Raw genomic sequence first — 144,179 nt, forward strand, 5'->3', positions numbered from 1 at the left:
TTAGTGTTATTGGAGGTGAAAGTAAAAAGAAAATGCACATGGACTTGGACTTTGGTACATTAAGAAGAAAAAAAATTGCTAGGTGCTCACTCTTCTACGAAACAATCTTTAGTTGTAAGTGAAGTAAGTTTAATAAAAAGACTATAGTTAAAGAAAAGATAAAGCAATTAATGAAAAATCATGAACAACAGGTACATAAACAATATAAACAAATATAACTTATTTTATAACACATTAAGACGAAAAATATTATATCAGAGACCGTGATACTAGTTGCACTGTTAAAATTATTCATATTTCGTGAACATTTCTCTTTTTTATTTTAGATTTCTTACAAAAATTTTCAAGAAAAATGTTTCTTACGAATTTTCTTACAAATTTTGATTGATTAGTAATTCCTTCGTGGTACTTAATTACCATGAAATTTAAAAATTTCTAAAAAAATTCTTACCAAATTTATTACGAAATAATATCCACAACAAATGTTCATACAAAAAATATTCATAATAAATTTTCTTGTGAAAAAATCAATTTAAAAAATAACAAGTATACTTTCCTTCAAATTTAAAATTCATAAGTAATTTTTTTACAAATTTTAAATTTACGAGTAATTTCTTGCCAGAAAAACTCCTCTACTTTTTCCTACAAAATTAATTTTGTAAATATATTTTTTCTACTAATATTTTTTCAAAAAAAAAGGTACGAAAGTTAATTACATGTGAGAAAAGTATTAATATCTCATAACATCTCACAACTTTCATCTGAGGACAGTTTCCTTTAATGAAGTATGCAAAATTAATATAAGTTTTAAGTTATTTGATTTTTTTAAAAAAAATTAAACAAAACATGCAAAAATATGAAATAATAAAGAAAATATATTTTATGTTTTATTTGGGTTCAACAATGATGGATTTTGTTCATGTGTATTCTCACTCAAAGTGAGAAATCATAGTTACTTATCTTTGAAAAGACCTTTTGGAAAACTATTTAAGAAATGATTTGATTTTTTGGAAAGGAATCCTACAATGACTGGCATCACTCCTACGTATCCCCATTAACAATAGAAAATTATAGATCATGTAGTTATTATATAAACTATTTTGGTTGGTTGATATATTTTTTAGGGTTAAGTATGTTTTTAGTCCCTGAACTTTGACAAAAAAATCGTCCTTGACCGAAACTTTAATATATTTTGGTTCCTAAACCTTAAAAATGGATGAATGTAGTCCTTTTAACCTTGTTAACGTTTTTTGACGTGTCGAATGCTTTCATGTTAGTATTAAAGTTGTTTATACCATTTAACACATTCTCAATTCAACATCTTCTGGGAAATACGGTCGTCACGTTGAAAAAGGTTAACATAATTGGATTAAAAGGACTATATTCATTTATTTTTAAAGTTTAGAGACCAAAATGTATCGAAGTTTTGGACAGGGATGAATTTCAATTTTAAGTCAAAGTTGAAAAACTAAAAACATACTTAATTCTTTTTTTTTTTGAAATGTAATATTTTTTTTTAATTGTTGGATGAAAGCAAAAATTATAAACTAAGTGTTATGAGAAAATAAAAGGTCTAATCCACACCTAGAGAGAAAAGGAGTACAATAACAAAGTAATGCGGTGCAAATAGCAATACAACCCGATCAATCTGAAAAGCAAGAGGTTGTAGGCAATTACTTCGTGTCGCATCATTTTCTTCCAGCACTCCATCAATTCTGGAATTTATTTTTTGGAACACAGAAAAGAATTCGGAAATTTTTTTTCCGGAAACAAATGTCCTCCCTTTTACGGAAAACACTTTTCGGAAAGTTTTTTAATGGGTGGGAAAATAAATTATGGGATGCAGGAAGTGGTTCGGAAGGTTGTATACAGCAAACAACTGGGTGAAAGAAGGAAACTGGAATGGTCCAGGCCGTTGTCAGTTTTTATTTCTTTTTATAATTTTTAAACAATATTCTTATTCTTATTTTTATTATTTTTTTATTTTAGTTATTTCTGCACGATGCTTCTCAAAGCCACCATGAGCTTAGACCATATCCTCTCCATGCTCACGTTCAAGCTAACCACCAACCACCAGACTCACCGGCGGCAATCCCGTCGGTAGCAACACACTGTGTCCCCTTTTCGAATCGCGAAGAATAGTACTCGGATAATCTACTTTAACTCCTCCAATCACATTCGTATGCATCAGTGTCAAGCCTAAAGTATAAATTTGAAGTCTTTCCTTTAAACTCAATTCAATATATATATATATATATATATATATATATATATATATATATATATATATATATATATATATATATATATATATATATAAACTAATTACTCGATTTGAATCTAATTGATAAAAATTCTGTCCAATAAAATAGACGAATTATAAATCTCCAAAATAATAGATAAAAATATTGTAAATAGAGTCATTGGAACACCCATCAAAAGAGTAATTTTCCATCCCAAGACTACTTTACCATATTCTGAATTTAAAAGTTTCAATAAATTTTTTACAACAGTTTGCATCAGATATAGAATTATCCTTAACGGTTTGCGTAGCCATAAATACTCTTTTTTATTCATTTAAATCTGTTAAACTAATTTTTGTCTTTTTATATATCCTTGTTTAATTATGATAATTTAATAAATGATATTTTTAGGAATAACATTTTAATTTTTTAGTTATTTTTTTATTCTTCCTGGTCTATTAATAACAAAAATAGATTCTTCCGATGTAAAAAAAATTTCCAACAGTTTTTGCTACTATAACTACCCCAACCACGATTTTTTATATTAAACATTTAATCTCAAAATTAAAAATTGTATAAATACTAGATATCAAATAAAATAAAAATAGTAAATGAAATAGAATGAATATTTTTACAACTGATTGTTGGTTCTACGTTTCTTTTCTATGATTTTTTTAGAAATACATTGAAATTCAATAAATAGGAAAAGGGAAAGGAACATATAACGTTACAATAGAATAAAAAAGGCGAACACCTTGTCAGACGAGTAGATAAATTATTATAGGAGCTAGCTTGCTTCTATGGTCTCCAAGGAATGCGTCCCTACATCTAATCTTATGCTTTCTTTCATCTAATCTTATTGTCACTTATAGCACCTTTAATTCAGCTTGTATCTTATTGAGTTGTGTCAATGATATACGACATATGCAAAAGAAAATGTATCCAATGAAGGTAGGTCCAGTTGACAATGATAGAACTCATTATGAAGTAGAGTTAGAATAATATTCTTTAATACTTTATTAAATACTCTTTCAACTGTGAGGTGTATAACTCAATTTTAATGAATTCAAGATATTTTTAAATCATCTAAACTTGTAATTTTAATGAAAATGGAAAGGACCGTGAACATTGAACTAGCATAAAACAATGGCGAAGACTAAAAGAAGACTTGATAAAATTATAAATCTGGCCGGAAAGGGGATGGGTCCATACGTAGTCTAAATCAATCACATGTTTTTCTTTCAACTTCACCATTTTCACTTTATAGCACCTATTATTCAGTTATCATCTTCCATCAGCTACAAGGATGGAAAATAATGTTTTGTAAGGAACCAGTGCCTGGTTATTAGCCACACATGTCTCTATTTGATAAATAAATAATCGTGTGACTTTATTATCATATATATTTAAAAAAATTGAAAATAGAGAAGTCTCTCGTGTCAATTTGATATATATTTTAAACTTAAAAATAATTTCAATGTCATTTAATAAAAAAATTGAGGAAAATAAATGCAATCTTGTTTTTAACAATATATATCTCCCTTTGTTATTTAAATTAAGTGTGATTAATTTTCAACCTCGTAAATATATTATTTTTAACTTCCGACACAAAATATTTTAGGATTAAATATGTTTTTGTTCCATTAATTTTTAAGTGAAAATTAGAATTAGTTATTCGGTGAAACTTTAGTTCAATCTAGTCCTCAACTTTAAAAATGCTCGAATTTAGTCATTTTAACCAAATTTTGTTAAGTTTATTTGACGTTTCAAACTTGTTTCATGATTACATTTGAGATGTTTACATCGTTTGATACATTTTCGCTTTAATGTTATATGAGAAACACATTTAAAGCATTAAATAAACATAATTAAATTACGTTAAACAAACTAAATTCATACATTTTTATTAAAAATATAAGACTAAATTTATCCAAAGTTTAAGATTGACTAATTTCAATTTTCATGGTTAAGAGACCAAAAACATATTTAACCTTATATTTTATTTTATTTTTGTTTTGGTAAAAGTGTAGAACCTTACTCTGAAGACAAAAGTAAATAAATATCTCAACCTTAGCAAATAACACTTAGGCCAAAATAGTTTTGTCCCTTGATCAGGGAGAAACATTCTTATTTATAGGTAAATCTGATACAATTTTCATATCTTCTTAAATAATCTAGCTAAAAATTAATGAATAGTAAATAATGATAATATGATTTGGTTTAAATTTACCAATTATGGAAGAGATAACATTTTATTAAGATTCCCTGTATTTCTTCGAATATTCATCATCATATTTCGCTATTCTTGAAACATTATTTGGCCTTTATGACCAGGATCCATTGGAGACATCATTCTATAACCTGAACTCTCACTTGGCTTTTTACAGTGAACTCGGTCCATTAGAGGCATCTTTCTAAATCCTTACGTGACTTCTTACCGTTCAGCTTCGTAGAGATATTCTTCTATTACTTGAACTAGCGCTCGGCTTCTCACTATGCTCTCAGTATCATACAGACATCCTTCCATTGCTTGAACTAGCACTTGACTTCTTATTATGCCTCAATTTCATGGAGACATCCCTTATTCGGAGGATACATTTTTATTTAATTGAGATTAATTTTTAGCACGAAATAACAAAAAAATACACGCAAAATTGGGGTATTTTTTTTAATGTTTGATTGAATTTTTTATTTTCATTTTTTGTTAATTTGAGTGCCAAAATTAAATTTATCTTGAACTTTAGAATTTAAATTATAATTAAACTGTTTACAGAATTTTAAATATACTTTTTTTATTTTTGAATATTTGTGAATTGTTTTTTATCTACCTTTTTGTGCGTTTCGTGTATATGTTTATATTGGTTAAGTTAAATATAGGATGAAAAACGTAAAGATAGTTACGATAAAAAAGAAAAAAAACTGAAAGACTATACAATAGAGTTACTTTTTATAAGGGAAGAAGTTCAAATAAAAAACTACAGAAAAATTATATTTTGACTCTTATGATTAGATTTACACCTTGTGTATATAAATTTAATGTCGAACATTGATTAATATATTATTACTTTTTTTTAAAGAATTAATATCTAATACTAAGTCATGTAAGAGACTATAAAATGAAAGTCAAATGTTAAAATATTATTGTCCAAAATTAAATGTGGAGAAAGATGAAGGGTGATAAGTTATTATATATTAAGAATATATTTTATAGTGTTGAACTTATATAATTAATTTTTTTAATAATACTAGTAGAAACACATAATATATATGTGTTTCCACTCTTACCTTATGATAAAAAAAGTAAAATTTTAATTATTATTAAAATAAAAGATGTTATTAAATTTATAAGAGAAATATTTTTAAAAATAATTATAGAAAAAATTGTATAATTTACACCGTAAAATAATTTATGGAGTAATTTGTATTAATAAGGGGATAATGAATTGTGTATAAAAAAGGAAAATTATTTTTTAACATTATTGAGTCCTTATAAATCTATTTGATATTTGGTATAGATTATTGTTTAAAAGTTGGAATATATATTCGGAATCCAGGAAAGAAAGACAAATGGTAAAAGGAAAGAAAGGAAAATGAAAAGGAAAGGTTAGACTTAGGCTGCTAAGACTTGAAGTCTCCCCGCTTAATTCCAAAGGGTAAGAGGTAGTGCTTGCGCTAGTTTTTCCTGACATAAATGTTAAATTTTGATGGATTGATTTATGGAAAATAAACATTGACAAAGTATTTTTTTTAATAAAATTTGAGAAACTATTAAATGAGGTAAAAAAAAATTATTTTTATTACTTCATTTTGATTAAAAAATAAAAAATTAATCAATTTTAATTTTATTTGTAGAAAATTTGTCAAAGTTTCTTAAAAGATTTTTTTTTCAAAAACTTATTTTTCTTTATTTATAGTGTTTGAGGTATCTGTAATTGTGTTGCGTGCTGCATCGATAAACATGAAATCCATGGAAACAACCACCAAACCAATTGAATGGGGAACCATCCTCTTCCTACTGTTATTGAGTTTCCCTCGTCTTTCCAAAGCAGATGATATTTTTCAACCCCCTGACCTACTTAGCATCAACTGTGGCTCTTCTTCCAACCTCTCCACGCTCTATGGTCGGAACTGGATCGGAGACACAAACACAGAGCTTCTCTCTGTAAGCCGGGGCTCACTTATTGCTACTGCACTCACAAAGACAACCATACAGGGTCCTTACGACTCTGCTCGCCTCTCCTTCTCCAATTTCACTTACTCAATATTCAATCTCACTGCTGGCCCAAAGTTCCTTCGCCTCTTCTTCTTCTCAACTTCATACTACAACAACTTTAATCGCTCCAAAGCCGTTTTCTCGGTCAAAGCAGGTCCATACACTCTCCTTCAACGTTTCAATGCTTCTCTCGATGCGGATTCTGGTAATGACCCTGCTCGCTCCAACATCCTATTCAGAGAGTATTGCATCAATCTCCAAGAAGGACAAAACCTCAACATAACCTTCATTCCAAGCTCCACGGGTTCCTACGCTTTCATCAACGGAATCGAGATTGTTTCAATGCCCTCTTATCTCTACTATACCGATCCTAACGTCGACATCGATGGATTGCCGAAACTTGTTGGAGGACAAACATATACAATTGAAAATAATTTGGCTCTGGAAATGAAGTACAGGTTAAGATTTGGGGACCGAAGTATCCCCGGCTCGGAGGACACGGGTATGCTCAGGACGTGGGATGTCCATAATCAATATATAACTACTCAAAGTGCAAAATCTCTTGATATTGACAAGAAAACCAAGCTGAACTTTAGAAATACTCCTTATACAGCACCAGACCAGGTATACCTATCACTAGTGAATATGGGACCTAATGCCTCCATCAACATGGGGTTCAACCTCACATGGCAGCTTCCTGTTGATCCTGGTTTCACCTACATGCTACGGTTACACTTTTGCCAGCTTAACCCGAAGGTTATTGAGTCTGGTGACCAGATCTTCCTCATCTACATTCAGGATCATTTGGTTGAAGACTATGTAGACATTTTCTCTTCGGGCGGTAACCAGAGGGGTGTACCATTGGTTAGAGACTACGCAGTCATCATCAAAGACGATAATCAGAAAAAGGTAAATCTTTCTGTGAAATTGCATCCTCACGATAAAAGCATGATCAAGGACGCACAACTAAACGCAATTGAACTTTTCAAAATCAGCGACACAACAGGTAATCTCGCTGTCCCAGACCCTCGTATACAAGACACGGAGATTTCCCATGAAAACCCAATCAAGCAAAGAAGAGGCACCACAAGAACCCTAGTCGCCGTTGTAGTTGCAGTTTCTGGTGTCGTTTTACTCTCCTTTATCATGGCTTTCTTTATCATCAAACGCAAGAAAAATGTTGCTTTCAACAACGGTTCCAATAAAAAAGACGGAACTTCTCGCGGGGGAGGCTCGTCATTTCTACCAACCAACCTCTGCCGTCACTTCTCAATTTCAGAAATCGTGGAAGCTACCAACAACTTCGACGAACTCTTCGTTGTTGGAGTGGGAGGCTTTGGCAACGTGTTCAAAGGCTACATCGACGATTCTACACCTGTGGCAATCAAAAGGCTCAAACCGGGTTCTCAGCAAGGTCTCGACGAGTTCATGAACGAGATCGAAATGCTCTCTCAACTTCGTCATCTCCATCTTGTTTCCCTCATCGGTTACTGCTATGAGATCAACGAGATGATACTCGTTTACGATTTCATGGATCGTGGAACACTCCGTGATCATCTCTACGAAACCGATAACCCTCCGCTCTCATGGAAGCAAAGGCTTCAAATATGCATTGGTGCCGCACGAGGACTGCATTATCTGCATACAGGTACGAAACAGATGATCATTCACCGTGACGTTAAGAGCACAAACATCTTGTTGGATGAAAAATGGGTGGCGAAGGTTTCAGACTTTGGGTTATCTCGAATTGGACCCACGGGTTCTTCAATGACACATGTGAGCACTCAGGTGAAGGGCAGTGTTGGGTATTTAGATCCGGAGTATTACAAACGACAACGTTTGACGGAGAAGTCGGACGTGTACTCGTATGGGGTGGTGCTCTTGGAGGTATTGTGTGGGAGGCAGCCTTTGCTCCGAATGGTAGAGAAGCAACAGGTGTCACTTGTGGATTGGGCGAAGCATCGGTATGAGAAGGGGTTTCTGGGCGAGATTGTGGATCCAGCACTGAAGGACCAGATAGCACCTCACTGTTTGCGCAAATTTGGTGAGCTTGCATTGAGCTGTTTGCTTGAGGATGGGACTCAGCGACCATCCATGAATGACGTCGTTGGGGTGTTGGAGTTTGTTCTGCAACTTCAGCTTCAGGATGATGCTAATGTCAATGCCGGTTCGGAAAGTGGTGGGGATTATGAAGACAGCACTACTGAGGACATGTTTAGCAGTAGCCATAGTAGTGTGCATGTTTCTGACTACAGTAACAGCAGTGGATTCAACCCTACAAGCTATGCCTGTATGAAATCTAACAGGCTCTCAGAGCATGTTTTCTCCGAGATTAAGGATCCAAAGGGACGATAAGGTTGGAGCAGTCACTATAACTGCAGGTTGAGTTTGGTCTTTTTGACAAGTAATTAATTAATAATGTTGGATTGCCACACAAAATTTGCAATTCCATGAATGTAGAATTACGGGTATTTTGTCTATAAAAAATAATTAAAGATTTCTAGATTTTGAAAGGTTAATGATATGTTGACATCTATTTTGTTTATACTCCTAAAAAATATTATTTAATTCTAAAATATTATTTTATTTGTTTTTATTAGTTAAGTATAATATTTTATTATTAGAAAGAAATGTACCAATGAAAATAAGAGAAGTGAGGAGTGTCAAATAATCATTTCCTTATTATTCAACATTCTAGGATAAATTAGAAATGGAGAAAACTTGTTCAGAATAAAAATTTAAAGGTTACTTATATTTTTATTCTTTAAATTATAATGTGATTTGAAATTTATCTTTATCTAAAAATTTGATTTTTTTAGTCCTTATATTTTAAAAATTTCTCTTCACCTATCGCGTTATTTTTTTTTTTGAAAATGATATTTAGACACAAAAAGTGGACTCATTTTTTACACAGGATCCACGTAGTATTTAATTTTTAATTTAAAGTTTAAAAAATATGGAAAACTGAATCAACACATGTGTGGGTCAAAATTTAAATAGGGAAAATTGCTCTCCCAAATCCAAAAGTTACACCCGATTCTTCCATCACCACAACACACTCCTTCTTCGTTTTCTACCCATGGGTTCCTTCCATTGGAGAAAAATGCAAGCTCGATAAAATAACTTCACCGTTCTAGAGAGAGAACGACCACCATTGCCACCAAAACAATGTTCGTCGAGTGGATTGCCTTTGTCATGGAGTAGAACGAGAAGATATGAAAAAACGAAAATTAGTGACTAAGAGAAGGTTTTGTGTTGGTAGCCTTAAATATCATGTTCCATTGCAGTAATAACACTTTCTTTGGATGGTGATCATGAAAAAAAGTCTCCTAAGTTACTTATTATGATGTTTGTGGGGAGTTGTAATGGTAAAAGTGGGGAGTTATGTTGGTTATTATGGTCATCAATTGTAGTACTTAAAAAAAACAAAAAAATTAAATGTCACTACTAAATGTTCAGTGTGGACAAAATATAAGACAAAACGATTTCCATTGCCATTAAATTCAATAACACCTTCTTTAGATGGTGTCCATGAAAAAAAAGTCTCGTAAGTTAATTATGACCTATGTGGGGAGTTGTGATGGTAAAAGTGGGGAGTTATGTTAGATATTTTGGTCATCAATTGCGGTACTTAAAGAAAAAAAATATAATGTCAACACCAAATGTTCAGTGTGGGCATAATATAAGACAAAAGGATTCCCATTATCACTAAATTCAATAACACCTACTTTGAATGGTGGTCATGTAAAAAATTCTCCTATGTTAATTATGACGACCCATGTGGGGAGTTGTGATGGTAAAAGTGAGGAGTTATGTTGGTTATTTTGGTCATCAGTTGCAGTACTTAAAGAAAAATAAATTAAATGTCACCACCAAAATATTCAGTATGGACATAATATAAGACAAAACGATTTCTATAACCACTAAATTCAATAGCTCATTCTTTAGATGGTGCCCATGAAAAAAATGTCTCCTTAACCTCAAATGTGCACAAACTTTACTTAACCATTAATATATCAATTTTATGCTTGCATATGTGAAAGGGTATAAAAGTAGTAATAACCAAGGATCTTTTGCCAACTTTTTGAGCAACTCTTTGCATTGTATACATTTTTTAACCATATATTAAGAAGTTGTTTTTTTAAGTATTGCAACTGATGACCATAATAACCAACATAACTTTCCACCTTTACCATCACAACTTCCCGAATAGGTCATAATAGTAACTTAGGAGACTTTTTTCATGGACACCATCTAAAGAATGTTCTATTGAATTTAGTGACTATAGAAATTGTTTTGTCTTATATTATGTTCACATTGAACATTTGATGGTGACATTTAATTTTTTTTTAAGTACTGCAACTGGTGACCAAAATAACCAACATAACTCCCTACTTTTATCATCACAACTCCCCACATGGGTCATAAGTAACTTAGGAGAATGTTTTTCATGGCCACCATCTAAAGTAGGTGCTACTGAATTTATAGGTAATGGAAATCATTTTGTCTTATATTATGTCCACACTGAACATTTGGTGTTCACATTATATTTTTGTTTTCTTTAAGTACCGCAATTGATGACAAAATATCCAACATAACTCCCTACTTTTACCATCACAATTCCCCACATAGGTCATAGTTAACTTAGGAGACTTTTTTTCATGGACAACATGCAAAGATTGCGCTATTTAATTTAGTGGCAATGAAAATCGTTTTGTCTTATATTATGTCCACACTGAACATTTGGCGGTGACATTTAATTTGTTTTTCTTTAAGTACTACAACTGATGACCAAAATAATCACATAACTCCTCACTTTTACCATCACAACTCCCCACATGGGTCATAAGTATCGTAGGAGAATTTTTTACATGACCACCATCCAAAGTAGGTGCTACTGAATGTAGTGATAATGGAAATCCTTTTGTTTTATATTATGTCCACACTGAACATTTGGTGTTGACATTCTTTTTTTTTTCTTTAAGTACCACAATTGATGACCAAAATATCCAACATAGGTCATAATTAACTTACCAAACTTTTTTTTCATGGAAAGAAGGTGTTATTGAATTTAATGACAATGAAAATCGTTTTGTCTTATATTTTGTCTACACTGAACATTTAGTGGTGACATTTAATTTTTTTGTTTTTTTAAGTACCATAATAACCAACATAACTCCTCACTTTTACCATCACAACTCCCCACATACATCATAAGTAACTTTAGGAGACTTTTTTTCATGGTCACCATCCAAAGAATGTGTTATTATTGCAATCGAAAATGATATTTAAGGCTACCAACACGAAACCTTCTCTTAGTCACTAATTTCCGCTTTTCGTATCTTCTTGTTCTACTTCAAGGCAAAGGCAACCCACTTGACGAACACTGTTTTGGTGGCGATGGTGGTCGTTCTCCCTCTGGAACGGTGAAGTTATTTTATCAAGCTTGCATTTTTCTTCAATGGAAGGAACCCATGGGTAGAAAACGAAGGAGTGTGTTGTGGTGATGGAAGAATCGGGTGTAGCTTTTGGATTTGGGTGAGCAATTTTCCCTCTTTAAATTCAGTTTTTCATATTTTTTAAACTTTAAATTAAAAATTAAATACTACGTGGTCCTGTGTCAAAAATGAGTCTACTTTTTGTGTCTAAATATCATTTTCGTTTTTTTTTTTTAACTTCTTTCTCTTCCATTTCCCATTCTCATCGGTTGTTCCTCTCCTTTCCCCTTCCCCACCCACACCCACAACATACACCTTTATCATGCTACCCATCTTCACATTCCATCTCGATCCTTTTCTCTCTTGTGCACAACACACAAATCGACGACGTCAAAGCCCTAGGCCACTGCTACCATTCTCAGTGCTCGCACATCATAAGTAAACAATAACTCTGGCAACGTTGCCCATTCTTTATCTTTGCATTTTGACCCGTTTTCTAGCTCATTTGACTCTGGATTCGAATTTCATTCTTGGTGTCGGGTCTTATGTTTCACTCTCTGTTATCACTTTATTTTCTTCGTCCTTTATTGACCTTTCTAAAGTTTTGGAATCTCTCCAAATTGTACAATCCAAAATTAAAACACAAATGAAAAATTGACAAAATATGCAATGCAAAGACACAACCCACCACAATCACCACCTATGGACCACTACAACATACCTCAAAACACTCATTTTCTAAACTTATATTCTTATCTATGAAAAGGTAATATTCACCAGTGCAAAAATTACTTTTTATAATAATTTTTTATACTGTTTATAATCTACCCATTATAACAAGTTACACATGTAAATAAGATAACATTTTTTATATTAATTATAGTTATATACGATATAAAAAATAGATGTGATGACACTTTTATAATAAAAAATAAAATTTTTTATCCTAATTTTAGTTATAACCGATATTAAAAATAGTTTCTAATTTTTTTTATTTGTAAATACAAACAAATACACAGGGCTCTCAAATCTCAAATTCCTAATCCTCATTCTCCTCTTTTTTCTTGCTCTTAAACATCCCAAAACCATCGAATCCCTTGAGCAAGTGTAGGCAAGAGGAAAGACATAATGATTTAGTGACCGATTTGTTGTGAATAAAAATTAAAAGTTACTATTTCAATCGATAAATCATAAAAGTAAATTTTGGTCACTGATTCGATTACACGTAATGACTAATTTTTTGGTGACCGATTTCAGTCACTGTTGCAAAAAATTATAGTAGTGAAAGTTAGTCCAAAAGCACTTTCCTCCGCTCGCAGTTACAATTCTTCCATCTACAAATCGAAATGGGAGAAAACTTCGCCGTGTCCTTTTGGTACTGTTAATTAAATGTGAATTTCAATTGGAGTTTGGATTTGGAGTGGGATTTGAATTTGGTTGATTGAGTGTGTTTGGGTTTTTAGTTTAGGTGAATATGAAAAATTAAGAGAAAACTTATTAAATTTAATTAATTTTGAACTAGAACTAGACCAGATAGAAAAGAAAAAAAAAAAACTTGTAGTGAAAGTCTAAATGCCGAAGATGAAGATGATTACTGCTTAGGCCTAATTTGCGTGATGGTGCAAATTGTAGAAATATAAATGTTAACAAAATTAATATTAATAACTCTATTATATTGTTTTTGAATTAAGATTAATAATCAACACCTTAGTAAAAGAAATATGGTCAGAATTTATAAAACCACCTATATCCACGTAGTTGAATCTCTTAAAAGAATCATCAATGACAAAAGTAGATACGAATGAAAAACAAACAAATATGTTAAAGAAAAAGAAATAAAGTTTAAAATAATATTATAATAATAATATATGTCCACATTTTGTATTGGATGTCTTTTATCATTTATTTTTTAAGGCGGCAGACGGTAATGTGATGCAGCTGTAGTAGGGTCTGGTGTCTATATATAGCAACGGTGGATGGTGGTGGATATTGATATTGTAGAGTGTGAATTTTGTGAGAAAATATCTGTTAGCAGAGAGATGGTGAAGCGAGCATGGTCTCCTTTCCTGATGTGGGTTATGGTAATTTGGCTGTACGGAATTCTGAGCATTGCAGCTTCGTCCAAATCCAACGGCACCACTTCTCTGTGCGATGGCTCCATAGAGGACTGCCTCTTGGACTCATGGCTTCCCACCATCTCCAGCTCCAACTTCCGCAGAGTTCTTGATAATAATCACCTTGATTTTAATACTCCAAAGACACAGAATGCCGATAAAACTCCCTTCGACTCGACCCCAGGTGGTTATAAAGATGGTGGGGCGGCTCATGAGAAGGGTCAACCCCGGTGTGGAGATATTAACAAGAGGAATTGTCATTATGTAGACTCGTCATCGTGATCGCTTTTGTGGGTCAAGCTATTTATTTCTTCTAATGCTTTTTCTTCCTCCCCTCTATCTTCTAATTCTGTTATCTGTGTCTATCTTCTAATATCTTCTAATGCTATTGCACCAATAATTCCGTCTTCTCGGGGATTGGAAGAGATAGTGATCGTCTGTATGTGATATGTACGCTTCCTGCTTTCAATTTATTGGATTGCATGTCCAGTTCTACATTCTCTGTTCCTCTATCTCATCACTCCAAGAACCAACAGTAATCAATCAAGTGAAGAACCTTGGTACCTTTAGTTCAAAATGGTTATACAATATTAAAAATTTTAAATAATATAATTACCTGCTAAACTAATTCTCTAATAAATACTTCACACATTACTGTAAACTTTGACGCCTAACTTTATACACCTCAATAACAATCACTCATAATACATTTTTTTATGCATAAAACAATTATTACGCACATTCAATCAAATTAAAAATCTAATAAATATAATATTTTATTAACACAATACGTTAATATTTGATTATGTAGTAAATTATATATAATTATTTTAAGATAGGGCACGCCCCTAGTTACTGACTGGATTTTTATATGTTTAATAATCTGACCTATTTTTTTCCTGACATGGAAGAGAAAAATGGTTTAAATAAGTTTTTTCATAGTTATTTGAATTGTTTTTTTATTCAAATAAATCCTTTTTTTCTCATGGTGCTTTGACAATATGGTGTCACCACAAGTAATGATAAAAAAACTAATAATGTAAATTATTCATAAACACTTTATTTAATGTTACACATATTTAATTTAATGGACATGTGGTCAGTAAAACTAATGCTAGATATTTAAATAAAAAGTTTTAATTTGTCAAATACTTCCATTTTTATTGAATTAGAAATTAAAAACCATAAAAATAAAATAGAATAAAAAAATAAAATTCGTAGATTAATTTCCAACATTCAATTGATACCGTAAAACAATAAAGTATGATAATTTAATAATTTAAGTAATTATTCAAGTGTTATTATATTAAAAGTAAATATGTAAATACTTAATGCAGACTCACCTGACTTTTTTTTATATTTTTTGTTTTCATTTTTTGAGGGTATAATAAACTACAATCTTTCATTTCTTGTACCCAGAGCAAAGGATAAGCCTAACACAATCCATGTAGCGGTTAAAAAATTGGTGGATAAAATCGCACTCGAGTAAAGTATAAGAAAAATAATACAATTGTTTAGTAGATTTTACATGTTAATCCTGAACACTTTTCAATTATTTTTTCTGTCTAATACTGTTATCTCAAAAATATTTATATTTAAATTTAAATATCATTTCCAATAAATATGATAGGAGATATAAACAGATTCTTTATTATCGGATTGAAGATAGTTAAAAAATGCGTCACTATTTTACGATGTTAATTAACTACGGTTAAGCTCATAATATAATAATAATAATAATAATAATAATAATTACGTCTTAAGGTTTAAACGATTTTTATGTTTTTAAAATCAGTTTTTTAACACCTGAGATATTATGTTTTCAAATTAGGTGTATAATAAATTATAATATTTCATATCACAAGTATGAAAAAAATATATTTTTAATTATTTAAAAAAAATTATCTAATCTATCTACTCAATATTTTTTTCTCTTAATAAACAATTTTTTTATCACATAGTTGAACCTTTAGTTGGTGCAAAGTAATAATATATATATATATATATATATATATATATATATATATATATATATAAATTTTTTAAATATTTTAGTGACATATTTTAATTTAATGGATATATATATATATATATATATATATATATATATATATAACAAAATCAACACAATTGACACGTAAACTTTAATTAAAATATCAAATTAATATTCAATAATGTATAGAGGTTTAATTAAATTTTAAGTATTTAATAAATGTAATTTTTTTCATTTAGTATGTATTAATTTTTTTGTTAATTGGATATTCAAATTTTTTTCATTTTTTAATTGAGTTGTTGTAGTTTAATTTTTTCATACATGTTATTTATCACGTCATCTTTTTTATTTATCTTCATATATAAAAAAATATTATCTTTTGTAGTTAATATAAAAATTATTAAAAAAGTATTAATTGTGAAACTAGTTATTATTCTTCATTGCAAACATATATTCGCTATAAATTATCCATTTGAGTATGTTAAAGTTAACAGTATTTTTAATAAAGTTTTAATTTAAATTAATGGCCCAAAAATTAGCTAAATGGTTTATTATTGGACAAAAGGCATACTTCTTACGGAGCATACTTTTCAAAAAGGCACTAGAAGGTGCGAAGTCAATATCATAAACATGGAATTGTATGCACATGTTATCTCAATAATGAGTTTTGTCTTGACATCTACAAAAAGTTTAAATACAAGAAGACTTTTGGTGTGAGTTTACATTTTTTATTGATGTTTTTATGATATTTCTTTTTACTGTATATTTTGTATCGTGTGAATTTTAATATATTTTAAAATATTAAAATTATTATATTTTGAAAGTATATATGACATGTTTATATTACATAAGAACACGTTATGCCATAGATATTTTTATGAAAAATGTACTGTTTTTATTCATAAAAATCAATTGTTAAATCAGATTTAATTACAGTAATTATACAATATATATATATATATATATATATATATAATGATTAAATAGTTAATCAATTTTCTAAATATTAAAATAATATTGATGTTATCATTTTATTCAAATTTTATAGAATGTTTTCTAGTATTTTCTGTGACCTTGTTTGTTCATTATTATTTGTTCGTTTCTTTATTTTTATCTATGTGATAAGTTCTACTATTATATCTTTTCTTTAATATTTTCAAATTTGAATTATTTTTGGGTTGTATTTTCCTTTTAAAGAACAATAACTACTGCTGTACACCGGATGGTTGATTGGACCAATAAGAAAATTAATTTATATAAAAATATTAAAAATAGAAATATATAACATATCAATATTTAATTTTAATTTTGTTTATTTAGCATTAGTTTTTATTAATAATAATAATAATAATTAAATTTATAACAATTTTTGAAAATATTAAATATATATTTTGCTCTTTTTTGAAAATAATAAAATTTAAAAGTCTGTGATAAAAAATTTAAACTTATTTTTTATTAAGAAAAAAGCTTTTATAAGTTCATCTTAACTTGTTAATTAGCTGTTGGATTGAGAGAACTAAACTTGTATTGTATTAAAAACTAGTGGGTGGAAATGTATTGCAAATAACTATTGTTGTATGTATTTATAGTCTATAAAAATATTTAAATATAAATTAATTTTAAAAATAAAAAATAATTGATTATTAATTTATAAATTAAAAGTAATTTATAAATTAAAAGTTATTAGTATTTAAAATAGTCATCATTATAAATAAAATAAAATAAAATTTGATATTTTCTCTTTATTCTCGCAATATATATTATAAATGTGACTTGAGTCGTTGATTGATTCTCACCTCTTAGTATTAGTAAAATAAAATTTAAAAAAATTATTCATAATTCTTTTTCTTATTACAGTTCCAACTAGTCTTTATCTATAAGAAAAAACAAAACATATTTTTTTAGCTTTATAAAAAGTACGAAGAGATTAGAATTTTTCTCACTTTGTTCAAGATATAAAGAAAATAATTATTTCTAAGTGATACATATTGTGGTAGTTTACCTCAACATACATCAACACTCCTTCTGGTACATAGAGACTTCAATGACCCAACTTCAATTACCCACCTTATTAAGAAAGTTGCAATTTTTATTTAGTTCATTTTATTTTTGCATATACACCTTTCTTGAGAGTATTTGATAGTGATACAACCTTTTTTCTTTCTACTTTTCCATGTGATCCAAGTCCCTCCAATGAAACTGAAGTAATCTATGGTTACCTTTTTGTTAGTATTCTTTCCGGCCCAATCAACATCCATATAACCTTCAACACGTAGGTGATACTTTTTGTGAGAGCATAAAGCCCTTGCCAGATGTGGACACTTCTAGACCTTTGTTATGTTGATAAATACACTTTTATTATAAATAAACCATATGTTTATGTAAAAAATAGATGTATTTTTTCATTATAAAAAGGTATTAATATGTTACAAACTTCATGTGATATACACTTAGCATATATATAAACTAGTTTTATTACATATAGTGACATATCTTTAGCCAATATTTTGATGATCTTAAAATTTTGGTTAAATAATTCTTTTAAATTTTTTTAAAAATTGTTAAGTTAGTTTTTCTTGTAATTTTTAATTTTAATTTAGTTCTGATTTTTAAAAAATTAATACAATTTGATCTTCTTTGTTAAATTTATTGGAGAAAACGTTGTTTTCAAATTTTAAAAAATCCTTTTAAAACTAAATTAATATAAATAAAAAAATAATATATAAATATATTTTTAAAATATATATATAAAAAAAAAACTTTGTCGAAACCATGACTCCCCGTGTCCTTTAGAAGAACTGTCATTGACGACATTGTAAGGACCACACACTAGTGCATATTTTGCTTTTTACCTCACCTTATATGTCTCGGTTGGCCAGGAACCGAAGTATATAATGGCGCGGTGACATTTTTGCAATTTCAGACAACTTTTATGCCTCGGTTCAGCTAAAACCCGAAGCAAAAAAGGGTTATATGCTTCGGTTAAAAAAAACGGTGCCAAAAGTGGCTCATATGCTTCGGTTGCACAGACATGAAGCCAAAAACGTGGCTGGTTATTTCAAAAATGCAGTAGCTGTAACATCTTTGGCCTCGGGTGGCATTGACAAATAGGGCTATATGCCTCGGTTATTAATTGAACCGAGACCATATAGTTTAATCAGGGCACAAAACTCACGAGCCCCTCTTCTCCTTCTCTGCGCTGCGCATTTGTCCTCTCTCTCTCTCTGCAAGCTGCTGCGCTTCTCCTCTCTCTCTCTGCAAGCTGTTGCACGAAAACAAAGACGAGGACGCCTCCATCGTGCGAAAACGAGAACCACCACTGGCGAGTTGTAGCAAACTCTTGAGAAACGACCGCAACCAGCACATTACCCTCGCCGGAGACGCAAATGAAATCGCAAAATGCGAACTCTGCTGAGCCACCGCTGCAGGAAGAGAGACCACCATTGCTACTATTGTGACGCCTTTGCTAAGGAAGAAGAAAGGAGCAGCACGCCTCCCATTACTGGTGGCAAGCAGCAGCACCACCGGTCACCACCGTTACAGCGAACGCACCGGAAACCCCACCACTACGATGCCGGCAACCACGCAACCGTCGGAGTTGCAGCTCGACGCAAATGGAGACACTTCCATGGAGGCGAAAGAACAACACCTCCTCGTGCTATAGGCACCATGACAGATCTGCAAAGAAAACTAGACCAGAACCTAGCACTGTCGTGACGCATTGTTGTTCCAGGCACAAAAAGAAAACGACTCTATGGCCTCGGGTCCCACTGCAATCGAGGTAGAAAATGACTCTATGGCCTCGGGTGATAACCGGGGCCAAAAGGTCTCTCCTTTTGGCCTCACCCCAATATGCCTCGGTTCTAAAATCGAGGCAGAATTACGAAAATAATCAGGGCCAAAAGTCCTTATTGCACTGGTGGCAATTTTGTTTCCTTATTATTAAACCCTAATTCAAGGGGGTTGTCCCAATTCAGTTGGGCCTAGGGCTGGCCCATAAGGAGCCAAAGACCTAACTGCCATAACGCTTTGTTTTTCACTCACTTTACAGAAAACAAATCTCCTACCCCGTTAGAGTAGCCGCAACCCTCTGCTAGGGTTTGATCTCCAGCCTCTTTCATGTCCGCTCAAGTGTATTCTTGTCCCGCGTAAGTTACTCTCCGACTCATGCCACTCCCCCCCTTAGTGTATTTTCGTGTTTTCCCCAACTAAGGTTCTGTAACGAGCTTTTCTTGTGTTCTGTTCCGTTGTTTTTCCGGCTTCTAAGCATACTTCTAAATCTGTTGCGTTCGTGTTTGCTGTCAAGGTCCCACTCTAACTTAGTCCAGGTAAAAGAAGCTAGACCTTACTGTGTTTTCCGTAGAATCTGCTTATTTTACGAGTTTTTGATGATTTAATGGTCTGTGTGAGAATAGAAGTGATTGAAAATGCATGTTTGAACTGTTTGGATGTGTGTGAATGGCTGTTGCACGAGAGAACAGTGGCGATCACTGATTTTCTATATGAGTTAATTTTTTTAAATATTTTTTCATTAAAAGGATATTTATTTATAAGGAGAATGAAGTTTTTTCTTTCTTTCTAATAAAGAAGAAATATTGGATATTATTCCATATCAGACTAAGTCTACCTTAGGATGATTAAGGTAGTCCCCTCTCCATATTGTACCGTGTCAAACAATAGACCATTAGTGATTTATGACTCCAAACCTTAAAAACACTTTCCATTTTGAGAGTTATCATTGACTTGGACCATTATTTGATCGATTTGTGTCCGCAGTTTACTGCACAAATATTTTTAATAAGAGATAGCTTATTTATTTTTAACTTAAATTATTATTGTGAGTTATAATATTAAAATTTAAATTAATTTATATTTTTATCTGAACTATTATAATAATAATAATTTAAATAAATTAATCTAATATTAGGGTTATGTTATTATACATCCTAACTTCATCATGCTCTAACAAATTTATTATTTTTTAAAAAATATCATTGATATCATCATTATATTCTTTTTAAAAGAAAAATGAAATTTTAATAATTTTTCTTCTATAATTTGAGATTATATTTTTCAAGTAACTTGTCATTTTTTTAATTTTTTTTATTTCAAAATTATTAAAATATTTTATCAAAAAAATTTATAAGAGAAAGTTGTTAAAATATTATTATTATTTTTAAATTATATTAAATTATATATATATATATATATATATATTTTACATTTTAAATTGATCTATTTACACTTCTCTTTACAGATTATTTTTTTTCTTATTATGTGTTTCATTTTATGGTACATGTAATAGATTTGTTGATAACAATTTTAAGAATAATATGTATTGTAATTTCTAACATAACAAATTTACATCAATAATAAATATAAATATTAGATACTAACTTAACATGAAATGTTGTTAACAATTATATGTTCATTTGGTAACCAGATCGTATTTAGTCTTATAACAATAATTTAAATACAAAAAATATGTTCCCTTGATTACATTATGCGGTGTACAGAAAAAAAAATTTGTTTGAGTACTGAATTTTAACAATTTTCTGTTGCAATCTTAACTTGTATTATTTTTTAATTTTTTATTTTCTCTTTCTCATATTTCAAAATCATTTTTTAATATTTTAAAATTATTTAAAAAATGACATATTATATTACAAAAGAAAAGTTGTTAAAATTTAATATTCAAAATATAATTTTTTTTTTTCAATATCGAAGCTGGGAATGAATTTGAATGTTGTCGAAGCTCATCGTCCCTTTGGATCCTTAATCTCTGAGAAAACATCATCAGGGATTAACACAGAAGATTCGTTTCTCGTCCAGCTGCTATCTCCGTCGCTTGCTGTGGTGTTGTTACTATAATCTGCATCGTGTTGGCTAAACACACCACTGCCCGACACCTCCTCAGCAACACCACTAAAGTGAAGTTGCAGAACAAACTGGAGCATCCCAACCACGTCCTTCATGGAGGGCCTCTCAGTCCCATCCTCCTGCAAGCAGCTCAGAGCAATCTCACCAAATTTTTGCAAACACTGAGCTGTTGTCTGACCCTTCACTGTGGGACCCACAACCTCACCCAGACATCCCTTCTCATAGCAATGCTTCGCCCATTTAACAACTGATATCCGTTGCTTCTCCTCCCAGTGGATCAAAGGTTGTCTCCCACACAATACCTCCAAGAGCACTACTCCAAACGAGTACACGTCAGACTTCTCCGTCAAACGCTGTCGTTTGTAGTACTCCGGGTCTAAGTATCCTATGCTACCTTTCACCTGAGTGTTCACATGGGACATCGAATTACCTGTGGGCCCAATTCTGGATAAACCGAAGTCTGAAACCTTGGCCACCCATTTTTCATCCAACAAGATATTGGTGGTCTTCACGTCACGGTGAATGATCACCTGCTTCACACCTGTATGCAGATAATGCAATCCTCTTGCTACACCTATGCATATTTCGACCCTTTGCTCCCACGGCAGGGAAGGGTTATCGGAGTCGTAGAGATGGTCACGGAGGGTTCCACGACCCATGAAATCGTAAACGAGGATCATCTCGTTGCTCTCATAGCAGTAACTGATGAGGGAAACAAGATTGAGATGACGTAGTTGAGAAAGCATTTCGATCTCGTTCACGAACTCGTTAATACCTTGCAGAGAACCTCGTTTGAGCCTTTTCACTGCCACACATGTTGAACCGTCGTCGATGTAGCCTCTGTACACTTTGCCGAAGCCTCCCACGCCAACCCCCATTTGTTCGTCGAAGCTATTGGTTGCTGCTCTGATTTCTGCGATTGAGAAGTGACGGCAGAGGTTGGTTGGTAGAGATGATGAGCCACCCCCGCGAGAAGTTCCGTCTTTCTTGTTGGAACCCTTGTCGATGGCAACGCTACGCCTGCGTTTGATGACGAAGAAAGCAACTATAAAGGAGAGTAAAACGACAGCAGAAACTGCACCGGCGACAGCGGGAACTAGGGGTCTCTTGGTGCCTCTGCTTTTTTTATTTTAAATTTGAATAGGAACCCCGGAGATTTTTGGAGAAGGGGATGGATTTGGTCCAGCGAGATTAGCGGATGAGTCGTTGAATTTGAAGAGCTCAATTGCATTTATTTGTGCGTCCCAGGTCTTGCTTTGAGGGTTAGGATGCATTTTAAGTGAAAGATTTGCCTTGTCCTGATTGAGAGGCACGAAAACTGTGTAGTCTTTAACCACTGGTACACCCTTCTGTTCACCGCTCCATCTAAGGACGTCTGCCCACTCTTCAACGCACCGATCCTGAATGTAGATGTAGAAGATGAGGTCACCAGGACTATTAATCTCTGGGTCAAGCTGGCAAAAGTGTAACCTTAGCAAGTAGGTGAAACCCAAATCAACCGGAAGCTGCCATGTGAGGTTGAACCGCATGTTGGCAGAGCCATCGGACCCCATATTTCTTAAAGATCGGTACACTTCGTTTGGTGCCGTGTAGTTAGGAGTCTTCTCAGTGAAGTTCAGCTTAGTTTTAGTGTCAATATGAAGAGATTCTACACTTGGACTAGTTACATAATCTTTATCAACATCCCAGCGCCTGAGCATACCCGTGTCTTCTGCGGGTGGAATATCTTTGTCCCCAACTCTCAACTGTGCATTGTCTCCAGCGCAAAGCTGTTTTCAATGGGAAATGGGTGACTGATGTCAGCAGGTATGGGCAATCCATCGATTTCCACGTGGATTGGTGTAATAGAGATAAGAGGGCATTGAAACAATCTCGATTCCATTGATGAAAGCGTAGGAATCTGGATGCTGGGCTGTGGTGCTTGGAATGAAGGTTATGTTGAGGTTCTCACCATCTTGGGGGTTGATGCAATACTCTCTGAACAATATGTCAGGCTGACTAGGATCATTATCAGCATCGGCGTTGAGGGAAGCATTGAAATCTTGAAGGAGGGTGTATGGGCCTGTTTTGACTGTGAAACAGGCTTTGGAGCGATGGAAGTTTTGGTAAGAAGTTGAGTAGAAGAAGAGACGAATGAACTTGGGGCCTGGTGTGAGAGGGAATGAGTAAGAGAATGGAGAGTGAGAGAGACGAGCATGGGTGTAGGGACCCTGGATGGTAGATGGTGTGAGTGAAGGAACAGCTAGTGAGTGATGGGTTTGAGAGAGGAAATTGATGTCTGCAGTCCAATTCCGAGTATCAAGCGTGGAGAAGTTGGTAGAAGAGCCACAGCTGATTGAGAAGAGATCAAGAGGATGATAGATAACATCTGCTATGGAAAGGCAGGGGAGGCACCACAACAGGAAGAGGAGGAGTATGGTTCCTAAAGCACTTTGTTTGCAGGTTGTGTCCATCGATAAGCTGTAGAGAAAAGCACCACACAGTGGCTAAACAAAGAGTTTGAACAAGATAAATAAACAAATTCTTGTAAGGATTATGATATTTTTGATAAGGAAAATTATCTTTTTGATAAATTTTGTTTTTAAATACATATCAAATTTTTTATTATTTTTTTTAAGTCATATCAAATTTTTTATTTATTTATTAAAGTGCTATCACAGGTGTACTATTAAAAATTTGTTAATAAAATTTTGTTAAAAAAATAATAATTCTTCTTTTAAAGAGTGTTTCTCACTATTTTTTAAGAAATTAGTGGCGACTTCAAGTCTACCCATCCAAGAGAGTCTAAATTTGATTTTTATTTCTTCTTCGCACTTCTCTTCTTTTCTTTGGACCGGCTATGCGAAAAATATCTGGAGCAATAGAGGTATGATGTGCCACACGGTTGGTCATATTATAAAAATTCGAGGGTTCGAATCTATGGATTTTAAAAGGAAATCAAATTTTGAAATAAGAATTAAAATCAAAATTTTTTAAATAGGAATTAAAATTAAAATATTGTTATAGTTTATGACAAAAACATAGTTAATCCATTAATTTATAAATATTATGTTAGATTTAACGAAAAAGTTGATGCACATTTTATTGGTAAATTTATCAATAGATTTATTGACAAATTTTAAAAAATTATTTATGAATAGATTTGTCAATTAATTTTCAAAAAATTCAATTATTTACAGATATATTAGCAAATATAAAAAGAAATTCATCATGACATATTTACGGTTGAATTTGAAAAAAAAAATCAATTACTAAATAATTTTATCAATTGATATATTACTGATTGAAATATTCATCAGTATCACATTGTAATTCACCTATTAATTCATTAATTTATTGTTGACAAAAATATCTGTCAATGTAATTAAAATACTAGAATATTTATTGATAAAATTTGTAGATAAATTATGTTTTATAGGAAAATTTTATTCCGTTATTGATATTCCATAAGTAATACATTATTTCTTATAGTGTACATACAAATTAGGAAATGAAAAAAAAAAATCGTTAAGAGACTTAAATCTAAACAATAATTAATACACGCACTAGACAATAACACATTCGTCAAACTATAACATATTCGTCAGATGACAACACCTTTCTTTTGTGTTCATAACGTAGACACTATGGTTACAACTATTCCTTTAGAACCCATCTTTATAAAAAAAAAATACATCAAATCTCTTACCATAGTCTTCGACTCTATTTTACGATTGGAATTCTATTCAATGTTTAAATTTTTAGGAATGTGGTGTAAGCATATAATGAAGCAGGTATAAATGTTCTCATGGATAGGAATGAGGTTGTCTAGTTTTTAATGGCTATGTTTTCTTGCCAAAACTATTATTTTGAAGAACTCTTGTTTAGCTTTAAGTTTATTATTCTAGTTCTTAAAACTTTAATTTGGCCTTTATCTAGGTGTTTTGAGTTGTTATGAAAAATATAATATTGTTATAAATATGTAGTAATAACTGCATCCTGTGATATTTTTTTTTAATTTGAAAATTTTCAATTAATGGAATGTTATGGTAACAATCTTTAAAAGAAGAAAAAGAAATAAAATACTAAGGGTGTGTTCCTTTGGAGGTATGAATTTAGGGAAGAGTGTTAAGATGAATTTGTGTGAAATAAAATACTACACCCAGGCGGACGTCGAACCGATCGGTAGGACACCGGTAGTGGAAGACAACCTGGTCGATGACGTTTTGGAAGCCTGTTTCGTATTGAGCGTAAACCTGCTCATCGGCAATGCGCAGCTCGGCTTCATACTCTTCAGCCTTCTTCCGCCAGTCCTCAACCGATCGAACGGAAGCCAGATGCTCCAAGGTCAAATCGTCAAAACGGCGCTGGAACTTGCACAGTTCGTCGGCCGCCTCCTTGGCCTTTTGTTGCTCCTCTTTCGCCCGATCGTCCGCTGCCTTCAGCAGACCCGCGCACTTGGCGTGCTCCGTCTTCACGACATTCAACCGGTCGAATTTGAACTTTAGGTCTGAAGCGGAGGCCTTCACTTCTTGAAGTTCAACCTGGGCCGCCGCTAGCTCCTTTTCCAGATTCTCAACCCTGCTTCGGTCGACCTTCGGGAACTTGGTGCAAATTGCAGAAAGCCTCAGGCTTAGCTCGCCGGTCGTCCGGCAACGCCTCTTCCTCGAACATGTCTTTCAACATGTCCTTGACGCGAGGACCCAAATGATAGGAGACATCCTCGTCCAGCCGAACGTCGCTACCAAGGAACGCAAAGGCCAATGACCTCGAAGCTTCTCCACGCTTGCTCCGTTTCGGCGAGCGGCCGGCAGAGGAGCCACCCTTCTTCTTCCCTTTCCCCCTGTAGTGGCAGGGACGGTGTTGATTGGGGGAATAACAAGCACGAGGGAAGGTAGCCTATCCCTAACCCCCGACGCTCCAGTCGGCGCATCCTTTTCCGAGGTGGGAGTCGTAGAAAGGCCAATCTGGCCACTCGATCGGGCGGTGGCGTTATCCGCCGAATCCTCTAGCCTACGTCGAGTCTTAGCCCAAGCCATGAACTCAGCGTTCGAGATTGTTGTGCGCGCCATAATATTTGCAAACAAACAAAAAATTTAGACAAGTCAATATTAGTCCCAAAGATGATCGGGCATATTAGAACAACTAACCATAAACCGCTCCGGATAAATCTGGACAACGAAGACACTGGATCAGCGGCCTCAGTGGGATCTTGTCGGGAAGAGTCTTGAGCACGACGAGATCGGCCCGCTCGATAGGGGTCAAGCGGTCCTCTGCCCAAGGATCGACGGGTGGTGGCATCTGCGTCCAGTAAAGGGGAAACTTCGGCCGGTCCTCCTCGTCAAAGATAAACTTCCTACCCCGAGCGGGGATCAAGACCTTGAAAAACCCGGTCTTGAAGCCCTTGTAGGAAGCAAGATAGAGGTCGAACAAGCTCTTGTTCGCCCCTAGAAATGACACCCAACCCTTGGTAAGAGTGGGTTGGGTCTTGTAGAAGTGCAGAAACAAGGGCATGGTGGCAGTCAGACCGACCGCCCGGCAAAGGACGTCGAAGGCCTACATCGACCTCAAGCGTTCAGATGTATCTGGGTGGGAGCACATCTAATCTCTCGCAGTACGACCATCTGCTAGTCGGCGAACGACACGGTCAAGCCCAGATCCTGGAAGAAACAAGCATAGACATAGAAAAAATCTAGCTTTGCTTCCCCCTTGCCGTGGCACACTCTTTCGTTGCCTGCGCAAACCTTCACCCGAAGGAACCCATCCTCCACCACATCTCCAAAAATCTTGGTCCTCTCCACCAAGTCCCCAAGGTCATTCCCCCATCAGTACCTCGTCTCGTGGGTCCGTGGCTCATAATGTGCCCAATCGTATCCCGACACAAGAGGCAAGTTAGCCTGCTCCCCTTCATCGGTGACGTCGATGCTAATCACGTCCCCATTCTCGGTGGGAGCATGCCCCTGTCCTTCTGGCCGACCGACCGGCTCCTCGATCTGACCGTCGTTATTGTTATGTACAGGAGAGCTTGCACTAGACGACCCCCCACCGAGCGATGTCTCTGTCTCGAACAAGCTGAAAGAAGAAGAGATCGATCTGCCGCCCCGAGAAACTTTGACCACCCCACCGGAGGACCCGTCTGAGCTCGACCAGCTAGAAGAAGCCATTATTACCTGTAGAAAGAGAAAGGCGATCAGTGATTCGGATAGAAAGAGAGAAGAAAATGTGAAAATAATAACAGCCACACACCGTTATTTATAGAAAAGTCGGGGGGACACGTAGCAGCATAAGGACCACGTGATCGTATGACGATCAACGACTTAAGCGCTGTGACTCTTCACCTCTCACCTGACAGACACAACCCATGAAGCATAATAACTGTCAGCAAGTCCCGTCGGCCCCTCGGCACGGTAGTCTCTGTCAAACCTTTTCGCTCCGCCTTCGTCATCGCTCAAGGCTGGGGGGACTTGTGTACTGTATGGCCCATCGGCCCCTCGGCACAGCAGTCTTTCCCGAAAACCTTCGCGCTTCACCTTCGTCATCGCTCAAGGTTGGGAAGGCTTGTGTACTATATGACCTATCGGTGGATCGACCTAACGGACCAAACTCAAGCGGCCACAAGCTGCCCGTTACGGACGTACCTTGTAGCAGACCCTGAGGTGACCGGCCCATCGGTCAGACGAGCTAAACACCTACTTTAATCTCCGTTTAAAACTATTTCTCACCTTTAAAAGATAACCCGCTAGGCCGCGCGACCGTCGCCCGGCCAAATGGAAAATTGGACCAATGAGCCAGATTAATTAAAATAAAACAAGTTAGTAATCATAATTAAAAAGCCATTAGGCTGCGATTAAGGAGCCCTAATCACAGGCCCACACCGGAAACTATAAATAGGGTCTCAAGGTAGGTTGGTGAGGATCTTTAATTCGCATTTATTGCAACAGTTATAATTATCAATCGATCGGCCTTAAAATTGACTTAAGCATCGGAGCCTTTTAGACAGGTACACTGATCACCCGCCTGACCGATCGAGGAAGAAGAAAGATTGTGTGGAACGGAGGATACGGCAGATTACTAGAGAAGAACGCATAGAGGAGAAAAATAGATAATTTGAGTGTTAACTGTAGGTGCTTGGCCACTACACCCGAAACAATTTGAAAAAGATGAAAACCATTTAAAGAAGTACACACATGTGAACTTAAAATTTCATTATTATTTGGGTTTATGATGTTAAGATGTCAAATTCTTTTATTATTAGGAGTTTTTATTGTATATGAGTTATCTTTATTAGGAGTTTTTTTATAAGAGTTTTCATTGTATAATATTAATTGTTTGTGTATATTATACTAGTAGGTTTTGGTTGTGTTTTGTTTGGTGCAGATAATAAAGAATTATGCACTTGCTGATTATAATACAATTACCCGAATTTTTTTTATTGGTAATTATAGATGGATTTCTTTAGTTTGTCAGTAAATTTTACAAATGAGCAAAATTTTGACGAATTTTAAGTCGTCAGTATTCCGATGAAAAATACTTGTTACCAATAGATATCGTTATTGATGTATACTGATTGTCAATAATATCTTATTTTTTTAGTGTATATTTTAGTACTTATTAAATACAGTGTTGTTCATGCTTGAATGCAAACATCAACAACACTATATTAAGTATATTGGATAATATCGGGTAGTTTGTAACACAACAAGTGTCGTATTTACATGGATAAGGTAAAATACACAAAGTTTAAACAAGTTTGACTTGAGTAAAACAATTTTTGCTTTATATGGAATGTAAGAAAAAAATTTGATGTATTGAAAATGTTGGTTTAATGCAATAAAGATAGTAGAACAATTTAAAAGGTTAACTTCAAGATAATAAATACATGTTGAAGCTAAATTTTACCACTTTTTCCCTCTCTGTATTAGTTCAATCATTATTTACAAAGATGCAACCATTTATGGTAGGGAAGTTCTCTTTAAATGTAACTTTGGGTCCATTCTTGTAACCTAGATCCTATGAACATCAAACTTCAGTATGATTCCTATATGAATGCTTGAATGAATCACATGTATTAAGATCAAGACTCTATAACCAACTAAAGCCTTAGATTTATTCCTAGCTTTTAAAAGCAAGAGGAGAATAAGTTGGACCACAAATTGGAACTAATTCCCACTCAATCCCAAGCTAGTGAAATAAGATGAGTTATCAGTTCATCTGACAACAAGCATAAATCAATTCACAAACATGTAAGAAAAACATATTTTGATAAACATAATAGTATCAGTACAAGAGAGTTCTAAATGGTTACATCTTGACTTCAACACTAAGGAGGTTTAGCTCCTTATGGTAAATGAAAGCAATATAATATATTGAAGAACCATACTCTCTTATGCCCTTTAATATTGTTCACTAATTACAGAGAAAAATGTTTACAAAAGTTCTCTCAAAATTCTTTCAAAAGAACTCTCTACAAAGTCTATCTAAACATGGGTGCAATTCTTTATATAAATTATCGAGGGTAATGCTTAGCAATGTATTTGTGACTCCAACTACAAAGGTTTCCTTCCTGTTTGGGTTTGCTTTTATGGCCTAAGCCTCATGCTTTAGTGCTTTGGCTCCTGTGATAACTTTTGTGGGGATGAGTCTTCATGACTTAGCCTCAGGTTTAATGTTTAAGATTTCCCTTTGCAATGTGTTTGCTTTGTGGATCAAACCTCAATCCTGTCGTTCAACCGTACCAATATCAGTTTTGTCCAAAATTGCTTGAAATTCATCAATTTTTTTTTCCACTTTGATTCTCTACTAGTATTGAAAACTACAAAACAAGTTAAATTGGAATGATTTATTTAGAATTTAACAAAATAAAAGCAAGATAATTGTCAAATTCATCTAAAATTAACTCATATTAGACACTTATCAAGACATTATATTTACATATTCATATAAGTTAGTCATGACTTATGTTAGAATGATGTTAGACCTTAGATTTTCCATATTTTCATGGTTTAAAGTTTTTATTTTGTGTCTATATGCCTCATTATTTTATTTTTTATCTAATTTTATGTGTAATCCTAAGCATAAAGCATAAATCTTTCTAACTTTAAACATAATCTATATCATTAATAAGGAACTTCTTCGTACATAATTTTTTCCAATTGTATACTTCAAATAGTCATCGTTTAAAATTGAAATAATTATCATTTTATCATTCTTACTATTTAAATCACCATTCATTTAAACAACATAACTTTTTCTAATTTTATTCTTTATATAATTTTTTAAATTAAAATTATTATTTTATTATTTTACCTTTTAAGTAATTGTTTATTTAAATTTATTTATTTTTTAAATTATAATAATTATTTTATTATTTTATAATTTTAAGTGATTAATTATTTAAATTTAATCATTTTTTAAAACCAAATTAATTAACTACAATAAAAAAAATAATGAGACACACGTGAACGCATGATTCCACATAGTAGTATAAGAAATATTTTTTATCATTAGAATTGCAGCCATACATTTTTAAAAAAATATATCGTCTCCTGTTATAACGTTGTAACCTAGTATTTTTGGTTAATTTAATTCTAAACTGATAATATGTGGTCAATTGCTAGAGTTTTTTTTATTAACTTAATATATTGATTTAAGGATTTGTTCTTTCTAGTTTTTGACAAGAAAGCATATGACCCCTCTCCTATTACTTACGATATTAATGGATTCTTCTCTAAACTATATAACGGACATTTGAATTTACCACCCAGTGCTTTTATTAATAATGGATGTTCTCGATGCTGCCTTTGATATGCTATCTTTGCCAATGAGTTCATCACAAGCAATATTTAATGACTGAAAAGTTGACAACAATATTTTGCCTGAATTGTTTGCAGATGGTTCCTACGGATTTCCTATGATGATGAGCAAGCTTGTGATGTTGATCCAGGCTGAAAGATAAAAAACATAAGTGTTAATACTATAGAGAACTGTGTACTAAAATGTTTATTTATGCTTTCCAGAAAAAAAAGAGGTAAGTTAATTGCTTTACCACACAGGTATGAACATCATCACATCCACACAAAAGCTTTCCATTGAGAGTGTCTACAGCCTGAAACGATCCTCCTCCCTCACTTCTCTGCATAATGAGCCCTCCATATTATAAGGATTATATGGGTTGAAAAAATTTGATGCCTTAGCAACATAATTTGGAAGAAGAGAACAAAATTAACCTAAAACCAACCTTGTAATAATCAACAGCAACAAAATTAGCCCACCGGTTACCAGCAGCACCATAACAAGTGTGTATCATGTTAATTAGTTCTCCTGAGTTATCTTCACATGTGATTGGTTTAATTGGAGCGGATCGAAAGTAGTTTACCAACACCAACGATTTGCTTTTATCGTTAAGAGGAGATGATTCTGCCCTGTTTGGACAGCTTCCAGCTTTCCTACCACCATCTCCATCTGCACAATTCAAGATAAGAACATGACCAAAAAGAAAGTTGGCAACAAGAGAAAAAAGCAAAAGCCTAAGAAAGAAATGTTCCTTACACTGATTTTCAACCATGAAATTCCACTGATAAGCAATGCCTTCACTTTGTTCCTTAGACTTGATAGAAGTGAAGACTAGTAATCTTTGGTTTTTGGCAACCATATCACTCACAAGAGGCCAATCTTGACCATTTCTTGGCATGCTTGCCAGTGGAAACCAATACTTCATCAGACCAGCTTCAGTGAAGACCTTTGTCAAACCATTTGGGGCATGAACATAATCTTCCAAAATAACTGTCACAATTTCACTTGGATTTGCTGATAGAAAAGCTTCAATTTCCTTCAGTGTGTCTATGGCGGGTTCCTACAAGTTCATCACAAGTGAGGATCTTTAGTAATAACCAATGATTTTTCAAACTTGTTTCCTCCAGAAATAAGCTGGGAAAACATAGAACAAAAACAAACAAAACTGGGTGGATGATTTTACGTACAAAAGCTGTGATGTCATGACATTGGCCTTCAAATGAATGGCATAACCACACATCTCCGTCAAAATCATACGTATCTAGCATTAGTGCCCGCACTCCATTCTACAAATTAACCATTGTTGAAGTCAATCATTTCTTATGAGAATCCTAGCATTAGAAAAGTACTGATATTTTAAGCTATAATTAATTAACTGTAGAGAATAGAATACATTTAGCTGTTGGGTGACTGTGTCTTCCTGGTTGGTGATAGTTATTCGAGGCACGCCTGTGTGAGATGGCTCCCCATCAATCGCATAAGCGTTGTGCGTTGTCAAAAATGCATATTTGTTGAATGGCAGAGAATTATTCTATCAGAAAAAAAAAAAAGCAATTAACGAGAGAGAATGATCAAACATCTCTTTTTTTCCTTTGACCGGGATGAAAAAAATAAATGAAACATATTTTTAATCTATCTTTCAAACTTATACGGATCTCATTTTATTTTTCAATTGCTGAATAAGTAGAAAACTTTTAACAAATGGTCTGTCTCCATGATTTCATTACAGTGGCGATATAAATATAGTGGTTATGAGACCAATTTCATACAAACAGGAACCAAGAAATCCAAGTGATCCAACCACGTGGTTGTTGAATAATTGGTTTGTGCACTCATTCAATGTATGATTTTATTCACATGTCCTTATAATTTTTTTGTCATGCCTATAATTATCTCTCTTAATCAAATTATTGGTTTTCTCCTACACCCCTCTTTCCATCTTGCTGTGAAAGATATTTTGAAAATTAGGTTTAAGTCTGTCAGTTATGCGTTTGCATAATCGAAGTCAACGCGTTTGTGAAAGTTAGGGAAAAGATATAGATAGATATATATCTTACTATGAGCTTGAATTGATTTGTGGCAGTTGATCTAACACACCTAGAGCCTGAAAACCCCAATGGACAAGAAAAACAGTAGAGACCAGCGCCACAATCTCCATCTGAGGAACACTCATCAAGAAGCTACAATGTTGAAAGATTAGTTCGAAACCGACAAAAGATGAAAACAAGAAAACATGTACAACGTAATAAATTGTCCAAGAAGTAGAATGGGAATACAAACCTTGCACGTTCCATTAGAACAAGCAGCAGCAATATTGTAAAGAAGAGGAAGAATAGCCACAAGCAAGCACAGAAGAGAACTCATTGGGACACTGATCCAAGAAAAGAACAACCACACAGAATACAATCACGATATGAATAATGGCTTTTATTCTGTCTCGGCTGAGAAAACAATGGAAATCCTACGAGTGAACCATTTTGATCCCAGAATTTTAAATTAATATTTTCGGTAACGCTTATACATTGAATGATTAATTACAAGGAAAGTTAAAGTTTTAATTAATATATATCATGGGGGAAGGTTGACCATATGTATAAAGCATTTAGGATAGTATTAAATGTTTATTTGATGTTATATATAATTCTTTTTTATACAGATGAAACCACACATAACTTATGGAGGTGAATTTCTTATCTAAATGGAACACCAAAAGTAACTATGGAAGTTCACTGCATCTGAATTGTCCTTGAAGAACGTTATTTTTCCGTAAATTAGATGTAAGTAACTTACTTAACCATTAATTGACAACCGTCAAACTTTTTTAATTACTGCCTTTTTTCAACCCATTTTATTAGTTTTATAATCAATCATTTAATTTATATTTTAACTAAATAACTTAATTGAATATATATTTTATTATTATTTAGAATTATTAATAAGTTGTAAATGACAAAAACGAAATGTCAAAATAATTATTTTCTTATACTAAAGACTAAAAAATGACTTGTGAAAAAATATAGGAGAAATATAATAGAAGATGTGTATGGTTGTTTTGATGGGAGAAGAAATAGTTAAAAAAAAAGAAAAGTGAAAATTTTGTGAATAATTTAATTGATTATATATATATATATATATATATATATATATATATAATTTTTTATTACAAAAAAATATTAAATAATAATTAATTTTAAAACAAAAACAATTACTCACGATTAACTTAGATATCATTTAATGGTAAAAAAATTATTAGTATTCAAAATAGTTATTATATATATATATATTTTTTTTTGCAATAATTTTATAGAATTTACTAATATATATCATACTTAAAATCAATACATAACATAGATGTTTGAATATCTTGTATGACAAACATCAAGCTTAGCATATTATAACATTTTTAATACGCACTTGTAATGCTAAGACTAGGCAATTCTATAATATAAAAGAACTTCTTTTTTTATGTATTTAACCTTGGACTTGACACATTAACCTTTTCGAAGTACAACTTGGCATGAAGCGCAAATACCAAGTAAAAGAGAATTTTTACGTTGAAAATTGATGCATGTCGTTGGTTCAACGATTGGAGTGTGTAAAGCGAAATATGTTATTATTGGACAAAACGTTAATTAATTAAGCATGGTGCCAAGGGCTGAAACTGAAGGAACCATAATGACCAAGTCCAATGTGGCTTTCTCTGGCTTAGTCTTGTACTCTTACTGGGACAAACCAAGACTCGGCAACACAATCAAGAATATGTTTTTCCTAATAACTTGTGACGAACTCCAAAACCAAGTCTTAATTAATTTAGCTATTTGTGGACAACCTTATACATCAGTAACAGTCATTGATATAGATGGTTTATTTATGCCCCAGACTTCTTCAACACTATGGGTCTTCTTTCACTTTTGTCATGTTTCTCTAAACCTGAGGCAGGGGTAAACAGATTACTCGTGACAACAACCTTCAACATCATGGGAGAACATTGCCACCACTTTTCACTTGCAGAGATACAGTCATCACTAACGAATGTTAAGGAATCTTTGGTGATTGGAGAAGATTCATTCGGAGTAGTGTACAAGGGTTTTCTGAACAAAGGTGCTACCACTGTTGCAATAAAGTGTTTCAACAAAGGTTCTCTTTCTGGTCTCTCAGAATCACAGTTGAAGAACGAGGTTCTCTTCCTTTGTCAACTCCACCACCCCAACATCATGCCTGTAATTGGATTTTGCATTGAAAGATTCCCCCATCTGATTCTTGTACATGAATACATGTTTAACGGTTCCCTCAATGATCACCTTCATCTTACAAATAATCACAAATTTGTTCCACTTTCGTGGGAAAGGAGGCTTCGAATTTGCATTGGTGTGGCACGTGGATTGCACTATCTGCACACAGGAGGCAAGTGTTCTGTGATACATAATTTTTTCAAAACACAGTACATCCTTTTGGATCAAAACTGGGAACCTAAAATTTCTGGTTTATTGTTGTCAAAAAGGGGATCCGTTGATGTTGCAAGTTCATTTCTTGTTGCGAGAAACCATGATACTTTCGCATATTGTGATCCTGAGTATGCAGCCTCTGGTATCTTGACTGTGAAATCAAATGTGTTTTCATTTGGTGTGGTTCTGTTGGAAGTTGTGAGTGCAAAGCAAGCGCGAGATTTGTACTTGGAACGTGTGAAGAACCCGAATTATTCAGTGGAGTTACATGCAGAAAAAATAGTTGATCCGTTTATTAAGTCCAAAATTGCTCCAGATTGTTGGAAAACGTTCATTGATATCACTGAGAGGTGCTTGCATAAACAAGGAACGGAACGACCAAACATGGGCGAAGTGGAGATACAACTTGAGCTTGCGCTTCAATTGCAGGAGAAAGCAGAAACCTAGGTTGACTGCAATGTTGATTTTGTCCAAACTGTTTAAACGCAGAGATGATCATAACGTTAATGGAAGTCCTAATACTTTATGCAATTAGTGACTTATTCAATGCACTACTTTTCTTTTCTTCTTTTTTTAACTTAGAAATCAATAAATGTAAAGGTTATCCCGATAAAATAATTATAAGATTTTTATTTTGTTGTTTTTTTACTTTTACATCGCAATAGATATATAGATATATAAATTAATGAAAAATTATATTATTTTTTTTAAGAAAAATCAAATGTTATTTTAAACTTAAAAATATCAGAAGGTCAATACCTATGTAAAATATTAAAGGATTGTATAAGAGTATGTTTCATATATGATTCAATTTTTTTTAATTTTACTTAATTTAGAATCACTACTAATCTATTAAATAATGATCGAAATTAGTCACCTAAAAATTTGGTCACCATCGGTGATCGAAACAATGATTGAAATTTTAACCACAAAAAATCGGTCATCAAATCGATTACTGTATTATTTAATTATTATTTTACCTTTTTATCTCTTTCCAAAATTTTCTCTCACTATCTCATCACTTTCCTCATTGCTTGTGACCTAGCACCATTCTTGGAGTTTGTCACAGTCATCTCATCTTTTGTTTTTGTGTCTCAACTTATCATTGTGACTCGCACCTTACCATAACTTCAGTCATCGTGACTCTCCATCATTGTGACCCATCGCTAAGTGAGACTTTCCCCTGTTACACTCACTCTATCGTGGTGGTAATCGTTCTCACAACTATAGTTGTTGTCTTCAATTTATCTTGTCTTATTTATAGATTTGGTCACTAATTTCGGTCATAGATTTAGTCACTAATTTTGGTCATTGATTCGATTACTAATTTCAATCATAGATTCAAATTAAGTCACAAATTATCATAGATTCATTCAGTCATAAATCCAGTCACATATTTAGTCACAAATCTGATCATAGATTTTGGTCACTATAAATTAATGATGAACATATCAGTGACCGATTTTTAATCACTAAATCAGTTACATGACTGATTTTTAATCACTATTTAATCATTTTCTTATCGTGAATCTTCAATTTATACTTTTTAATATATTTTTTAGAAAAATATAAATTTATAAATTGATCTTTCTTATTTATTGAAATACATTTGTCTTATAATTTTAACAAAATTTCAACTAAAATATAAATTTATTTAGAATATTTGTTTAGCAGCACTTGTTATTTAAATGAAAAAACAACATTCTACTACTACTGTTGATAAATTAAGTTTATTACAATAAGTCATTCTACTGTGAGCGTGTTAGCTCTGAGTACTTCAAGTTTGTTTCTTTTTTGTATTTCTCTTTTTTTTTCTACACCACCATAGGCATGATAAAATTATACTTTTACACTTTTTTTTTTCTTATGTCTAGTCTTGTTCCTAATAGCGGCACATCTCTTCGACTCCATTGCCACTGCTAGATCCACCGCATGAAGATGAAATAAGAAACATGGGAAAGGAGGAGAACAAGAAATCTAGAGGTAAGAGATGAAGAAGAAGCTAAGGAGTGTGGGAGGAACGAGAAGAATAATTGGGAAGGAAGGAGAAAAGGAAGTACAGGAAGGAAATAGGAAATACCTTCATGAAAACTTATTCCAAAAGTTTTTATATATATATATATATATATATATATATATATATATATATTGAAATATATTTCTAAGTCTAAAAATATTTTTCAGAATGTATATTGTGAAATGTTATTTGTATTTTGAATTGTATAAACTAAAAGGTACTTTCGTATCCAAAAATATATTTTAAAACGTACATTTCTGAAATATTTATTTTCAGAAACTATTTTCAAGTATGGAAATACTTTCTAGAATACATATTCTGAAAAACATTTATTTCAAATACATTTTGGATTATGAAATCTAAAAAATATATCGGATTTGAAAATACGTTATAAAGTGCACAGTTTACAATTTATTTTTTAAATATACTTCAAGATATATTTTGGAACATGTTCTAGATTCGAAAATATTTTCAGAATCAACAATCTGAAATTCATTAAAGAAATAAGGTGGAGGAATAACTTATTTTTCATTATAATTTTAAGAAGGGGTATTTTGAGGTTTATGTTTTTTATAGAGGTGCAGGAAGAAAAAAAAATGTGCATAAAGAAACAGCTCGTCCTCAGTCATCAAATGAGTTTGTGTGGGCTTTAACACTTCTTTGCTCTTAGTAGATTTAACAAAATAGGTGTTCGGATAAAATATCAAATAAATATATGCAGATCAATCGAACTTATGTTTTATGTATGAGCTATAATGCTTTAGATTTGATATGGTGGTGTATCCAATCAATGGAATAGTTTGTTCGACGCGTATGTATGAATGCGTGTACTGATAAAAAAAATGTATGTGCATGTGTGTTTTAATAAAAAATGTTTATCATAGAACTTTGTCATTGCTTGTTCCCTTGAAGAGTTGCAATAAGCAACAAGGAACTTCAAGCAAAGTTGAGTAATTGGATAAAACATCTGAAAGAAAATGGCAATACCATCATGGTTGCGGGATGCCGTCTAATGGTGGCTTAAACATTCTCTAAATGGTTTTTCCCATATCAGCATTAGATTGGTGCTTTCACAACTCCACCGCCCCAATCTTGTGCCTTTGATTGGATTTTGCAATGAAGAATATAAGTTGGTTCTCGATTATGAGTACATGACTGCCTGTTCCCTCCATGATTACATTTATCACAAGGGTACTAACAAAGTTGATTCACTTCTGTGTAAGAGGAGGCTTCAAATTTACTCATGCATAGAACTTCACACAAGAGTAAAGTATGTTCATGACATTAAAACACAAGACATTCTTTTGTTGGTAAATTTTCTATCCTCGGGTGGTTATATTTCCTCCCTTAGAAAGAAAAAGTTACCAAGTGAAGAAGTTATATGAAATGAAGTGCGTAACACATTCCGAAAACACATACAAAATAGTGGTTACATCGTACAAGTTTGTGATAATACAACAACCAAGCCTTTTCACTAATAGGAATTACAAATTTCGCAATAAATTCGGAATCTATTCTACCAACAATCTCGCAAGTATAAAAACCATACTAAAATAAATGAATTCATCGATGACAATGCATACAAATACCAGGCACGAACACAGCAAGTTCCAAGTTTTAAAACTCAGATTCTGGAAGCACGAGGGTAAAAGACTGCAAATGTACAAAAAGTTGTTAGCATGAATTACTGTGTAAACAAATCATAAAAAATAATTTCTTGTTTCATTGAACACTAAGAGTTCAAGCAACATAAAATCTATAACCGGAAGTGATCAACTGTGTCGTACTTATTTGTTTTCTATAATATAGAAATGAGAATCAACCAAACATGAAAGAATGAAACAACATGCACAACAGAAAGCTAACAAAAACTAATTTTGAGCAAATTACTTCAACGTGGTATTTAAAATTTTCAACTTACATCCTTAGTTCAAAAATATAATAGATGGAACATGCTGGACTTTGTGGTAATCCTCTCCAGCAGTTCCAAGCCTAGTCTTGAATGATTTGGGCATCCATCTGATTTCTAGCTCCCGAAGACTGGTAATATATTTTAGCCCATCAGGAACTGTCTTTAAATTGTTGCAGTCAGATATGCTCAATCGGTAAAGATTAGGCATGGCTTGATTCTCTATCATCCACTCATCTAGTTTAGGCAAGCCACGGAGTACTAGAACCTTTAGTTGAGGAAAACCATTTGGTGAGCATGTCATTTTGTTTCCAATAAACAAATCCCACCCATTTAGAAACTTCAAGTTAGGAAGCTTCTCTAATGTTACCATTGGGTCTTCCACAAGTCTGCAACCCCATAAAGTCAACTTTGAAAGGTGTGGAGGAAACAGTGAGGCATCTGGCAGCCTTTCCATCCGCCCTTCAACCTGCAATTTACGCAGGGAGGGACAACCAAGGACCAATTTTTCAACATCTACTACATTTTCAGGGAAGGAAAGCATGTCAGTTCTTAAAGACAAGGATAGAAGGCAATCCAACCTTTTATTAGGAGGACTGAAACTTTCACTAAACTTTTGAAAATGTCGTGGGTCATTCAGCACTAACTTTCTGAGTTTTTTTAACTTCAATAGATCTTTTACATCACATTTGCTGGCAGGAAAATTTACTAGTGTCTGTAAATTAGTCAAATTGTCCAATTGCAGGTTGTTAACAATATTCCCACACCAATTTGGAAGATATAGATGCCTCAAACGTTTCAACTTACAAATTACATTTGGAATTTCCACTGTTGAATCCCAGCTCACTTTATTGACGGTTTGCAAATTTAGGAATTGCAGATTTTCCAAATTGCCCAAGGAAGATGGCAGTATTTGTATACGAGTCCTTTTTAGACTCAGAAACTTCAACCATAAGAGATTTCCCACTTCTTTAGACAATGACTGTCCCTTCAGCCCCTTAATTCCTTCAAGATCTAGAACTCTAAGTAATTTGAACTTCACAAAAACACCTCTGACTAGGTCCCAATTTTCCATCCTACACTTCTTGTCATGAAAAAATACAAGGGATCTGAGACGCTCATTCACTTGCTTGTCCTGTGGAATCAATTGATCAACATGTTGATCCAAGTAGACAGCAAGCCTACGAACTTCACCAATTTGTCTTGCATCTGATACGTTAGATGAACGAGTAGCATCAGTGGTACTATTTTGTTCTGATCCATTGATAATGTAGAGAAAATTTTCTTTTCTGGCCTTTGACAAACACAGATCCCGCATTAAATCATGGAGCCTGTAGGTTTTGATCCTACCAGTAGATCCCATCTGACCAATTTGAACCATGCAACGGCTAATTAAGTTACCCAGATAGCGTTCAGCAACATCCTCCATTGTCTCATCCCGTTCACTCTCAAATTGAGATGAAACAACACCTTCTGCCACCCATAATTGCAGTAGTTTAGTTTTTGGTATCTCAGAGTCTTCAGGGAATTGACTTAAATACAGGAAACATGGCTTCAGTTGACAAGGCAAGTCCTGGTAACTTAAATCCAACACTTCATCTAATCTTCGACTATCACGAACCTCTGCTCCTATTAGGTACGAACTTAGATGCCTATGTATTTTTTCCCACTCACTGACCGACTCCTTTGTAGCCAAAAGTCCTCCCAGAACGATGATAGCCAAAGGCAGACCAGCACACTTTGCAACCATCTCTCTGCCTAACCTTTTAAAGTCGTCAGAAATTGTGGATTCTGAAAAAAGTAACAGGCAATTATCACATTAACTAAAACAGTGGTTCCATACACAAGTGCTTTTATCACTTTCTGGTCACATAAATATGAAAAATAAATGAGAGAATTGGGAAATTATTAGATATGAAATAATGAAACAAACTATATGGACATCAATAGATAAATAAGTTTGCTAGCTGAAGACATTTCTAGGTACCTGGGTCATCTTGTCTCGGAAATGCTTTTTTCTTAAACAATGCCCAACTGTCGTCTGCATTTAAGCAACTTGGTTCGTGAAGCAAGCCTTCAGGATTCACATGCAATGAAATGTCTTTATTGCGAGATGTAAAAACTATCTTAGTCCTTGTATTTTGTGATGGAAAGGCAGGACTTAAAATGTCCCATGCCTCATTGCTCCATATATCATCCAGGATGATCAAACATTTCTTCTCTTGTTGAACTTTAAACAACTTCCTTGCCAATTCATCATCTTTCATTTTCGTAATCTCATCCCTTTCCTCTTTCGTAGGAGAAATTAGCTTTAGTAAAATTCCCTCCCAAACATCTCTTTTCTTGCATTGCTGAGATATATAGGCCCAAGCAAAACCATCAAAGTTTCGCCTAATAGCATTGTAATGGTAAATGCTTTTGGCAAGTGTAGTTTTACCAAGACCACCCATTCCAGAAATATAAACAAATCGGCAGCCTTCATTTTCATTTTCATTTTCATTTAGTAGCCATTCCGTCACTTTGTTTATGTCTTTATCTAAGCCAACAATGAACTCGTCAACAATGTGAGAATATGACCATCTCAATTGCCTTTTCATATTAGATGATTCTTCATTGTCTTTAGTTGCAGTCAAACCATAAGTTTGTAAGCTTCTTGTGAGGTCAGATATTCGAGAATTGATTGTTATGAGCTCAGAGCCGACTTTGTGAATACTTTTAACTCTAGAGAGTGGATTTTTAGTTCCAATACTTATGCTAAATGCAACCTTAATAGCATAAATTTCAATCACATCCTCTGCATCATAGGCTAATTTTCTAACCTCCGAAATATAATTCTTTATTATATCACCTTCATCCTGCTTGCTCTCAGCATCTCTTAGGAAACATTGCATCCTCTTTAATTCATTTTGCATGCTTTTGACTTTGTCACTCACCCCGTTTAACAATCTGGCCTCTTCAATCAATAGATCATAAAGCCTATCAATTGCAAAGGACACAACTGCCTCAACCATCTTGATTATTCTGTCACCTTCAAGAACAAAATCATGAGATAAAACTTCACATCTAATATGCGTTAAGCCTCACATATGAGACAGCTACTTTACTCTTATAAAACAGGTATTATAGAGATGGATAGAATCCCTTAACAAAACAGGGCAAAACCTAGAATATGTAAACTTCAAGTACAGAAACATGCTAAAATTGAAAAGAAATGGATAAACTGAAGGTGGAAAAGCAGTAACAAGAAGAAGAAAAAATGGAAAAGGATGTTAAACGAAGTTGTACTTTCTATACAAAGTCAAATCTATACTATGTTCCTCCAATCCATGTTCCAGAAACCACAAAAATCCAGTTATGGTGTAATTTTATGCCTGTTACTTCAACTGCAAAGTAAATCCCTACACTGTCAGAGGCAGACCAGAGTTGACTTTGGAAAAAAAAAAAAAAAAATATATATATATATATATATATATATATATGCTCAATAAATTATTAAAGAATATCATATGCTTATTAATGTATAATTTCATACGAAGCATGATTCTACAGCAGGAAATTTGTCGTAAGCATAAATTTAAAGCCAAAAAGTACAACAGAGAAATTAGATATAGAATCAATTACGGGAGCATAACCAACGAGATCCAGTTAAGGATGATAGTATTGTAGAACACAGAAAAAGATTAAGGAACAACTTGTAGAAGAAAAAGATACACCTTCAATCCAGAGAGCATGGAGTGCCTCTTGTTCAACCAAATGTGTGGTGTGGCTGTGCAAAGAAGAAAGACGCTTTGGAGTTTGGATGCTCCATTCATGCCATTTTATTGCACATTTAATAAGAAAAAAAAGTCCGGAAATTGAATCTGACTTTTTTTTATTATAAATAATAATTTTGAATAAAATTGATTTTAAACTAAAATAATCTGTGATGATTTTTTTTTTTAATTTTAAGGTAATAATGATATTTTGGTACCTTTTGAATATAATTTTTTCTATAAAATTGTAGTTTAAAACTTATTTTAGATATAACTAATTTTTAATATAGAACTAAAAATGTTAACATTTATCCAAAATTATGTTAAGTAATATTTTAACATGGTTTTAGATTACGAATCTAAATAGGCGTCCGATATTTGAAAAAAAAAAGTGTTAATTAAAAATCTTGATATAATAACTTAACAAGTAATTACATTTTTAAATATATATTTCAACTTATTTAATACATATCGTTAGATTTAATAATTTAATAAATTTTTATCATATACGAATTTATTGAAATATTATCATAGTTATTTGTTTTATTATTAAATAGGAGATATATTTTTAATCTGTTTATGAATATTATTTGGTACCTTTTGAATATAATTTTTTCTATAAAATTTTAGTTTAAAACTTATTTTAGATCATAACTAATTTTTAATATAAAATTAAAAATGTTAACATTTATCCAAAATTATGTTAAGTAATATTATATGAGTATCTTATGATACATATCGATAAGTATTTATATATTGATGGTTTGATATAGAAGAAAACAACGAATTAGTTGTTAATAAGCATAAACCCTTACTTAAGACATGTATTTTTAAATATAATTCAATAAAAAGTTTTATAAGTGAAATGGTATTAAGAGACCAAAGGTTCTCCATTTTCACTCCATACAAACACTATCATATTGTAATATATAATATATAATATGAGATGATGTTTTTATTCCTCAACTAAGTATCATTTATTTACTATTTATTGAAATATATAAATTGGTTTATATAAATATGATATGAGCTCAACTTATATAATTTTGTTTTTTTATGATTAAATTAAATTTAAAGTTTATTTTTTTCACATTAATTGTAATTGTTTTTCGTATGTATAGTTTTACCATGACCACCTATTCCACAAAAATAAATAAATTCACAACTCTAATTTTATTTAATAGTCATCCTATCACTTTATTTATGTCCTTACCTAAGTGAATAATGAACTCGTTAACCAATACCTCTTTCTTTTGCTCTTTTAAAGACTCTTGAATATGAATAACCTTTTTCTTATTGTTTGCATCAATGTTACCATTTTGTTTCCTCCTTACTCATGAACATGTCATTTTCCTCCGTGTTTAAGAATGTGTTCTTTTCTTATTCTACGTTTTCATTGACTCTTAAATCTTTCATTAACCTTTAAAGAAACTGAAACTTTGAAGGCTTACTCTGATGATTCTTTTTGTACTCCTTTTGTCTCTTCTTTGTTCAAAAGAATGTGGTACTCCATTATAATGATTTTGTCTTCTTTTAAAGTTTACAGAAGCTTTAACATCTTGGAAGATAATACATGTTAATTCTTTCTTGTTGTATAACGAGAACACTTAATTTATGCCAAAAAGGGGTTCCATCAGGAGAACTTGGGTCTTGATTGTATTGTAAGTTTCGTTCAATCCTTTGAGAAAACACATCATGTATTCAACCTCTCTATATTTTGGAGTGATCTTGGACAAGACGCAAGTACATGGGTTGTCACAAACGCAATCGTGAATAGGCCTTAGAAACTCCAATTCATCCCAAAGAATCTTTAAATTTGTCTAGAATTGGGTTATAGTTCGTTCTCCTTACTTGACGGAGTGAATCTCTTCCAACAAATCGGAGATCCAAAAATAATATCCTTTACAAAATCACTCCTACAAATTTTTCCAAAAAAACCTTTGCAACATCGATGTGGACAACACTATCAATGTGAAGAAAGAGTACAAGTTATCCAAACCAAAATCATTATATTGCATCTTTACCATGTCTCATAGGTTGGATCATCTCGTTCAAGAATCTTAATACTTATGTTGACAAACTTCAACTTATTCTTTGAAAGGAAAGTGTGATGCATACTTTTGCTCCATGAGTGGTATTTGATTTCATTAAGTGGAGGTAAAACAAGAATCATTCTTGGATTTTCTAAAAGGATGCAAATAATAAGGGCTTGATGGATTGTTGACAAGATCCATAGTTTGAGATCCATTATAAGATTCGGTTGTGGATTGAGATTTAGTTATGAAGGACCCATAGGAGAAGAAGTAAGAAACCAAAAAAAGATTGTAACAACACAGGCGAAAGAAAAATTGGAGATAGTGGAAGCAGAGCATGCCTTAGCCTTCTTTGTTACCATAAAGATTATGGTATTCCATCTAACAAAGATTACTTTGTAGTATGTATGCAAGAAAACAAGGATCATAAAACAGTATATTGATTTTAAAATTGTGGAATATCATAATATACTTTAACTACTATGTTGCTTCTACATATAGAAGAGCATAACATAATAAAATAGAACAAAAATAAAGGCAATTAGTTACAACATGTTTTTTCTTCATGAGCTTAAAGAGAACCTTCCAAATGTTCAATGATCATGGAGTGGAGATCTTTTGACTCTTCAATCATATATATCATATAATCAAACTTTGGATTCAAGGAATGGAGATTCTTCTCTACCACATGAACGTATTTTCTTTTATTCTATATTATTTTCAATTGATTTACAATCATCTTTACTCTTAAGGAATTATTTGAAATTGATTTGGATTTCTTCATATTCAAAGCTTTAAAATTTAGAGAACGAAATCTTATCTTCTTCACTTTGTCAGAGCCTTGGAGGGATTTTTCCAAGACCCACAAGTTTCCTTCGACGTAGTAGTGTAGGCAACATTTTTGAATATGGGATCATCCAAACATAGATGAATAAGAGTAATTGGTCATTTTTTTTCATATTTTCAGTAGAGTCTCCAACCAATCTTGAGGTAATTTTTCTTCATCTTGTGACTCCTAAGTCTTTTTATATAATCTCCTAAGTACCTTAAAAGCTTTAAGCAACACTTCCATGCGAACATAACGGTTTTCATAATTGATTTTAGGTATAATTATTGATTTGGTATCCCAACTTGTTGGGATTGTTCAATTTGTGTACCCGAACTTTAGGAATGTTCAATTTGGTACCCAATTTTTTAAATTGGTTTATTTTAGTACCTTACGTTAAACACTACTTAACATCGTTTGACTTCTGTTGAGGTGACACTGTGCAACAGAGACGTGGCAAAAATAAGGGTTGTACACGTGGATTTACTGTTAAAAAATTGTGAAGTAAATAATAAAAATGAAAACACGTTATTATCAAAATTGGGGAAAAAATTAAGGCAGAGTGATCCACATGCAAAAGGAAAATTAGGGCAGAATTGTGTAAAATCTGAAAGGTGAATTTGGAAATTGTGTAAAATTTGTCACGTCTCTATTGCAAAGTGTCATCTCAATAAAAGTCAAACAACACTAAGTAGTGTAAGTAGTGTTTAATAGAAGATACTAAAATAAACCCATTTAAAAAATTGGATATCAAATTAAATATTCTTAAAATTCAAATTCAAATTAAACAATTTAAAAAAGTTGGGATACCAAATAAATAATTATACCTTGATTTTAAGATAAAGAAATTGGAATACAATATTCCTATTTCTGACCATCTCTTAACTCTTTTTTTTCTTCTGTCAACTGTTTAGATCAAACCAAACTCTAATACTGTTTTGTGAAAGAAAAAAAAGTGAGAAATAAAAAAGAAAACTCAAATTTTATTACTTAACAATATCAAATACAATAAAGTATTTATAAGTATGAAATATAGAGATCTAGACTTTTTTCGATAAGTTCTATTCACTGGTAAAAACTTTCTAGATCTTACATCCAAAATTAAAAATTATTCTAGATATTTCTTTATTGAAAAAGTTAAGAAATTGTTGAAAATTTATAAAAGTTGAAAAATGGTCTAACATAATAATACTATTAAGAAAGAAAAACTTAAGAAAACGTGCAAAGATTACTGAGATTATAAAATTAAAAAGGAAAAATAAACGTTCTCTCTCAAACATCAAATAAAACATAAGAAATAAAAGTATATTTAACTATTTCACTTAAAAAAAAAATGTAAACAATAAAATATTGATACAGAAATTGATAGTAACTTATAAATCACAATCTACATAACACCTTGTTTAAAATCATCAAGTCAAATAAATTTGTTTAAATAGATTAAAATCTTAATTAATCTCAAGTCACTGTAGTATCTCAATTCAACTCTCCTTAATGTCAAGACACCTAACACCGAGAAATGTGGGGATAGGAAATTATAATCAGAGGCCAGATTTTTTCTCAAACTTAATGACAACATAAGAAACAGAACCAACAGGATCCATGTGCTGAACACAACCTTGTTTCTGCCTTTCCCTTCATTTCCAGGTTCTCCAACTAATATGAAACTTTATGTGATATCCCTTATACTTTTATTCTCTATTTCTGAAAAAATGCAGACTACCCTTTAACTTGTGTATTTTTTTCTGAGGTATCTAAATTGATGCTTTGTTTGTTTTGCATCTTACAAAGTAGTAACAGGGTAAGTATCTAGTTGTATAATACTTGTGGTATAGAATTGAAGATTCATTTCTCTTATCTTTCCTTAGTATTTCATTTTGAAATGAAACACAGGGAAATATGAAATCAAAACTTGGCAGGTTAAGTTTTTAGTACTTGTGGTATAATCAGTTGAAAAGCAAGAAATTTTATCTCATTCCGGTTAATACTTGTGGGATACAATCATATTTCAGTTATATACTTTTCTCTCAGTTTTGTCCTCTGAATCATGTTCTCTAACAGGTATCTAAAATGGGACAACGTTTGAGCTTCTGCTGCTTTAAGCATACAGGTTCGTCTCAGCGACAGTATCCAACTGTGATAGAAGAGCTATGCACTCAATTTTCTCTGGCCGATCTTAGGAAATCGACAAACAACTTTAACGAAAACCAAATAATTGGAAGTGGAGGCCTTGGCACTGTATACAAAGGCTCTCTTCAAAACAGTAGTGTTACTGAGTCCACAATTGTAATCAAGCGAATATATGGGATCACTGAGAAGGAACTTAAGCAGTTCAAGAACGAAATCGAGTTGCTCTGCCAGTTTCGCCATCCAAATTTGGTCACTCTATTAGGATTTTGTGACCACAAAGACGAGAAGAATATTGTATATGAGTACATGGCCAATGGATCTCTCCATCATAGCCTATATCGTAGGGATATGAAAATGGAGCCACTAACATGGAAGCAGAGGCTAAAGATCTGCATAGGAGTAGCACAGGGACTACACTACCTTCACACAGGTCTCAAGAGAACAATTTTTCATCGTGACATAACACCTTATAAAATTCTTCTGGATAGCAACATGGTGGCCAAACTCTCAGACTTCCGACTTTCCTTAACAGGACCACATTATGCATCAAAGCCAGAACCAAAGACAATAACAAAAGATGGCTTCACAGGTATTCATTCTTGTTTTGTTGGTAGTGTTTATTGAAAAGAATTTTACTGAATAATAATCTAAATAAAACTTTCACTTCTAGGTACACTTGGCTACGTGGCTCCTGAGATTTCAGAAAACAATATATTAACAGAGAAAAGCGATGTTTACTCCTTTGGTGTAGTTCTACTAGAAGTGGTATGCAAAGACAAGCTAAACAGTGTTGAGAAGAGGCAGAAACACCCTGTTGAGGAGAATATTGATCCAAATATTGAAGGAAAGATTGCACCAGAGAGTTGGGAAGTATTTATAGACATCACAGAAAGATGCTTGAACTTTGATCCTAATGAGCGACCATCAATGGGTGAAGTGGAGATTCAACTTGAGCTTGCTCTGTCACTGCAGGAAGAAGCGGATGCAAGAAATACTTGTGATGATTATACCCTATTATCTCTTACCATTATTAATTAGTCCTTAACTACATTAGGCACTAGGCACGATCTTTTGTTGAATACAAAACTGATGGATGGTGGAACTACCAAGGTTGTCTCAATAATAACAGAGAAACTCGTTGTTCATCAATCTCAGTATAGCAGATGATTAGGAAATCATGAGAAAGGATTTGAAGTTCAAGAATGACATTTAATTCTTTGCCATCATCGTCTTCAAATGTTTGGCCTCTCTAGAAAGTTTTTTAATGTTGTAAGTTTGTGCCTTAGAATTTGACCAACTAATTGAACTGATAGTGTAACACTGTTTCATTGTTATTTCTTTCTTACGTTACTCCACTATATTATTCCATTTATCAATTTTCTAGTCTGCAAAGAGAATACTCTTCAAGACGACATAAAAGACTTTTCTTATATAGGAAATATATTCATATCAGGCTTAGTCCTGAATCATTACTCATTTGTTCTCGTTTACATGTGTGCCAAAAATACACCAAAAAAGTTGTTCCTACATAATTTTATTTGAGAATTTTTTTTTATTCAACTCTAGACTTATACGTTGGAAAAAAAATCAGAAGTGATAAAACATATACTATAGATTACAATTTTAGCAATTATTTGAAACAGAGAATCAACGCTTTGACTCATGTTTAGCCAATATCGGCTTTCAATGTTCAAAGCTTACCAATTCGTCTCATAAGAAAAGAGGTAAGCCGTCAACTTTGACAAATAACGAATAATTGGACGAGGTGGCTTCCATTCATGACATGTGAAAAGGATGTACGGTAACGTAAGGGTGTATTTACAAAATTGTGGAAATAAACAAATTAAAAAACATCATACAAGATTAATTCTATTTATAGATCACTGTTCTAATGATGATAATATTAAACATTTAAACCCTGAAAATTATTATTCTAATTTAAAACACCGCCGTAAGGCATTTTGAGCTGCTTTGTTCTCTTTTGAATCATTCCATTTCCCAACTTTGTGAGTGTGGCAAGACCTTGTGCTTCGTACTCCTAAAACATGTATTTAACAACTTTGTTCAAACGTTACTTTTTGTCCAACGATGGCTATACTTAGAACATCTATTGCTAAAACTCCATATAAAATTCAAACTCAAATTCTTAAACTACTTTTTGTCCCCCACCAAATTGTTATTGTTTGATGGAGATGTAATGTTTTCATGTAAGAGCTAAGTCTTAGTGTTGGATTTTCTAAAAATTCAAAATTTTCGGCTGACCAAATTAGAAAACAGAAAAGAAGTTCTATTTCGATGTTACTTTTACAATATTTTTCTAGGAAACAAGAAGTTTTCATTCAACAGCAAATGTTAGTTTAATTTCATAAAAAATAACTCCAAGCAGGATTTAACTATTATTCTTACTAAATTTTATCATTAGCTCCTCCAAATTCATGCTGGATAGCAACAGAATCATCAATCACCATAAACTGGCAAGTGATTAAGAAAAACACTAAAACATGTCAGCTTTCTTGCAATTTTGCAGAGCACGGGGAATTTATTCACCCGTGTTGCTAAAGGTAGAAAACACTTATTATTAGAGTCGCAAGTAAAAATATTGGAGCAAACTGGCTAAAACAAAAAGTAGGTCTAGAGAAAAGTAGCAGCAGCAGCAGCTCTGAGGAGTTTCTCCAGGATTCTCAAAATGTAAATCTCCATCAACCAGCATTACAAATGGAACATCAACAAGAATGTAAACACGTTTGATGCCAAGAACTCCTTTCATGTAATGTGCCTCTGCATTGTCATGATATCTTGCTACGATGAACGCAGCGTTTGCATAGGATCAGTGACAAGTTACAGGTTTTCTTTCCTACTTGTCTAGGAGGGTAACTTGCAACGTTAATCAGCAGGTACCGACACTTATAACTAGTGATACTAGTAATATAACATGAGTTTTATGTTGCAAGTAACACCTGGTACAAATTACACAGGATATACAAGCTAACTTTCAAAATTTAACTCCAGAAAGAGGGAAAAGAATGAAACCTGTAACTTGCACACACTAATAGACTTAACTAATAAGCCAAATGCACATTCTTATTTCATGTGGGTAGGGCTTCACAAACAATTTAGCCAACGAATGTTCTCAGAGGATCTTTGAGATTTCTACCAACAACTTATGCAGAGCTTGAGGCTTTGAGAAAAAAGGAGAATGATCAGCCCCCTTCAAACGGAAAACCTTTTCTGGGGGGTTTGCATTTATCATGTTCTCCTGGAGTGAAATGGGTATGGCATTGTCTTCAAGAGTTTGTATATAAAACCGCCTTACAGATCCATATTTCAGGTCTGAAAGGGAAACCTTCTCTAAAACTGGTGCAAATGGTACAGACCTCATGGAGACAGATGCCAATGCAACATCCTGCATTTAGAAAGCAACAAGAAACAAGGAGGGTCAGGGGAAATAGATATAAGCTGGCAAAACTATTAAAAAGGACAGAAACAAAACTTAGATCCTGAATCACATAAACAAATGTATATTTATTTATACAGTAGTCGGCATATTTACGAGTGCATCCCCTAATGCTAGAGACCATTTTTGGTTAGCAATGGAAAGATCCTGACTGCAAGCATTTATACAAAAGAATGTATTACAGAATATACTTTTAGTACAAAGGCCCACAAAGCATGTGTAACAGATAAAAGAGAGCAAAACCTTTCTGAAAATGCTATATGTTCAATAGACAACATTGAAAACTATCCATTTTGAAAATTACGAAGCACTGATAAGCAGTTGCCTGCAGTTCAACTAGTTGCACAATTTCAATTATCATACAACATAATTTATGTGATAATTCTCACTCTTATTAATTAGAATGGAGTGGAGTCCCCAATAAATCTGAAGATCAACAAACTATATGTTTTATACTTTGCAAATAATAATTCAGTGTCAAAAAATACTTTACTAATCTTTATACCAAATCAGACTGAATAAGAGATTTGATATAAAGTAAAGATGAGTCATTTTCACAAGTATTGTCGTCTAATTTAAAAAATGCTCACGTAGCAGTAGCAAGGGAAGACTTCTGTTTGTTCACTAGGACAAAAAATGAAAGGAGGAAATTTGGCCAACACCCAACTACTTACTTTGGAGGGACTTTGGTTGAATAACAAATCCTTCAACAAAGACTTGTCCAGATCAAAAGAAGTGGGAGGAAGATCATTCCCGTTAGCATATATAAAAACCTGAGCCTGTTGCATAAGATCATCTGAACCTGCCTGCAATATACAGCCACAAACAAATCATCACTAAAAGGATAGATGAATTCTTTATTTATAGAAATTGTGATCGCATATATAACCAGCAGAAGTTATAAAACAATTCAGATGCCCTCTGTCTCTGGTTTCAACCTTAGTTCCTTGTTAAATATAAACATTCGGCACCAAAGTAGTGTGATCATAAATCTGTGTAATTTTTTTTGGTAGAAATTCTAAGATTTCAGACTTCAGTTGGAGTAAAATAAAGAAGCATCAATATTAAAGCTAGCAGGAGATGAAACACCTGTTGAGAAATAATATCGAGAGTGCTTTGTCCATTCGTCAACATTGCTGCAGCAATAAACACAGCTTTGGAAATCTTAAGAGGAAACATCTCCATTGCATATGATATACATGCCCCTCCAAAATCATGCCCAACCAAAATCACCTTCATAAGAATTCAAAAGGTAAGAAATATATGGGAAGAAAATTCCTATAGAGCTCAAACTTGGATATTGTGCTACCAATATTGCATCCAAGCAAAGTGAGGGTGAAACATTTACATTTCACAAAATGAAATTTAATTGGAACAAACTACGACTACAGAGGGGGGAAACTACAAATTGTAACACGACCATGATTACCTCAAATTAAATCTGAGTCTGTTTCCAAATACAATCAGTGTCATGATAAACATTCTAACCCTCGGAAAATGTAGACAAAAAAAAGTATTGCAACACTGAACAACGTGACCCATCACCACATATCCTAAGCAGTTTAAGGGAAGTTGTACTAATTTTTTTTCCGAATAGATACCTTCAAGTCATAAGTATAGTTGCCTTTAGACACATACAGAAGTTACTGAGATAAGCACGTAATTTTTCCTTCCCTACTTCACCACTAGTCGGGAAATAACTTGTTAGCTTTATGATTTTCACAATTGCACTTGCAAACTTCAATCCAAAGCATCAATAACTTTTGTGGAACTTTCTCTTCTGTTAGTAAAATTTCTTTGCTTTTCAGCACCTCTTTTCTGTCCTATTTTTTCCACAATTTTGGCCATGGGAATAAATGTTCCTTGTTATCTCCTTGACCATTAATCTACCTTAGAATTTATAACTACTCTACAAAGTGAATTTGGAGGGGATGGGAGTGGCAAGTCATGTGACTTTCACCAGAAATTGGCGATGATTGAAAAATATAGTATATGCTAAAGCCAGGCATCATATCTCCTCTGTAATACTTCAAACCAACACAACAGTGATGGAATAGATCAATCTATTATTTACAGAAAATGAAAGCGGAACTACCTTTTTGCCTTCTGGAAGTTTTTCAAGGAAGTCAGTGAGTGGCTTCACATATTGTGACAAACTTGTAATGCTGTTTGTATCAAATGAACTCACTCCAGAACCAGTTAAATCTATTGCAGCTACTTTATAACCACTTTCTTCTAGAAGTGCAATGGATTTATACCAACACCAGGCCCCAAAGCCACCTCCATGAACAAGGACAATATGATTTGTCTCAAGATCATCGACTTTCACGTCCTGTCAAAATAAAAGCTGCGTGTATAAGCGAAAGAAAATACACCAACAAAGATAACAAGGAAATGATGAAATAAAGAACAGTTAATATTTGAACTAAAAAACAACAATGGAGCTTGCATGTTCCCCTGTAACTGGAAAAGACAGCATGAAAGTGTTAAAAACATGCCATTTTTTTCCAAGAGTTACAAATAAGGAAATAAATAAACAATAATGAATTCCTGCTTTATGCAAGCCCATACTAGAGTCGGAAGAAGAAAGGAATTTTGTAATATAAATGTTCAACTGAGAAAAAGACACAACATATGCAATTTCAAATCAGAAAAGATGGTACTAGATCCATCTGAATTTCAATCTCACTTTAGCCTGACATCTATGTTGTGACAAGAAAGAGGCAACATAAGGTTCCCTTCAAAGCTACAACAAACGTCCAGTAAAAAGCACTTCAAAAGGACAAACTTCACCTCCTTCATACGCCCTGCCATTAGTCAAGACTAGAACAGATTATTATTTACAAAATTCTATTTTTAGTATCAATGGCACATTCACCGGGATGATTTAACACATATCTGCACAATTGCCTCTCCAACTAATATAGCATTAGATGCAAATGAAATAAGTTATTTTATTTCCCAACATTGTTCCGATACAAGTCTCGGGGTCAGAAGAAAAATAACTGACCATTACAGACGATCCTTTCCAAAATCCTATAGCTTTCTTCATCATTCATTCCACTTTCCACATCTTCATCTACTTTAACTCTAAGAAACCACATCATCATAGAAGCCCCCTCCAGTAATTATCAACACCGTAATTAAGATTTTAAAAATTACTATAAACATCAAAACCGACAACATGCATACGTTTCCTTTCACATCACTCAAAGGTTTTAAAAAAATACAAAAATAAAAATCTAAAAGAAAACAATAACCCTCATTACTCCAAAGTTACCTTAATCATCAAAATTTTCAAAATCACCCAACGCGAGTATAACAAACCAAATCCACCAAAATTAACTAAATTCTCAAAATTTCCAAAATCACCGAATATGAGTCCAACAACCAACCAAATCCACCAAAAAAAAATAATTCCTCAGAAAAATCACGGATGACTCATTTTTTTCTTCAAAGGTTTTAAATTGCAATTTAAGTCAAGGTTTTTTCCTTTCGGGATTTCTTCGGCTGGTATTTTCCGCAATTCACTACAACACCAATATCAATAATCGCCAAAAAACCGCAACACGGACCTACAAACCAAAACCGTGGCGATCCAATTCCACCCCCCGCGATAAAAATAAAAAAAAAACTAGGAACCTTGAGTTTCAATTTTTTTTTTTTTCATTTAAACTATCAAGAAGGTTCACCTGGTTGAGAAGCTGATGAGGTTGAAGGAGAGGGTCGGTGAGGGACCTGGCCCTGGAACTCGAACTCCTCGGCAAGGTGTTGCTGCTGCTGCTGCTCTTCTTGGAGACCCCATTCGGGTACCTAAGCGAAGTGGAGCGATCGAAGTTCTGCTGCTGCTGCTGATGCTGCTTGAAGAGAATCGCGGCGGCGATGGCCTGCTCGCGAATCGCAGCGTCGTCGAGCTTCCTCTCTCTGCGGGAAGAGGAGCGTTTTTTCGCGGCGGTGGAGTGCGGCGGCGCGGGCTTCGCCTTCAAGCGAGCGCAGATGTTACCCATTGCAACAATCGAAATTGAATTGAATCAATTCAATGGCGATGGTGATGGTGACGGTGGTGCATGCAAGAGAAGAAAAGAGAAGAGTGTGCAATAAAAGAGCGAAAGAAAAAAAAAAAAAAAACAGAGAGAGAGGGAAAAAGTGAAGCGAAGCGTGGCGTGGTGATGTGGGGTTTGGGAAGTTTCAGTCGGGTGTGGAGTTGGCAGCAACAGGAAAAAAGAGACTTTGTTTGCTTACAGGAAATAACGTTTCTTTGTTTCACAACGTACGCGTCCAAATACGTTTCTTCCAAATTCAACACTAAATATATTAACAAATTAATAATAATTATGATTCCTGAATTGATAGTTCCAAATTCCAAATTTCGTTTTCCCATCGGAAACTTGTCGGATCTAACGTATTCCCTTCACCAACCTTCTTCACTTTTCCTAAAGTTAAAACAACGTTTTCTCACGGTAAAAGAAAAACGAATTTTACTTTGCAGAGATTTTTTTCCAAAAATGTCCACACGTAATCTTGACTTGATAAAGGTGTTTGGATGTTTTTGAAGAAAGTTAGTGAGCAAACTATTTAAAAATTACTCGATAACAAGGATTTTCGTATCAATAGGATTTGATCCTATATTGTTATGGATGAGTCGTGCCGTTGAAAAAATAACAGGGAAACTTGTATAAATATTTTAATTTTAACTCATATTTTTATTTGGAGAGAATATGAAGTTAGAGATTATTATCGATAAAAAATGGCTTAAGAGGAAAGCATCTTTATTATTGGGTTTGAATTATTTGGTTATTTATTGCATTGCTGAATGCAGATTCCTGTAGACATGTCCTTTGCACTTTATAAAATCTCTGATCCCGAAGTTACATTGAATTACTTTTGTTGAAAACCAAGACCATATAGAATGTGGATTAATTTTAAATTTTACATCTTTCATGTTACACCTAATGTAATTAGTACTCTACAGTGCGAGCACTGGTTCAAGAATTCAGAACAAATTTTATTGGAAAGTGACATTATATTATACTGTGATTTTTATATATTCTCAATATAAATTTTAACAAAAAAAAAGTATTTATAATATTTAAATCATAATATCATATAAATATTCAAATACAATATAGGTGAATTATAAATTAATATATTTATATTTTATTATTGGTAATAGAATAAGATAATATATTTCTATTTTCAATTCCTTAATAAATGTAGATGATTAGTAGGAATAGTAGCAATTGGTTTTTAATAGCATGTATCACACTCACTATGCTTTTTCCACCTACTTTAGCCAATTTTTTCTTGATACAATGAAGGGTTGACTATATTGGATATATACCATGTCCCTTAGAATAAATAGGGCTAGCAAAATTGGTTGAACCTCTCACTAACAAATTGATCTAGCTACATAAATGTTAATGCTATTTTTTTTTTGTTGATATTACATAAATATTAATGAGAATAGAGTCTTCATTTATTAGCCTATAAATTGAGGTAATATTTTATACTATTTGGTCGATGTTTGATTAATGCACGTAAATTTTAACTGTGCTCCACACCCATAATAAAAACTGTGGTCCACCATTTTATTATATTATCGAATTAGATAAATAAAGTTTATTATTTTTAAAAAACTAAGTATTTACTTTTCCTTGGTTTATATAACCATCTCACATCTTTCCCGAGTTAAATGAATAAGATTAATGTTAAGAGAATACACATTATTTAATATAAACCCAAAGGCAACATATTCATAATTAAAAAAACTTTAATTATTTAATAACCCACATATTCTATATTTCTAGATACATGGAAATTGTAGAATATAATAAATTCTATTTAATCAATGTAAAATAGTCTTGTATCATTTCTATTTTAATATTACATTCTAAGATAATGTAACATTTTTTTTTTCTAACCCCCACCCCACCTCTCTTGACCTGCACAGTTAATGCGTTGACACTTTAATATCTTTGTACCATTAATGCTACACTATATTTGCGTAAGAATTTGTGCCGAGTGTAATGACATATATATTATTTTACTTTTTTCTATATTTTTTTTTCTATTCCTTATTATATTATATAATCTATAAATATTTCGTTTTTATTTTCTTTATGTATATATTAAGTGTTGAGGAACAATTTTGGTAAAATAACTTTTTGGTAGAGAAAAAAAAGTCTAAATCAAATTGTGTTAGATTTGAATTTGTTTTATCAATGAAATTTTATATATATTTTTAGACAAAGATTAATTTATTGGATAAATTACAATTATGTAGATAACATTGAATAAAAGGTAAATGCTGAGGATATAAGTTTCTTCACCTCTAATAATTAAAGATTAAATTTGAAGGAAAAGAAATTTTACTCACCTTGAAGTTATAATATAAGATTGGCATAGCTTGGTCACTTTCTAGTTATATGCTATGAACAAAAAAGGGGGAAAAAATCTTAAAATTAAAAAAAGAATTAGAAAAAAGTTAAATAGATATTTGAAAAGAATTATAAAGATGTAATTTTTTAAGAAATAAAGAACTAACTATTTATTATTTTTTAAACAAAAAAAAATTGAATTTCATTTTTCACTAATTTTAAAATGTTTCATCTAGTAATCATAAAATGTTCTTTAATAATACAATCTATTAGATTTTGGGTTGTGAAACATAATATCGTTGGTTGATGATTGAAATGTACATTTTTCATTCTTTCAAAGATAAATTAATCAATTTTAAAATGACCATCTCAAAAACTAAAATGAACATTAGTGAAAGACATCTACAAACAAAGAGAATCGTATTCACAAATAGCAAAAAACAAAGCAAATCTTAAAAAACAAATTAATTAAATAACATGTTTATCATTCTATTTTGGAGAAAAGAGATCTATGTTTCTGAAGTATGTGTTGATAATGATAAATATGCAAAGAAAGCAAACCAAAAGGACATAATCAAATTGTTAAGGAGGAATATGAAAACATGCTTATAGCAGCATATACTAATTTCTTTGGTTGCAGCAATCCTCACACAAACCAATTCCATTTCCTCAGATTTCAAATCACAATAGGACCACTCTTTAAATATACTTTTCTCAACCAGGACCACTGCATCACACTTTTTTCTTGTAACTTTTCAGCCGAAGAATGCATGAAGAGGGTCATAAACCATAAAAAAGCTTTATAGATATATCTCACAATCCTGTAACAGGTAGAATGAACACTGCATCTTCTTAAGCATGTGAATCTACAATCATGGCGTACATGAAATGTGCACATGATCCCAGTGAACCTTCTGCAAAGTAACAACCACCAACTTACAATTCATTGCAACCAATTAACTTCAAGGATCTGGTCAATGAAGACTGCGACTAACTTAGATTACAAATATGATCACTTTTTTCTCTGCCAAATGCTTTTATAGCATATGATTATAGCTTTGAAGATAGGGATATATGGGTATTGCTATGTGCATTATTCTTGCAATCATTCACTCTACCTAGTTATATAATTAGCTTCATTCAATTCTATGTAATATCCCTTTTTTTCGTTTTTCCAATACGCTGCATCACATTTCATTTTTTTAGTTGAACGCAAGTTTAGTTAAAAATTAGATTTTAAGTTTAATTTAACATCACAAAATTCAAGTTGTAAGATGAAATTTGTATTCATTTATATAATATAAATTTATCTTATGCTATTAGTGAGTAATTTGATAGCAGATGACACGATAGCTAGGTTCAACAAACAACATATATTTCAATAGTAGATTATATAATAGATCTAACAAACCGTTACATATTAGTTAAAAATGAGAAAGTAGAGCACTATATAAGAATAAAGACGCATAAATTCATTGTCTTAAAATTTTGGGTTGAGAGTAGTATCAATATCTTATGTGGTTGGACTTAGGTCTTACTGGTGTTTGTTCTCTCCAGTAAAACTCTCTCTGTAAACCTTAATAAGTGATATCAAAGTCGATAGTTAAAATTGATACGTATGAATGACACTACAGTTTATAACAAAGGAAATTGGAAATCTAAAATTAAATTTAACTATATATTTCACTGCCCAATTATTATTAATGTGTAGAGTTTAGTATTTTGACTTTTCTTTTCGTATTTTACTATTATATTTATCAATTTTATGTATTTAATGAATATGTTAAAGGGTTGGAACTCTTTTCACGGACATGTCGGTGGGTATATAGTGGAAGTAATTTGGTTGGCATGGTGACATTTGATTAGATGATGCATGATATGATGATCATAGCTACCTTAGCTTTCCTCGTATATATTGAATGCAATTGTAAGTAGTGGGTGGGAAGTGCCCTCCTTGAATAAACTTTCATCCTAATCATTCCAATGACTAAACCTTCCCCTATCACCCTTCTCACCACTTTTTCTTCTTTTTATGAACAACAAACAACTCGACACCAATTCCCTCCACTTTTTTTTATATATCTTGAAAGAGATTGATTCTACATTGATGGAATATGAAATTCGATTTCCGTGTATAAATTGGTGCAAAGTTTATGCTATAAATTATTTTTCTGAAATTAAATTTAAAATTTACCTTTTAATATCATATTGAAGTTTGTTCTAGTAACATCTATTAAACTAATCGTATTATTTATCAACTATCAAATTACTGACAAATATATAATTTCACATTCAATATATTTAGTTTTCAATGTGATGAAATGTATTGAAAATTTCACATATTATATTAAAAAAACTATTTTAAACATAATCTAATCTTATAAATAAAACTAACTTTTAAGATATATATAACGAGTATATATATCATTTGCAAACTTTATATAAAAGTTTATATAAAAAAATAGTAAACTTAGAAAATAAAAACATAAAATATCATAAAAGACGTATTATTTAATATCCACACAAAAAGAAATATTATTATAGTAATTTGTTATTAAAATTGAGATTATATTAATATCATGCCTTCAAGTTTTTTATAATTTTATGTTTTTTTACTTATTCTTTATCATTTAATATCTGTTTATTTGAATTTCAGATTTTAAAAATTTACTTTTTTTTATGTTTGATTTTTTTTCTCTTGTAATTGTTTTTCTTTTCTTCCATGAGACCACGTCTTCGTTAAATTTAACATTCCTTAGTATTTCTTCTTCTATTAACATTATATTCTTTGTCAATTATGAATTTTATGATAGTGACATTAGACCTTTTAATGATGTTAAAATGTAGACCTTTATTTACATTCATTACTTTGATATTAAATTTCTTTGTGAAATATTTATCTTCTTTTAATTTTAATCATTGTTTATATTCTCTTCATTTGCAGTTATTTCCTCCTTCATCAAATCTAAAGTAAACATTTTGCCCTTCATATATAAACTTTAAATACTTCTAAGTTGTTAACATCTTTGATAACAAAGTTTATTTTTAAAGGAAACCTTATAATTTTTCTCCAACATTTGAGTAACACTTAAAATTTTGAGTAGTCTCGATAACATATAACACATGTTAAAAATTAATTTTACACCTGAATGAGTTCTAATTATAATTGTTCTTATACTTATCACATAAGTTGTTCCTCATTTCCAATTCTTATGTTGAAAATATCAAATTTGTTGAATTCTTTGAAAAGTTCTCGATCATGAGTCCTATGACTTTGTATATCTATTATCTATAATCCAACATTTTGTAGATATGTTGGTTGTAACACATGATGATGTACAAAGTAGTTCTTTCCCAATTCATCATATATAATATTTACACCTTTTTAAGAATTTTGGGATTTGCATATCTTTTTCACATGTCAATTGATTGCATATGTGGCCTTTTGCATATAGCCACTAAGGCTTGTTATGTTGATGATTATTTTTCTTACAATGAAAATAAGATGAAAAAACTTGTGTGTTGTTGTATAATTTCTTTTGTTGTTCATGACTTCAGGAGTATCTTTACCAATAATGAAGTAAAGTAACTTCATTCGCATGATCTTCTCTCATTGGTCTCCGTTACTCTTGTGCTTGTAAGATATATATCACTTATGTCAAAGTAATTGTAGACAAATCTTATGTATTTTTCAAGTAATGGATGTTTTGTATTTTTCTAGTACAGTCATCAAAATTTTCTCAACAAGTCTGAAATTTGAAAATTCTTTTCTTAATAAGTTTATCTTGTTAGCAATATCCAACAATTTGTTTGGATAGTTCTTAGTCATAAATTTCTTTGGATGCCTTTAGAGTCACAATCTTGATAAGGATAATTTGTGAGACACCAAGTATGACTTTGTCTTTGTCTTTTTTTCTTTTGTATTTTGATTTGAGTCATAGTGAGATTTTCAGGCAAATAACCAATGTCGTATTCTGTCACGACTTCTCACAAATCTAGCCTATCTAGATAAGTTTACATTTTTTTCGTCCATGGATCATAGCTTTTACCGTCAAATAGTGAAATAACAATTTATGAGAAATTTTCTTCCATCTCTAGGTCTCATAAGAATGATGACTATGATACCATTATTGAAATTTTTAGAATTTTTAAAAATATGAAAGATATCTAGTATAGAAAAACTTGTTATTTTATTTTATTCATATATTTTATATATAGAATAAAATGTAACATAATATGAAATACTTATAATATCTCAATCTTGATTTTCTAGATATACTAAATATTTGTATATTTTTTTTAAAAAAATATTTTTAAAACTGAAATTTTTCTCAAAAACTAATTTAAATAAAAAATATTAAATAAATATTCTCACTGCTCTCGTATATGTTGAGATGTACTAGAAAAACTTCATAACACTCAATAAACAAACAGTTAATAAAGAGATGTCTACCTTAAATTTACTTATTTATAACTACCGTTATCAATTGTAATTATAATATCAATAACTAAATATAATTATACTATCAGACCATGTGTTAATTTTTACGTGGTTAGGATGATATCGATTTATAACATTTCATAATCAAGAAAAAAACTTATTCAAATAAATATCTCTTCATCATCATGTTTCTTCTTTCCTTTCAAAAATTTCGGCTTAGTCTAATTCGCAACGCGAGTCACCACCGATCGTAACAGATAACTATTGTTTAACATTACAAATAAGGGATATGGCAAATTCACAGACCTGTGACAAGACTTGGTTTTGAATCGTACATAACGGAGACGTAACAATACACATTCTTGACATTATAATATACGTATAGTATACGGAAAGTACCAGCAGTATTTTATAGGAAATTATTAATGATTTAATAACTAGTAAAATTGGATCTTATTTATTTTCTATACACATGCATAAAATAGATAACTTCAATCGAATTAAGTACGATTATCATTAATTAATCTCCATATTGGTGGCTATATATTTTTTCCTCGGTTCAGTATAATAAAGTTAGCTTTATTTGATTTAATATTGGATGCACCTACCAATGCACGGAAGGATTTTTCTCATCATGTACTGCACATCTTTTAACTTTCATTCTTCTTAACTGTCCTCCAGCTTCACTCAGTACTTCAAGATGGCTACTGCCAATAATTAAAACATTAATATCCAAATAATTGTGGCTTTATGAAGAAGTTGCTACTGTTGTTAAAGGTTCAACGTCTTCAATAATATCACATTGCCAAATCAAACATAACATATTTACTCAACCATGCATTTAATTATACAATTAATGTCGTTTTACAACAGTGGTCCTGCAATATATAATTTTTTTTTAATAAATATTTGTGACATTTATTTAATATGATTTTTAAATTTTTTATTTTATTTTCAATTCAATTTTCATTTTATTTAAAACGTGTTAATGTAGTTGTTTTTGTTAAATTGATATTGATACTATTAAAAGAATGATCAAACGATAATACAAATATTTAAGGTGATTTTTCCTTTTGGGCTTGCTCAACATGGCCCGTGTTTTCCATTTTAGCACGGACCGTTGCACTCATGTTTGGGCTTGGGCCGGTGAACAAGAGAAACTCAACAACATGTTATTCTTACACCCTTTCTTGCTATACACCAAAACACATATATGAAAATATGTTTTCATTTATTAAAAAACAGAAGTTTCTGATATATATATGTTTAGGTATGATTTTTGAAAGACAGCATGTCAGTATTTTTCTTAATAACAATATTATAATTGAGAATTTAATTTAATGTTATTCATTTTTTTTTAAATACAATTCTTAATTTAAATTTTAAAATTGAATTCAATTTAGTGACTACACTAAAAGACTTTTTCGGGAATTCACGTTGACTCTTACCATTGGATCTATTTATACCCTTATTTAAAATCGTGAACATCAATTTGCTCGAATTGCTGCTATTCCCTTTTATCGAACACTTCATCTGCATTGCGGTTACATCACTTTGTCCTAAAAGCCAAGGGGCATACTCAATACTCAATAGATCTCAACTCCATAACAAACCTAAGCCACCGGCACCACCATTTCCAGCGCCACCAAAACAACGAAGACCAACGGAGGAACAAGGGTGGTGCGAACCACACCCTTGCGCTGCCGCAGAGGACACAGAAACGGTAGGCTCCGTCAACCGTCTCCAACTGCCAGGTTAGTAGAAGAATACAATGAATTCAATTAGGTAGCATCGAATATCTGAATCGTTTCTGAAAATTCCACGAGTTTAATTTTGTGTACATGTACATTGCTGTTGTGAGGATTGTTATACAAATTACTTTCAGAAGTGAAAAAACCTTATCAAAGTACTTTCAGCGGATCTGATTTTGGATAACTGTCTCAGATTTGGATTGGTTTCTATTCCCCTCTCTTAAACCCCTACAAGTAAACATTTCAATCACCTTCAAATCATTTCTTTCTCTGGTCCCTTTGATCCTCTAAATAGGAAATACCTCAGGTGAGTGAACGGAGTGTTAATATTGGAAACTTTTCATATTCCTTTTGAGCCCAGATGTTGAACTGTAATTGCTTTTCTCTTTATTTACGTTAAATTTTCTTTGACAACACGTCAAGATAAAAAAGAACAGCCAAACTCTTCTACCTTCTATGTTCCAAAGTTGGAGTGTCTTCTCGGGACCTTGCTTTGGTAATGGGTATTTGCTTAACCTGAATTATACTTTATGAAAATTCTGCACTTCTGTTTTACGGTATAATTTGTTTTATTTTTCAAAATTGTTATAGCTTATCCATTTGAGCTGTTCATCTGTATATTGTAAGTTGTATACGCATGGCTTTGATTATTTGGAATCTCTCTGTCTCTGTTATTCTCCATTTTTCGAAGTTACGCCTTTAGTTTAATAACCAATACAACGGCTAGAGTTGGAAGAACGACAGAATCAGAACTCGTTAAAATTGTTGAACTTTAGCATTTTTTAGTGCCTTCTCTATTCCAGTGGATGATTGCACAGCTGAAATTGAGAATGTGGTCTTAGTTAGTAAACTAAACAATAAATTGAACAGAAGCCTCGCATACTATGGTGATGGATGATTACAAGGTTTTATTTGGTCTTCCTACAGAACAATTAGAGTTTTTGTTTCTAGCAGTTTTGTATTTTATTTTAATCTCGACCTATTTATTAAATTACTTTTGATTTTACTGGCTCATTTTTCTGTAGATACAATTCTATATATCATTTGAGTCCTTTGATGTCTACATTTGCAGAGTTCATTTAGACAAAAGACAATGGAACAGTACAAGATAATCAACCTTGGGAGGAGAGTATATTAAGATTGCTGTCATCTATAGTGCCATTATAGTGTTACTTGCATCATTAATTTACCTAAGTAACTAAAGATATATAGGATGAAACACCTTAGAGAGGAAAACAAAATAGTAGTTTGTGACATGCCAAAGGAGGGTATAAAAAATGCTACGAATACAGAGTCACCTGTATTAGATAAAGCAAACCGTAGAAGACGGGTTTCTCGCAGAAATAAAAAGAGGAAAGTTTCTGTTTCTACCACAAATGAAAAAGACAGGCCAAAAACTAGGCGAATTTCTTTAGTTGGACCGTCAACTGTATATTTGAAGAAAAAGCTTATTGTTCTTGATGTAAATGGGCTTCTTGTGGACATTGTTTCTCCTCCTCCAAAGCATCGTAAAGCAGATGCAACCGTAGGAAAGAAAGCATGTGAGAAACAACTCTGTTATTATACTTTTTCTATACTAAGATGGTGTGCCTTGTGCATTCTTTACCAATCGAGTTATGCTTCATTTCAGTATTCAAGAGGCCCTTTTATCTCGACTTTCTGAACTTCTGCTTTGAGAAGTTTGAAGTAGCCATATGGTCTTCAAGAACCAGGTATATATTCCTCAACCATCTTTTTCTAAAATGTCAGTTAAAAACTTTGGTGTTCACTTTGTCTGCATCATCTTTTCAGTAGCCACCCCAATGTTCTTTCAGTGATGTTTTATCTGTGGCGTATTAATTTTTCATATTACTATTTTGTAGGAAAAATATCAATCGTGTCCTTGATCATTTGATGGGAAGAAAAATGAGAAACAGGTTTCTTTTTTGTTGGGTAAGTATTTTATCCGTCATCTGTGAATTCATTTGGCTACTGTTCTTGATTTTCAAATAATTTGTCCTGTGGAGACCCTCTTTTTGTAAATTTGGTATAAATTATGTTTGGGATTGTGGATTTGTACCGACCATGTGAGTAAAAGCTAACATTGATCCATTTTTTTCCTTCTTACTTGTTAATATATTCATATGTATTTCAATTTGGGCAAGGAGGTAATATCTTGAAACTCTTTAAAATTTAAACATCTATATCAGATAATGGCCTACTCTCTGCATCTCATATTAAATGTTATTGACTTTTGTAGGATCTTTCTTATTGTACTAAAACAAGTTTCAAAACTCTCGAAAACAAGTACAAGCCATTGGTTTTTAAAGATTTGAGGAAAATTTGGGAGAAGTACGATTCCAAACTTCCATGGGAGAAGGGATACTACAATGAATCAAATACTTTGCTGTTGGATGATTCTCCATACAAGGCATTACTTAATCCTGTAAACAACCAGTTCCCTTTTTCTTTTTTTTTTTTTCAATTTTCATTCAAGAAAATCGAAACCACCCGTATATTTTTCTATTATTTTACTAACTTACTCTTGAATGGTGAAATAATTTGTTTTAGCCATGCAATTCCGTGTTTCCGCAGTCATTCGACTTTCAGAATCAGAGCGACAATTCACTAGGTATGGTCCAAACTACAAAATGACCTTCTAATTTATATTTGCTTGTGGCTTGGTTAGATTTTGCTAATGGACTAAGTGGATTTGACTGATTTTGTTTGTTCTGTAGCGCTTCTCTGTTTTTCTTTGAACTTAACCTTTATATTTAATTCTTCATCTTTCATTTAACATTAAGCTTATAGTTACTGTAAGCAAGTTTTGTCATAGACAAAGTACTTTTGGTTCATTATAACTTTTCAACCGCAAAAAGGCATTAATGGATCATTTATTTTCTCTTTGAAGCACGATTTTCTAGTGGTAATTAATCACGAATGAATTATGACAGCTCGTGGAGGTGATCTGAGAGAATATCTGAACGGATTGGCAGATGCTGAAAATATGCAGAAGTATGTGGAGCAACACCCGTTTGGTCAAAGTGCTATAGATGAAAGAAGTGAATTTTGGAACTTCTACCGTGAAGTTCTCGATAGTCTTTCTTAGTCTTTCTATTAACCTGAAAAGTGAAAAAAAGGTCCCATTAATACAAATTTCAAAGTGCTTTCCATTGAATTTTAATGTTTTCTATTGTTTTTCAATTCAAATTTTAAAATTACTATATTTCAAAGTTCTTTCCATTGAATTTTAATGTTTTCCATTGTTTTTCAATTCTTATACACTTACTATATTTATATAGGAACATCTGTTTATTTATTAGTACACATATTTGATTTATGCTTTAATATATCAAATGTCCTTATGCCTATTCCTAAATTACTTGGAGACTGATTACAGATGTGGCGTCAGGCCGAATCATATCTGGCCTTAAAGTTTGTTTGGCCCACTTCACGTGGAATGGGCCAAAAATTTATTGGAAACCTTGAGCCCATTGAATCAGAGGACGAAAGCACGGAATTTCCTATTTAATGTGAATCAGTTGTGCCAAATGATGGTAGTCAAATGAAAGCAGGGTTAGGAAAGGAGACAAGCTTCAGTGTCATTGTGAGTGTGACTAATGAGTCTTAATGCTCCTGTTTCATGATATTTCGTTTCCCATTAATACATTGCACGTGAAAATCTTTTCATCTCCAACAAATCTACCTAGCTACTACTCCCTAGTAGCCCAAGTTTTTTTTTATGAAACAGAATAGAATAACTAGTAGCCAAGTTTTGCAATGTGATTCGCACGTTCTAAGTCGTTTTGGTGCTATTTCGTGAACGAATAAAATTTCGATTTTCAGCTAACTTACAAGCTAATGCCGAATGCGTTCAAAATTCGCGATTACTTTCAACTTTACGACTGATAGTGTGTTTGGGTTACAGTTAAGGAAAGTAAGTTTCTTTGGATGAAATGAAAATAATGAGAAAAACATCTTTAAATTGCTTTGAAACTAACCAATTTTTGAACCAAATAAATCTCAAAACAAAATTGTCACACATTTGGCATCACTTTTAATGCAAAATAAAAGTGGGTTTGGGCTTCAAAACGGAAAAATAAACACACCCCGAATCAAATTCATCAACCTTAGATAAGAAAAAAGAAGAGTTTATAGAAGCTTTAATCAAGTACATCACTAATGATAATGTGTAAAGTAAATTTTTAAATTTGAATTTTATTTATTTTAAAAAAGTACTTTGAAAAAATATATTGCACTGAAAATTATATACCAAATAAGTTGTTTTTTTCACATTTTTCTTTCTTATCGTGAGGTTATCTTTTTTTTTTCAAGCTTCGTAGAATAGTATCTGGTATGAACAAGTAAAACTTTCTGCATTTCGCCTCTCAACAATTTACAAAAAGAGAGTTAAAAATCAAATGTCAGAGGAAAAGTAAAAATATACGAATGCCATTTTTGATTTATTTTGATAAACTATTTAAAGAGTGATTTTATTATTATAGTATAATGAGGGTCGAACCTTTCTTTAAGTTATTGTTTTCCTGAACGACCAATTTCACTTCACAAATTTAAAAAATGTTGGTGAGGCGTTTCTCAGTGAAATCGCCGTTGAATTGCGCTCTTCCCTCAACCGTAATCCCGCACTGCTTCTCAAGCTCCAATGAAAACGACAACGTACAGAAAGTGTTCGGCATACTCAGCAGCACCTCCACACCGGAACAGCTGAAACAATCCCTGAAATCAAGCGGTGTTTTCCTCTCCAATGAATTGATCGATCAAGTTCTCAAGAGGGTTCGCTTCAGCCATGGGAACCCCTCCCAAACCCTAGAGTTTTTCCGTTACACCGGAAGAAGGAAAGGGTTTTACCACACTGCGTTTTCCCTCGACACCATGCTCTACATTCTCGGTAGAAGCCGCATGTATGGTCACGTTTGGGACGTCTTAATTGAATGCCATCGTAAAGACCAAACGGCCATAACGGCTCGCACCGTTATGGTCGTGTTGGGAAGAGTTGCAAAAGTGTGTTCCGTTCGACAAACGGTGGACTCGTTTAGAAAGTTCAAGAAGCTGGTAGCTGAATTTGATACTAATTGTTTCAATGCTCTGTTGAGAACGCTGTGTCAGGAGAAGAGCATGACGGATGCTAGAAACGTTTACCATAGTTTGAAGCATCGATTTCGTCCTAATTTACAGACTTTTAACATTCTTCTTTCGGGGTGGAAGACCCCTGAGGATGCTGAAGGGTTCTTCAAGGAAATGAAGGAAATGGGAATGACACCTGATGTTGTTACATACAATAGTTTGGTGGATGTTTACTGCAAGGGGAGGGAAATTGAGAAGGCTTATAAGGTGCTTGATGAAATTCGTGACCAGGGTTTGTCGCCGGATGTGATCACGTATACATGTATCATTGGTGGGTTGGGGTTGATTGGGCAGCCTGATAAAGCCAGGGATGTTTTGAAGGAGATGAAGGAGTATGGGTGTTACCCTGATGCTGCAGCCTACAATGCTGCCATCAGGAATTTCTGCATCGCAAAGAGACTTGGTGATGCTTATGGTTTGGTGGAGGAGATGGTGAGCAAGGGTTTGAGTCCGAATGCAACTACTTACAATTTGTTCTTTAGGGTATTTTACTGGTCCAATGATTTGCATAACTCTTGGATCATGTACAATAGGATGATGGTTGAGGGATGCCTTCCGAATACGCAGTCTTGTATGTTCTTGATAAGGTTGTTTAGAAAGTATGAGAAGGTGGATATGGCACTGCAGTTATGGGGGAACATGGTGGAAAAGGGTTTTGGGTCGTATACCTTGGTTTCTGACGTGCTGTTTGACTTGCTTTGTGATATGGGGAAGTTGGAAGAAGCAGAGAAGTGCTTCTTGGAGATGATTGAGAAGGGGCAGAAACCGAGTAATGTGTCGTTTAGAAGAATTAAGGTTCTCATGGAACTAGCGAATAGACATGAGGCCCTTGAGAACTTGACGCAGAAAATGTCCATATTTGGGCGACCACTCCAATTGCATCAAAGTTCGGTGAGCCAAACTGAGACACCAGTGTCTGCTATTCATTCTTGCCTCTAAACGATATTATTCTGCTATATTGAGAATCATGGACTGGACTGGTGGACTGTTGTCCTTGAGAGTAGCAGCAACTCCCTGGTTTTTTACCTTTTTTTTTTTTAACTTGATAGTGGGACATGCTTTCTGGCAACGTATGCTCTTGTTTTCCTGCTTCAAATTTGTTGGCTCAGGTGTCACTTCTCCATTTTGTTTGTTTAGTGATATTAAGAGTTTTTTTTTGTGATGTGCGGATGTTTTGTCTATGGTAGCAAAATCTGATTGGAAGCAACTGAAAGAACTGCTTATTGAGATATGTATGAATTGCATGATTAAGTTTTTTGTATGTTTCTCCGTGTTGAGTATGTAAACTTCCCCCTTGAATAGAGAAGACTGGTAACGAACAATTTTCTTGATCCAGGATCTCCACAGGTAATTTCAATGCTAGGAAATTCATCCCAGCGCTGGAGGTTCACTTTCCCAAAGCCATGTTCAAGCAGTAAGTAACTTGAACTCTATGGGAATGTTGAATGATGTGAATACCAATGACAGCTCGCCTTTTGATATCAATGACTTCCCTCAACTGACAAGTCGTCCTAGTTCTGCTGGAGGGCCTCAAGGACAGTTGGGTAAGAGAAGATAAATGATGTTTTATGTTTGGTTTATTTGTGCATCTTAAACAATAAATAATGGTATAACCAAAAATATTTCAGGTTCTTTACGAAAATAGGGTCTTGGCGTCCGTCCCATTGTTCAACAAAACCAAAGGTTTTGCATTCAGAATGAATATTTCCCAGCTTTACTAGGATTCAAAGGTGTAGTATGCCTTCTATTTTGAAGGCTAAAGAGTGTCTTCTTAGAGAGAGAGTGGTTATTCAATGAAATTTATACAATTTATTAGGAAGGTCTTCTGGATCTGTATACATGTTTACTTTCAGCGTTGGCTTTATTACACTCTATACTTTTATTATTCTCGGTATTGTTTCATTACTTGGTTTTGATATTTATATGCACCCCTGCTTTCTGTTTCAAGATAGGCATCAAATTTATCTATTATATATTTAGTGAGTATGCTTTCTTGTCTCAATTTTTGCAAGGGAATTAACTACTTTTTGGTTTGCGCTGAAGAATTTTTTATTGCCGAGGTGGAAATGAGAGCTGTGTTTTTCTAATTATTTTTGGTTACATGTGTTGATTTACTGAGTTATACTTTATTCAAAGTTGCTTAATTGATTTCAATATTTGTTTGTTGCCATATTATTTGGCAGGCGGTAATGCAGATTATGCTATGGATATGCACCAGAAAGAACAACTTCACCACAATAATCACAGCATTTCTCTGTGAGCTACATGTTATAAAAGATTTAGAAATCTCATCTTTTGTACAATACTGATCTTTTTATAGTTCTAGTTATTCAAAAATATTTTAGATGCATGAATCGAAGTATGAGTTTTTATTATTTATAATGATATTTTCATTTTGTTAGACATGATATATAATTTTTTAATGAATTTATATCAGGTTTGTTGCTGACTATTATTTTATATTTAAAATATTTAATTATTTGAATTAATGAATTAATTTAAAATATGGTTGAATTAATGAAAAATCTATCTGAATTATTAAAAATTGAATTTAAAAATGGTTGCCTATGCGTGATGGGAATTTTGAATAAATTTGTATAAAAAATATTGCATATTTTTCATCCTTCTGATGAAGCATTTAAATAGAAGTTATTCTCCACCTTTTAAAATATCTGTAGATTATGCTATCCTCTTACTGGAAATAACCTGCGTATTAGTATATTAGTATTAAGCATTACAGGCTAGTGTGCAAGATTTAATGCAAAACCCATTGGCCACACAGCTTTGAATACCTTAAACTTTCTGTTGTATATAAAAGAGGTCGAGCACGACATTACTTTTAACTTATTAGACGTCGACACTGCCAGTTTTTTCCTCCTCTTTTATTGTTATTGACACCGGAAGGTTTCCGAGTTTATGCTTTGCTTTAAGTCGAATTGGTTTTCCTTTTAATTATAAATTGTTGAATGTAATTGGGAGAGAAGTTTAAATTTGGGTCAGATTTTACATTAAAATATGTGTAGTTTGAGAGATTATGCGAAGGCCAAGCTTTTGTGATTGCATTTTTAAATTTCTTCCGCTGAGCATATAAAGATTGTAGGGAATCTGTCGCAGTAAATAAATCTAAGATGAGAGTGAGTGAATAGTGGATTAAGGGTTGGTTCCAACTATAAAGATTGAACTGGAGCCGTTGATTATCAGATATTTGTCATCAAACAATGAACTTGAAATTATACCTAATTATAATATTTGAAATTCATTTCTTTTTGTAGGGAATTAAAATTTACTCGCTCGATCTAGAATATAACGTATGGGTTATTTGCTCTAAAATATAATGTATGACTTCTTCGATTTTCACCTCTGTGACTTAATCCCTCTAACATCCCTGCCTGGAAAACAAAACCGTACAAATGACAGGGTAAGAGCCTCTGACCCGAATTGGCCCAACCCGATGATGCTCAGCCCTATTAAGAGATCCGAAAATGTCTAAACATTTCAAATTGTCACCAATCCAATCTTTAAAAGACGCTTCAATTAATGTTCACTAGCATTTAGTCTCTAAATTTATATATAAAAATTGAGTAAAAGAAAATACATTAGAAATGATCGAATATATTGATTGAAATATAGCAAAAAATGCCGCAAACAAAATTAGTCGGTTGAAAAACAAAAATGAATGAAGGTGGGAAAGTATAGAAATCTTTTGTTGCACCTGTTGATCACAAGAGACTTGCATAGACCTAGTTTACACAAGTGTAGATTTAAATTAAAAATTAACATGTCACTGCTTTAAATTTCAGATATCATAGACCAATTTATACAATTATTAAAAATAAAATGAGTAAATGTCATTTTGCAAATTGGTTTACTCTACACAACTTCTGCAAACCAGTATACCTTCAATTTGTGATTGGTGAAATTGGTTTATAAACTAATTTTGGATCTCCTCTACTAATCCAGAATAGTTTATAAAGCAGTATATACCTTCAGTTATAAAAAAAGGTACAGATCTTTGTTTAAGAGGCTCCTGCAAATGTGAATTAGAGTAAAGTAAATGTCCACAATAAAATCCTAATCTAATTTCCCAGCATTTGTCTACTTTAGCAAATTGCAGTGTATCAGAGAATTTTTGCACCTAAGATAGCCAGTACAACAGGGCATCATTAGGACAAAGCTTGATTCGGTAGTCAATATGGCTGAAAAAACATTTTACGAAGATTGGGTCGTGCTCAAAACCAAGCTTTTCAGGTCCTGCATTTGGCTCTCTAGAAGCTCCCTTGTACTCAAAATCCTATCAGATGCACAATCCCCATCCTGTAGAAAATGAGAAGAAAAACAGTAATGCGCAAATTGCATTATTCCAATTAATCTAAATAAAGTGTGCATGTTTGAAAGCAATTATTTTAAGAAGATAACCCATTATTCTTTCAAAAATTACGGAAATTAATAAAAATAAGTGATTATTTCTCTTAAAAAAAATTTAACCAAACACCCTAAACTGGGTGTTCAAAACATTAACGAATGTGTCACTCCCCCCTATCCTCAGATAATGAGAAAGTCGTCCTTCAAATATTGCTTCTATTGATTATTTGCTGTTTGCATAAGTTTTTAAAATAAAGAAATAAACTAAATAAAGTGTGTTCAGCTGCTACATTTTTCTTTTAATCTGATAAAAAAAGTGTACGTTATAATCTAGCTATTAAAAAAAAATCAACTGCACAAGAAAAATTAACTTGAAAGCACAAGCCATAAAATACCATTTCGAAAAATAGCACTGCTTTAACTTTTTACCTCGAAGAGAGACATATATATATATCGTACTTGATATGATATGCATTGTGAGAAGAGTGCAGGATTAGTCGTTACTCACCTCACCGGGTGAAGCTGATACTAGTGTCAAAAGAGTCACTGTGGCAGTCTGATAATCAGTTAAAATCTTGCATGCCGACTCGTCTACCTTATCCTGAAATCAATACGTATTGAATAAAAGTGTCATGGAAATAGAAAATTATTATTACTGGAAGTACAAAAAAAACTAATTCCAAGGTTGGTGCCCATCTACCACTGTTGTCTTTAGTCTGATTTATACAATCCGTATATATTTGATTTTATATTACTAAGTGTTTATAGTTGTGATTTGATACACGACTAAATCCAATTGACAGAAAGAACATACCTTTAAATGAGAAATGGCAACGGAAATGGCCCTTCCAGGAGCTTGAAGAGCTTTGTGGTAAACCTATTCATACAAGTATTTATGTTTATTAATTAGATAAAAAGGAGGTGGGAACAAAAAAAGAAAGACTATAGTTACCTGGATATAAAGTAAAGAAACAACTTTTGCTAGAAGTGATACAGGGTCAGTCTCAGCAGAAACTTGAGATGTCAATTCCTGTTTAATAACAATGATAGAAGGCACACAATTTAAGAACAACCAAATTGTAGGTATCACTAAAAAACTGGCTGAGTTTTATGTGGAATTGCTTCCCTAACTAATATTAGGGAGAATTACAATCAAAGAAGTATAAAAAAATATATCCAATAGGGGAATTAACTGAGAGAATAGGAAATCATGTTGAAATTAATATTAATTATAAAGATAAACTGAACCAGAAAGGATCAGTTGACTATAGATTGCAACTCACTTAATGTTTTCTTGTTGGAATATTTTAGATGTTCATACTGGCAGCTAGCAAGTATTCCATGCACTGCACAGGTATGTTTAAATAAGAGAAAAACTTATTTATGAATAAAAACAATTAAATGACCAATGGATTATTTCATTATTAACAAAGAATATTTTATTTCATTAGACAGGAGTATATTAAATACATAAGATTTTAAAATTGGCTAAAAAACTTTGAAAATAAATTATTTAAATGAATAATATCCCAATTGATATGATGTGTTAATTTATATTTTAAAATTAAATTAAAGTTAAGATTACCAAATATTACAATAAACATTAAACACATGGTTCATTCTAAAGAAGTTATCGCCAATTTGATATTAAGTATAAAGATGCAAATTTTAAAATTTTAATGAAATTGAAAATAAACAATTTTAAGAAATAATATTTGAAAGGAATAAAAAACTGTAAGAGAAGCTAAATGACGGAAGAGAAGAGAATGTCTCCTCAAGAGTGAGGACTCGAATTTATAATATAGGGGTGTATAGCATACATGGATATTAGCAAAACAAAATTACGAGCAATTATAGGAGTTAACTTACAATTTTTATTCATTTAATAATTAGGATTGGATCATTGTAATTGTTCTCAGATTCCAGACCGATTAGAAATATGACTAAGTTGAAGTATACAAGTGGATACAAATTTCATCTAACAAGTTAGTTTTATGAGGTTAAGTTGGGTTTAATGTTTACTTAATAAGATGGTACAAGAGTCTATTCTGATGTTAGGTCCATCATCTTGTCCACTATTGGACTATCATAAATATCTATTCACGCTCAAGATGTCTAGTTCTGAATGTGGGAGTGTGTTATAAATCTCACATTAACTAGATATATATATGACCAAATTATATTATGCAACTAGGTGTACACCTTACCATACTAACTAATTATGTGAGGTTGAGTTAGGTTTAAAACCTATTTTCTAAGAGTAATTAGTATTTGCACTAATACTTTGGTCCAGTGGTCCCATGAGCATTGAGTGGTAGCCTGATCGCAGCCTTGTCCGAGTGACAGCAGAAATTTGTGGATTGAAACGATACTAAGCTTGGAGTCTCCTTTTCAACTATTGTCTACTGACAGAAGAGTGTTTATCTCTCTTGCTCGCAATCCGATTCTCCATACTCACTAAGCTCAAAGATTGACCCGTTCTCTGTCATTTTCCTGCCAAGCAATTGTCTGTTCAGCTCATCCCAGCTCATAACAAGGCTGAAGCATATTGAGACAAACTCAAGATACTTTAGCCTTATTCAAAGTCCCACCCACCTTGAGTTTGTGAGCAGGGGGAGGAGAATTGTACAAGAGAGCAGTTCTTTGCCTGACTCAGGCAATTAGTGGGTGGTTAACTCGATTACACTGTTCTTGAAATGACAGTTGTGCTACAAACACCTCTTTAACACTTTGATTAAGTGTGAGTAATATGACATATTTCTTCTCAAATTCTCTTTGAACCATTCCGTGTTAATGCCATAACCAGCATCAACAATCTTTGAAGAAGAATCTAGCCTCCACTAAATTCTAGTAAATTTTTTCATAAATGTAAACATATACCTTACGATATGAATGTAAGAGTGTTCTTTCTAGTTTCTTGTCAAGCTTTTTCAAAGGCAGCCCACTGGAAAAATCAGTGAAGAACTATGTATCAGTGATCACATCATAAAAGAACAGTAAAATCAATGAATAAGTTCTACAAACAAATATAGACTCAATACCTCTCTTCTGTAACCATTCTAAAAGCAGCCATGAATGTCTCCACACTCTGTTGTATTGAATATTCAAATATTAGTTATAATTTTAAGAAATAACACAACAATATGCCTGCTTGGATGTGTTTCTCTCTTTAAGCTCATTTTAGAGAGAAAAAATAAGAGGAATAATTGAAATTAGTTTCTTCATATGCTAAAATTAGTTTATGCATGAGTTAATTTGTAAAATCTTTCTCATACAGTTTTTCTACATTTTTCTTCTAACTTGAGCATAAGCTAATTTCAGGTAATGGAGAAGTTAATTTCATCTTTTCTTCTTATTCTTCTCTCTCAGAAAAGTTTATGGAGAAATTTCTCCAAATAGACCCAACTCCATCCAACCAGCAGTATAAGTCAGGTAAACCTATATAAAAAATCTTAAAATGAGTAGTGTTTCTGAGTTAAAATTGCCGACCTTTCCTTCCAATGATTCAACAACAGCAAGAGCCTTGTTTGCAAGAGCTCCTGGAAAACTCTTAGACTGCAAAAGAAAATAAAAAGAGATTTGATGTCATTTTATGTGGTTCTTCAAAATGGTGATCCTCAGCAAAAGTATGACACTGATACAAAATTTGCTCACTAAATAACAGAAATATGATGCATATGTTTGTGCCAAACACTACATAGAGCCTTATTATTACAATTGCGGTTCTGTCAACAGGACTAAGTGAAACAAATTCAGAATTTGGAGCTTCCTGCACGTCAAGTCCATTCTTTAATTTGTTGTGGTCATCCTGCAGATGATAATTCAGAATTAGATTTAGATCTTATTAAACTCAAGAAACATTAACAAAGAGTTAGATATAATACCAGGTTACGAAGAAGCAAATCCACCATAGGAGCTGCTACTGTTCTTAGTAAATGCCTATGCAAAACAACCTGGCCATCAAATGAGCATTAACTTATTTTGCGTTCATCAATGACAACACAAAATTCCAAATAACTGAATCAAACTTACAGAAGTTGATTGATCATCTTCAAACAATTCCAAGGCTTTTTCATACAGCTGCATGTTTAAGAAAGACTGCCAGAAAAATAAACAATCAACATAGGGAACTGTACACACTAATTTTACATGTCTAGAAGAGTATCCCCAAATGAAAGAAGGAAAGAAAGCTATATAAAGACAAAACAATAGTGAATGCAGTAAAAAAAAAAAGATGCAATTTTAGCAGTCAAACCTCGTCAAGTTTCTTCTGCAAATTATCAAGCAAATGTTTCATTTTTTCTGCATTGTTTGTAAGCAGTGCCTTCTTTTTCTCCATCCAAGAACTGATTATTGTAGGCCTTAATTGGTTAGCCAAAGGCCTAAGAATTATTTCAGGATCATCTATACCTATCAATTTATATCTACATTTGAGAACATTGGGGAAAATATATATGCAAGAAAGAACAAAATTGATAGCTAAGCCAACAGACCTTGTTCTTCAAAGTCAGAAACTAATGCTGTAATTTTCTGCATGATCCATTCTTCTGAGGGACTGAGATCTTCCTCTTTTATTTTAAGCAATTCTTTCCTAGAACCTGCCTTCGAATCGGATGTTTGTGCAGATGTGTCCTTACCTCTTTTCTGGCCTCTCTTAGATTTTGTCGAAGTCTGTTCCTGGTTATCTGCCCCACTTTCGGATAGATTTACTACTGTATTCCCTGTGGCTTTCCCCTTTTTCTTCTTTGATCCTTTATCAGCTTGCCTGTTGGCACCACCATCACTTGCCATCTCATTGGACTCATTCAACCTGCTCGACTCCCGTCCTACTTTAGCTTCATTGGGTACTTTAACATTACCAGGCATGGTAATGCCAGCAGACCTTGAAATATCTAACGTCTCCAACTCTTTCACAACATGATCACAGATGTCCTAGTAGATGATGGAGAGAAACATACAGGCATCAGGAAACCATTGACAAAAAATAGTTGGAGATAGATATTTTTATTTAGCAGTAACTTCTACACTTGATTCTCAGGTCTTAATCAAGGAAGGAGAAGAACCAAAACAAAATCTGCATATTGTGAAGGAAATTAATCACAGAAAGGAATATAAAGCCCAAAAGGGTCATACATATGTTCATTTAAAAAAGGGTCGAATATATAACCTATCATCTAAGTCAGTTCACAACAGTAGATGAGAATGCAGGCAGTTTATATCACAACATTTTTTAGGATTCCCATTGATAGCCATGTATGGAGACCTGAGTAGTAATTTGCTGAACTGTTTATTCATGGCAGTCCTGAACCTCTTGTAAGACAATTTCATAACAAACGTCTATCACCTAAACTTTTGTTCTCATTGCAATAATAAATCTGTTAAACCAATCTTCAAACTGCACACTAGCAGTAGTGCATGTTTGCCTAACTAAATAGACAACGTTGTTTGTAAAATTAAATAATTAAGTTGACTTCTACAAGACTACGTCAAATACAAGAACACACCTTTATAAAGCTGCTGCTCAACACATAAAAGTCCCCAAAAATGTGTGCTTTGTTAGACTGCAAAGAAATTAAAGCTTATCAATACATGAATCAACAGCACTGAGCATAAGTCTACAATATAGTTTAGTATCACCTTAAGAACATTTTGCACAGATTGACAAAAGGACAACATTTTAGAAGCATCTTGAGGTGTAAAAGATGAAGGTAACAAGGAAAGAGAATCACTCCTGCAACATTGTTATATTAGAATACAATGCTTTGAAATAATTGTGTTCTAAACAGTAAATATAATTTTCTAGAAACATGGAATTATCCCATTCTGCCTAGTGAAGACAAAAAGAAGGGATAATGGGAAAAAAAATTGTCAAGAACTTACCAGCTACCACGGTCAATAGCATCCTCAGTAGCAGCATCTAGCATCTCAATCATAGATTGATGAACAAATGTTGTAACCAAAGGTTTGCCTTCAGGGTATCTGGACTAAATTGGATTGCGCAAACTTAGGCTTCATTAACTAAGCTAGGGAAACAAGTAGTACAAAATATTTATTTCACAAATATCTTTGATCCTAAAAAGAATCAACATCAGAAGAAATTAGCTACCTGCAAAAATTGAATGGGCTGGGGAATTCCAAGCTTGTGCAGCGCCTCATAGGTGATAAAAGAATTCTATAGCATGCAAAAAAAAGATGGCATAAAAAGAATACAGCAGTTAAGAATTTTTCTTTACCAAAAGAGACTGAGAAGGTTACAAATGCATTTACAAAGAATATACAGGTAAAAGATACAATATACAAAGAATAAATGGGTAGAAGTCGGTCATTATACAAATCCAATCTAGCGAACTTGTAAAGAAAGTTTATATAGCTCTGATCAACGGATCATATGAAATAGGAAAAAATGTTGGTAGCTTCAACAAAAGGGAAACATTAAAGACCATACCTGAGAAAAGAATGACTCCACAAACTCCCTTTGAGCAACAGCAAATACCTGTTGTATGACAAAAGTAGTATAAGTCATAACAAATACTTTCTAAAGACCTAGGAAATAAGTTTATTTCCCCAAGGTATAAGCTATAGCAGTTTACTTCAACCCATGGCCACTAATGGTCAGACCATCAGAGAATTATTGATGAAAACTAAAAGCCTAGTTAGGGAAGCATCTACTAATGGGTTGAAGGTAGTTAAGTGTTACATATATAAGAACTTAGAGAACAATTGATTCTGCATTAGAAACTGCATAATAGCAGGTGTACACAGAAATAACTGCTGGCAATTATGTATTAGATATATATTTGAATGTAGATTGTGTAATTAGGAAGGGTGCGGTTATTTGCATTTTGTGGACAGAAAACATTCTCTGTAGGAGAGCTTCGTCTGTGAAGCACTAAGTGTCTAGCTGCATTGTTCGTGATTTCAGTGTTAAATGTCATACTTTATCAATTGGCGTTATATCAATATAGACTGACGAACAGGAAATATAATTAAATCAAAATAATACCAAAATCCTCCCAATTACTGTCACGTAAACGCTCGGTGGACATGGATCCAGAGGGGAACCACTCCACAGGCCCAAAACAAATATGAGAACCACAATCCAGGTAACACTCTAGCAATGTACAGAGGATTTCAAAAGAGGCCACTTACAGCTGGTGTCCAATGTACTCCTGCACGAAGTGACCCTAGAACCTCCCCTTCCTTCACCAGTCCGTTAAACAATGACTGGAAGAAAGATCCTTCAACAGCCAAACCGCTGCTTCCGTCAATTTCTTGCAGCAACTGCTGCAACGAACTCCATACCACAGTCAAATTGGTTGGAACAGTGGTGCCCCGCACAGCTCCTCGAACCATGGCACTAACACGAGCCACATAGGCAGGAGTATACAGCTGGCCACCTTCAAGCCTTCCTTTCACCTATTAAAATCCAGCACTCATCAAAACGCAATTCTCACTCTCCATGAAAATTCAACAAAGCACGTTCAAACCAACACACACAGACTCACAATTGTTCCAAGGCGCGGCTCCAACACGGAGGCAACCAAGTCCAAACCGACGTTCAATTGTGCCGCGATCTCCGTCAGCGCAATCTGACTACACTCCTGAAGCCTCTCGTTAATCTCTTCCGCCACTGAGTCCCAATAAGAGCTAGAAATGATTTCTCCCTGAGTCAACATGAGTTCTTGGTGTGCTGTTACAACGCTCTGCGCCTGCTTCTCCACGTAGTACAAGTCAACTCCAGTAGAGTCAGCGAGATCGATCAAAGAAACGCGCCCTAATCTCTTCACCTCAGCCACCATCTCATTCCTCAGTTGATCCTAACAACATGCGCAATCGCTTTAATAAACGTTTGATTAAGATTAAGCATTATTACAACTCATTGAACGAAGCAAGGTAATATAGTCAATTATCGGTTACTGAATCCATTGAAAATGAAAATTGCGAGCGATGAAACCTAATCGGCGAAAGAAGAAGCAGAGAGAGCCTACGAGAGTGATGTACTCTTTGCCGGTGACAGTGTGAAGAAGTTCGAAATCGATGATTTGGAGTTGCTGCAGTTTCTGGACCAATTCGACGACGTTTCGCTCTGATAATCGAATGCTCGACTTGGCTTGCTGCGCGAACTCGAATTGTCGCTGCAGCTCGAGCAGTTCGTCGTCCATGGTTTGATTTTCACGCACACTCCGAATGCGTTTCTCTGTCGCCCTTCGGAAGATCACTGAAATGTTCTTCGGTTTGTATTTGTAGTGACGACTGAAATTGGGTTCAGTTACAAGCTTTTGTTGAAGAAAGAATTTCCATCAAGGAACAAATCAATAGTTTCCCAGTGTTCTTGTTTATTAACTTATTATTTTCTATAGATTTATAATATAAAGTTTAATTTTTATTCATAAATAATATTAAGTTTCAACTTATCGATAAATTTGTGTTTTTAATTTTTACTGAGTTTATATTATTTGTTTTTTGTGTAATTTTATATTTGTTATGGAGTTTCTTCCTGCTATATAGTTATTTTAATTGGTTGAGAAACGCTTAGTCAATTTTTTATTTAATTTCACATATTAAAAAAATATAAAATTTTGTAATTAATATGAATCAATATTAAAAATAATAAATGAATCTGATTCTATTATAAATGTTAGATAATATTTTTCTTATTTATATTAATGACAAGTTTTTGAGTTATTATAAATCAAGATATATTGAAGAATATGTGGACTTCGTTATATATGAACAAATTTCATTAATGAAAACTTTAAATAATATATATTTAATTAGAAATATAAAAAAATTAGTTAGAAATATTTAACTTTATGATAAATGCAAAATTTAATTAAATATAATTTTAAAATACAAAATGTATACCATTGATATTCTTCTTTCATTAAATTTAAAGTTTTATAGAATTTATATGTTATTCAAGTAGAAATTTAAATATAATTAAAAACAGCATAAAAAACATTAATAATATTGAATCCAAGTTTTTCCCATTTTATATTCTTACAATTAAAATAATGGTCTGTCAAACTTTAGCTTGGTTTTTATATCTGTTATTATTGAATAAAAAATAAAAACAATACTACTATGATTTATAGATTATTATTATAAATTAGAATAAATTAGAATAAATTATCGTAATGTTAAACGAAAATACAATTGTTTAATATAATGAATCCATCAATTATTTACTATACTTTTGATCTTCATAATTTTGTAACAATTTCTTATTTTTGTACTTGTAATTTGGTGGAATAACACTATAACTCATCTAATCAACATTTTAGTTTACGGTTTATACTATAAACTACTTTTTAATAATTTTAAAATTGTAATTTCGTCATCAATTTGACATGCAGTAGCGGAGGCCTCGTAGGGAAGCATTGCAGGGATTGGACACGGGGAGGGGAAGAAGAAGAAATAATTTTGTCATTTCGTCAATGCTATACAGGTGTAGGAAGGAAAAAGGGTGGTGCAAGAAGAAATAATCCTATGTAAGAGGGTCCATGGGCTTTAAGCTGATGGAGATGCTATGTCCATGATAGCTAGAATTAGAAAATAAAAAAATTGAACTGATTATATGAAAATAAGCAACCACTTATAGAGTAAAATACTTTTACATTTTCATTCAATTACAAATGAAATATATGATAAGAATGTTAAATTTAATGTAATTACGACGAGTATAATTTATTCTAAAAAAAACATCATAAAGCAAGTTGCCACCCTGTCATTTCATCTTAACTCATATAGAGAAACGAATGAACCTAAACTAGTAAATGCCACAAAATTGGAACACCTCAAAATAAAGGAAATCGGGCACGACAGAATATAGTTCTGAGATATATATTTTGCGGAAGAGAACGAAGGTTTAATTAGTCAGATGGTATTGTTATTTTGGTATTTATTTTTAAAAAAGTATTGGTTAAATTTCAATTGTTGAAAATATGTTTCAATTAGATCATTTTCAGCAAAAAATTATTAACAAATAACTTACAAAATTAAATATTTATATTTATATTAAAATTTAGTGTAAAAGTAATGAATTAAGTTAACCACTTTAGTAATTTTTGTCTGAAATAAACCTAATTAAGACACTTTTTTAAAAGTTAGGACTAGATTAACATATTTTTGAAAACGGATATCAAACTAACACATTTAAACTATAGAAGATATTATCTAACTAATTAAATCGAAAATGAAAGTTGGCTCAGGTCGGCAAACCTAGGTAAAAATTTAGGGGGGCTTCTCCCTACACCTCCAAGAATCTCGTCTGTACCTCCAATTGCCCATGGTTAAATATAAGACTTACTGTGTTTTTTTTACCGCATACCCCTGCACCCCAAACGCCTGACGCTGCACCCCCAAAACAAACCCCAATTTTGACCACATACCCCTGCACCACTACACCCCCAAAACAAACCCCAATAAAGCGAGAATCTGATTCTTTGCACCCATCAGGAATCTTTGACCTAGCTGTTGGTCCAGTTTCTTCTCCCTCATTCTCCTCTTCTCCCACACAGCCTCCACACACTCTTCCTCCATCTTCTCCCACGTTTGGTCTTCTCCCACACATTGTCGCACACATCCTCCACACAACACAGTCTTCATCTTTGCCGCCTCCCTTTTCTAGTTTTCTCCTGTGCAACACCACAGACCCATCTTCTCCATTTGGCCAGTTAAGTAATGTTTTTAAATTTGTAATTAATTTCAGGAATGGTTGTCTGTTTATTTTAATTGATTTTAGCATCTTCGTTTTAAGAGTGCACTTCCAAAATGGTGAAACGGAATACACATTCCGTTTCTTCTTCTTTTTTTTTGAATTTTACTGAAACGGGTTGTGTAATCCGTGTCGGAGGTGTATGAAACGGAATACACATTTCGTTTATGTTTTTTTTTTTGAAGTGTGCAGAAACGGATTGTGTAATCCGTGTCGGAGGCGTATGAAACGGAATACGCATTCCGTTTCTGTTTTTTTTTAATTATGCTGAAACGGATTGTGGATTCCGTGTCGGAGGTGTATGAAACGGAATACACATTTCGTTTCTTTTTTTTTTTGAATTGTGGTGAAACGGATTTTAGTATCCGTTTTGGGTTTTTTTGGTGGGTTTTTCAAATTCCCTGTCTAATATTTATATTATTGAACCATCACACACCAGTGTATGTAGTACGTAGATAACTTTTACTTATTATTTTGTTACCAGCATAATTCATTAACCGGAGTAAGAAACTATTTCATTCAAATTATTCATTAGACTTCAGTTGTTAACAAGAGAATTTCGACAAAGTAGAAAATTGACATTTTGTGAAGTCACTCAAAATTATTAGGATTGTTGGTTACAAGTATTAGGATTTTTTTAGAAGTGATGGGAATCACTTTTATCTTGTGTTTGATGTGTGCAAGGGTATGTGTGGATGCGTAAAAATATAAAACTTGTTGGTCCTATTTATATTCCAAAAGAATAACCTTATTGGGAATATGATTATATTCCCTGTAATGGCCACTGTTTGATGGCAGCAAATCAATTTGAGTATGTTATGCATGGCTAGTGGGTTTTTTTGGTAGGTTTTTCGTAAACATCAATAATTTAAATTGAAAAGTTTTTACCTTTCCTATTATTACGACAGAAAGTGCATTTGGTAACGGAATTCAAAATCATGATGTTTATTTAATTTAGTTATTTTTTCAGGAAATTTATATTGGATTCTAATGTTTCAAACTTTGAATTACAGATATGGTTAGGACACGAGGAAATTTATCTAGACACGGTTCAAATGATGCACCCGAGAGTTCCACACAGGGTGGTACACGGAAGAGACCCACAGCTTCGGCTCGTAGAAGGGGTCAGCATGAGGCTAATGTGGTTTAGGATGATATTGTTAAGAATGAGGTTTCTGACGTTCCTCGGGAGGACGAGCAGGGCATTGATAACGATGGTGGAGGATTTCCTGGTTGTCCGTATGATACATCTTTATTGACCCGGTACCAGGATCATGTTGCACGCATGATATGGGATGGTCAGGTCAGTAAGAAGTTTTTATATAGGTTTAATTTTGTTATTGTTAAGTACTTTTATTCTTTTTTATTTCTTTTGTTAGGATCGAGCTGTGAAAGTGGTCTCCCATATTAAAAAGGTGAAGAAATTAGGACGTCCTCACCCTTCTGTTGCACCTTTTGTGTTAGCTTCTGGATTATCGCCTTTGTGCGATATTTTATATGAATATGTCGATCTTGGGTTAGTATTGGGTTTCGTGGAGAGATGGCATCCCGAGACTAATACTTTTCATCTACCCATTGGGGAGATGACCATCACTTTGGATGACGTATGGTCACTTCTCCATCTTTCCATCAGTGGAAACTTTTGCTCCACTGAAAATCTTGAATATGAAGAATCTGTTGAGATTTTGACGACACTTCTTGGTGTTGACTAGGCCATGGCTTGTGTGGAGCTTAATGAAAGTCGGGGTGCACAGGTCCGACTTAGCTGGTTGAGAGAGTTGTATGACAACTGTTGTGAAAACGAGCTATGGGAGTTTGCTGCACGTGCATATCTTTTGCACCTTGTCGGGTGCACGATATTTGCTAACAAAAGTGCCACCTATGTTCGTACACATTATCAGTTACCATGACTTGTGGACCACCCTCGCACGTCATAAACAGACCTCTTAACCTTTCAAGAGCCCAAATGAAATTATTTTGCTTTTCACTAGATAAATATGCAAGAGCGGCTGAGAAAGTTAATCCTGTTGAGGTCACACCAACAATCTCAAGTAATGGCAACCGATATTTATTGGTTTTATAGGTACTATCCATTAAGAACACAATATTTAATGAATTTAACAACTTCACAGCATTAGGATGGGTCCAGAACAAATCGCTAACTACATCAGATTCATCAAGACATATACTAAAATGGATGTAGTGATCACGTTCCAACATCAACATTAACTGTTGTAACTCAGTTCTTGAACTTCTTATTGAACGTTTGTACCTATATCTTGCATTATACACTTGCTTCAGGGTTGTAACATTACACTCATCTTTTTCTTTCAGAGTGAGAAGTATATTTGCAGGTTTGACTTGACTTTTAGTTATATCAACAAGCAACGACTGTTCAGTAGACTTCAACCTACCCGCATAGGGGTGACCAACTAGAGTAGATGAGACATTGTGATTATGGTAACCACATTTTACGTTCAACACCCATCCCTCCCCTTGAGAGATGGGTCTCCCTCTCAATCTAAAGGGATAATCACATTTTCTTGTCCTAGATAAACTCGGTTCTGCATCACATTTGTATTTTCTATATTTTCCACCTCTTTCACAACCTAATAATACATGGGTCTTTCTTCCTGGTTGTCCATTATATTTATCTGATCTTAGAATAATGACAACAAATCCAAGATTATAAGCAACCCCTCTGACCCACTTAATCAAATCTTCACGTGTTGGAAAAATATCATCGGTTGTAAAATTAGATGTATAATCTTGTTCGCAGATATCATGAACAAAATCAGAAAAGTTTGACATGAGACTACAATTTAGTTGAGAATCCGCTTGAGAATCCAAGAAACTCAAATAACTAAAATGATGATCTTCCATAATGAACTATAATAAAAATAAAATATTTTAATACGTCAACAAACCAAGGGAACCACATAATACATAAGAATGTTAAAAAAATAATGCATAAAGAATGCAACACGTATCAAAAATTGAAAACTGATTGCATGTCATATTCAAAACTCATTGCATGGTGATATTCAAACAGATTGCATGATTCACGTTAAAAAATTCACCAATCACACAATATACATTCACTGATTACAAAAGCACATGAAACTTGGTGAAACGGATTACAAATTTCGTTTCACATCTTCATGAAACGGATTATGTAATCCGTTTGGCGAAATAATTATACATTTTTGGGACACGGAATACGAATTCCGTTTCAAGAAAGAGAGAAACAAAATTTGAATTCCGTTTTTGGACCTATTAACTGACAGCATTGAAGAATTGAAGAATTTGTCTGTGAATCTGTGACTGTATAAACAACCAACGAATCCTTACATTCTCGTATCTTATATTGTAGAAGCTAAATTGCAAGAATGGTTAGTTCAAAAAAGATCATCCAAATGGCTTCGAACTGGCAGAAAGAGGTCACGAATTACCAAAGGAAGAGACTTCTGTGGCCGAAGACTCATGAAAATGCAGCATCATCAGAGTGGACGAAGGCTAAAAAGGGTCACTTTGTTGTTTACTGCATTGATAAGAAGCCCTGTAGTTTTGGTAGTATCATCCCCAATTGCCTTTGTCATAAATTATTATTGGTGGACGTGGGGGTGTAATTTTGTTATGAATGGAACACAAAGTTGGTGGAGCTTAGGAAACACCAGCCATACATTGCCATGTTAAAAACCTAGATTCTTCAGGCTTTGGTTCGACTTTATTTTCTTAGATTCTCATTCTCACCAACCACAAATAGATGAAAAAAACGTTTAGGGAAAGCACAAACGGATCCCAGAACCCATTTGAGAAAAAAACACATGGAATCGGATTGCAAATTCCGTTTCACACTTCCAGGAAACGGATTACGTAACCCGTTTCGGATAAAATTTTAAATTTTGTGGGAAACGGAATACGAATTCCGTTTCACAAAATAGTGAAACGGATTCTGTAATCCGTTTCAAAAAAAAATTTGCAATTTTTTTTTCGTTTCACGATTTTGTGAAACGGAATTCGTATTCCGTTTCCCACAAAATTTAAAATTTTTCCCAAAACGATTTATGTAATTGTTGGCCTCTTGGCAAGCGTACCAAAAGTCAACTGTAGTATAATGATTTAAAGTAGGAGTGTCGAACCCACGAGGAACGGATTCAATGAAAATTAATAATTATCTCAATCAGCATATATATGCAGAAATTTTAATTCGATGGATTATCAGCAGTTAAACTAAATTGCATAAATAAAATACAGTAAAACAGAAAATTAGTTAAAAGATCAATAAAAGAAACTGGGATTGAATTTCATCTATCTTCCTTGTCTGTAATCTGGATGAATATAATATATATAACATCTGAAAATACCAATATTGATGCACACTCAAAAATCATTTATACCGATCCCTCGCGTATAAAATTCATAAGATTAGTTTCCTGAATATTGATTCCTCACATATTCAACAAACTATCCAACATTACGGTCGAGTGTTAAAAGCAATTGATATATTGAGATCTATTTCTAGCATCACAGTATATCAAGTATCATTGTTCAAATCAGATTTTCAGAAATACTTTCCAGTCAGATCTAAAAATCAAAATCAAAACATCTATTGATCAGATAGAAGTAAGCATTAAGAGCAGAACAATAATACCAATACTGAGTAAAACAGAAATGCTATATATAAATATCACCAGATTACATCCAAGTTCGAGTAGATTACATTCAATCCCAAAGGAGAAGATTAGCCACTCATGGTAGCCAACTAAATCCTATGAGCTAAGAAGAAGAAGAAGAAGAAAATGAGAAATTGTGATGCTCCTGGTAACAGCTCTGCAGCACGGACGTGTTCTTCTCCCCAAATTCCAAGCTGAAAATCTCTTTCTGATGCACGGAGAATATATACCCACGAAGTCTCGCTCAAGCTACCTAAGTCTCGCTTGAGCGAGACAACATTCTTCATCCCAAAGAAAGCCTCTCGCTTGGGCGAGATGTGCTAAAGCCAACATCTCGCTTAGGCAAGCAAGAGTACTTCAAGCTGAAGAAAGGATCTCGCTTAGGCGAGATTGGCAACATCTGAGCTCGCTTGGGCGAGAATGGTGGCAAGAGAGGGTCTCCAGTCTCGCTTAAGCGAGAGTCTGCGTCGCTTAAGCGAGAATGGCGGCAATTGCTTTAGCTTAGGCGAGAATGCTTTGGTTTGAGCGACCTTGACAGCATTCCTTCCCTATTTTCTCTGTTTCTTGCTTTCTCCTTCACTCTTCTTGAGTTCTCTTTAATCTTTCCTGAAAAACACACAAAATAGGATCAAATGATTTCTTTAAATCAAAACTTGGAAGCATGTGATTGAAACTTAGATTTAGGGAGAATCAATATGAAATGAACATCCATTAAAAGCATAAGTGCCAGATTTTGTTATGAATCTTTACTGAATTTTGGCACTTATCAGTAATCCGTTTCGTAAATGTGTGAAACGGATGTAGGAATCTGTTTTATAAAAAATTACGTGTATTTCTTCGAAACAGAGTGTGAAAGCTATTTCATATATTCTGAAACGGAATACGAATGCCGTTTCACATCATACACAGAAAGAAAAAACTTCAGCTCAAGACTCTAACCTGGACAGAACGGAAGTACCACACTTGGAGAGGATGCACGTTACTCACGATAACACCTTTCTTCAAACAACCAACAAATAGCTAACCTTCAACCACCACAAGCACAGAGAGTGAGACACTGACACACTGAGAGAAAAAACTTAAAAGAAATTGAATGAAAGTGATACAAACCTCCAAAGGGGACCACACCACCGGACAAAGAAAGAATGAAGCACACAAAATTGAAAGCTCAGGAGAATGAAACGAGAATGAAATTGTGAAAGGGACCACACGAAACGAGAATGAAACTGAGAAATTTTAAATGAAGGCAGAGTCAAAGAGACACAAACGGAGAAGAAATAGTATTTTGGGGGTGCAAAAGTTGGCGACGCAGTAAATAAAATTTACTGCGTCCCTACCCACTCTCAGCTGTATCTTAATGAAGGACATTATTGTAACTTTTGGGGATACAGAAGAAGTGTTGGAGGTGCATGGAGAAGCGTCCAAATTTAGTTTATCTAAAAGAAATATGGGCCTTAACTCGGCCCACGCGATATCCGCACTCCTCCATCAAAACCAAACACCTGGATTAAGCTGTGATATGCATTCTCACATATCAAAGTTTAAACGAAATCCATTCAAATAAGATGAATCGAAATTAAAATTATCACTCAAAACATAATACAAATCACACAATCTAATTAGCAGTTAAAGTCAACAATTTGTCAAATAAATTCAATTTGTCCTTTAATCTTTGTTTCCAACCTAATCACAGTGCACCTCAATCGAGCCCGGTTTTCTTTTTCCGAATTTTTGTGTGTTATTTTCAACTGAACATTAATAACAAACTGTTTTGATATTTTAAAAATAATTTTAATATATTTTAAAATTTTAAAATTAATAACGATGTATTTTAAAAATATAACAGAAGAATAATATAAATTTTTTTACTTTTTTTAATTTTATTTTACTTGTTTACTTTATTATTGTTATTATTTTTATTTATTATTTTCTTTTTAATTTTTAAAAATATATTTTATTTATTCGGAAGAAATCAGTTCTTAACACAAGGTTTTGTTCATTGGCCATGATGATGGCAGCTTGAACTTGTAGCAGGAATTGATGAGTTCCTTTGAGCACGCCTTTGTACGGTTTTCCAAATCATTGTCTTTGGCGCATTCCCATCACTCTCACTTTCTTTCTTACAATCCTTTCCCATAACCTAAGAATATGTCACTGAATATATTATTGTATACTGAAACACTAATTTAGACGTCATTGATAATCTTACATTATATTATTATAAATTAAGAAACTTATATTTTTATATTAAAATAAATTTTTTAATTCTGTATTTTAATGTAAAATAATAAAATAAAATTCTATTCATAAGTAGTATCTCATGAAAATACAAAGCTATTAAAAAAATGGTGCAAAATGATGCCAATCTTGGGAGTCGTTCCGTTTTGGTATAATTATTGTAACACAAACAACTTAGCCTAAGTGTTGAAGCCATGATTAATATTAACTTTTTTTTACAATGGTAACTATTTTTTAGCATGTTTAATACTATTAGTAGTAGTTGAAGACATGATTCACATTACTAATGTAGATTTTACATATTGCTGTATTGAGAAGTTATAGCATTTGTGGGTACAATTATTATAGACTTATGATTCAGTTTTCGAAGAATAACGTGGTCAATATTTAATTAGGTTTGGAGTAACCTTAAAATTCATCGAACAACAAATTGAACGTTATCGGTGTGCACACCTATGAATAAACACACACACACACACTCAATCTTTTATCTCTTTTTTCGATTACCTATCTTTTATTTGTATAATTAATTTATGAGTTAAATATGATTTTGGTCGGTCTCTTAATTTTTAGTAAATTTTGGAATTAGTTCATTTAAAATTTTTGAACCAATTTAGTCATTCATCTTTTGAAATACGTGAATTTAGTCATTTTAATCAAATTTTGTTAAGTTTATTTGACATTTCAAGCACGTTTCATAATAGTATTTGACTTAACATTAAAACAAAAAATATGTCAAACAATATAAACAACTCAAATATAATTCTGAAATGCATATGAAAGATCAAATAAATCTAACTAAATTTGATTAAAAGAACTAAATTTATGTATTTCGAGAGATGAAAGACTAAATTGGTCCAAAGTTTCGAAATGAACTAATTTCAAAATTCATTGAAAGTCAAGGAACCAAAAACATATTTAACCCTTAATTTATTAACGGCTCGATAGCGAATAAAACATAATGTTCAAGAAAATTAACTATGATAGACTCTAATTTGGCTTTGATACTAGGTTAAAAGTGAACTTTAAGCTTAACTCAATCCTACAAAATCAGCTTGTAAGTATACTCACTTATATATTTTGAATTGACCTTATCTCTAGTAAATGTGACACTTCTACCGTGATTTCATTTAAATTTATACAAAAATATATGAAATGGTTGGAATCATTGAATATCGAAACGACAAGACCAGGAAACAGAATGGAATCTTCATATTTTGAGCCAAAAATGTTGTGAGCTTCGTCGTGGTTGGGGCATGTGAAGATGAAAGCTTTTGATTGTGATGACCTGTGTAGATTGTGGTATTTGATTTCTAACATTCTTATTACTAAGCATATTGTGTGAAACATTTGTTTATATGCAATAAAAAATAAATAGTAGTTAGTCCACGTGAGCACTTATTATTGAGAAAAACTTTAAGGTCTATCTTTTCTCATAAAAGAAGAAAGAATTTGTCAGAAAAATGCAAAGTCCACAATCTTCCACGTGTGATTATTTTGGTACCTGTCAATGGCGAAGCACATTCATATTGATCTTGGTGTTGAAAATGTTGGAAAAGAGAAGCAATATGATTGAGTTATTGGAATTGACCAAGAAAGAAAGGTGTGAGATAAATAAGATATTATGAGTTCTTGCAATTGAATGTGGAATGAGTATGTGCTCCACATGGTAGATTTGAAAAGCTGTCTTCTCATGTGAAGTGATGTATGTAGGAATGGGATAAGATAGAATCAAGGATTCTTTCTCTTAACAATGCTCTGTCCCTTTTTTAATATCTAAACACCCTTTTTGGTCACTTCTTTATTTCATTACAACGTTCTACCTTTGCCTCCCTTTTCAATATCTTTCATTCTTCTAACTCCTCCTTATTTTTCACTCATAAAAAAACGTAAAATCAAAGTATATTTCAATTTTACTTGATTCGTGTCTTAAAAAATGAAAACTTAACTTTTCTTACTCAAATGAATTCAATTCATTAATAACAAATACTATAGGATAGGATTCCTCGCAATCTCATGCAAGAGATAATGTTTTTATTTCATAAATTTATACAAGTTTAATTTTCATAAACTCTTTAAATTTATAATATAATTAATTAATAATAAATAATTGTTTTGGTGAATTAAGAACGTATTAATTGGTGGAGACTTTGATGAGACATGGATGAGAGTAAAGTTGTGTTTGGAATTAAGATGATGTGGATTGCTTAGTGGGCAATAAAAAGTGAGGTAGGTCGTGATGATCCACTTTTTGCATGTGGTTGTGCATCCCTTTTCAAAGTACCACTTCAACTCTCCTACTCCTTTTCTTTAGGTATATATATCACCAATAATCGAATCATCTTTTTTTATCTTTCCATGCATGTCAAGTGCATAACAACCTTTTAATCGATTACATGGTTGAACCTATCTAGTTTTTTCAACATATTTTACTTCTAACCTTTGAATATTTTTAAAGATTTTTTTTTTTGTTTTTCTGAAAACATGTTACTTTTACTTGATTTTAGTGCTTATAAATACATTATTTATTTTTTCTTTTACTCGTTATGAATTTCACTTTTTTAGTACATATAATAATTTTTTTTAGTTTATTTGTATAGATGTGTCCTTAATTTTATTTTAATTTATGTTAATGTGATACGTTTCCTATTTGACTTTATCATTTATTAGCATGTGATTACGATAGCATTATTTTCGTTGTATTTAACGAAATAACGATACATTTCAACATAAAAGAAAATTAATAGAAATAAAATAAACAAAAATCACAAGAATATTATTTTATGATTAGTTAAGCCTTTATTATATTTTTTATTTATGTAATGAGAGGTGAAGAAGTGAAATTTCTAAGTGAATGTGTGAATCTACTTTGTAACTCAATTATAACGTCCATTATCATCTTTACTTTTTTTTTTTTATGTCCATTATTATTTTTATAATATTTTTAAAGAATATTGACATCTAACCAAATGTAATTTTAAATATACCTAAAAATACATTTCAAGTTACATTTTTTTTCTTGAAAACTATGATCCAACGAAAATATTTCCTAAATTATATTCTCTGTAAAAGATTGACCTAATTGTCTCTATCCCATGCATGACAGAACTAAAATATTTCAGGAGTTTCATTTCGTGAGTTGCAAGATTCCATTGCTTTAATGATGATTTAAAAAATAATATAAATTAAAATTTAAATAATGCTTAATACATAATCAGAATTTTAATCTTTTAGTATTTTATTTAATAAATTTTATCATTTTTAATTTTTTTTCTTATATTCTATCTAAAAATTTGAAAACGTTTATCAATTTTTCATATGTAAGAAGTCGTTAAGACATCAAAGTTTAAAACTTTCTTAAATGGCCAAATTTTTATCTTAGAGTAAGTTTTCTTTTCCTTAAATTATTATTATTATTTTCTTTTTCTCTTTATTTTGCATGTGAGATGTAAGATTTGAACTAAGATATTAATCTTTACTCGTTAGTAGTGATATATACTAATTTAAGTCAAAAGTAATATGTTTTATTTGTAAATTCAATCTCTTCGGAAGTTAGTACTTCCTTAAGTTTGCTTAGTTTTAGTTTCCTCCTTCAAGAGTTGAAATTAAAGGTAAAAAAAAAGTTAATATATTGATTTCATTTCAGTTGTGTTGGAATTTCGTAGAAGTTAAGAATATATAAAAACTAGACTAGTGAGATATGGACTTTTGAATTGTTACTGAGGTTTGAAGGAATTGATGGAATTAGGGTATTATAGTAAAACTTTCAATGAATTAATCTATTGATAATTTTGAACTTTAAATACAAGCAACTAATTTGAGTTTGAGATAGTGTTTCTGAATTACCAACACATTATTGATGTTATAAACTATAAAACAAGTTATAATGGTGTTTGTTTGTTGAAAATGTTTAAAAATTTTGATTGATTTTATGTAATGTAGTTTAGGCAAAAATAAAACTAAGATATCAAACTTGTTTTATGGTGTTTTTATCACTTGAGTGACAATTTTAGTTCAAGTGAAAGATCCTTTACTCAAGCAAGAGAAAGATAGAAAATAATATTTTTTTTTCTAGATAATTTCCACGCTAGCAAATTATGTTAAATAAATGACATGTAATTGATGATTAATGTATTTCGGATAGATGTTAATGGATAATTTGTCGTGTTTATTTTCTAATATCAAAATATGTGAGTTATGATTTGAAATATGAAAATTTTAATTAAGTGGTTTTATATTTATGTAAATACAAAATAAATTTTGCATTGATAACACACACATATAGATACATTACGTACGTTTTTTTTTTTTTTTTTTACATTTATAACATCAACTTTCTAATTGAAGGACAAAAAAGTAAATACATCTCTTTAGATTTGGTTCTCAATTTAAATTAGAGTTTATTATACCTTGAAACTAACATTTAATATAAATGTAAATTTTGTCACAATAAAACTTTTAATACGCAAAGGCTAAGAAAATTTGTATTTAAATTTTATTCTAATTGTAATTTATATTTTGTTGTCATTACTCTTTCCAATCCCATTTATTAAAAGCACTAAATGATCTATGTTTATATTTTTTTTCCAAATTTATTTTACTTACTTTTAATAAATTCATATATTTTTTTACACGATTGAACCCATTTATTGAACTCGTGACCTTCTTAACATGTGACCTCCCCAAACGGTAGCCTCATTTGATAAATAATATGGACCAAACCAAACACATTGGTTCGGATTGGACTTTCTGAGTTTAAATTCGACTGAACCTATTTGATGCTAAGTCTTAGAGATAAGTGTTTCAAGTTCCACTAGTTTTTTATTCTAGGCTTCTACTATTGTTTTTCTTTTCTAAAAAACATACTCATTAAATGATGTTATATAATCAATTTTTTTCTATTTGGTCTCCTTTACCTTGTTGGTATCTAAATATCATGATTGTAAATTTAATTCTATTAGCATTTTGGGTGAATGACTCTCATTTATTGCTTTCACAGATACAGTGTGCAGATATCTCTGGTTTAAGCTAGAAGCTACTCGTTGATTATGTACCTGTGCAAAATCATGATAACAATGCAAATTACTTTTTCTGAACCACTCAAACTTGTGAAGGAAAACTACAATTCCCTCTCATCTTTAATTTACCATTCTAAAAAAAAAAAGTTAGATACTATAAAATGAAATGTGGTAGCATTTATAATTTACAGGACAATACCATTCATGGATATGTAACATATGCTTCTTTGACGAAGAGCACTCAGGTGCACAGAACTTAGCATATATATGTAGTAGTTGCCCTCTTGGTCAAAAACCTATAACATATAGCTCACTGGTTAATTTGGTGAATATGCAACTATTAATGGTCTAAAATGATCATTATGCAGCTCCATTATGAGCATTTTGTTAGCCAAAATTTACCATTACATACGTAAGACGAATATTCAGGTAGCACTTTTAGCTCAGCGACAAAATTTAAAGACCTCAGATAAGCTTTGCCATAATAGAAAAAGCACCATTGTGATGCTTGAGTAAGTGTCTCTCTAGCATTAATGTGATGATAATGTCTATACTATGCAGAATTTGGGAAAGCTAGCCATAGCTTGGTGTGTATTTTGATTAGTACATAATCTAAAGTGAGATCAATTAGTATAATCTTTTAGATAGATTTAAATTGAAATACAAGTTTGATTCTACATTTGAAATTTGTTGAGTTAATTAACTTTCTTTTATAAAGTGTTACTAGTAACTTATTTGTAAAATTTCCATCAAAGGACTTAGTTTTAAACAAATACATTCGAACACAAATCAATTTTGACTAAAATAAGTTCTACTTGAAACACACCTAATTATGCCACATTAAAAACAATTAACAGAAAATACCTGTATACCTATACAAGTATTTTATAAACACTTCTAATCATATTTATAATAAGTTTCTTAGTATTTTTTAACTTGCAGTAATTTTTATGATTAAATTTCTGACATAATTTTTGTGTGTAATTCACTTGACTAACTAAATTGTTTACTAAAAATCTCCCAATCAGTACTCAATGTTTTATAAGACAACAATTTGTATTATTAGCCGCAAACAAGTGCTTAATATGATAATTAATCTTATGTATTTGTAATTCCCGTACGTATAATTCGAAATCCAATAAATAAAGACCCGAGATCGTGGGTGTTTAAAGTTAGCCTAGCTGATTTGTACAATCATTCCAATTATTGTCCTTGGTTAAGTTAATAATAGAGTTTAAGTTGTATATATTCTAGTTTTATGTTATCTACTAATTAAAAATAACCTAATTTTTTAAAATAATATAAAAATGAATAATACAATTCATGATAAAACTAACACATTCTATTTGAATTCTTAACTATCTAAAAGGAATAAGACATTGATGTGGCGTTCTAAGAATTTGTGCATTATATATTTGTAATCAACATATCAGAAGCATCGATTGTACAACTGTGTTGTGAAGCGTAGGACGTATCTTACATTATTAAAAAGCATATTGCACATGTAAACCATATAGTATTTTCTTGGATGCATGTGAAAGAGGGCTATATAAATATGCTTTAACTGCAGGTTGTTACGTAATCTCTTACATTATAGACATTCAAATCTAGTATATTCATATATGTATAATCTCTCAATCGTTTATAAAGATCAATTTGTATTTTCTTCAATATATAGCAGTCCTACATATATATATGAGCCACTTATAATGCCAATTTTATTTTAAGTAGAGTGAAGAAAAGACGTAACATTTGAGGTGCTATCGAGTTTAGAAAGTGATGGGTGGTATTTCCCACATTTAGATCGTGATGGATAATCACACGTTAGCATTTCCATGATGATGGTGCTTGAATTCATGTTAGTGAAGGGGTAGATTCTTTCAGCGTTGGACCTATTTCTTTTTCCTGCTTTTACTAGTTTGCACAGGGAAGAAAATTTTACTGGTTTCAGAAAACAAACAATGAAACCTCCAGAAAGGAAAAAGCCTCAGTAACCTGTTTCAACTCTTTCTTTACAATTACTTTTCTTTAGTTCTACCAAACATGCACATCTTCTAAGTGGTTTATACATCATTCTAAAGTTAAAAAATGTGTGTTTGAATATAAAGCAAGGAGCTAAGATATATAATAACAAATAATCAGTTTAATTTAGAGAAATAAATGAAGTATTTTTAAAAAGTGTGTTTATGATGATGATCTCGATGAAAATGACTTGGGAAGAAAACTCGTGTTTAATCTAATAGGTGAAGCTTGACCAATAGGTTTTTATTTGATGAAAGAAAAAATGCAGAGAGGTGAGTGAAGTGTAACTCATGCAGTACCAATGACAGCGATGATGCACTAACAAGGTGGTCCTATATCAGTAATGTGGCAGCAGAAACACACCAAAACTTTGCGGCGGAAACACTACACAGTGTTTAAAAGGACTCCCTCAAGATTTTATCCTAATCTCCCATATTCATTGTTCTGGAAATGCTAATGGTCCAAACACATTCCTAGACTTTGTAACTGTCAAGCTTTGCATGATAGTATTTGTGACACATTGGAGCAGGACCACATTTATGCTGAAATGTATCAACTAAAAAGCACCTAACCCACCACCTCACTGCACTGGGAGTGGACACTCTTGTTACTTTCTAGGTTAGCAAATGCATCGGGTTGAATAACTACAATAACAATAGCTTTCTTCAATTCCCATTTTCACCAACATGTGACGACTTTCAGAGAATTGAATGCAGAGATATTCATTTATGTCACTGTGTGTGGCTTGCAAGTGCAATGCGATTCCCCCAGCAGAAAGGTAAATGTGTATGTGACATTGATGTAATAAATATAGTTGGGTAGGCAAAACAAAAGTTTAATAAGGGTGTTTTGCACTTTGGATGGCAAAGTGAAATAAGATCCATTTTGAGGGCAGGTCCCAAGTATGGAGAAAAAGGTGAGAAGAGATGAAGGGCAATTTGGTGAAAAGTGTGTGTGAGAATGGTTGAACAAGGGGTTTAGATCCTGCAGGCTTTCGCTGAATATCTGTATTCACTTTTGTTGTTTAAATTTGCTTTTTTGTTTTGGTACAAAATCCACTTCTTACTTCTACATGTTATTTTTTTCTTTGAGTCTGACAAACTCCACATGCTCATGGAGAGAGGTTGAAGGCACAGTCCCACCCACGTTGTTTTGTCCACATGGAAGTGCTACGAAATGACCAAAGACCAGACCTCATTAACCTGTCCCACTTACCCTTCCTCTTTCTTTATTAATTCAACATTTTACTTTTCCTTCTTACAATTCACTAACTTCATTATAAGTGTAAATCTCAAATTTAAATCTTATGAACATAATTCAACTATAAATCACGTAAAACTATACAATATCATAGACATATTATGCACTGATTTCCTTCAAAAATAAGTTAGAAATTGAGTATTTTTGTTTAACTATGAAAGACTTTCTCCCTCTTTAAGGCACTCAGATTTTGATACCCCAAATTCCACCCATTTCCCCTCTCTCTTACGTAATGTAATTAAAAGGTTGTCTCTACTTCTTATATTATACTATACTATATTCTAAGCAACCTGTTTTTCAACATTTGCCTCACATATATAATAATTACAACGCCTCTCTCACCCAACCCAACACAATACACTCTGGCTTCTGCACCTGCTGAGATAACAAAAAACAAAAGCAATCCTTTTATTCTGTGGGAAAACCCAGAGAAAATTAACAAAACATCTCTCTTCTTGGGTGCCTCAATTTTCTTCACTTTCTGCATTGTTATTCACTAGAAGGTGGATGCTAGCGGTAGCACTTTGTGATTCCTTTGTTTCCACTCCTCTTTTTTGTTCCATCTGTTTCTGCAGTGCATAATATTCTCTTCGCTGCATCTCATTCTTCTCCCTTTGCTTCTGTCCACACTTTTGTACACATGCACACACATGTAACACACAAAAAAACAACCCTTCATGAAATTTGCATGTCCAAGTCTTCATATTTCAGCACACAGTATGCAAATTCTTGTCACTATCTTGTTTTGAAACTTTAAACTCTTATGGGTCAGGTCCTGCGCTGAGTCATCTTCACAATTCAAATCCTTTTGCCTCCACTGAATCCTAGAAACACAAGATCTCTCTCTTCTTAGGAACATGGTTGTTGTTGTTCTTGTTGTTGTTACTGCTGCGACTTAACATAATAAGCCTTGCGGAGTCTGCAAAGTTGAAGGTTGAGAAAGAAAATATGTCTGGACAGTCTTTGAAATCCTTGAAGGATGAAAACCCAGATTTGCAGAAGCAAATTGGGTGCATCACTGGATTTTTTCAGCTCTTTGACCGCCACCGTTTCCTCACCGGCCAACGCTCCGGCACCTGCATTCAGCACAGGCCAACTTCAGGTATTCTGTGATATACTTGTTTCTGTTCAGAGTTTTGAAAGTGATACAATGATGCTAGCAAGGTTTTAAATCCACAACGAGGCTTTCACCGCGTTTCTTCATATAATGGAAAAACTGCAAAAACACAATTGATGCAACTACCGTTATAAACTTAAAAACTGAAAAACCCTTGATGTTACAGTCAGATTTATCAACTTGGGTGTTAGCACTTTTTAGATTTTGATATCTTTTTGGTAGATGTTGGGGGCAGAGAAAATTTGATTTACATGCATACTAAAATTAAGGCAAATGGTTAAGCAAACAAATTAGTATTTTTATTAACGTGGAAAGTGTTTAGGTACACGTACAAAATTTCTCTGCAATCTCGTATATCGAGATAGAGAAATGCTGCAAGTTTGTTGGTTCAATTGCTTCTAGTTGTGTCCTGAGTATATGTTGAATTTTTTGTATGCATTACCAAAATATTATTTTTATTAGAATCCGCTTTCTCCTACATTAATTTTCAGAAACAAAAAACCTATTTCAATCTGTCAGGAACTTGTCCTCGCACAGAGCTCTTTTTTCAATTTAATTTCTTCATTTTTATTTTTGCTTTTCAAGGGGAGTTAAAGTTTGTTTATTTAGTGGTTTCAACTTAGATTATGGCTGTTTTTCCATCCTGTTTCCTAGTCTTTAAATTTTTTTTTGGTTGCTGATCTAAGAAAATCACATTTTGGTGAAACTTCTTATATTTCATCTTCTAACGAATATATAAATTTAGTGGACAACTTTAGGTTTGATAATGCAAGTAACTGTAATTAAATTTCGGAGCTGTAGTTTTTTTTTATCTGCTTTTGAAAAATATGTTCTTTTTCTACATATTTTGAATTTGGCTGATAAAAATTCTGTAGGGAGTTTCCTCTGTAGTTTCTGTAATTTGCATAATCCATTATAATATAAGAATCTGAGTACTTTTCCCCTTTTGAAGTCTAAGATAGAAGATGCTCAATATACGAAACTCGAAAATTTTCTAATGTATAAAAAAAATACTTTTTAAAAGCGACACATTGCAGAATATATGGATTTGTTTCTTTTTCCTCATTCAATGCAACATGGGTGCTTGAAGTTGCTTCAAAATCTCCGAAGTAGAACGTCATTCTACTAAAAACCAAAAACGTATCGTTCTGTGTTCTGATTTTTCCATGCATGAAAAATTTGTGTCTCAACATCCTTGTTTCTCACACAACTTCCAAATTTCTGCTGAATCAAAAACCTTAAAAGTCATATCATTGATCTGTGACTTATGGAGCTTCAGCATGTTTGAAAATGGATTTAGGAAAACTTAACCTTTGACAAAATATTCCGCTGTACTTTCTTCTAACTTCTAAGTAAAAATTCCTTCACTTCTCAGGTGCAAGCAGTTATGAAATTAAAGAGCTCAATGGTACAATGCTGAAGAAAACTAAGGTAAGATAGCAGTAGTCTGACTCTTCTGCAGAATTTTAGAAAAAATCTGTTAAACATTTGTATCGATCGGTGCAGGCAAAGAATCTGAAGGATGCTAGAGAAAAGCAACAATTCTCCACAGAATCATCCATAACTTCTTTGTCTTCATCCTCTTGTTCATCTAGCATGTCATCCCTTGAGTTTAACAGAACCATTCAGATGCAATCATCATCAAGAAATCAGACAAGAATTCCTGAACATACAAATTCAAAAGTAGCAAAGAAGCAACTTGATACCTCACGCCATGAATCCCTCCATTTCAACCATATTGTCAAAGACTCAATGCATAAAGAAGCTCAAGGATTGTCTGTGAGAACTGTGGCTGAAGAGGAAAAGAAGGGTCACACTAATACCTTGAAACTCATAGACTCTCCCCGGCCTCTGCGGTCACAAAAATCTGTCAATGTAGGAGTTACAGTTGCCGGCGAACAATTCCACACTCTTGCCAAGTCCAAGAAAACACCTTGGGACTCACCAAGGCTCTCTTATGATGAAACATTCAAATCTGCCACAAAGCATAAGGAATTCCCAAGGCTTTCCTTGGACAGCAGAGAAGGGTCCAATAGAGGTTCCAATGAAGGAAACAAGTCTCGCAACCTGTTGAAGGGTCAGCAGAAAGGTTATGCAAAGAGTTCTAGCACAATGATTAACCAGCTGCAAGAACCAGAAACTTCCAAAAGATCTTCCAGTGTTGTAGCAAAGTTGATGGGACTTGAAGCCCTCCCGGAGCGTGCACAAACTTGTGGGAGTCCAATTGGAACTTCTAGGTTCTCTAGCACATGTGATGAAGATATGCACCACCAAAAATTCACCTTGCCTCAATTTAGAAAGGCTGATTCAATCACAAATGAGAAGCCTTATTCACGATTTGCACTAGAATCAACTCCTTGGAGGCAACCTGATGCAATCCAAAGTTCTCAATTACAAACTTCCAAGGGTTGTGAATCTGATGTAAAAGCCTCAAAGACCTCTCTCACGGTATATGGGGAAATTGAGAAAAGGGTGGCAGAACTTGAGTTCAAAAAGTCTGGAAAGGATCTCAGAGCCCTTAAACACATTCTTGAAGCAATGCAGAGACGTAAAGATTCGTTAGACATTGCCAGAGATCAGGCTTCAAATTCTCCATCTGACAATAAGAATAGTACTAATACCAGTGAAAGCTCGAACTTACAAAGCCCACGAGTACGACAGAAAGATCTTGTATCTGTCACGGTTGAGATGTCAAATTCTAACCGTGGTAGTAAACTGCCAATTGTCATCATGAAACCTGCGAAAGTTGCTAGAAAAGTCAATAGTCCTTCTCCTACAGAACTATCAGTTCATGGAAAATCTGGTGTCAACAAGTGTTCTTCTAGCAATCCAACAAATGGAAGATTGGTTGACAAGAATAGTGCTAAAGGCATAAGTTCAACAAAAAATATCAAGGATCCTTTGGGCCAACAGGTTCGTCCATCATATAAAAACTTGAGAACTTCAAAATTGATGCAATCCTTGGAAGTTTCTCAAGACAAGACTGGAGAATGCACCACCAGTTCTGGTTATATAACTGTGTCTGGGAGCCCCAGATTACAAAAGAAGTTTGGTCTGGAGAGGTGTTCACGACCAACCAGTTCATCATCGGATTCCTGCATTAACAGAAGAGAGCACAATACTCAACCTGTGGAATTGTCTTCTCCAAGTACAACACCAAGACATAAGTTCTCCAGTTTGCAGCAAATAAATGAACGTTTCAGTGAGATCAGTAGTAACTGGAGGAATTTAAAGCACCATGTTAATGTCATTTCGGACTTAGACGACAAAAGAAACTCGACCGGTCATAGTGAGATTGAAGTCATTCGAATTGATCAAACTGGAAAGATCATTAGCTCCTCCATCCAGCTGAGTTGCATGCATCAAAATGTAAGTATTTCTGCCTTGCAGAGTAACATTTTGCAACTGTATCAACTGGTTAAACATTGTTTTTGTTGAACAGAATGAATTTAACATTCTTTTGTTGATCAGAATGCATTTGAAGAGTTGAGGAAGGCTGAGACAATGGTTACTGCGGAACAACCAAGTCCTGTGTCTGTTCTTGATGCTGCATTCTATAGAGATGACCCACCATCTCCTGTGAAAAAGAAACCAGACATCTCAAAATACTCAGGTAAGCAACAAAGATTGAATCAAGGATAATCTAAATCATTTATCTGTATCACTACTCATACACATTTTAGTGGTTTTACATAAATAATACAGGGAAGAATTCTGAGTTACATTTTGGTTTTCTTCAAATATTCTGCAGTAGGTGAAGCTCAAAGCACTGATGGTGACAGTGAAGAGAACTCAGTGGATATACTTCAAGAAATTGACTGGATTGAAGAGAAATTCATCAATTTCAATAACACTAAGCACCCTGACCATAAGTATATAACAGAAATACTGATAGCATCAGGTCTGCTGAGTGGCCACAGCTCCAGCCAGATATTTCACTCGCCGGGTCATTTGATTAATCCAAAGTTGTTCTTTGCACTTGAACAAGAGAAGACAAAGAAAAGACATTTCAACATTGAAGACAGTGCCAGGTTAAAAAATCCTGAGCAGATACAAAGAAAACTCATATTTGATGTTGTCAATGACATTTTAGTTCAAAAGCTGATATTGGATAGTTCTTCTGCATTATTGTGGTGCCAACCAAGTGAGTTTGCAAGCACAAGAACAAAAGGGCAGAAGCTATTGGATGAACTGTGCACAGAAATAGATCAGTTGCAGCCTCAATATGGGAATGTCGGTTTAGCTCATGAGGATGAGAATTTGAAGCATCACCATGCAATTTGGACCAACTGTTGCACTGAGACACCAAATGTTGTGTTGGATATTGAACGTTTGATCTTTAAGGATTTGATAACCGAGGTTGTGAGAGGTGAAGTAGCAAACCACACTGGTACACATTGCAGGCAACTAGTGTTTTTCAAGTAGGAATTTTAGCTCAAAAGTATGAGGGTAAAAGAGAATATACCTAGTTGTGTAGTCTTTCATGTTTCACTTTTCTAATCTAGCTACTCATGATATATAGTTTGATGGGTAATAAGCTGCTTAATTGGCAGTTTCACTTGTTTTTGTATAAATTGTTTCCACGTTTACCTTTGCCATTGCTGTCTTTCTTCATGTATTTGCATAGTCAATGTTCGTAAATACATGAAGAAATATAGACAAATCTATATCAGTGGTGTGAACTGTGACAAGCTGTTGAAAATATGCAGAGTGTTACATATAAATCTTTCTTCTTTTTTAATTCAGTCTGAATCCTAATAAAACAACAAACATCGTGGTGTAAAGTCTTCATTTATTGATTTAAAAAAGAAAAAATATGTTATACAAAATAATTTTATACTGTGATTTAGTAACAACTTGTAATTTATTGATTTTAACATTCATTTTAAAAGGTATATAAACGGATATTTTTATCTAATTGAGTTTAATATTATCATAAAGTGATTGACTATATGGTAAAGTGGGTAATAATTTTATTTGATAAATATTTAATACCCTCTACATTTTTATATATAAACAAGTAAATTCGCACGAATTAAAAATATCTGTTAGTTTTGTTAAATTTTACTACTCTCCTGATATTTTTTCTAATTATTGCATTATAAAAACGGGAGAACATATTATAACGGTGCAACCAAGGTCAAATATTAATTTTGTGCTGGAAATTTAATATTGAGTTTCCTCCAACAATTTTAGTGCCTAGAGTAAAATTTGTTTATAGTATTTGAGAAAAAAAATATATTGTTTTTGTCTTATAAACGAGAATAGTGAGAATAATAGTTAATCAACTGTGAAACAAAATAACCATATTTAGAAACATAATTAATTATGTATGCCCGAAATATAATAATCAACAGTTCATTCAAAATGACCATATTTGATCTATATATAAGAACTTAAGAAGTCTATTGCAGTTACAACTTGGATTATTTTTTAAGTGTCTTTTTTTTTTCTACAACAATTAGTAATCTATTCAAAATAACTACATTCGATCTATATGAACTGTATAGCATTTATAATTTTCATTTATTTTTTAAAAAAAGAAACCTGTTTAGCTACTTTTGATTTTACTCTCCTTCCAACCACTTTTGTTTTTCTTACACAAAATACATGAGATCTCATTTAAATATCTGAAAGTGACATTAACCAAGAAATGCTATATTGTTTTGTTTGTATAATTCTTTTTTAATTTTTTTATCCCCTGTATTAGTTACTTTTATTTCCACTGTCATAATAATTGAATACATTTATTAAAAGTTAGACAAGAAGTATTTTTTTTGAAAAAGAAAAAGATTTAATTTGTCTTTCAATTTTAAGTTTGTGAATAATATTAATTACTTTTTCTTAATTGAAATGAAAGATGCATTAAATCATTTTCTTTTTCAAAAATTTGAGTCTTTTATAAAAATGGAGTAATTTGAATCTTCTTTCTTATGTTTCTACTTTTTCCTTGAAACAGTCTCGTTTTTAACTTAACAAGGTTTCCTAATTATGTGAAATATTAAATTCAAATATTGTTCCCTTGTAAAAGGAAATGGTTTCATTTCCAAATAAACAACCACCATAGCTTGAAGATGAGCTGGTTCTTTTATTGCGTCACTTCATTTGCTTTATGAGCATTTAACACAGTCATAATTAGCATACCTGTGCATTAAATAACCTTTTCTAATAAATTTAGTAAAATGAAGCTTGTTGGGTTGGGACGTTTAAGTCATGTGAGCCATCTCAGACAAAATTTGGAGTGATGAAAACCAAAATGTCTGTGCATTAATTTGAGTTTTGAACAGTACTAACCAACATCAGAAAGAAAAGAAAACGCACCCTCCACAACACCAACAATTTTCATATAATTGCATTTAGGAGTGATAACAACTAATTGAACCAACCCAGATATTAATTTAAAACCGAACTAGTTAATTAGCCTGATGCAATTGATTTATGAAATAAATATGGTAAACTTAAGTTAACTATAATTCGATTAATTTAACAAGTGAATGAGTGCGTACACAAGTTAAATATATTAAATGAGTTACAAACTATTGTCCAAAACTCCATTTTAATTCTTAACATTTTAACTTTGGATCCATCACTTTACCCTTTAACTGTACCAAATATTCATTCCATTCTAAGCCCTGGCTCTACCAAAAATATAATATATTTGTATTTCATTTTCGGCAATTATTTTTCACACAAAATGCTATCAGTATATGCTTCTAAAGACTTGAGCTCATGAACTAGTGAACTGGGCCAAATTGTTTGCAACTTTAAATCAAGTAAAACTTAAGCTGAAAACACATTTTTACAAAATTTGACTCCAAATGAACAGAGACAGTGATTTTTCTGCCCAAAATTTGCATCGATGCCAAGACAGTGCAGCTATCCAATAAACTTGGAATAAAACGTACCACTTATAAACCATCCAAGTCTGTTATAAACATTTATAAGTCTCCATAATCATAATTTTACGGGATAAATTTGGAGGAACCCCCATTGAATATTGCTCTCATTCAGTATACAAACTACAAATCTTCCTTTTCCCGAAACAGGTCCCCAATTTTTTTTCTACAACTGTGAAGTAATATAAACCCTCGTACAAATATTATTACAACTTTAATAAGAAAATATTAATTGAGAAAATAAATGTATTAAACATCTTAGAAATATAAAAAGAATCTAATACCACAAAAAAATAGCAAGATTTTCAAGATATTGTAAGAAAAGTATTTGGAATTATTCCAGAACGATGAGAAGTGGTGGGAGAAAGAACCAGGGAAGATATGGGTTGTTTGTTTATATCCAACCTTAATTCCACAATATAGATCGAACAATCCAACAGACAAGATCCTACATATAGACAGTTCACATTGTTCCACAAATGATGTGGGGGGAAAAAGATGAGTCTTAGTACTTCAAAGAAACAAATTGCTTCAATTTAGAATGTCGTCAAGCTGCATTTACATGTCTAAGTCAAAGGATTTGAGCTCAACGTGAATTTCATATCCACTAATTATCTGAAATGAAAATATTTTAATAAAAAATTGTAAAGAAAGGCCATATGACAACTGTGATCAGAAACCAGAGATATGTAGCACAATATATGACATCCTGGCATAAAGCAGAAGTCGAAGATACCAGTAAGTTCTACAGTTTAAGAACAACTCTATATGACAACCTGATCAAGGAGAGCTTGATAAAACATTCGATGAAGTTAGTAACATGAAGCAAAAATGTCATTGGGCTCTGTCAAGAACTAAATTTCAATAAGCTCACTCTGATAGAAGTAGTTTCTAATGATTTCCTCTAAGTTTTACTTGGTCCTCGTGTACCATTTTACTTGTGGAAAGCCTTTCTCGACATTTTCACATGATAATATACAAACTTACGTAGGCAAATTCATGCCATATTCCTCAATAGCAACTACTTTAACCTGACGACCTTCATACCTTGTAGAATTGTAAGCCCAGTTATTCATCTCAAGCTTATAATCAACTTTACCGCTATTTATGCTATTGTCAGTACTCCGTATTGCTGGGTTTACAGATGTCCAGTATTAAAAGCAAATCCAAAAAAAAAATTAGCAACAGGGCAAGAATAACTATACATTTAAAACAAGGAAAAATGGATTAAAATATGTAAAATGAAGATAAATTGGTAGTGCAAAACTCAAGTTCTTTGTACAAGCAAAAATGTGGCTTTTCAAGATAATGCTAACAAGAAAAAAGGGAAAATACAACAGCTAGACTAGAACAAATAGTTCTCTGTACATTTTAGGCATGAAGCTCAGATACTACTTCTTTATACATGAACATGCTACAATGACAATGTGCAGAGGATAAATACGGGTAACTATTAAACGAATCTTATGCATTGTCCTCTCAACTATTAACTATAACACGTGAATTGAAACAGCAGGGTGCTGAATAAGAATAATGTAATATCTGGGTGTGAGACTTTAGTACACTTGTTTATACATTAGAATACGAGGATTATCTGTCACTGTTAACTAAATGAATTCTCTCAATTGTTAGTTAATATAACAAGTGATCTGAAACAATTGGAATTGATTCAGTTCTACCGCCAGTTTGTAGGTTAATCATAAAGGAATGTGATTTTTTTTTTTCTGTGGGAATTTAGCTGTGGATGTAGCACTAATTATGAAGTAAAGGAGTACGGTAAACAATTTAGAGTAACTGCCACAAGTCAGAAGTTGAGATGTTTTTATATGCTATATTTAGCATAAGATCATACAGATCCAAAGGACTTCAATAAAAAGAATCATAAATTGATCTACCAAACAATTGACATGCACATACCTGAAAGATTGTTAAAGTGAGAACATGTCAGAGCAAAATAGTAATATCCATCCTATAATGCCCACAACCAGACAGTTACCAAGATTTGAATATCCCAGAACTAGCTATCCTGACATTCTCCTGATCAAGTATACAGATTCTAGTTAAAGAAAAATCTAATTTACAACTGAACAAGCTGATCTGGGTTTTCCAAGGATTCCCTTAGAATTTTCTCTGCCCTCCTTTTCCTGTCATCCTTCTCATCTTCCATCGCAAACCATGGCAAAGTCTTGTTATGCTCCTCTGTTTGTGGGATCAAACCAATGGACCTTCCTACTAATTTGTTTTTTATCCCAATCTTAAAACGCACAATAGGCTTCTCATTCACAAAATTTTTTGTCTGGCCTTCCTTAGAATCAAAGCATGTGCTTTTCATTGCTTCAATTGCTGGAGCAAATGTCTCCAAAGCTGAAATTGGTTCATTTTCAACGAAATTTTCAACAACAGGATTATCGAGAACCACATCATTGAAAAGCTTGGCTGCAGGAGGAACAGAAGCAATTTCCTTGTCCTCAATTTTCAAAGGAGCAGCAAGGAATGGGTTACCTTCTGCTGCTACTCTTTTTGCCTTAGTGTCTGCAGGGTCAACCAAGGCAGACTTTTCAAACATATTTGAGACCATCTGCTGCTTCAAATTCAACACAGGCCACTCCCCCTTGCTGCCATTCTCTCTTTCTTGCTCAAATTTTACTGCACGAGGTTCTGTACCCCTTCCATTCACCACTGGTGACTGTGAAAAATTTTGCGGATCAGGGAATGCAGGCAACCAAGCAGGAATATGATCGCCAGGAGGTTCTTCTCCTTTTTGCAAAAAGCTTGGATTAAGCACCCGTTCCTTCACAACTGGAAAGCGAGGAATAGGATGCGCAAACACAACCGGTTCACCCTCGTTAACAAAATGAAAAATTTCCCTAATAACACCTGAACTTTCAAGGCAATGATCTACCTCAGAAGCACCTGCAAATCCCTGCACTGATCCCATATCTTCCAACCCTTGAATGACATCAAAAGCATGACAATCAGTTCTTCCTGCAAGATTAGCATGGCAATGTGCCGATTTCCCAACGTTAAAAATGTAGCGAGCCACAACGTCAGACAACGCCTCCAGAGCCGACTGCTGAAAAGCCTGAAACCCCTCGCTTTCGCACACCTGCGCTACCGCAATCTTCGCAATTGCCCTGGCAAAGTCGTCACCACCACCCACTTTCCTCCTCCTCCATGGGCCAGGCTGCTCAAGCTGTCTTCCAGTCTTCCCACCGCCATTGCTCATATTCAGCACTTCATATCACTTGAAAACCCAAAAATACACATTCCCCAAATCACTATCATTCAGCACCCCAAAACCCACCAAGAATCACACCCCAACAACGCCAATCACTTCTGAGAAAAATCGCAATTAAAAGAAAAACGAGTCTCAGATTACACAGAACTTGAGTTGAATGCCAAGATCACAATTTCGGCGTTTCCCACTAACAATATTTATTAGCTAAGCAAAACCCTAGCTCGTCCAATAAAAAGGGAGGAGGAATCGGAAATAAATATTCACCATAAATGGAAATTAAAAGCAAAAAGGAAAATAGCAGAAAAACTTACCAGTGATAAGAGGGTGGTGATTGGATCTGAGAGCACAAACGAGAGAGTATGGGTCAGCAATTATGAGACACAGAGAGAGAAAGAGACAGAGCGGAATATAGATGGAAGAAATTGGGAAATTTAGGGTTTAGGGTTTGGTTCAGGTTAAACCCTGGGAAACCCTTGGATCGAAATACACTACACTGCTACCATTAGAAACAGAGGGAGTTGGAAATTTGGAAGCAGAATTAAGGACACGGACACGATGCGGTTTCGAGATTTGAACCCTCCTATACTCAACCTTAATTGGGGTAGGGGCATCAATACCCAAAAAATAATCATAAATATTTCCCACGCAACGGCGTCGTTTCAGTTGAGGAATGATCACGCCATGCTTACCAAAAATGTTTTCCAAAAATAGATCATAAAACAAAATAAAAATTTTGTTGGATTAATATATTGTACCTTAAGACTTTTTACCCGTAATATGATATTAGTTGGTAGTGAAGCGATTTCTCAACTGCAATTTTTTGTTTTTTTACTATTAATTTTGTTATCCTTAATTATATGTTGTTCACAAATAACATCCATATACGTAAAGAACATAATGTTTTTCACACTTGTAAGTATGTCACACAAACTTTTAAAAATACATATTTATAGGTAAACTATAGCACTCCAACAATTATTATATTTATCATACTATATATAAATATTATATTATTTTTCTACTCATCGATCGTTTCATTCTTAGATAAGCTTTTTAATTGTTTTTTGTGTAACAACGTTATTATTATATGATCACTAATCAAGGAAAAACTATTTGAAATACAATTAATTAATATGATAAAGCGATTTCATTTACATTCATTATAACAATCAAATCATAAACATCTCATATTATACATTCATTAAATACATTTTTCAGACATATCTTGAAACATAAATATTACACTATGAAACTAATGTTCAATATTTAACAGATTAAGAAAAGGTTATACTTTTTTTTAAGAATAAAATATAACATGTGTGATGAAATAAATTAATGTATTTTTTTTCTTCAAAAATGAAAAAAAAAAATAGTGTGAAAATAAAAAAGAAATGATGAATTTACATTTTGATATAAGAAAATATGAATCGAAAAAGTAGAAGAGGAAATATAATATATATATATATATATATATATATATATATTAATTTTTTTCTCTATATATTTCCTTATCATTCTACTCTTTACTAAACTCAATTTTATGTTTTTAATATTTATTAAACATAAATGAAATAGGAGGTTATAAATATTTGAAAATCATCCTAATTCAATTTAATTCTCATTGTTATATATACGTAATCCTAGGATGTACAATATCCTCTTCTTGTAAAGTCACTCTGTGTTTTCTAATGTCTTAACACTTAAAAAGGGACATTTTTTTTACTAAGAAGTAAACTTTGAATGGTTGTCTTCTGCAATTTTTGTTTTATCCTTGATTATCCTTGTTCATTCGATCTTCTCTTTCTTTTTCCCCTTACTTTCTTTTCTGTATTAGCAAGAAATTATCATATGATTAACCACCCCCTCATGACATAAACAAATTATGAATTTGCTTTTAGGATAACATTTTCTATCATTCTCATACCATTACCAATTATTATTTGTTAAAAATATCCTAAGTGTTAATCTAAGTATCACATTAAATAAAAATAATAAAATTAAATATCACATAACAAGAAAATTCATATACTTGATGTCTTTTGAAAAATTGTTTACCAACTGTGATGTTCAATTTGTACAAAAACTACTGGTTGCTTATTAAAAAAAAATACTAGTAAAACCGTTCTGAGCAAACTGAAAAGAATCAGAGGTCCAAATAGCACATTTTTTTCATAGAAATAAAACCAGCTAAGCCTTAATACATTGAGCCCAACAACAAATGATTGCCTTAAATATGGATGTTTCCTCGTGCACCCCGTCAAATTTCTTCTTATACTTCCTTACAAACTTCCAAAATTTTTGAACTGAGAATAGTGGTAGGACGAGTGTCTTCCGAAAAAAATTCCGAAATTGGTCTAATATGTTCAGGAAAGTAAAATCCAGTTTGATGGGGTGCAAGAAGAAATTTGATAAGATATTGTAGGAAATTTGACGCGTATCACTGTTAAAAATTCTCATATTATATTTAAAGTTGTTTTGTAAATTTGTTAAAATAATTTATAAGAAAATAATTTTTTCTAAAAATTTTAATTGGTAAGTAATTTTTTCGTAGATAATTATTTCCTATTAAATTATAAAATTCATAAATATTTTCTATAAAATTTGTTGTAAAAAGTATTTTATATAAAATATTTTAAAAAAAATTAACGGCGATTTCCTATAATTTTTTTCATAACAAAATTAATAAATATTTTCTATAAAAAATTTAAAAATAAAATTAACATAAAATATGAATTTTTTTAATAATACTGAGAAAAAAAAAACTCACTCACCGATACACCGAGCAAAAACTTTTCAAACTACAACATCATGGCAGTGTCACCGAGTTCTAAGCCATGTTTTAAAAACTCTGCAAATGTATTATTAGCTGGTATTATCCTTAATAGTTTCCTATCAGGTCTTTAATCTAATATTTGCCCAGAACCATCTTCAAGTCATTGGTCTTGTCAAATTAATTGAGAATAAACTTCAAGACTTTAAAATCAAATCATGTCGATCATTCACCCCAACACTACCATTACACACACTCAAAACCCTAAATATGTTAGTATATGTTCATGGTGATGGTGTAGATATGTGTATGTCCAACAATAGTTGTAAATTTATTATTGAAATATTCAAAGAAGGTATACAATTAACACGGTCTCGTGATATTTATGTGTTTTCTATTTTAACCATCCCAATAATTTTGTAATCACTTGATTTTTTCCTTTTCCTCAATCTACTTGTTTGGTATTCTGTTTGATCATATCTACTTGTTTGGTATTCTGTTTGATCATGGTTGATTGTGTACGTGGTGCTTTCATGCTCAGATAAACAATATCATCATGACTCATTTGTTCGTAGAAACAATTTTGAACTTTGTATTTTCATTATTAGAAATTCTCATATTATGTAGAATTTTTTTTGCGAATTTATTAAGAAAATTTGTAAAAAAATTGTTTTTTCTCTTATTTTTTAAAAATTTTAATTAATAGGTAATTTTTTCGTGGATAATCATTTTCTATGAAATAAGTATTTCCTACAAAAGTTATTGTGAAAAATGTTTTATACAAAATATTTTGCAAGAAAATTGGTAGCAATTTCTTACAAATTTTTTTCACAACAAAATTTGTAAGTATTTTCTACGAAAAAATTTTCAAAACAAAATATGAATTTTTTTAGTAGTGTTATTTGTAATAGATGTTGCTGTATGGTGTTTGTGTTGTTGCTTTTGAGGAATAAAATTTTGTTTTAAGTCTTTTTGTTTTTTTAATTTAATAGAGATTCAAATTATACTAAACTAAAATCAAGATATGTTATTAGTCAAGGACAAGAAAAACATTTTTATATTAAATGCTTATCCAGAAAGTGAGAAGATATAACGATGCGAGATACAAGTTCAATTGATAATATATTCAAATCAAAATCTTAAAAAAATACGTTATAAATATTTTTTGTATGTTATTCAACATTTTCAGTTTTATTCAATACAAGATAAACTCACACACACTTATATTAGTTGTAATACTTTTGTACTTTCTTTTATCTTTCTGATTACGATTTAGTGATGATACGACTAAAAAAACAAAAATTATCGACGACTATTATTTGTCGGAAAAACTGTAAAAATTCGTTGATAATTTGTAATTTTCTTGTAACATGAATGCCTTCATTTCTATTCTACACCTATTCAACACTAATAATCTATATTTTTATTTTACAATATGAAATAGTTTGAAAAAAACTGAAAAAAATAAAAGTATTAGCTTTTATTAAGATTTAAATAGGGATAGAAAATCTTTATACTGTCGATTTTTTTTTTAATTTTTTTTTTGTAGTAATATACTTTATCCTTTCATTTCAAGTTGACCTTTTTGGAAGACACCTCTTAACCTTTATTCCGAGACAACGTATACAGAAGGCGTAAGTACTCTGAACTTCTGTTTTCTTGCTCAGTTTTCTTTAAAGTACATAGTACCATATAATGTAATTAATATAAAAATATTCCCTAATAATGCACACCTATCTCCTGTTTAATTTCCTTGCTTTGTGCAGCAATTTTAGAGATACGTTATTTTCATGTCACCTTTTAGTGACTGGCGGGGAAAGTCATATTCACGGTTTTCAGACAATAACCTATGGTAGATCGCTGCGCTGGCGACCGCGCATGAACCATTATCTTTCGTTTTATGTCATCTCACGGAATAACAAGACAAACAAAAGAAGGCTGAATAATACGACAATAACACATGTGTTCTCTAAGGAGAAGTTTGGATCACAATAAGCTTTTTATTCTTTTTAACTTCAGAGATTTATGTAATGCTTATAAAAATAAATTAGAAGATTAAGGCTTTATAAATTTACTTTAATGTGTTACTTTATGTCTTTAATGTTAAACAGATAGAAATTATTTATTGTGAATGAACTAAAATCCAATTGCTTTAGCACAATGTAAGTAAAGAAAAAATATCTTACTGCATAAAGAGTTAAAGATCTGCAGAATATATGCATTCTCTTAGTTCTTATGTTCTTCATTATCGCTTAAAGGAGAACTCTTATATTATATTATACCCATAGAAAGCCATTCATATGTAAGACCGTTTCATGCAAATATATAAGCTCAAAAAACTAAAGGGAAAATTTAAGGGTTACCTATATAACTGAAAGAAATAGAAGGAAATCCAAACACGCATTCAAGAACGAAATGATTATTCAAACTCGCCGTAACGTGGACCATCTTGTAATTGAAGAAGCTTTCTCACAGTCTTCATGATCCATGCACATTGTGCGAGAAGGAGCAGATAAACTTTGTATTTTTGTGTATCACTCACTTGGAAGGGAAATCTTGGTGTTTGTCGGAAGGGCTTTTGCTGCTGTTGGGTGAATGGAGGGGTTTATGAGACATCATAGCAAAGCTAAAAGAATGATTGAGAGAATTCGCCAATGGGTTTTGAGAACCTGAACTCATCATCTGATAGTGGTGGTTGATTTGCCTCTGATCCATGTCCATTGCTGTAAAATGTGATGGGAAATATGGCTGTGCTGCTCCCGGAGGACACAGCAGAATTTGAGAATTCCCTGTTGATAAAGACAATGTTGATGTTGGGAAAGGTACAACGTTATGTATGTCTGTTTGGTTAGAAAATCCATTGTTTGGCAACTGAGGATGAGAAACATCACCAGCGGAAGCTTCCCACTGGTAACCTTGTGGCATAGCATTTAGCAGGCCCAAGAATGAATTATGGTTAACCCTTGGCAAAAGATTATTTGGCATAACATGTGTGCTAGGACCTTCATTATTGCTTCCTTGCTCATCCTGATCAGTGCTGATCATTTCTCCTGAAACTTCTTTACGCTTTAATTTCCATGAAGAATTTTGGTCTGAACCTTGCCACTGAATGCTGCTATTTATATTAAGAACTTGTTCATTCTGCTGAGAGTGAGGGTTTGTGGCATCATTAGAAGTAACAGCAGATGGATGATAACCAAGGGTGAAGTTATTCACTGAAGGAATAAGTGGCAGTGGTGGAAGTTCATCAATTTCATGCTTAGCAGCATTCAGCAACCAATCAACAACCTTGCTGGGTTGACTGAGCCCTAACCTATCTTGAAGATCATAGAGTTGGATAGCAGTTGGTACTGATAATCGCACCCGTCTGTCTCTTAACCCTCTTACTGTGCAGACCTTGCTGTGCCTGTCTTTCCCTCCAAAGGCTCTAGAGACTCGAACAATTCTTGGATCCTTCAATCTTGGCCATTGTGCTACTGAGCTTGATGAAGCCTTTGCCTTTTCAGGATCACTAATTGATTGAGAATGACCACCCTCTTGTTTTAAAGCAAAATCCACTTCTTTTGGGCTCTTAATCATGATCTTATGTATCTCATTGTTGGTAGCTAGGTGCAGAGTTTTGTCCTTCCACTTTATGCTTGTCAAAATTCTGTTCCACAGTACCATCAACAATGAAACTGCTAAATTTTAAGTCCCTTGTGCGGATTTACGGGTTGTCTCTCGATCCTAGGAATCTGCATGGAAACACACGAAATAAAATAATAGGAAATACTAAGAAGATGATTCCATAAAATTTACTCAGATTTAAAGGCGTTAATTAAATAAATCAAATATAAATATTGTTTAAAATCCATATTCTTTCCCTTTGGAAGTGGAAGCATGAAGAAGGCGACACAGATCGCTGACTTGCAGAAAACTAATGGATGTTAGCATATAGTTCTCTCTCTATATATGTGATTTTGAGGGGATTAAAGAACATTTGTATGAAATACCAAAAAGAATCATATCAAATGCAGTTGTATATTAAAATACTCTAAAATAATTTAGAAATTAGAAGCAGAGGCATCTATCTATCATATATACATAAAGAAAACTGCAGCAAAAGGCTGCATCACAGTCAGGAAGGTGCAATTAAACTTATCAGGAAAAATAATGCAACTATTTAATATTTAAGCTCACAAGCTAAACATGTAGCTACGCTTGAATATTAAATTTAATTTATACAAACCCTAGTTATATATATATATATATATATATATAATTGATCGTAAATCTGCAAACTCACATGAACACGTGCCTGTTCTCATACCAAGCATGCACCACAAGGTAGAAGGATGAAGTTTGCACTGTGGTTTTGAATAACAAGCTTGAACAAAATTTGATATTTGCGATCGAGCTTGACTTGGCTTTAATTGCACATAATAGTGTGGAAGTTGGAGTCTGCAGCTTGGAAAAGGAAGATGCCGGAATTCAACTACCACGCCACACTGAAAGATAAAGCAATGGCGCATAGTTTGACACGTGGCAAACATCCCAATTGGTCAAATAAGTATGGTAGTCTTTGTCTTATCATTTTTTGGTCAGGCATAATGGGCAATCATTTCCTTTGTTATAGTTGCTATATATTCTGATATTTTGTTGTCACAAACCTTGAGTACTTAATGTAGGGCAATTAAACAACTTTGTAACGTTTACTGATAAAAATTGTTACAAATTACTTTAATTTTTTGGAAGGTAAAAGTGTTCGGGGTAAGTTTTCTTAGTTTGTTATTAAAGGAAAGTGGCTTGACTTCTGTACAAAAGATTTTTCACTATATTTGTTAGGTTTTAATTTAACAAAAAAAAAGTGCTTGCTTTAGGGCTTAACCTAATGAACACAGTTAATAATATCAGAAGGGGACCATTCCTATACACACTTCTAAAACGCCTGATTACACTTTATCGACAACTACAAAAGGTTTTGTGACTGAACACATCACATGGGGATCCACAGATGTAGCAAGCATCAACAAAAAATGTTGTTCTTATTAAGGGCAAAAGCCTTGTTAACTAATATCTGCATCTCTTAACATATTAATGTATAAGAAGTTTTCCATTAACGTATTCTCATAATCGAACATGAATAGTTTCAGAAGGACATGACAGCCTCATAATCATTGATCAGTCAAGTTTTGGACAACCCAATTGCAACAATAATCCCAAGTTTTGTTTTACCAAGAGTCGACAGTTAAATTAATCTTTGTATTGTCGAAATAACAGTTATCAGCAGAATAGATCGAAAGAGATTTTGGATTGACGAAAAAAACAAAAGGTGACAATGATTTTTGTATAAACAAATCATTGATTGATATGTCATCCGTAATGTTTTCACTCGACAGTTTTTCTTGGGCAGAATTATCTGTTTCCTTTTACAGTTACTATATTTTGGAGCATGGGATGTTCATAGTTGGTGGCTCAGAGATGAAAAGAAAAGGTAAAAAAAAAGAAGTTGAGATAAAACAGAAAGAGTAAGGGCATCACATGGAGAGGATTTAGAAGACAAACAGAGAAATCCAGTTGGGATAAGTAATGGCGAGACTTAAAAAGTTGTGGTGCCTTGTCCAAGGGCATTGTCATGTCTATGTGTATGATAGCTACTTCGGAGAAGGGAAAGGTACTGGTAGGTGAGGGACCAATTATGTTGTGATATCTTTTGAAACGTACACCCACTGAGCACAAACAGGACCACACAACTTTTGCAGAGAGATATGCATGGGAGGCAAGTTGAGGCTTTTCATTGAGCTGACACTGACACAGTTATTAACCCTATGGCGCATGCTTTCATCAAAACAAAGTCAATTAATCATATGTCTGATGCACAAACGTAACCCAAGTTTCTTCTCTTCTTCATTTGGCAAAGACTGCTATTATGTTCTTTCACTTTTCAATTTGGATTAGCCTTCATCTCAAAACCCTAAACCATCTCAGTTCCAGTATAGCCTTCATTACAATTTTCCTTCTCATGGTTTCTAACATGGATAAATTCATCCTAACAAACAAGGAATAAATCTGAAAACTACAGCAACCAACCTGATTTTTCTTTAATTAATAGATACGTGTTAAGCAAAGTTCTTATATGCCCTAAACAAAATATCTTCTAATTTGCATATATTTGACATGTAAAAGCATGAGAAAATAGAAAAAGGCAGACTATATATATTCCTAAAGATACAATGTTCTTTAATTTCCATGGAAAAAGAAGTGGGCCTTCTTTTAATTCCACAAAAAGAACAAAGGCAAACGACTCTTTGGCTCCAATTCCTTTTCATCACGCATACGTTACAAAAAAAAAAAAAAACATCATGGTTCGAGTGATTATCTGAAAGAGATGGATGCTCAAGAAGTTATTCCACAGTCACTAAGCCCAAACATTTCTAAACAGTGTTATAAATTTGCTTCATTATTTAAACCATCGAAGAAGAAGGGAGTACTATGATATGAATATGTTTTGCAGCTAAAAGAACATCATATATACCTAATATATAACGTAGGACATTAAGAAGTTAAGACATAAACGGCCAAGAGAACATGAGCGAAAGGTGAAAAGAAGGAAGAAAAAAATCAAGTTTCTACTTTCTGAAAGGAGAAAGGAAAATGGTTATATATACATTCTTTACACTGTAATAGAGGGTTCCTTTCTGTCATCCGTGAAAGCTTCCGAGGCTATATAAAAGACTATGAACAAGCAGTGTCTAGTGTTTTATCCGAAAAAAAGAAATGATAAACAGACTAATGACTGGTTTCTTTGTATGGGAAACAATATGATCCAAAAAATGGTTTCCAGATTCGTCATAGAAACCCTGGGTCAGACGCAGAGCTCGTGACTAATCATCCACTTTTATAAACTGCCAGAACGCATCAGAAGCAGAAGCAACCGTACTATCTGTAAGCTGTAACGTTATCTTGTGTCTTTGTCCAACTCCTAACTTCAATTTTGCATGTCAGTCTAAGCTCATCAACAATGGAAGTTTGGTGATTCGTGACGAATTTGCAATACAGCTATGAAGCTTTTAAAAATATGCGACTGTAATATCAATTGTAACGTAAAAAAATGATAGCTTCCACAACTGTATAGAACACGTTAAAATCGTAATCACAACTACAGTGTAATATGCAGGTGATTCAAAAGGAAGAAAGATAGAGAAAAATAAAGAAGTTATTTGTATGTTGTGTTGTGTGATGATTAGAAAACAGTCTACAACTACAATTTTGTCCACATCCTCTAGGTTTTTAGGGTGTTTACAACTGCATAATTTCCATTAATATCATCATTTCTCTTACCCTAATTAACCAGCAGAAGAACTGCGGTGTAATAATATAATGCAAAACCTAATGTTTTAGGTTTTCATTTTCAGAGTGTATTATAAGAATGATATAGAAATGGTAGTGGCCCCCATAATGGTAGAAATTGAGACAGTAACCTCCATGAAAAAATAGTTGCCAAACACTTGGACTAAGGCACCGCCACACCAATCATGTTACAGTTTTTTCAATGCCAATCGCTCTATTATATCTCTAAAGAATCAAGCGTCATAGTCACTCACGCTCACTGCAATTTTGTCAAATTTCAGAGCATGTATTTTATGCTATATTCTTTTTCTAATTTATACATAACTTAAGTTTAAAGTTTTACAAAAATTAATTTCATTCTTTTTTATGTATTTTTCTCCTTGAAGATTTTACTAATGAATTCATCCAAATAAATCCTGATACTATATGCATATTGAGAACGAAAGCTATCAGTCACACTTAAAAGTAGAGGTAACGTTAAGCAAACTCCTACCCGATTAGAAACTCTCCATCTATTTGAAATAATTATTATTTTAGCAAATAAAAACTATAAATATTTATCTTTTTGGCACCATCAAGATAATCCTTCATTTTTTTTAAGTTTATCCTTCTTTTTGTACTCTAAAGCATTCGGTACTGATATTTATAAAGTGAGGTCATTTCCTAAGGGATAAGGATTAAAGACGCTGAAGTTCCAATAAAAAAAGTAATTAGATTTTCAAAACTAACTTTATATCTAATTTCTTGAGAAATTAATATCTTTTTAATCTCTAGTACCAGGCTTTGAATGACAAATTAATACAAGAATCACTGAAAAAAAATAAAGGTGTGATTTAGTTCGTCTAAAATGCAGTTTATCCACATGCTTCAAGCCATTACAATCTGAAATTTCAGGTTCCCTCACACACTAAAAGTTGTTCCTTGTTTTGAGATTCAACTTGAAGAGAAAAAAAGAACATGATCAAACACGGTCTATGAGTGCTGGCTTTTACTTTTTCTAAATCACTAATTATATTTTAGTTTTAACTAAAATTCTATATTTTTTTAGCATTCAAATGTATTACTTTAATTTTTCATGATAATCAGGTTTTTCAAATATTGTTGCAATGATTTTAGTGTCATGTTTTAATTATGCTAGCTAGTTAAATGCGGATAACAAAAAACTCTCTAGTTAAATATTTTATATGCTGTAAATGTATAATTTTAATTTTTCAAACATATCATGGGTAAGTTATCCCAATCGATGAAGTAATTAAAATTTTACAATTTTGATATATGAAAACTCAATATATAAATTGTAATTGAATTTCTTAAAGATAAAAAATGTACATTTGAATACTTAAGAATCGAATTAACACAATTAGAAACCATGTGACTAAAATTGTATGACTGACTCATTAAAAGAAAAAAAAATCAAAAGTTTATTTAATATTTCTTAATAAGGAAGTGATTCAATTAAACTTCCATTCAACAGTTCTGTGTGACATGCAGTTACTGTTATGAGCAGACTACAGAAAGATGATCCAAAAGAAACTTAGAAGGAAAAGAAAAAGAAAAGAGAAAAACGGTAGGTTTTGTCTCTTGAGACTGAATAGAAGAGAACTCGTGACATAACAAATGGTTTGTTTTGTTGGGATATGTGTCACCTCTTTGCTTTGTCTTTCTAATATTTTTGTCTTCCATAACTTGCTTTGTCGGACGCATGCCCTATGATTTGTCGCCTGCTTTTTTTTTTATGTGTATGGGTCAAGCTTTTCATTTTTTTTGTTTTCTGATTAATTTAATAAATGTAGGTTTAATCATAATTATGATTTAGCTGTAGAAAAACAACTTTTTTGAAGTTGGTAATTTCATCCTCTGTTAATAAATTTCCGTAAAGTAGAAGTAAGGGGAGGGTGGTTAGATTGTTAATGTCATACCTCACTTTTTGGCCAGAGGTAGTAATATTAAAATTATTAAGTCAGAGTTATATTTTAATTGAATATTTTTGTCTTCTTTCAAAATATGATTTATTTTTAGTCTCAACAATTGACATTAAAACTTTTAAAAGGCCTGATTATCTTAAACATCCGTGAATCTTGGTAATGAGATCTGAGTGAGATAGATCCAAAAAAAATAAATTATATGTTTTAATCCAAAAAAGAATTAAAATTGTATCTGCAAGGTGTGGCAACGTAAAAATTTTGTTTGAAAATTTATACCTGATCTAGACTTGATGTATGATCAACCTCCTTGAAAAGAAAAAATACCTTTCATTCTCCAATTAGAAATATGATTCTTTTTGTTTGGATAAAAATAAATGAAATATCCTTTTATAAGTTAAAATTAACTTATACACAAATTAGTAAATAAAATTTTAAAGAAATGACATGAAAACATTTTTACATATTAATGTATACATAAGAGTTTCCTTGTAAATGAATATGTTTTATTTTTTTTCTTCTTATTCTGTCTCGAACAATTTTTCAAAATATATTCAGTAAAAAAAAATTGTCAAACAGCATCTTTTGATGAAAGAGATATGAAGGTTTGTCCATCAATATCAGAGTTTAAAAAAGATCGTGGGTGAAAAGAAAAATATTCACAAAAAGAGTGTTTCGTTCATCAATTATCTGAAATTTCAAATTAGATTCAAAATTCATTTCTGCAGTTTTCTTTTTCAGAGCATTTGATTTGGTCCCAGAAAGCTCTCTTTCTCATTAAACTTCATTTTGATGTATGAACACTAAAAACCCTAAACCCTAACTTATTTGTCCACTTTATATTAAGGGTGAATAAGTATTTGCTCTATGCTATGTTCCCATAACCATTAACAATATCTCTCAAACCACATTCCATAAACACTTCTTTATTATGAAAGGACAGAACATTTCAAAGAAGAAGCTGTTACATGCTACATTTCAAAACATAATTTTCCTAAATGGAATTTATTCTTGAAAAGCCATGGGAGGAACTCAAGATTGAAGTCCTTTAGCAAAGAGAGAAGCAAAGTTCTCCATTGTTGTTTTCTTGGACACAAAACCTATCTCAATTCCTTCTCCACTGTTGCTATCTGAAAGACTAAACACTGTAGTTCTTTCAACAGACACTGTCTCCACCTTCTTTGGTCCTCCCCAACCAAAGTCACAACTATAAGCCTCAAGATTCGGTAACCCTGCAACTCCAATCGCCTTCACATCAGCTTCAAGCAACCATGATGACCAATTTTCAGCTCCATTCAGAACACCATCCTTCTTCACACTTTCCAAAGCTTCACTTAGTGCTTCCACAGCCACAAATAGTCCATCCTCCCCCAACAATTCTCTTCTTTCAGCAGTTGCAAGTCTTAACCCAACACAGTTACCAAAATAGGTCGGAGGAAGAGGTGGCTCCAAACAACCCCTGCAATCCACTGTCAGAATCAACATAACTCTCTCGTTTTCCATTTCCTCGGCTCTCACCCTGCAAACCCATGCATATGCAAGAGACAACACAAACGTTGACAAGTGAAGATTGATGTTGTTGTTCTGTCCCTGCTTAGACACGACACAATTCTTCAGCTTTTCAATATCTAAACCAGACAATTGAAATAATCCTCCAGTTGCATGTTCCGGAGATTGCACATCCCAAACCATCAGGCTTCTGTTGTTGGATCCTCCCTGCATTAACCAATCATTGACGAATTTTTCCCCTATTTGGTTGGGGTCTTTTACTAGTATCCTTTCATAGAAAGGACACAATTCAGGTGGCAAACAAGTGGCTGCGCGTGATTCTCGACAAAGATAAGCCCAGGACTTGATAAACGATGTTGAAGTCTTGGCATCAAGAACAGCACGGTGTGAGGTTATTCCAATGGAAAATCCGGAGTTTGGAAACAGAGTGATTTGCAAGGCTAAAATCGTAGCTTGTTCGTGTGATATTGTCAAGTGAGGTAAAAGATGGTGCATTTTTTCACTTTCCCAAAGATTTGAGCCCGCTAGATGGTTGAAATCAGCATCAGATTCAGCTGCTGTGAGAGAAACGGTGTCACCCGTTTTGTAATTGATGATGGGGTTTTGGGAGTGAAGGGGCCAAGTGAGGTGGCCTGCAAGAGGAAAAAAGTGGCCTAGTGCAAGAGAAAGAGAGTTTATGAGTTTGGGAAGAAGGGTATGGAAGAAGGGTGGGGTTGGGTGAGAGAATTGGTAGAAGAGAATGCGTTGAATAGGAGGTGACCTTAACCATAGTATGTCAAAGAAGGTGAGAGGAAGCGATGTTTGTGTTGGTAATTCTTCTGAATCCAAAGTTGGTGCTATGCTGAAAACTTGTACCACATGCATGGTTTCTTTCTTGTTGCTTGGACCAAACAGAAAAAAAGGAAAAGAGAAAAGAAAACTGATGCAGGTGGTTAATTGAAACAGATATACATTATATTCTCTGCATAACGTGCCCTGTAATCTTATACATTTCAAATGTGTTGATTCTAAGCTATTAGCTATTATTAATCTTCTCTGATGAATTCTCCTCACACTTCACAGGTGTCATTTCTTGCATGAATCTTTTGTACGTGTCATTTCTACAACAATTTTTTTCCTACCCTCAATGTACGTGTTTAAAGCTACGAGATGAATTGTGCAGTTCCAATTGCATTTCACTTCTTCTAAGTTTAGCTTATTTTCGTTTTGATAACATTTTTTGTATTACATTTTTAAGTTCTTAGACGTATCTTATCCATTCTATATAACTCATACTTTAAACAATCCAATTTAGACCCAGCAGTTCCAAAAATTCCATAGATGATAATTTCCTTCACACCAAATCTCTCAAATCTTAAATATCATCGTGGGAGAAATGTGTAATGCCATACTATATAAAATATTAAATTATGTGATGATTGGTTTTAAAAGTATGATGAAGAGTTCAATCATACAATTAAATGGTCTTATAGAGATTGTTTATTGTCTTAAGTATTCGTTGTTGAATGACCTTTTATTATTTCTTTAGTTTAGATTGCATCTATAAAGACAGAACACAGACCATATATTGTATATTGTGCTAAAATCTATGTTTAAAACACTTCAATCATAATAAAATGTCTTTTTCAATCTTACTCTTATATTTTATTATTGTTGTGAAAGCAACAAATTATAAATAAGATTATATTTATCAACAAGTTGATACGGAAGCAGACAAACAAAATCTAGATTCATCCAAGTGATTCCGAACTATTTCCGTCCTTTTCTTTCAAACAGCTTGGTGGATTCGTGTTTCACTCAAAAATCTTTCTAGTCTCATCCTTTTGTCGATCTATGTCTAAGATTTGTAATGTGTGTATTAGTTACATGGTGAATTAGTCGGTCATTTAGTCATTGTAATTTTATCATGTTAGGAGTGAAAGTTTATTTCTGCGTGTAGAATGTGCCTCGACTGAATCATATCAGTTTATTTTTGTTTGGATTCTTCGACTTGGCAAATTATTGTCCATTGAATCTTCATCTGTATTTCTCGAAGAACTAGCTTGTTCATAATGCCAAGAAACAATGGTTCCAGTTCCTACAAAGAGTCCAGTCAAAACAACACACCTTAATTTCTAATCAATCTTTCACAAAATCTAACAAGTCGTTTTTGTAAGATTATATCATCAGTTCTTTCCTTTTGTCCTTGTCCTCGTTCCCACCCAGTTTCTTTCTTCTCTTTTTGTTCCTTTTTAACACTTTTCATACTTCCTCCCAAAAAATTGAGGGGGAGGATCAACATTTTCAAAAATCAACACCAGTACTTCACCTTACGACTTCACATTAACAAAATATGGGGATAACCAACACCAGTGCTAATACACGATAGTGGAATGATTTATTTTACTATTGCAAACCTACACAGCGTTTCAGATAATAATAACTAGCCAAATGATAGAGTATAAGAGATAAAAAGTTTTGCCAGACTTTTATTCCTGAAAAGAGAAATGATCTACCCAAACATGGGGATAATCAACACCTATGCTGCTAATACATGGTTGTCAAATGATTTATTTCATCATTCCACACCGACACAACATTTCAGATGACAATAAGCTACCAAATGATAGAGAGTCTTATTCCTGAAAAGCACAACATCTACCCAAACCAATAGGATAGAGACTCAAGATCGAAGACCCTCTTCAAAGAGAGAAGCAAAGGTCTCCATAGCTTTTTTCTTGGTCACGAAACCTATTTCAATACCATCACCAGTTCTGCTATCTGAAAAACAAAACGCTGCAGTTCTGTCAATAGACACCATCTCCACCTTCGTTGGTTTCCCCCAACCAAAATCACTACTGTAAATGTCAAACCTCGGTGACCCTGCAAATGCAGCTGTCTTTGTGTCACCAACTTTGTAACTTTCATACACCATCTTCCACCAGTCTTCTGCTTCGTGCAGAAAACCCTCCTTCTTCAATGTTCCCAAAGCTTCACTCAGTGCTTTCACAGCCACAACAAGCCCATCCTCCCCCAACAAGTCTTTTGTTTCAGTAATTGCAACAGTGATACCAACACAGTTCCCTAAATACGTCGGGGGAACAGGCGGTTCCATCTGACGCCTGCAATCAACGTTCAGACCGAAACCAGTGCTTGTACTTTGGCCACCTTCTGCTTTCACTCTGCACACCATCGAATAGGCTGCAGCTAGAACAAAAGTTGACAAGTGAAGGTTGGTGTTGTTCTCTTTACTCTGCACAATCTGCTTCAGCTTTTCGATACCGGAGCTAGACAAATGAAACAAGCCTCTAGTTGCTTCTTCCGGAACTGGCATCTCGCTAACCTTGAGGCTTCTGTTGTTGGGTCCACCCATCTTTAACCAATCACGGGAATACTTTTCTCCTATTTTTGTGGGGTCTTTCACTATTTCCCTGTCAAAGAAAGGAACCCATTCCGCTGGCAGAGAATAGGGTGGTTGTGCTTCTCTGCAGAGATACGCCCACGATTTGACAAATGTTGTTGAAGCCTTGCCATCAAGAACAGCATGGTGGGAGGTTATTCCGATGGCAAATCCAGCGTTTGGAAAGAGAGTAACTTGCACGGCAAAAAGCGTGGTTTGTTCGTGGGATATGGTCAAGGGAGGTACAAAAGGGTGAGTTTCTGTAGCTTCGGTGAAATTTGTCCCTGCAAGATGGTTGAAATCGGCGTCAGATTCAGCTACAGTGAGTGAAAGAGTATCACCCTGGTTGTAAACGATGAGGGGTTTGGTGGAGTGAGTGGGCCAAGTGAGGTGTCCAGCGAGAGGGTAAAAGTGGCCAAGTGCAAGAGAGAGAGAGCGTTTGAGTTTGGGAAGAAGGGTATCGAAAAAAACATCACTTGGATGATGAAATTCATAGAAGAAGACACGTTGAACAGGGGGTAACCTTAGCCATAATATGTCGAAGAAGGTGAGGGCGAAAGATGCCTCTGTCGGTAACTCTTTGGATTCAGAGCTTGGTGCTATACTCTCAACTTCTACCACTTTCATGGCTTCTTGCTGCTTTGTTCTACCCAGACCAAATACGGGAAAACCAGACAGCTATAATCCAGTGATTACCGATCCTCAGTGCTGTTATAAAAACCATCCAACCACTTTCCAACCACTTTTTTATTCATTCACTCACGTGTTAGTTTTATAAGTTTTCTCGGGTACCAACATCGATGCGCTTATAAAACAAAATCTATCCATCTACTTTCTAACAACTTTCTTATTCATTCATTCACGTTTTACTTTTATCAGTATTTTCTCTCTGTTTTCCCAATGATATACACAGAACAGAACCCTGTTTAAACCGAGAAAACCCCATTCTATTGCTGTAACATGGTTAATAGGTAGTTGTTTTATCAGTTAGTACTGACATTACAGAACGTACCAGAAGGTCTGCTTCTGTAAAATTTGAAGTAAAATGAGAATGAAATTTGAATAATAAAAATAATATTTTAAAAACAAATTAAATAAGATGTTGAAGAAGGCAATGAGATCTACACTCTAGCAGAACCACACAGTCTCCAACAAACAGCTGGAAGATAAGAAAGAGGAGATTGAGATCCAATGCTTTACCCCACCCCGTTTCAACCTCTTCTTCATTTCTACTTTTACCTTCTGAGAGCATTTGAGTGTGATGAGATTTTAGTTCATGGGTAAATCACACAGCAACTGGTCTTTGTGCAGAATTGTGGTAGCCGAGAAAAATAAATATTGGCCTCTAAAAAATAAGAATATCTTGTGGTGAAGTAAAAAAAGAATATTTGCACGTGAAGCCATATGGGCAAGATCTGAAAATGCAAACAATCATATATCTCCTTCATTGTGGTTACTGTTTCGCTGAAATTGTTCATATCTAACAACAGAAACCCTTTTGAGCTTCTTATAAAACGTGCTCTAATATATATTTAAAAAATAATAATTTTTTAACAACTAAATGTCGATTTTTTTTTCTGTAATATATTTTAAATAATATATCATTTTTCTTATATTTTAAAATCATTTAAAAAATATTATTTTAAATAATATAAAAAATTATCAAAATATTATTATTTATTATTTATACGTAAACTCTCGTATCTCAAGAATCTATTATCTAATTATAATAAGAAACTCCTATTTTATAATATTTAATTTTGATAATAAAATATTTATATATATTTTGAAGACTTAAATACTTTTTGATCTTCATTTTCGTAGTGTTTGTTGCGGATTGTCCTCATTTTGACAGAATGTTTAAAATAATCATCATTTTTACCGAATGTTTAAAATGATTCCCATTTTCGCAATTCGTGTTTTATTTGGTCCTTTTCTGTAATATCGTTTAAATCATTAACGGAACATTGTACAGGTGGCACGGTTTGTATTAGGGTGTGTTACGTTACGTGTACTGTATAGGTGTGGTACAATGCTCCGTTAATGATTTAAACCAGGTGACACGGTTTGTATTAGGGTATGTTACGTTACGTGTACTGTATAGGTGTGGTACAATGTTCCGTTAATGATTTAAACGGCGTTACAGGAAAGGACTAAATAAAACACGAATTGCGAAAATGGGGATCATTTTAAACATTCGGTCAAAATGATGATCATTTTAAACATTCTGTGACAATCCGCAACAAACACTACGAAAATGATGACCAAAAAGATATTTAAGCCTATTTTGAATTATTGACGTTAAAATATTAAAATTTCGAGAAAACTTAGTTTATTTAATTTGTAAAACATGTTTAAATACACGAGAAATTTATAAGACATTGTATTAGTTAAAAATAATGAAAGTTACAAAACAGTTAAAGGAAATACATGATAATGAAAATACATAATAATATTGATTAAAAACAATGACATTGAAGAAATATATAATTTCACACGAATTTGGTCAGATAACGTAAAATAATTTCTCCAATCATGCATCGTACATATTATTGTTCGTGTCTAGAAATTAGTTGGCAAAACGGAATTCTCAACGTGTTGCTTTCTTTTTGGCAAATTGGGTAAGGATTAAAGGGTAACCAGTTTGTTGTGGGTCATTTTCAAAAAAAAAAAACCAGTTTCAATATTAGTGTGGGTGTTGTTATTTTAAAAATAAACTTGGAATAAAATAAATAAGTATAATTGAAAGACGAGGTTTAAATTATTTTTTAAATACTTTTAAATTTTTGAATAAATTGTCAGTTTTTTAATTTAATCATATAAATTTAAAGATTATTTGAAAACAATGGAAGCTATGGCCATAAAATTAAAAGGGGTAATTTTTAGAATTGAAAAATGTAACACGTTATAAACATGTAAATGCATATACATATATATAGAAAAAGAAAGAGAAAGAGAAAAATATAAATTTGGATTTTCTAACAAAACTTTCCTTAAACTCTAACAAAAATAAAATCTAGAAAAGAATTATTGAAGCAGAATAACACAAGAGCACCTTCTCTCTTCACTAAGTCAAAAATTCAAACACCCCAAAGTCAAGATTAAGTAAAGGTTCACTTCAATCCACAAAACCCTATTTACACTACTCTATCATAAAAAGGAAAAAGACGAAAGTTAGAAAAAGACTTTAATTTCAGATTCTCTGTAGAAAAGAGAGTTTGATAGTTTAACAAACTTCTTTTTTTATAAATTTTGATTTTTTTTTATTTTAAAGACACACTAAATCTTTCTCTTCTCTGTTCAAATCATACTTAACCTTTTCTTTTTTATCTAATGAGATACCACCACATCAATATTATTAAAAGTTTGTCAAAAAAAATTGTTAAGAAATAATTTTCCATGGTAAAGGAAGAAGAGAATCTAATCTTCATATTTTAAAAATAAGATGAAACCCTATTTACACTACTTCATCAAAAAGGAAAAGATGAAAGTTAGAAAAACGTACCCTATGGCAAGAGTTTAATTTCTGATGCTCTGTAGTAAAGGAAGAAGAGAATCTGATCTTCTATGAGCATAAAAAGAAAAAGGATAAATTAGTAAAAAATGTGAATGAGACTTGAAAAAAAAAGTTAAATATATTTTTTATCCTTAACTTTCGTTAAATTTTGGAATTAGTACATCTCGAAATTTTAGACTAATTTAATCTTTCATCTCTCGAAATACATGAATTTAGTTATTTTAATCAAATTTTTTTAAGTTTATTTGACATTTCAAAGGCATTTCATAGTTATATTTGACTTAATATTGAAGTAAAAATATGTCAAACAGTATAAAAAACTTAAATACGATTCTGAAATACATACGAAACATCAAATAAACCTAACAAAATTTTATTAAAATAACTAAATTCATATATTTTGAGATATTAAAAGCTAAATTGGTTCAAAATTTTAAAATAGACTTATTTCAAAATTTACTGAAAGAACAAAAGTTTGAGTTTCGGTGAAATGAAATTACTTTATTACATTGTTATATGCACCCTTATACTTATAATCTCACCCTTTTCATCTTGATTCTATTTTATTTTTATAACAATCTAAACATCAAGGCTCAACTTCCTTTAACCACACTGAACATTCCAAAATTACTGACGGCCCTTAAATTAATAAAACTTTCATATTCTAATAAAAATTTAAACATAATCCATAAGCATTGTATATATACTTTAAATACTAAAGTTAAACATATATCAAACTTATTTGCAACTTTTCTAATTTTACACACTTACAATAAAAACCTAGTCCTTACAAAAATTACTATGATTTTAGCGTAATTAAAAAAATATAGAGTTTTTTATAATTAATAAATATCGTAATTGAATGACAGAGAGAAAACTTAAAAAAATAAAGAATTTAAAATTATAATATAGCCGTTTTGAAATAAAAAAACGATAAATTAGTGATAAGTTATTTTATAAAAAAATGAATTTAGAGTTTAACAATTTTTTTATTCTACTATTATAATATTATTTTTTTTCAATTCTCTTGAACAATTTTAAAAATTCTCAATTTGTTTGCCCTGTTCAAAAAACGAGTGGTTTTATACTCATCTAGTCTATTATACAAATTGATGATAATAGTTTTCTAATACGAATACTAGTACATGAATTAAACAATAAATAGTACTTATCAGTTTAACTTGTTAACAAAAAATAACATGCGACATAACAACAAATGAATTATTATTATAATTGGAATAAAAATATCTAATATTTTCAACTAAATATTATTGAAGTTAATCGAGGCATGCAATTTATTTTCCTTTGATTTTTTTAATTTGTTGTCTTTTCTACTATTGGGTGGGGCATTGATATAATTCAATTGTAATAATTGTGTCACATTCATCGATTTGAATGGCTGTCTCTAAAATATGCATCAGAAATATAAATCTATCTCCTTTTAGACAGTTTTCCACAAACTCGGAATTCCATTTTAGTTCACGTCTTTTTTTTTTCAGCTAATCTTATTTAGTAGGAGGTAGATAAATGTCATGAAGAATTTGATTATATTAGGATCGAGTGGTTACTCTTGTCAAAAATTATAATTATTAGTTTGATTATAATTTTTTTATTTAAAAATATAATAATTCAAGTATCATAATTTCACTGTGATTCGATTCACTTTTTCGTTATGGGATAATAATACCACATTCAACATATTATCCCTTATTGATTTAATTTTTGTAACTTTTTTTCACAAAGAAAAGTCTAATGGCCTAAAGCCCTTCTCTATTTTTTTTTTTTATTTAGAAAAAAATTACGTGTTCGGCTACTCTAAAATCATCCTAAAGAACATCACACCACTTTTAGTTTTGAGGTAGATACACACCTATCTTTTCTTTTAATAAAATTTTATTTATAACCCCTCTAAATTTTAAATAAATATTTATCTCATGGTTTTAGTAAAAGATATATTTTATCTGTGCTTTTTTAATTATAATTATTATATTTTAAAAATTCAAAATTTGGTTTCTATCTTTTATTTCACAGTTTTTATTCCTTAATATTTAATTATTTATAACTTTATTCAATTTTGGATTTTAAAAATATATTAATTAATTGTTAGATTACATTTGATAATAAGTCTAGCAATTCTTCATCCCAATTAACCATATCCTAAGCAATATATAACTACAAATAAATAAGTTGCGCATAAATAAAAAATCAGAATAAAAAGCTCAAATAATTAAATTTTTATGATTGAATAAAAATGTAAGACATAAGTTATGAATTTTTTAAATAAAAAATCTATGATTAATTTTTTTTTCAATTATTTATGCTGTTTCAACCGATTTAAAATCAAAATATTGACATTATTTATGAAAATAAAAAATTCCTAACTAGAGATTTATTTTCATATATTCAATACTTTTCCATCATTTAAAAATCGAACCCAAATACAATTTAAATATTTACTTCTCTTTTAACCAAATATAACATTTTTAAAGATAAAATTATAATAACACCCTAAATTTAAAAACAAATAACACCTCATATACGATCTCCATATATTCGGAATTTCAATCACTTCACCTATTTTTATTTATTTATTTTTACCAAACAATCTTTACTCTTATTTATTTCTCTCATGTTTATAATTTTGTTGAAAAGATTTTATCTAACCAACAAACAGAGCTAAAAATATCACGGTACCACCATTCTTTATGATTCGGTACAGTTTTTCAGTACCGAGCTGAAGGGTAGGTTTTTTTTTTTGTGTCTACCATAATAGTTAGACAGAGATGATACTTATCCATGAAGCAATTGCTCCATCAGAAAAAAAAAAAAAAAACAAACAAAATTGCTTGTTACCTAGGTAACGCAAAAAATAGTAAGTGGAAAGAAAATTATTTATATAAATATAAATAAATAGATAAATAATTTTATTTGTATTTATTATTTTTGAATTATTATAATTATTTATAATAGAAAATCACAATCAATTATATGAAATGATAGTCTATTATTATTTTATAAATATTGAAGCTATATAGTTTGTTTTTTCTTTAGTTTTGCATAAAAAGTTGGAGCTTTTCACCCTAGCACCAAACAAAGTAGATACTATCTGAAATCAGTTTTAGAATCAAGATTATCTAACACTATAAATTTTTATGAGATTTTTTCAAAATTTGTTATAAATATCTTTAAAAAAAAAATTTTTATTATATTTAAAAAAATTAATTAACAGATAATTTCCTTTATTATAAAAATATAAAATTTGTAAATATATTCGTAAAATATTTTAAAAAAATTCCATAATTTTTTATCAATAATTATTTATAAAAAATAATGTCAGAAAAAATAATAAAAAATATATTTTTTTGGTAATGTAAAATAACAAAATTGAAATATAGAGTTGTTATTTCGATGCAACACATATAGAAAATTTGAGATTTTATATTATCTATAATTTTAATTTCTCGAAACTCACATTACAATGTAAATGATTTCCACTATCTGGTAAAGTTCCTCACAAAACTCCGGAAACATCTCCAGTGAAGCTATTATGAGGGAAAATAACTCATTTTTTAAAATAAATTAATATATATATATATATATTATAAAATTTAACTTGATTTGAAATATTGTTATTGTCAGTAAGTTATTGTTAAGTTGCAGTGAAAAATATTTACATGTTTAATCGTCCAAATACAATACGGATCATTACGTTTTGATTAGAATTTTATTAGCATCGAAGAGAAACGAAAACGAAAGAAAAAACACAAAGTAACAAGAACACTTCCTATACCAAACCATTTTTAAATATTGATTTGTCCGATTCTCAACAGTACTGTGAGTTGGTTGGATTCTACTGCTTTTGAGTACTCTTTACAACTTTATTATAGTATCCCACAATTAAAATAAAATTCTAAGTGGATGATCTAAGTCTTCCACTTACATACTAATGATTAAAATTTATTATCACTAATGGAGGCTAAACAATTGATTAGTAATTCCAATCATTCTTAAATAGTGTTTCTAAAAGGACGTATTATCTTCATGATGGACATTTTTATAGTAGATTTAATTCATGTAACAGAAACAGTAAATAAATTAAATGTGTACCAGAACAAAACTACAAAAATACTCTTAATTTAATTTAAATAAAATAAATATATATTAAAAAAATTAGTTACAAAGTAATTAAATTATAACAGTAGAAATAATATTCAAATTTCTGTTGTTAATAATTAATTTATTATTTATTTTGATTGCATAACTTTTTAGTAAATATTTATAAAAAATAATTGATTTTTTTAGTTAGAGTCTCAATTAACCCTTTCCGTAAAAATCACTTTTCTTCTTTGTAAAATCTCACTTATTTCCTTCTAAATTTTTAGTCAGCAGAATCAACACTATAAGAGTGGTTTATGTGAAGAATTTTATGAAAGTTCTTGATCAAAATTTTCTAGTTAATTTTGATTTCTTCCTCTCTTGTTTTTCCTAGGAAGCAATATGGTTTTTTTCTTTTCCTTTCAATGCGATTATCTTTTTATTACATGTAGTCTTCCTTCTTTCTCGTTAAAATATCCTTTCGAGGAGATGCTTATGCCTTAAATGATAATAGGAATCTTTTGCTTTGTAGAAAGGGTAATTTTGAGTGTAAAGCTATCTAGAGTTAGAGAGAAATACTAGGCAAAATCGTAAAAGGGTAAGGGAAACTAATTTCATTGATAAACTTTAATGTTTCATGGTTGAATTTATAAACGGATATAAATGTGTGACTATAGTATTTGTGTTAAACTGAGAATCTTACGTGAGAAGTGTGATTTTTAATGAACAATGTTAGTAGTGGTGGTATTTTTATAAACATAGAAGGTTATGAAAACTTGAGAAATTGTGATTGATATGGACGATGGAAGTATAAATTTTGGTAGTGGATAAAGTATTGAAATTGAGATATTAGTTGTGACAGAAAATGTTGCCAATATGAGATTGAATGATGGGTGTGACATTGAGAAATTTATTGATTATATTTGAAGAATGAAAATGTCAGCGTCGTTTGTGGGAATGAAAACTTTCCTAACCCTCGTTTGAGAGCTTGTTCCGGTATATCCAATACATTGTCTAAGAGTCGAGGTCAAAGAGCCTAAAAGTCGAGGTCAAAAACAGTTTAAATACATTTTTCTCCTTCAAAGTGGTGTATCTAAGACGTCTAAGATGTAGTGGACAATACTGTGATGGAGTTTCTGACTTCAAAGTGGACAATACCTCAGATGTAGTGATTAACCCTAACGATGTCACTCGACAGATTTGAAATCGGAACATTGGATGTTGTATCAGGATTTTTAGAATTTGTAGGGACATGCTTAAACTTTTAATTCTTGTGGTGTGTGAAGAGTGGAGATGGGAGGATATTGATTAAGGTAGTATTGAATGTGGCAAGGTGTTTTCATTTCTAGGAATGTAGTATGTTGTGAGTGTTATGACATGTGAATTAGAAAATGTAGTATTGAAATGGATATTAATGTGTGCATTTTTTTTAATACAGTATGTGCGTATACTTGTGATAGAATAATAATAACAATTAGAAATTTTAAAGTGATGAGAAATCTTGGAAACTAGGGGTGATCATGGATCGGATCCAAATATGTGGATCAAGTTCAAAATCCAAAATTCATTTTTCATAAAATAAATTTAAAATGAATTTTTTAAAATTTATGTTCATATGCCCGACACCATAGAATTTGACAGATTTTTTGTCGGGGTTAACGAGACCAAATTTCAGCATGGGACGGACTCAACTGACTTTTGGTCGGAGCTGACTACATTTTGGTTGAGCTCGACTTGGTCGAATTCGGCCAAATTTTGGCTGGGGTCGACTCGGCTGAATTTTGGCCTAGGTCAATTCGATCAAATTTTGGCTGGGGTCGACTTGGCCAAATTCGTACGAATTTCGGTTGGGGATGACGTGACCAAATTTGGGTCAGGGTCGACTCGGCAAAATTTCAATCCATATCAACTTGACTAGATTTGACCAGATTTTAACTCAGGTCGATTTTGCCTAATATGACCTAATTTTGGTCAAAGCCGACTTGGCCAAATATGACTACATTTGGGTCAGGGCCTGATCATTCAAATTTTGGTCAGAGTTAACTCAACTAAATTTGTTGATCAGGACTGACTCAACTAAATATAACTGATTTTCGGTTAAGGTTATCTCGGCCGAATACGATCAAATTTTGTTTCCAAAGTAATAATTTACTTACCCACTCAAATGTGCTTTCGCTTATATTCTTCTTTTCTATTTCCTAATCACCTCGCCGCCACCAACTTCTATCGTTTGTCTTTAATCTATCGAATTAATTTTCAACATACAAAAGTATACACAGGTTTAAACTTATAAGAAATAAAAAACTCAATGTCGTGTAGTGAGATTTTTTATTTGACCACTTTTTACAATGGAAAGATGTATAAACAAGACAACAAAATAGTAGAAAGTTACGTACAAAAAAACTGCAATTATTTTTATAACACGAGCCGTCATGAATGGCGTCATTGATTACATATAGAGAAGGAAATTTACCAAAAAAGAAATTGTGATTATACTTATAAACTATGAATGTGGTGATTCGAAAGTGGTTCCGCGATGCATCGCAGACATGGCGTGGGTGCACATGGTATTATCTTATTTTGGGTCGTCGGTGAATACTAGGACGCGACCGACAATCAAGGATCCAATCCTAGGATGTGACAAGGAACAAATAATCAAAATAAAATTATGCATGATATTTTAACTTATTTTTTTAACTCATTCTTAACTAATTTTTTCAATGGCGTTTTATTTTTTAATTATCTATTTTAATATTTTTGAATGATGTGATATAATAGAGTGACTAGAAAGATATTTTAAAATGAATAAAACAAAATTAAAATACCATTATACATAAAACAAACCGATCTTTCTTTTTATTTTCTTTGCTATTATTATGTCTATAGGAGTGGCGCGTTAGGTGAAGTTTGGTTTAATTTTTACGAGTTAGATATACGTCTAAAAAAAATTAAATTCAATTATTATTTTTTGTTTTATTTGGATTGATTGCAAGAGTTTTTATTTTTGTTGTTAAATTTTTTTTCACCTGTTAAATTAAAATATAATAACAAAATGATATTCTACTCAAATTTTGATAGATGTATGGAATAAAAATTAATAAAATTATAATATTAAATATTATATTGTTAAAAGTTAAAATTATATATTTTTGTACTATAATTCTCATAAATAGCGAACAAAAATTTAATATTATATTAAGAAAATAAAAATATAACAATAGATCAACATAATTAATCTGAATATTTATATAATTGAAATTTATAGGAAATAAAATATTATCTCAATAGCAAATATCTTATTTTACATATGTTGGAAATATAAGTAATACAAATATGTATTTTGTTTTTATATTTTTTAATCTTAATAAATATGTTCCTCCTTCGAAAGTAAGATATTTTTTTATTAATTTATTAAAATGTCAATTACAGTTATAAAGAGAATAAATCTTAAAAAATGTTTTTATTAACTTCATGTTCATTATTTATAGTGGTTTCATATCTTTATCATGAAATAAATTTGTTGGACATTTTATAACTGATTATCATAACTTTTGAATTCATTATTATATATATAAAAAAGTATAATGATATTTTGACTACTAAATTTTGACAATTTTATGTATCATTTTTTTAAGTGATTTTAAAATATTGAGAATGAAAAAGATATCACATAAAATTTATACGAGAAAATTATCAAAAATTTAGTAATCAAAATATAATAATCTGTCTATAAAAAATTACATCCACTTTGGCGAGAATCGGTGTCCAAGTGCTTCTAATAAATATTGAATTCAAAGAATTCAAAAGAAGATGTTAGAGAGCATAAGAAAGAATGGTGGTAGCATTATTTGTGGAATATTGATGAGCTAACGAGAGGTAGAAGATTAGAGAAAGCAGAGGCATAAGTAACTTCTCTGTTTCTCTGGTTTGGACTGTACCAAAAGAAGCCATGAAAGTGGTACATGTATTCAACGTAGCTCCAACTTCAGAATCAAAAGAGTTACCAACTCAAACAACTCTTCCACTCACCTTCTTTGACATATTATGGCTAAGGCTACCTCCAGTTCAACGCATCTTCTTCTATCACTTTCCTCATCCAACTCCTCTCTTCTTCGATACCCTTCTTCCCAAACTCAAACGCTCTCTCTCTCTTGCACTTGCCCACTTTTTCCCTCTCGCTGGACACCTCACATGGCCCCTTCACTCCCAAAACCCCATCATCACTTACAAAACCGGTGACACTGTTTCCCTTACTGTAGCTGAATCTCACGCTGATTTCGACCGTCTCGCAGGCACGGATCTTTCTGAGGCTCGAGAAATCCACCACCTTCTACCCCACTTGACCATATCCCATGATCAAGCAAGTGTTCTAGCCTTGCAAGTCACTCTATTTCCAAACTCTGGATTTTCCATAGGAATAACCTCACACCATGCTGTTCTAGATGGCAAGACTTCAACATCGTTTATCAAAGCCTGGGCTTATCTTTGTAGAGATCAACCAGAACCAGAATCACCCTTTTCTCTGCCACCTGAACTTTCTCCATTTTTTGACAGGGAGGTGGTCCAAGTCCACGACCCCAATCATTTAGAGCAAAAATTTCGCAGTGATTGGTTACGACAGGGTGGACCCGACAACAGAAGCCTCGTAGTTTGGGATCTGCAAGTCCCAGACGATGCAACAAGAGGCGTGTTTCATCTCGGTCGTTCAGATATCGAAAAGCTGAAGCAGATTGTGGTGTCCAAGAAGAAAGGGAACAGCAGCAACCTGCGCTTGTCAACGTTTGTGTTAACCGTTGGTTATGCTTGGGTTTGCAGAGTGAGAGCTGAGGAAACAAAAAACAAAACGGTTATCTTGGCTTTGAACATTGACTGCAGGAATCGTTTGGAGCCGCCAGTTCCCGCAACGTATTTTGGGAACTGTGTAGGGGCGAGGCTTGCAATTGCAGAAACAAAGGAGCTATTGGGAGAGGATGGATTCATTGTGGCTGTGGATGCAGTGAATGAGAGTTTGGAAACTCTGAAGGAGGGAGCGCTGAGCGGAGCAGAAAATTGGTCAAAGTGGTTGCATGAAAGTTTCAAAGATGATGTGAAGATAGTTGGCGTTGCTGGGTCACCGAGGTTTGATGCTTATGGTAACGACTTTGGTTGGGGAAGACCAAAGAAGGTTGAGATGGCTTCTATAGACAAAACTGCAGCATTTTGTTTATCAGATAGCAGAAATGGCGATGGCGTTGAGATAGGTTTTGTGTCCACCAAAGAAGCAATGCACGCTTTTGCTTATCTCTTTCTCAATGGCCTTCATCAATCTTGACTTTTCTCTCCTTTCTCATATGAATAAAAGTTTAGGCAAAGCAAAATAAGAATCTTTCACTTCATTTGTTTTCCCTAATAGTGGCTTTACTTTTGCATAGATTGTCAAATTTGTACCAGGTGTTGCAAAATTATTTTCCTATCTAAAATGTGTTTTGCTTCGAAAATAAAAGAATAGGAATTAATGAGTTGGAGCTGGATTTGAGGGTATGGAAATAAAAGATTAAAAAGTCAAGTCAATTCTTTTTCTGACCCACTACTTTTATTTTTGTTACTGTGCATTCATGAGAAGGTAACGAAATTAACATTGTTGTTTAATTGTAAATATTGCAAATAAGCATTTTTTTTTAATGAAGATGTTGATACTAATATTACTAATAATATTAGAATAAGTTTACAATTCTCTTTTAATTTATGCTTTTATTTGGACACTTTGAAAATGAAGAAATACAGTAAAATATTGATAACAAAGAAAAAGTATTTAATTTGACTTGCGAATTACACTTTGCAAATTAATTGATATAAACCAAAAAAAAATTGATATAAACCGTAAAGGTAAAATTGTATATTATATAAACCAAATTTAAATTTGTATTTTAAATTTATAATTAGACATATTGAATAAATGAACATATTGAGTTAATTATGTAACGTATTAAATGATATATTAAATTAAGTTGTGATACTGTTGTTAATAAAATAACATATTACAATTTCTTTTAAATAATATCACATTTAAAAAAATATAGTAATTCAATTTTTTGATTTAAAATTAGTAAATTTTAAAGTTTTTTTTTAATTTTTAGTAATATTAAAATATTTGATAATAAAAATAGAAGATTTAAATTATAAATTAAATTAGTTATTTAAGTTAATATTGTAAATTTTCATTTATTTAAATGTATTAGAAGTTTTGTTCCTAAATAATTTAAATTAGAAAAAACAAATCAATAATAACCACAAAATAAATAAATACATAAATTTATAAATTTAGTAATACTAAAAGATATATTAATTATTTCATTAATATTAATTATTTTATAGTTTACATAAAATTTAGGAAACATAATAATTAAAATTTTCATATAATTTTGAATAACAGAATTCGTATTTATTTCTTTTTTATATTATCATATCAAAATAAAGGTTAAAACGGATCTCAACTAAATTATGAGATGATTATTGTAAATAACATGTTATTTGATAAATTTTGATTGAAACTATGTTACTTTAATATCTCAAAGATTTTTGTCAAGTATATATTTCTTTTATGTATTTCGGAAGTGTCAATTTTTGTGGGGCTTTCAAGACACAGTTTTTTTCAATATTTGTGGTCGATAAGATTTGTTGTAGGTTTATTTCTTGAAAATGAAAGTTGCTTAGTACGATAGGAAGAATTCAGTTAATAAAATTGAAATTTGATAGTTGTTGACTTATTATTTTATAGTTTCTAGGCTTACAAATGATCTATTAAGCTTTTTTTTGAGATGGAATAATATATTCGAAAATTTGTTTGGATTGGAGATACGTAGAAACAGGGATTGTTCACTATTAAATGGTCCATCTTGTATGGTTTTAAGTTAATTGGTGGTTTGCATGTTACTAATATTCAGTTGGAGAATAAAACATATATGCTACATTTAGCTTGAGAGTTTGCTTATGACAAAATATGACTTGAACTAAACTCATGCGTATTTGATTTCTTAAGTATTATAAGTATCAGAAACATATGTTCTTTAAATCGTCATCAAATTTGACATGGTATTAAAGATACATATAATGTTGTTCTTGAAAGTACTTTTTGGACACAAGGTAAGAGTGATTGTATTAATCTTTTGGATTAATCATTGGTGTTCCCACATTTGCATATCTAAATTGGCTAGTGTAAGACCCAGAAAAATTAATTAATTAAATAATTAATTAATTAATAAATGCGGGTAGAAGGCATCTTTATGATATTAATTGTTGTTTAATATGACGTGGAAAAGTACTAGTTCAAGTGGTTGATAGTATTTTTATTGTGTGATAGGACTTGGGTTTGAGTCCTAAGTATGCCAATTATGTGTGATTGTTTTGTTATTAATTTTTACGAATATGTATGGGTAGGTGAATTGTATTGTAAACTTACGTTGATTGTGTATATCATCAAATGTGATTTGGCATAGTGGTTGTGCTATGGCCTTGTGAGTGGAAGGTCACGGGTTCAAACCTTGGTAGACATAACAACTTGGATTGGAGTGAAGGTGGAAGGGTAGAGAACCTACCCGAATGGGTTGGTTTGAGCGATAGACAGAGACTTGGATGTTTTACTATAGATGAGGAGTCTGTTTCTTGCTTTTGTTGTTAATTTATGTTATTTTTCTTCTTTAATGGTTAATGAGGATGAGGATGTGCCTAATTGGACTTTGGACGATACTTATGTGCTCTCTCAAAAAAGTTTTACTCTTCTAGTATGAAACATGTGGATTAAGGAAACTTGATTTGGTTAGATGAGATGCCACCAGCTAAAACTATGGTTCTTTGAAAATTGTTGTATGATGTTTACTTATTGTTTTAGAGGTTAAGAATGATTTTATGCTCTATGTATTCTTTGTATGGTAATAATGTTGAATATTTCTCTCATTTCTTTCATTGTTCTATTGCTACAGTTATGAGAATAATTGAAGGAAGTTTTTCAGGAATTACCATTTTCTTCTTTGTAGGATGAAAAGTTATAGTCGATTTCAAGATCCAATTACATTTTCTTTTGCTATTTTTCAAATTAAGGAGTTAGTGCGTATGACTCAGAATAAATCTAAGAAACATATGAGTATAATATTGTCTCAAATATTTTGGTGCTAAAAAATTTCAATATTCAAAATAGGAATGGTAGCATGATTTCATTTATGGATGT

The 144,179-nt window shown here is 32.4% G+C and overlaps 13 protein-coding genes and 5 pseudogenes across 27 annotated transcripts; 8 read left to right on the forward strand and 10 right to left on the reverse strand.

Annotated features, from left to right (window-relative positions):
• The first annotated feature begins 6,195 nt into the window (after nt 1-6,195).
• Nucleotides 6,196-9,001, forward strand: LOC146885980 (receptor-like protein kinase FERONIA pseudogene; annotated as a pseudogene).
• Nucleotides 9,002-13,866: 4,865 nt separating this feature from the next.
• Nucleotides 13,867-14,503, forward strand: LOC146885981 (uncharacterized). Its single transcript, XM_085673198.1, has one exon. It carries the CDS (start codon nt 13,871-13,873, stop codon nt 14,288-14,290), a length of 420 nt encoding a protein of 139 aa, XP_085529324.1. The 5' UTR covers nt 13,867-13,870; the 3' UTR covers nt 14,291-14,503.
• Nucleotides 14,504-21,659: 7,156 nt separating this feature from the next.
• On the reverse strand, nt 21,660-23,428 carry LOC146885982 (receptor-like protein kinase FERONIA pseudogene; annotated as a pseudogene).
• Nucleotides 23,429-23,680: 252 nt separating this feature from the next.
• Nucleotides 23,681-24,532, reverse strand: LOC146885983 (receptor-like protein kinase FERONIA). The gene has a single exon (XM_085673197.1). It carries the CDS (start codon nt 24,332-24,334, stop codon nt 23,681-23,683), a length of 654 nt encoding a protein of 217 aa, XP_085529323.1. The 5' UTR covers nt 24,335-24,532.
• Nucleotides 24,533-31,414: 6,882 nt separating this feature from the next.
• LOC114184967 (PI-PLC X domain-containing protein At5g67130-like) lies at nt 31,415-34,129 on the reverse strand. 2 transcript variants are annotated; one of them, XM_028072404.2, is made up of 8 exons: nt 33,933-34,125; nt 33,710-33,832; nt 33,046-33,183; nt 32,840-32,938; nt 32,409-32,712; nt 32,098-32,321; nt 31,906-31,992; nt 31,428-31,804 (listed from the first exon to the last, which is right to left on the reverse strand). In XM_028072404.2, exons 1-8 carry the CDS (start codon nt 34,014-34,016, stop codon nt 31,769-31,771), a joined length of 1,095 nt encoding a protein of 364 aa, XP_027928205.1. In that variant the 5' UTR covers nt 34,017-34,125; the 3' UTR covers nt 31,428-31,768. The 2 variants fall into 2 exon arrangements, with proteins under 2 accessions (XP_085529322.1, XP_027928205.1); XM_085673196.1 differs by having other exon boundaries at nt 31,415-31,804; nt 32,098-32,712; nt 33,933-34,129.
• Nucleotides 34,130-35,545: 1,416 nt separating this feature from the next.
• LOC114186098 (receptor-like protein kinase FERONIA) lies at nt 35,546-36,544 on the forward strand. The gene has a single exon (XM_028074118.1). The coding sequence runs from the start codon at nt 35,546-35,548 to the stop codon at nt 36,542-36,544; it is 999 nt and encodes a 332-aa protein (XP_027929919.1).
• Nucleotides 36,545-39,368: 2,824 nt separating this feature from the next.
• LOC114184941 (putative disease resistance protein At1g50180) lies at nt 39,369-43,852 on the reverse strand. 2 transcript variants are annotated; one of them, XM_028072360.2, is made up of 4 exons: nt 43,737-43,852; nt 42,011-43,044; nt 40,036-41,814; nt 39,369-39,767 (listed from the first exon to the last, which is right to left on the reverse strand). In XM_028072360.2, the coding sequence occupies exons 2-3, from the start codon at nt 43,032-43,034 to the stop codon at nt 40,040-40,042; spliced, it is 2,799 nt and encodes a 932-aa protein (XP_027928161.2). In that variant the 5' UTR covers nt 43,035-43,044; nt 43,737-43,852; the 3' UTR covers nt 39,369-39,767; nt 40,036-40,039. The 2 variants fall into 2 exon arrangements, with proteins under 2 accessions (XP_027928161.2, XP_027928160.2); XM_028072359.2 differs by having other exon boundaries at nt 42,011-43,051; nt 43,737-43,840.
• A 4,292-nt stretch (nt 43,853-48,144) lies between these two features.
• LOC114184237 (receptor-like protein kinase ANXUR2) lies at nt 48,145-50,119 on the forward strand. 3 transcript variants are annotated; one of them, XM_028071518.2, is made up of 3 exons: nt 48,145-48,281; nt 48,696-49,353; nt 49,435-50,119. In XM_028071518.2, exons 2-3 carry the CDS (start codon nt 48,705-48,707, stop codon nt 49,800-49,802), a joined length of 1,017 nt encoding a protein of 338 aa, XP_027927319.2. In that variant the 5' UTR covers nt 48,145-48,281; nt 48,696-48,704; the 3' UTR covers nt 49,803-50,119. The 3 variants fall into 3 exon arrangements, with proteins under 3 accessions (XP_027927319.2, XP_085529313.1, XP_085529312.1); XM_085673187.1 differs by having other exon boundaries at nt 48,219-48,435; nt 48,528-49,353; XM_085673186.1 differs by having other exon boundaries at nt 48,219-48,435.
• Nucleotides 50,120-51,525: 1,406 nt separating this feature from the next.
• LOC114185562 (putative methylesterase 11, chloroplastic) lies at nt 51,526-56,395 on the reverse strand. Its single transcript, XM_028073375.2, has 5 exons — nt 55,911-56,395; nt 54,314-54,550; nt 53,308-53,451; nt 52,893-53,024; nt 51,526-52,167 (listed from the first exon to the last, which is right to left on the reverse strand). Exons 1-5 carry the CDS (start codon nt 56,223-56,225, stop codon nt 51,895-51,897), a joined length of 1,101 nt encoding a protein of 366 aa, XP_027929176.1. The 5' UTR covers nt 56,226-56,395; the 3' UTR covers nt 51,526-51,894.
• Nucleotides 56,396-64,517: 8,122 nt separating this feature from the next.
• On the forward strand, nt 64,518-68,547 carry LOC114183405 (putative FCP1 homology domain-containing protein C1271.03c). Of its 3 annotated transcripts, none has more exons than XM_028070418.2 (7): nt 64,518-64,790; nt 65,860-66,328; nt 66,418-66,499; nt 66,650-66,719; nt 67,027-67,212; nt 67,338-67,398; nt 68,167-68,547. In XM_028070418.2, the coding sequence occupies exons 2-7, from the start codon at nt 66,001-66,003 to the stop codon at nt 68,253-68,255; spliced, it is 816 nt and encodes a 271-aa protein (XP_027926219.2). In that variant the 5' UTR covers nt 64,518-64,790; nt 65,860-66,000; the 3' UTR covers nt 68,256-68,547. The 3 variants fall into 3 exon arrangements, with proteins under 3 accessions (XP_027926219.2, XP_085530034.1, XP_027926218.2); XM_085673908.1 differs by lacking the exon at nt 68,167-68,547 and adding an exon at nt 67,678-68,114 and having other exon boundaries at nt 64,519-64,790; XM_028070417.2 differs by lacking the exon at nt 68,167-68,547 and adding an exon at nt 67,721-68,114 and having other exon boundaries at nt 64,521-64,790.
• Nucleotides 68,548-69,181: 634 nt separating this feature from the next.
• On the forward strand, nt 69,182-72,366 carry LOC114183049 (putative pentatricopeptide repeat-containing protein At1g02420). 3 transcript variants are annotated; one of them, XM_028069886.2, is made up of 4 exons: nt 69,182-70,802; nt 71,248-71,455; nt 71,540-71,641; nt 72,095-72,366. In XM_028069886.2, exons 1-2 carry the CDS (start codon nt 69,345-69,347, stop codon nt 71,260-71,262), a joined length of 1,473 nt encoding a protein of 490 aa, XP_027925687.2. In that variant the 5' UTR covers nt 69,182-69,344; the 3' UTR covers nt 71,263-71,455; nt 71,540-71,641; nt 72,095-72,366. The 3 variants fall into 3 exon arrangements, with proteins under 3 accessions (XP_027925687.2, XP_085530033.1, XP_027925686.2); XM_085673907.1 differs by having other exon boundaries at nt 69,188-71,143; XM_028069885.2 differs by having other exon boundaries at nt 69,188-71,455.
• A 1,311-nt stretch (nt 72,367-73,677) lies between these two features.
• Nucleotides 73,678-82,586, reverse strand: LOC114185086 (E3 UFM1-protein ligase-like protein). Its single transcript, XM_028072590.2, has 20 exons — nt 82,262-82,586; nt 81,779-82,090; nt 81,423-81,689; nt 80,719-80,766; nt 80,380-80,445; nt 80,154-80,257; nt 79,911-80,004; nt 79,778-79,834; nt 78,767-79,205; nt 78,529-78,683; nt 78,306-78,371; nt 78,158-78,226; nt 77,989-78,081; nt 77,763-77,828; nt 77,315-77,361; nt 77,154-77,217; nt 75,226-75,303; nt 75,088-75,150; nt 74,782-74,874; nt 73,678-74,225 (listed from the first exon to the last, which is right to left on the reverse strand). The coding sequence occupies exons 1-20, from the start codon at nt 82,433-82,435 to the stop codon at nt 74,121-74,123; spliced, it is 2,460 nt and encodes an 819-aa protein (XP_027928391.2). The 5' UTR covers nt 82,436-82,586; the 3' UTR covers nt 73,678-74,120.
• Nucleotides 82,587-100,538: 17,952 nt separating this feature from the next.
• On the forward strand, nt 100,539-106,062 carry LOC114182931 (protein LONGIFOLIA 1-like). Of its 3 annotated transcripts, none has more exons than XM_028069742.2 (6): nt 100,539-100,720; nt 100,977-101,306; nt 102,697-102,752; nt 102,828-104,690; nt 104,793-104,934; nt 105,073-106,062. In XM_028069742.2, exons 2-6 carry the CDS (start codon nt 101,153-101,155, stop codon nt 105,744-105,746), a joined length of 2,889 nt encoding a protein of 962 aa, XP_027925543.2. In that variant the 5' UTR covers nt 100,539-100,720; nt 100,977-101,152; the 3' UTR covers nt 105,747-106,062. The 3 variants fall into 3 exon arrangements, with proteins under 3 accessions (XP_027925543.2, XP_027925542.2, XP_027925541.2); XM_028069741.2 differs by having other exon boundaries at nt 100,539-100,707; XM_028069740.2 differs by having other exon boundaries at nt 100,539-101,306.
• A 4,020-nt stretch (nt 106,063-110,082) lies between these two features.
• LOC114185535 (transcription initiation factor TFIID subunit 8-like) lies at nt 110,083-112,065 on the reverse strand. Of its 2 annotated transcripts, none has more exons than XM_028073317.2 (2): nt 111,767-112,065; nt 110,083-111,553 (listed from the first exon to the last, which is right to left on the reverse strand). In XM_028073317.2, the coding sequence occupies exon 2, from the start codon at nt 111,441-111,443 to the stop codon at nt 110,295-110,297; it is 1,149 nt and encodes a 382-aa protein (XP_027929118.1). In that variant the 5' UTR covers nt 111,444-111,553; nt 111,767-112,065; the 3' UTR covers nt 110,083-110,294. The 2 variants fall into 2 exon arrangements, with proteins under 2 accessions (XP_027929118.1, XP_027929119.1); XM_028073318.2 differs by having other exon boundaries at nt 110,083-111,671; nt 111,767-112,063.
• Nucleotides 112,066-116,477: 4,412 nt separating this feature from the next.
• On the reverse strand, nt 116,478-118,792 carry LOC114184042 (transcription factor TCP13-like). Of its 2 annotated transcripts, none has more exons than XM_028071274.2 (2): nt 118,511-118,792; nt 116,478-117,959 (listed from the first exon to the last, which is right to left on the reverse strand). In XM_028071274.2, exon 2 carries the CDS (start codon nt 117,889-117,891, stop codon nt 116,764-116,766), a length of 1,128 nt encoding a protein of 375 aa, XP_027927075.1. In that variant the 5' UTR covers nt 117,892-117,959; nt 118,511-118,792; the 3' UTR covers nt 116,478-116,763. The 2 variants fall into 2 exon arrangements, with proteins under 2 accessions (XP_027927075.1, XP_027927076.1); XM_028071275.2 differs by having other exon boundaries at nt 118,523-118,776.
• Nucleotides 118,793-124,386: 5,594 nt separating this feature from the next.
• Nucleotides 124,387-126,092, reverse strand: LOC114186114 (phenolic glucoside malonyltransferase 2 pseudogene; annotated as a pseudogene). Its single transcript, XR_014994870.1, has one exon. The product of XR_014994870.1 is annotated as a phenolic glucoside malonyltransferase 2 pseudogene (transcript).
• A 1,334-nt stretch (nt 126,093-127,426) lies between these two features.
• On the reverse strand, nt 127,427-129,436 carry LOC114185131 (phenolic glucoside malonyltransferase 1 pseudogene; annotated as a pseudogene). The gene has a single exon (XR_014995331.1). The product of XR_014995331.1 is annotated as a phenolic glucoside malonyltransferase 1 pseudogene (transcript).
• A 10,287-nt stretch (nt 129,437-139,723) lies between these two features.
• Nucleotides 139,724-141,538, forward strand: LOC114184901 (phenolic glucoside malonyltransferase 1 pseudogene; annotated as a pseudogene).
• Nucleotides 141,539-144,179: the final 2,641 nt, after the last annotated feature.

This window comes from Vigna unguiculata, chromosome 5, assembly GCF_037176805.1.
Source record: "Vigna unguiculata cultivar grain cowpea cultivar isolate G323 ecotype 2 chromosome 5, ASM3717680v1, whole genome shotgun sequence".
Taxonomy (NCBI): domain Eukaryota; kingdom Viridiplantae; phylum Streptophyta; class Magnoliopsida; order Fabales; family Fabaceae; genus Vigna; species Vigna unguiculata.

Coding starts and splice junctions, on each gene's coding strand:
- LOC114185562 (XM_028073375.2), bottom strand. CDS start 56,225: ATGGGTAACATCTGCGCTCGCTTGAAGGCGAAGCCCGCGCCGCCGCAC. Junction 54,551..55,910: donor CTCATCAGCTTCTCAACCAG/GTGAACCTTCTT, acceptor TTATTTTGACAG/GACGTGAAAGTCGATGATCT. Junction 53,452..54,313: donor AACTTCCAGAAGGCAAAAAG/GTAGTTCCGCTT, acceptor ATTCTTATGAAG/GTGATTTTGGTTGGGCATGA.
- LOC114185086 (XM_028072590.2), bottom strand. CDS start 82,435: ATGGACGACGAACTGCTCGAGCTGCAGCGACAATTCGAGTTCGCGCAG. Junction 77,218..77,314: donor AGAATGGTTACAGAAGAGAG/GTATTGAGTCTA, acceptor TGATTTTTCCAG/TGGGCTGCCTTTGAAAAAGC. Junction 74,226..74,781: donor TATCAGCTTCACCCGGTGAG/GTGAGTAACGAC, acceptor CATTTTCTACAG/GATGGGGATTGTGCATCTGA.
- LOC114183049 (XM_028069885.2), top strand. CDS start 69,345: ATGTTGGTGAGGCGTTTCTCAGTGAAATCGCCGTTGAATTGCGCTCTT.
- LOC114184042 (XM_028071274.2), bottom strand. CDS start 117,891: ATGGTACTGTGGAACAGAATTTTGACAAGCATAAAGTGGAAGGACAAA.
- LOC114182931 (XM_028069740.2), top strand. CDS start 101,153: ATGTCTGGACAGTCTTTGAAATCCTTGAAGGATGAAAACCCAGATTTG. Junction 104,691..104,792: donor TGAGTTGCATGCATCAAAAT/GTAAGTATTTCT, acceptor TTTGTTGATCAG/AATGCATTTGAAGAGTTGAG. Junction 104,935..105,072: donor AGACATCTCAAAATACTCAG/GTAAGCAACAAA, acceptor AATATTCTGCAG/TAGGTGAAGCTCAAAGCACT.
- LOC114184941 (XM_028072360.2), bottom strand. CDS start 43,034: ATGGTTGAGGCAGTTGTGTCCTTTGCAATTGATAGGCTTTATGATCTA. Junction 41,815..42,010: donor TCCGAGACAAGATGACCCAG/GTACCTAGAAAT, acceptor TACTTTTTTCAG/AATCCACAATTTCTGACGAC.
- LOC146885983 (XM_085673197.1), bottom strand. CDS start 24,334: ATGGACACAACCTGCAAACAAAGTGCTTTAGGAACCATACTCCTCCTC.
- LOC114184967 (XM_085673196.1), bottom strand. CDS start 34,016: ATGAGTTCTCTTCTGTGCTTGCTTGTGGCTATTCTTCCTCTTCTTTAC. Junction 32,713..32,839: donor GTCATGACATCACAGCTTTT/GTACGTAAAATC, acceptor ATGAACTTGTAG/GAACCCGCCATAGACACACT. Junction 31,805..31,905: donor ATGATGTTCATACCTGTGTG/GTAAAGCAATTA, acceptor TTTATCTTTCAG/CCTGGATCAACATCACAAGC.
- LOC114184237 (XM_085673186.1), top strand. CDS start 48,397: ATGCTTTGTTTGTTTTGCATCTTACAAAGTAGTAACAGG. Junction 48,436..48,695: donor TCTTACAAAGTAGTAACAGG/GTAAGTATCTAG, acceptor GTTCTCTAACAG/GTATCTAAAATGGGACAACG. Junction 49,354..49,434: donor AACAAAAGATGGCTTCACAG/GTATTCATTCTT, acceptor TTTCACTTCTAG/GTACACTTGGCTACGTGGCT.
- LOC114185535 (XM_028073317.2), bottom strand. CDS start 111,443: ATGAGCAATGGCGGTGGGAAGACTGGAAGACAGCTTGAGCAGCCTGGC.
- LOC114183405 (XM_028070417.2), top strand. CDS start 66,001: ATGAAACACCTTAGAGAGGAAAACAAAATAGTAGTTTGTGACATGCCA. Junction 66,329..66,417: donor AACCGTAGGAAAGAAAGCAT/GTGAGAAACAAC, acceptor GCTTCATTTCAG/TATTCAAGAGGCCCTTTTAT. Junction 67,399..67,720: donor TCAGAGCGACAATTCACTAG/GTATGGTCCAAA, acceptor GAATTATGACAG/CTCGTGGAGGTGATCTGAGA.
- LOC114186098 (XM_028074118.1), top strand. CDS start 35,546: ATGGGTCTTCTTTCACTTTTGTCATGTTTCTCTAAACCTGAGGCAGGG.
- LOC146885981 (XM_085673198.1), top strand. CDS start 13,871: ATGGTGGTGGATATTGATATTGTAGAGTGTGAATTTTGTGAGAAAATA.